General features: G+C 44.7%; 2 protein-coding genes across 2 annotated transcripts in view; both read right to left on the reverse strand.

The window, feature by feature from the left end:
• Positions 1 to 435: 435 nt before the first annotated feature.
• On the reverse strand, positions 436 to 82,172 carry stk17a (serine/threonine kinase 17a; the record flags this gene model as incomplete). Its single annotated transcript, XM_080751650.1, has 7 exons — positions 436 to 799; positions 919 to 1,098; positions 2,711 to 2,759; positions 4,836 to 4,962; positions 6,736 to 6,886; positions 24,294 to 24,506; positions 81,931 to 82,172. The coding sequence occupies 7 exons, from the start codon at positions 82,170 to 82,172 to the stop codon at positions 436 to 438; spliced, it is 1,326 nt and encodes a 441-aa protein (XP_080607776.1).
• Positions 82,173 to 88,644: 6,472 nt separating this feature from the next.
• hecw1a (HECT, C2 and WW domain containing E3 ubiquitin protein ligase 1a) overlaps positions 88,645 to 141,134 on the reverse strand; it is a gene marked incomplete at both ends in the record, with an annotated part of 258,365 nt that continues 205,875 nt past the window's right edge. The window contains 16 exons of the mRNA XM_080751651.1: positions 88,645 to 88,756; positions 92,449 to 92,647; positions 93,312 to 93,426; positions 93,832 to 93,978; positions 97,525 to 97,654; positions 107,023 to 107,121; positions 108,296 to 108,448; positions 109,083 to 109,196; positions 112,350 to 112,464; positions 123,207 to 123,304; positions 127,160 to 127,243; positions 128,365 to 128,461; positions 129,693 to 129,807; positions 135,199 to 135,333; positions 136,806 to 136,991; positions 137,992 to 138,113. Of these exons, the coding sequence (XP_080607777.1) occupies positions 88,645 to 88,756; positions 92,449 to 92,647; positions 93,312 to 93,426; positions 93,832 to 93,978; positions 97,525 to 97,654; positions 107,023 to 107,121; positions 108,296 to 108,448; positions 109,083 to 109,196; positions 112,350 to 112,464; positions 123,207 to 123,304; positions 127,160 to 127,243; positions 128,365 to 128,461; positions 129,693 to 129,807; positions 135,199 to 135,333; positions 136,806 to 136,991; positions 137,992 to 138,113 (2,021 nt within the window). The remainder of the gene's footprint in view (positions 88,757 to 92,448; positions 92,648 to 93,311; positions 93,427 to 93,831; positions 93,979 to 97,524; positions 97,655 to 107,022; positions 107,122 to 108,295; positions 108,449 to 109,082; positions 109,197 to 112,349; positions 112,465 to 123,206; positions 123,305 to 127,159; positions 127,244 to 128,364; positions 128,462 to 129,692; positions 129,808 to 135,198; positions 135,334 to 136,805; positions 136,992 to 137,991; positions 138,114 to 141,134) is intronic.

A 141,134-nucleotide genomic window follows, 5' to 3' on the forward strand; every position in this document is an offset into this window, starting at 1 on the left:
TGGAAGGGGGGAAATGAATATCAAATGTCTAAATACTGAATGAAGAAATTCAAAAACTGTCCTGGGTGTTCCCAAAAGCCTGATTAGACGATAAAATGACAAAAAGTTTTTTTTTAAAGTGAAATATCCCTTTAAAACCTGGAATCACCCATGCCTCTACACTAGGCCCCCTCCTGTTCCCGCTCTACGAAGCAAACTCTTTACCGAAATTAGCCCATCTCCAAGCTCGCGTCAATGTGCCCCATTGTGAGCTTGTAGATCGGCTATTTCCGCAAGAACATTCAAATAAGGGGCACTAATAGGTTTCATGTGGCTAAAGAACACATCTAAAAGTGAGTTGATTTGCAGGTGGGGTTCAGCAGCTTCACACTCCCCCCCCCCCCCCCCACCCGATTGGACAGGGGCTGTCGGTGCCAGTGGGGGTTCGAGGCGAGGTCAGCAGATGAACTCCCCGGCAGGGATCTCCTGCAGGCCGCCGAAGCAGGGCTCCTCGAACTTGAAGCGCTTGGAGATGGCTTTCTGCTGGCCGGCGGCCACCGCCGCCGCCAGGACCTCCTTCTCGGAGGTGTGACGGCACTGCCCCAGCGTGTAGGCGGCCATGACCATCAGCTCCTCGTGCACCTCTCCTTCTTCATCTTCTTCTTCCTCCTCCTCCTCTTTTTCCCTGGTCGGAGACTCCAGGCTGCCGTGGACGATGCTGGAAGCGTCGGATGCTTCTTGGAGCTCCGCGGTCTGCTGCTGGTCGTCCTGGGTCTGGAGCCAGGGGTGGCGGAGACACTGCTCCGCCGTGGCCCTCTCCCTGGTGGGGACGAGAGAACAGGGACGGAAGGAGTGTTAAGAAATGTCTCACGCAACAGCATTCATTTGAATAACAATAACATTGTTTCTCAGTTAATAAGGTATTAATAAGGAACTGACTGTGGCTTCTTTCGCAGCAGAGCTTGCATGAAGGACAGAGCGGCTCTGTCCAAATGCTGCAGCTCGTCGTCTGTGTAGCTGACGTTGAGCTGGGAGATGTTGAGGAAGGTTTCCTGCTTGTCCTCGCCCAGGAACGGAGAGATGCCTGTCAGCATCACGTAGGCCAACACCCCAATGCTCCTGTAAAAGCAAAACAGAGAGACAAGACCGTTTTAGTCACTTAGGGCAGATTCACAGTGCAGTCCGATTGATTTGAACTGGTCCCAAAAACAGTTGCCAGGTCCCCGCTGACCAGCATTCACATTGGCCAAGATTCTTTTGTGCCTGGACTCCCTGGAGTACACTTCATTCAACTGTAATTGTATTTGTGTGCCTCCCGGGGGTGCTGTTGACTATGGGGCTTTGGGAGATATAAAACGTCATGTCACAGAAGAAGAGTATCTTGTCAGAATATTAAAGTTTTTTAGGGGCACGGTGGTGCAGTGGTTAGCACTTCCCCTCACAGTTAGAAGGTCCTGGGTTCGATTCCCGCCGGGGGAAGCTGTGGGCGCTGGGGGCGTGTTTCTCCACCCGCGTCATCAGCACCCACACCCTAGGTGGGGTTGGCGATAGGGCCTCTCTGTGGTGAGTTTGCATGTTCTCCCCGTGTCTCCTTGGGCATAGGCCCCCACACAAAAACATGCAGTAGTCCTGGTTTCTATACTACCTCCCCCTAGCCAGCCGGGTGCTCCCCAATGTCCCCTGGTGCGGCAGGGGGAGAGCGGAAACCAGGACTACAGGTTACCGTTAGGTAGTCACCGGGTGAGAAAAATGGGTTGCAAAAAACGTGGGATAAAAAATATATAAAAAAATATATATATATTAAAGTTTTATTGTGTACTGATGTTATCATGAGTTGAAACAATAACAGAACAACAATACACAACCAAAGCAGTGTGTGCTGACTGTCATTGAAACATCACAATGTAACGCCGTCTGTAATCATCGCATAACATTAACGTCACTGGTGCATCCTTGGTATCTTAATAGTGACGTCGCGGACCCATCCTTGTTATTTTCATCATTGCAGAAGTGTCACTACTTCCTTGTTTATGGAACGATAGCTTCACATCGCAGCGCACCGCTCTTGAGGACGCATCAAACGGACTCGAGACTACCTCCGGAGGTGGTCTCGGGGCCGGCGCTTCTGAGGAAAGCACGCATGCGTCACACTATCAAAACATCTGCCAAGTAGCCTCGAGTGCGCACTCGAGACCGCAGTGTGAATCCACCCTTAGAGACCAGGGTTCTCAACCTTTTCAGGCCGGGCTTTTTAGCGGAAAATAACGGACCTACTGTACAACCGCTACAAGCTTGTTATGCTATTTTCACTGAATGCTTGCCCCAGAACAGGGATGCAAATAGATTTCATGCCACTAGACATGATTTAATGGCACAGCAAAGGACGTTATGAATAAAATGTGCTGTACCACAGTCAGTAAAAATATGTAGAATGAGCCTTTCTGCTCAACAATTCTATTAACAATTCCCACTGACAAACACAAAGGAGGAAGTTATTTCTTATATCAAGTCCGAGATGTCAAAGTCAGTATTTATTGAATTGAATCTTATTTTACTTGCACTACTCAAGTAGTAGTCAAAATCATGTTGATGTCACTGAACACATTTCTAAATGACCATGTTATCACACTACGAAAGCCAAAGACTTTGTTTCAATGCCATTTGACTCATTCAGCCAAATTTTAGTTCCATTCCATTGAATAGTCATGTTTAGTGGTGAAACCAGCCTTACCACATATCTGTTGCTGTGCTGATGGGTTCATAATTCAGGATTTCTGGAGCTGTGAAGAATGGGAAAAGAAAACAACACATCAAACACATATAGTATAAACTAAGATCATTTCTATGCAGCTAACAGCAGGGCTCTAGGTTATGACAATGTCAATAATTGTCAAGAGAATCAGTTTACATGAATAGATGCATCAGGGATCACATCCCAACAGCCTAAAAGATCTCCCTCACACGCCACATTCTCTATTAGCCTGTAAGTAGACAGCAAAACTTTTTGGACACTTGAAAAAATATTTAGTATCATTTTAAACTTGAAGTACAAAGTTATTTTCAATCAGTTCTAACCAAAATGGCTATTATCTCAAGTTCAACGTTTTCCTCGCAACATAATCACTAAAATATCGTCACTGTCGGGCAGAAACCTCGTATCTCCAAGTTTCAAATGTTTACGTCTTTTGGAAAAGCAAAGCCCTGCTTCATCATACAAGAACAAAACTAGTGAAAACAGCCGATCTACAAGCACACAACGCCTCGCGATGCGAGGGGTTGTGTGATTGTAGATCTGCTGTTTTCACTAGTTTAGTACATTTTTTAGATGATAAATACAAAACCAACGGTTTTGGACATACAAGGTTTCCACCCGACAACGACGATATAAGTTGCTGGGAGTGGAAAATTATAATGTAGGGGTGCCTCGGATTAAAAAAAATATTCATGGGGTGCCCTCTGAGACAAAAAAGTTTGGGAACCCCTGATCTACACGGACGACAAACACAACTTACCATTACCTTCGCCACATTGTTGTGACAGACTGATATCAAATCACAATAACAGTGTAAGAACTAACCAATTGAACACATCTGCCCTCTTATTGGCCATCCTCACAACGGCCATGGGTAGTCAATTATTTGCACAAAGCTGAAGCCTGCTGGACTTTCTTAATTGTCGCCGAGTTGCAGAGTTCTTGTCTCCAGCTGTAATGTGTCCCTCTGTCCCTCTGTGTCACTCAGCGCTCATTGAAAATCACACCCGTGTGAACTGAGCGGTGGTCCCCCCCCCCCCCCCCCCGTGTGTGTGTGTGTGTGTGTGTGTGGCCTGGCCTGAACAACAGCGCCCCTCCCTTAACATGTGTGGTCAGAAAAGGTACTACACCACAGGCTTGAGGCTACATACAGACCCACATAGAAACAAACATACCTACACACACGGCCACGCTATGGAGACGGTGTGACCACCGCTCAAAAATGAAAGACTCCTGGTCGGCCGCTTGGTCTCTTGTTGCCGGTGTGAATAACAACAATACTTTAGAGATGTGTAATAGTTGAAACACGTATCGTCAGAAGTGAATGTGCTACTTTGATTTCCTAAATCTCAACTTCTAGATAAAAAGAAAAAAAAGAGTCATGAATCTGCGAAGCAAAACCTACATTTTAAGGACCATGGAATCCAGTGGTGCTAATTTGGAGACACACATAAGTAAACAGGACAGAGTGACATGGCATATACTAGGGCATTCACCAAATATTCGAATATCAAAGTCACTATTCGACGTTGTTCACCGAAGTCGAATATTCACCTTTTTTTTTTTTTTATTGTTTTCTCTTAAATATATATATGAATGAGTTGTCAATGCCCCTGGTGGATGAATTTGTTAATGTTCTATACCAGGGGTTCTCAAACCCTTTTAGGCCGTGACCCCCAAAATAAACATATTTGAACTGGGGACCCCCACCCTGACAAGCACTTGGAATTGTAGGTTTTACATTTAATGTGACTCGGTTCCACAGATGAATATTGTGAAAATAGCCGATCTACATGCTCACAACGCCTCGCAACGCGAGGCGTTGTGAGCATGTAGATCGGCTATTTTCACAATGTTCGCCTCTTGCTGACTTAATATTTGACAGTTTGGCCAAACAAAGTTTGGTCCTGTCGAATATTCGACTATTCGAATACTTTGAGGTCAAATAATTTGAATACTAAAAATCACTATTCGTGAATGCCCTAATACACATACATACATATCGTCACTGTCCGGCATACGACGCCTCGCAGTGATAGATGGACGAACAGACAGACAGGCAAGACAGACAGATAGGGTGACATGGCTTCATTGCGTTACTCACCCACGTACTCTGGGGTGCCCATGATCTCTCTGAGTTCTTTGTGATTGTTCACCATTCTGGACAAGCCAAAGTCCACGATCTTTATGTCCCCCAGGGGAGCGTCGCTGGTCAGCAGAATGTTCTGAGGCTGACACACACACACACACACGCACGCACGCACGCACGCACGCACACACACGCACGCACACGCACACACACACACACACACACACACACACACACACACACACACACACAGTAAAGTAAAGTAAAACATTGAAACTAAATAATTCATTACACATCGGATGGCGTTGATAAAACAATGATTTAATCCAGGTTTTTTTTTATAGTTTTGTCCTTATTTGCGAGGATCTGAGTAAACGTAACCTGAGTAAATGTAATCCGAGTATTTCCGCTTTTCCGCCGCGAACAGAAAAATGACAATCGCGGCCATCAGTGCTTTTGTAACGGTCGGTTTTAAACATGAACGTGATCTTCATGAACGTGATCTTGAGTTAGATTACCAGATAAATCCACTTTTGTGGATTTCATAACCACATAATCATAAACTGTATTGGAAAACCGGATTTCCTGATTGAGTTATCTTGGCATTGTGCGAATTTGAGTTTTTCTCTTCAGCCGCGTCTGCCACAGACAGCAAGCTACGGTTTAATATAAAACCTTATCACATTCGACATACTCGCCGACGGCACCCGTGACATCAAAGAGTCACTATACCCGTCACTGTACCCTCTATGAGAGAGTAGGCTGGCCATCCCTTGCTGAGAGAAGAACAAGGCACTGGCACCAGTTTATTTTTAAAGCTATTGATGGGAAGTTACCACCTTATATCACTTTACTACTTGACTGGAAAACAATAACTTACCGGACTCGCTCAAGTGACTGGCTTTCACTTAAGGTTCCACCTGTTCAGTCCGAACTAGGGAAAACAGCTTTTTGTGTTGATGCTCCTGTTTCATGGAACAATCTACAATGCATGCTAAAAATTAATGCTCCAATATCGTATAGTCAATTTAATAACATGCTTTTAAATCTCCCTACCTCAGTATGCAATTGTTTTTAACCTACTATTTCCTTATGATGTTTTATTTTATTTTTTGTTGTTGTTGTGTATTTGTATGTCTTAATTGTTGATTTTTGTGTTTGTAATCTCGTCAGCATTGCAAATGAGGGTGAACCTCAATGCTCTTTTCGAGAATAAATAAAGGTTTCAATCAATCAATCACTCGCCAACGTCATCGACGGCATCCAGTGAGTTAACCCATTTAGGGCCTAGAATTATTGAATGCTTTAACCAGTGAAAAATAGCAGATATACAAGCTCACAGCGCGGCACCAAGTGCAGCGCTGCGAGCTTGTAGATCTGCTATTTTTTTTAAAGTCGTGAAAATGTGTGCAAATCTTTGAATATATGTATTTTCAAAGCGAACGTTTGTAACTCAAATTTTGCTTCTGGGTGGTCCCTGGAACTAAATATTTTGAGATGGGGGTCCGTGGCCAAATACATATCATTTTGGGGGTCCTTCACATGAAAGGGTTTGAGAACCACTGACATAGTAGTCTCTCAAGAACAGACTAACTGAGCTCCATTTAAGTGAAAAGGATCTTTTCTTTGACGATGGCTGGCCAGATTGCTGACGTAGAAACATCTCAGAAGGATTCAAAAGACACATATAGTATCTGGTCAAAATGAGCCCGGCCCGGCTCATATAAAAGATATTTTGAGAAGCCGTTCGGGGCTGAAATTAACGGAGTGGGGTGTTCTAAAACTTTAGCGATTTAATAGTTCGATCAAATTTAAGATTTGTTTAATTGAAAAGGTTACACAGTATAGCTCTAATCTTTGCACACGTGACACATAAGGCAACACTGCCTCCATGCAGCTGCAGGAAGGTGGTTACCTTGAGGTCGAGGTGGACCACGTTGCTGCGGTGCAGGAAGTCCACTCCCTCCAGGATCTGTCTCATTAACCTCTTCACCTCCTTCTCACTGAAGGCCTCCTCCTCGCCTCGCTCCGCCACACACTGGAAGTAGATCTCACCTCCTGCCGCGCTGTGGAGGAGCAGGGACGTGCACAGAACGTTAGAGGGGGCAGGGGCTGACATTTCTAAAAAGGGCCCTTTGGTTAAAAACATACATTTTACACCCTCAAGAGTTGTTAAACACCTGTAATTACTCAATTTAATCACTCAATTTACAAGAAGTCTACAGTCTACAGAATTACAGAAAGTAGAAGAATTGTTATTTTTGATTGACCTGTTACCTCACCACATAGTCGGGGGCGTTAGGGAGATGACATGGTCATTTTGTGCTAATTAGTCTAAAAGCGCCACATTTGCACAGATGTAGCCCAGGGTATGCTCTAATGATTTAGCTAGGGCGCCCGAGTCTGCGACATTCGGGGTCGCCACAGCGGCCAAATCAAATTGGGCTCCCATCGACTTTCTATACAAGAGGAAAATACCCGGAAAAACACTTTTTTTTCTGGGTATTTAAGTAGGATGTGAGGGCTCTAACTAAGGGTTTGTCATGATGCTGAATCCATTGCAAGCATTTGTTTTGCACAAAAAAACATTCCTTGGGCTATAAATGGCCCCAGAAAACGATGGTTACTGATGAGAAGTGATGAGTCATCACTTTTCAGAGTTTTGTGGGTGTTTTCTGGAGCTATGGCGACCCCGAAGGTCGCCGACTCGGGCGCCCTAGCTAAATCATTAGAGCATGCCCTGAGCTACATCTGTGCAAAATTTGGCACCTTTAGCGAGAAATATCCCTAACACCCCGACTAACATAGATAACAAAATATTCTAAGTTTTGGGTCTGAGTAAATAATAAATATATGGACCTTGGTATGAAAAAGGTTGAGAACCACTGCTGTAAAGCAAGCAACGCACACTCAACACACTGTCCTTTACTGTCTGTCACTACTAGCCATATTTCCATGACTAGGCTTGACCTGATGTTCTATCATTGTTGTGACACATTTCACATTTGAAAAGCTGCATGGAAAGTTGAACGTTTTGATAAAACAAGATGGGGTCTAATAACACATTTAACATCTTTATTTACGTTCACATTTAACATTACATTCTTGAACACAAACAATATGTACTGTAGAAGTGCAAACTTGGGAAACTCAACAACAAGTGTTTCAGGGTACAGATCACGGGTACAGGAAGCATCGCCTCCTCCATATGTGGTGACTGCCAATTACCACAGACACTGAACAGAATTAAGCCGACCAATAAGGGTGCCACAGTCAGGATATTCATATCGTCGTTGTCGGGCGGAAACCCCGTATCTCCAAGTTTCAAATGTGCACGTTCTTTCGCAAAGTAAAGCCCTGCTTCATCATACAAGGCCGTCGCACAAAAGTAGTGAAAACAGCAGATCTACAAGCACACAACGCCTCGCGGTGCGAGGCGGTGTGTGCTTGTAGATCGGCTGTTTTCGCTAGTTTAAATCATTTTTAAAATGATAAATGCAAAACCAACGGTTCTGGATATAACAAGGTTTTCACCCGACAACGACGATATTATGTGTGGAGTAATTTCCAGTGGTGCAGTGCAGTATGTGTGCGTTTGACCTCCCATTTAAACTCAGAACTCTATCAAACTATTATGACATACAGTACGTCCCAAGTTCAGCCTTTTTTGGCAAACCCCAAAGGGACAGGGATGTAATAGCTAATTATCTAGAACAGGGGTTTTCAAAGTGGGTGACGGGGCACCCTGGGGTGCCGTGACGGCAGTCCAGGGGTGCCGCGAGATAATTTGATAATATTTGAAATTTATTTGGACATTTAAAAATATATTTAGTGTCATTTTAAACTTGAAGTACAAAGTTATTTTCAGTTCAGTTCTAACCAAAATGGCAATGTTTTCTTCACAAACATAATCACTAAAATATCATCACTGTCGGGCAGAAACCTTGTATTTCCAAGTTACAAGACCGTCGCTCAAAACTAGTGAAAACAGCCGATCTACAAGCACTTTTCACTAGTTTAGTACATATTTTAGATGATGAATACAAAACGAACGGTTTCCACCCGACAACGACGATATGCTTTAAATATAAGGTGATGAAAATTATAATGTAGGGGTGTCTCGGATTAAAACAAATATTTATGGGGTGCCCTGAGACAAAAAAGTTTGAAAACCCCTGATCTATTGATTGATTGATTGAAGAATTTATTAGAAGTTTGCAATAGAAAAAAGTACAGTTTCATGACAGTACAAATCACTGGTACAAGGTCAACTAAAAGGAGATCCTAGAAAGCCGAGGCTTATTTCCACAGGAACCACACTTTAAGTATCTCATATAACATTGAAAGACAGACGGATAGAACATAGTACTTTATCTAGGATAATATCAGTTTCAAAAGCATAACATCAAATACAAAAGGCAGAATACAAAGAAAAAGGGGGGGGGGGGAGCATGGGGGCTTAGTCTATTTACAAGTCATATAACAACTGGTTCCCAAACCTTTCTGGATCAGGGCCCCCTTGAACATCTCAAAAGCATTCGCAATTTTAGAAGTATGGTAGATTACTGTTTCTTCTTTTGTAATACTGCATAAACCCATAGAACAACCACAAACTCAAACTCCTCCTGTGAACATACCCGCAGTAACTCACAGTGGCCAGAAGATGTCAGGCAATAGTAAACTGGCTTTCTACTGCATGTACTGTATGTAAATGACTAATGCAGACTTTTGATTGATTGAAGACTTTATTAGAAGTTTGCATAGGAAAAGGTACAGTTTCATGATGGTACAGTTCACTGGTACAAGGTCTACTAAAAGGAGATCCTAGAAAAGACTAAGCGTATTTCCATAGGAAACCATTGAAGTATCTCATATAAGACCGGGTATAGTTATGCCAAACCACACTTAGAGCTCAAGGGACGCACATCGACATGACTGTATGTTGGAAAAAAATATGAACTTGGCTCCTTATGCATTTTCCCCCTGCTACTCCTGACATACATAGATCTATGTTTTGGTTCGTTCAAGTAGAATCCAGCTTTTAATGACCGAATGAATGTGTACATAAAACGCTGCCCTCTTAGCTTTTATTCAGAGGTTTGAGAGACGGTATGAAAAGCACTTCATTTCAGCCTCTGAAGCCATGCATTGGTGGGGCATTCTCTCCCTGTTAGCCTGCTGGAGAAATGCCAGTACTGCATGAGTGCACAACTTTTTATAAATATTTTTTTGTCATGTATTTAATATATATGTTACAGTACGTTTGGGTAACTCAGTACGTTCATTGTAAGAGCGCTTGTTTTGTAGTTCACCACACACCAATCACCACCAGATGGCGACGACAGCCATTCACTAGTGAAGGCGCTGACGTCACTCGTTTGCGACTCTCTTTCTTTATTTACTAGCCTAGCTCGGCAGTGTTTAGCCATTAGCTTACTATGAGCTAGGGAGCGCTCCATTGTAGTCACTTGGACAGGGCGTTTATCGTGGGATTGCATTCACCACGGCTTCGTAACTCGCGCGGCCGGCCTTGGCCCGCTCTTCGCGGCCACTCGCGCCGCAAGGTCCGCTGGCCTTCGCGCCGCTTGCAATGTCGTGGACAATCGAGCGGCTCCGCCTGGAGGACGTTGTTGTGGCGACCGCTTGTTCCGCCCTGTGCCGCACGACGAGTGCTCCGTTTCTCGACCGTACTGTTTCTCTATCAAACCGTGACATATATATATATATATATATATATATATATATATATATATATATATAGAGAGAGAGAGAGAGAGAGAGAGAGAGAGAGATTTGTTTTTGGGCTTTTATGCCTTTATTGATAGGACAGTAGACTGACAGGAAATGGGGCAAAGGTAATCCGGATCGGGAATCGAACCGGCGACGTCGCCAAGCATCCATGCCTAATATGTGGCAATGCCTAAATGGTATGCGCCTGGTCCAGTAGGCCAGCAAGCGCCCCCTTAATATTTATTTTTAGTAGCATTTATTGATGCATAGTCAGCTACTATAATAACCAATATTAATTGCTTTTGTAGCCACTTTCTTGGAACTTTTTAGGCCAATAGTTTGATTCAATCCATTTGAGTGAGACTTCATGATGAATTAATTCATTTATAAAATAAATTGCGCTTCCTCTTGCTGGGCCTCTTTGAGTGTTTCAAATGTCTACATATACACTCCCCTGGTGTTTTGTAGCTTAATAATACACAGTAGAGTCCCGAGTGTTAATTCAATTCTAATTTCATTCTAATGCAATCTAATCTAATTTAATTCAATAAGTGAACCCTGCCATGCACCACGCCCTATGTGTGTGTGTGTGTGTGTGTGTGTGTGTGTGTGTGTGTGTGTGTGTGTGTGTGTGTGTAAAAAAAATCACCAAGCTGCCCAGAGGAGATAGCATTCAGAAAAAGCTAAGGTATGGCAACATGACTGGTGTCTTGCACGTGCGCGAGTCATGTTGCCATACCTTAAGAAGTACATTCTATTTCCCCCCGTTTCTACGGTTTCTTGGGCTGGATATGGCAGCCTAATGGTTGTTCAAGTGCAGCTAAACTTGGCATGTTAGTAAACGTGCCAAAATACCTTGTTAAAGTGACCATTTTGTTAAATGTTGTAGTTATTTTACTGTACCGGTAATTAACAACATAATAACCAGCAAAGATAGACAAAGAGACATTCATGGATTTATATTTAAAGGTAACTTTTATTTTCCCCCCTGGACCCAGGGTACCCCTGCCATACCCAATTGACGCCCCTGGATGGCCGTGTTATAGCACATTTCAACAACAAGGCAATTCAATCTGCTTTAGACAGAACATCAAACAAAGGGAACACAATTATACAATGACATTAGGATGCTTAAAACAAAAAACATGACTCCCCCTGACCAACCGGGGCGCATGATGGAGGGGAAAGTAACTGGTTGGAATAACGTGTTCCTTCCACACGCTACGTCCTACTCGGGAAACTCCCCCCTGTCGGGTGATAAGAAGCATCTATACTTGATCACTCCTCATGTATAGAGGGTATGCGCGTGACATCATAATCATACTCGGATGTTATGCAGGAACGCCTACTGAGTGGCAAAAACTACTTTCTGGTATTTATGTATTACCGTACATTAAACGTCATTAAACGACGATAGACTCACTTTGCCACTCGATTTGCCTTTATGCATGCGCATACCCTCTATTGAAGGAAGCTCAGTTCGGGGCTATCACCCAGGTTAGCAGAGGGAGAGCAGAGCCCAGGAGCTTAGGCAATTGGCACTGGGTGAAAAATAGGTTACATCGTGGGATAAAAAAAAGGTAAAATAGTCCGCACACCAAATTTGCTGCTTCCAGTTTCAAGTTTACTTTGGTAAACTAAGTACCAAAGTAAACTTGGAACTGGGAGCAGCAAATTTGGTGTGTGGACTCTTTTTCTAACAGGTCATTATTGTAAAGTGCTACCAATACTTTTAGTCCAGCACCCAGCCTACAATAGCTTATCACCTAAAAGTTGAGGTGATCCCCCTTCACCTCGGACTCTGATAAAGCACTCACTCACTCACTCACTCACTCACTCACTCACTCACTCACTCACTCACTCACTCACTCACTCACTCACTCACTCACTCACTCACTCACTCACTCACTCACTCACTCACTCACTCACTCACTCACTCACTCACTCACTCACTCACTCACTCACCCACCCACCCACCCACTCACTCACTCACTCACTCACTCACACACTCACACACTCACCCATCCACCCACTCACTCACACACACACTCACCCATCCACCCACTCACTCACTCACTCACTCACTCACTCACTCACTCACTCACTCACTCACTCACTCGTACATTGATGCCCCTGCACACCTCAATCGCCCCAAACTGTGTATGCAAGTTCAGTAATAATCATGAATTATGCTCTACTATTGCTGAATCTTTGATGGAGTGCAAGAATGAGAATGAGAGAGAGAGAGAGAGAGAGAGAGAGAGAGAGAGAGAATGAGAGAGAGAGAATGAGAGAGAGAGAGAGAGAGAATGAGAGAGAGAGAATGAGAGAGAGAGAGAGAGCGACCCAGGTCTCATGACAATGTGTCCAACTAGGTCAGAGTGCTTTACATGACACAATGTCTGGGCACTGGCCCCTCCTAAATGTAAACACACACACACACACACACACACACACACACACACACACACACACACACACACACACACACACACACACACACACACACACACACACACACACACACACACACACACACACACACTCACACACACACACGTTGGTATGTGACATACTCATTCCTGTGAGGCTCAGACTGCAGTAGATCTACTTTAGGTGTTTTCAGGAGTCAGTCCGTAGTACAGACCGCCACCACAATAACAACAACATTGTACGGCGGCCCACCACCACCTCGGCTTATAATCTCATGAACCCTAGCGCGGGGGTCTTCAACTGAGGAACCCCTAGGGGCGGGGGTCAGCAACCCAGAGCCGCCCTAGTGGCTCCCTGGAGCTTTTTAAAAAATGTATGAAAATGGAAAAATATTTTTTGTTTTAACGATTTTTTTATCGTCAAGTTTCAAATTTGTATGTTTTTTTTCTCGCAAAGTAAAGCCCTGCTTCATCATACAAGACTGACGCACAAAAGTAGTGAAAACAGCAGATCTACAAGCACACAACGCCTCGCGGTGCGAGGCGTTGTGTGCTTGTAGATCGGCTGTTTTCACTAGTTTAGTTCATTTTTTAAAATGTAAAACGAAGTTTTGGACATACAAGGTTTCTTCCCCCCGACAACGACGATATATAAGGCTTTTATAATTTTTTGCGGCTCCAGACAGATTTGTTTTGGTTTTTTTTTGGTCCAATATGGCTCTTTCAACATTTTGGGTTGCCGACCCCTGGGGGGATAGGATAATTTAGAGCAGGGGTCTTCAACGTATTCAGGCCAAGGACCCCTTAGCAGAGAGAGAGATGAAGCCCCTCTACATATTGTATAATGTGTGATGCGGATTTTCTTCGATTTCATAGATAGATTCATAGACTTGTTTGACATCACTGTCATCAGTCTGTGTTGGATTTGTGTTTTTTAGTAAAATTTGACCTTTCAAGCTGTACTCTTTTTTTTACCTCTACACCAAACCTATTTGCCGAAATTATCCGATCTACAAGCTCTCAACGCCACGCGCTGCGAGGCGTTGAGAGCCTGGTTTCTTTCTTGGTTTCTTTCCCTGTATTGCCTTTCTAATTTTATATTAGATAGCTGATCTACGAGCTGATCTACAAGTTCAATATTCTGCCAGTCCACTGGAAATCTACTCTCTTGCCAATGGCAGGACGGTTTTGAAATGGCACAGTGTGGAAGTTGACATGAGATAGTTTGAGAACCACAGGTGTATGTGTGTCCCTGGAGAGATGCCAGCGTGTGGGCATGAAGGCTGGCGCGGGGCATGGAGGTCACACAGGGCCTTAGGGGGAGAAGCCCAGAGTTTGCTCCTGCTGTCCTGCTCTAATGTAATTAATGAAATCAATGCCACACCAGCGTGCCGTGTGTGGGAATCCATCGATGGAGCGTTGACCAGCCAGCCGGCACCAATTGTGACCCACATTCACTGTCGACCCGTGCATGGCATGCACACGCGTGCACACACTGGCACACCAGCATCTTGACATGTTCCTAATACCGTTGCCTCCGGGCAGAAACCTTGTATCTCCATAATATCTACTTTTTATGTTTTAGTTTGTTTTTAGTAATTGAATGCCCTATTTGGTCATACTACAGTGTCACACAAAAGTAGCAAAATAGCCGATCTGCAAGCTCACAAGGGCTTTTTTCCCCTTCTGAACCTTTTATATCCCACAATTTTGTAACCCATTTCCACCCAGTGCCAATTGCTCGAAGCTGTAATCCTGGGCGCTGCTCTCCCTCTGCCAACCTGGGGAGAGCCTCAAACTGAGCTCATGCTTCCTTCAATGCAAGAGGAGTGAGCAAGCCGCTTCTTTTAAACTGACAGGGGGGAGTTTCCCCGGTTGGACGTAGCGCGTGGAAGGAACACGTTACTCCAACCAGTTCCTTTCCCCTCCATCAGGCCTACTAAAACTAAATGGATTTCAATATGTGTATGCACTACGCAGTGAAACTCATTCAAGTCACCCAGGGACTCATTCATGTCATGGTCCTGGGGTCCCGGGGATGCGCCTCCATTGGAGTCCATGTTAAAATAATTTACTGCGTCGCGGTGATTCCACCGACGTCCGACACCATTTTGCGCGCGTAAACTTTATATTGAGGACTCATAAAACTTTTCCTAGTAACATCACTTGTATGTAGGCTACCACACACACACACACACACACAGACACACACACACACACACACACACACACACACACACACACACACACACACACACACACACACACATACAGTAGTGTACTTCAGGCGACAGGGGCTATCCCCCACACTGGAAATTACCCCCCGCCCCCAGCCTTCTTTCTCTCATGGCTGGTAGCCATGTTTCTGGCCAGTCACGTGCGGGAGAACTCGGCTGGGTTGACATAATGAACTCAGCTGGAGGCCTCCCGCTAATGGGGCCATGGTGCCCTCATTCATTCTCTCTATGTCTCTGTCTCTGTCTCTCTCTCTTTCTCTCCCCATCTCTCTATGCCTCCCCCGTCTCTCTGTCTCTGTCTCTCTCTCTCTCTCTCCCCATCTCTCTATGCCTCCCCCGTCTCTCTGTCTCTGTCTCTCTCTCTCTCTCTCTCCCCATCTCTCTATGCCTCCCCCGTCTCTCTGTCTCTGTCTCTCTCTCTCTCTCTCTCCCCATCTCTCTATGCCTCCCCCGTCTCATGTCTCTTTTTCCCTCCTCCCTTAAAGGACAACTTTGTTTTTTTTGTACAACAAGGGTTCATATTTTAGATAGTCATTAGAGAAAAGAAAAGATGAGTGTTAAATGCTTTCATTTACTTATTTTTTTTTATTTTTTTTTTTAAAGATTTTTTTTTTGGGGGCTTTTTGCCTTTATTGATAGGACAGTAGACCGACAGGAAATGGAGGAGAGGCAGGCAGGGAATGACATGCGGCAAATGTCAGCCGGATCGGGAATCGAACCGGCGACGCCGACAGGCATTGATGCCGAAATGGCAATGCCTATATGGTATGCGCCTGGTCCACTAGGCCACCAGGCGCCCGCATTTACTTCTCTCTATCATTTTACTGATTTTACTGATTTTGATTTGCATGGGGGCATGCATGCAAGTGGCTAAATATGTCGTTTTTAGACACAATAAGCCCATTCCCAAGATGCTCTTCCATCGTTGTATCATTGGCTTGGCAAAAGCGACAACATAAACAACCCCCTGCTCCCCGCTCCCCACGCATGCCGTCGCTCTCTCTCTCTCTCTCTCAGCATCCTGGGATCAATGGCGCTCCATTAATATCGCTCTGACCTCATCCCTTCCCTTCCCTCCATCCTCCCCTCCGTTTGCCCCACTGCCCCCAAAATATCCCTCAGCTGTCACAATAAAGGACAAACAGAGTCAGTCTGTCCTCCCTCTCTCTCTCTCTCTCTCTCTCTCTCTCTCTCTCTCTCTCTCTCTCTCAAGCTCTCGTGCCAATGAAAGACTGAAAGCGTTCCGCTCTATTTCCTTCTCTCTGTACATAAAAAAAAAACAGAGTCAAAAGTTGAGAAGAGGGGAATAATGGCGTTTCATTGTTGAGTGTTGAGTGCTGTCCGTGTGGAGCCAGGGTTCTCACACAGTGGGGCAATATGCCACTCACTCCAGTGTGCCCCGGTGTGTGTGCGTGTGTGTGTGTGCATGTGCGTGCACACATATGGGGCTTGAGCCCCTGCCCTTTTATCCGTCTGTGAAAAGTGCCCTCTCCAGACCAAGAATGGAGTTTTTACTATCGTGAAAGAATTGCAAATGCCCCTCTTTCCATGCCATACCCGAAGGCAGTATTCAAGAAAATGACCGTTTCCAAACTCTCCTGAACTTAAATGCGTCTTCTCATGTTGAAAGAATTATTGAAAATAGCCGAATTATTGAAAACAACGCATTTAGAAATTTCAGCCCATCTTTGGCTCTATGTGTGAATATTTGCTGTTGAATACTGCATTTTCAGCCAGTGTAATGCTGTGTGTGTGTGTGTGTGTGTGTGTGTGTGTGTGTGTGTGTGTGTGTGTGTGTGTGTGTGTGTGTGTGTGTGTGTGTGTTTGCGTGCGTGCGTGCGTGCGTGCGTGCGTGCGTGCGTGCGTGCTTGCATTTCTGGATTTTGGAGGTTGAGGATTTCTATCAGCAAACTGGGATTATCTCTTCTGTGAAACACTGGCGTTGGAACTGGGGTTGGGATTAAGGGCTGAGGTAGGGGTCGGGGAGCATAGGCGAGGGGCAAACGGTGTTGGGGTGGGGGTCTCATAGCCCCGCATGGCATGTGCATGTACAACCAATGACACATAATGCTGTAGAAAGGAGGATGTGCACCCCCCCCCCCTCTCCCTCTCCCTCTCTCTCTCTCTCTCTCTCTCTCTCAGCAAAACACAAATACACCTGAAATCAGAGGGTCTCAAAGTGGGGTCCATGGGTTCGATCAGGTTAAAGGAGTAGTTCAACCCCAAAATGACTTTTTTCCTATTGATTAGTCATGCCAGGGAGACTTGAGTTCAATAATTCTTTTTTGTATTTGTCGCATTCTTAAGACAAAAATCACACCCGTGTGAACTGAGCGGTGGTTGTGTGTGTGTGTGTGTGTGTGTGTGTGTGTGTGTGTGTGTGTGTGTGTGTGTGTGTGTGTGTGTGTGCGCGTGCGTGTGTGTGTGTGTGCGTGTGTGTGTGTGAGAGAGAGAGAGAGAGAGAGAGAATATTGCAGTTGATGCTCAGACTAGACTCAAGAGCACCCTCTCTGGTCACTGAGTGGTAGTTCAGGCTACATACACACATACATACATACATACACGGATACACGGATACATACACGGATACACACACGGCCATGCTATGGAGCGGTCTACCACCGCTCAAAAATGGATTATAGTACATTTACCCCCATTGATTCCGGATGGGGACCAGAATGCATGTGGGTCCCCATCCGGAGTCAATGGGGGTACATTTATTGAAAGCAAATTATTGTTTTAGGAATGCGACAAAAAAACTAAAAATATTATTGAACTCAAGTCTCCATGGCCTGAGCAATCAATAGAAAAAAAGTCATTTTGGGGGTGACAATGCCTTTTTTCTCCACCACAAACGTTTGCACTTTGCAGGACAGTACATAGATGAATTAGGCCTACCCTCTGTGTAGAAATCCATGTAGCACGGCATCTCTGCAAATAGTAACTATACAGCTATCTGCAGCTTGTTAGGCTGTTGTGTGGGGAATAAACACCCGAAACTGTAATAAAAATCACCCAAAACCGGATAAAACCGGAATATTTTAGACTCCATTCCTTGCAACACCCTAGATATTGGTCAAATTACGCATCTGAACGGTTGCCCAGTTGCCCATGTATGCTCTAAGTGGTTAACCACATAAGCCCTATGTCATACCTTTTTAATGTTTGCCTAGTCAATGCGGCTGTAGTCCCAACCATCGTGCCCTTTAAGAGGCGTTTCAACTACAAGAAAGCAGACTGGAAAGGTTTCACCAACGAGCTGGAAGAGAAGATCAAAAATATAATGCCGGGTAGCAAGAACTACGACCAATTCTCTACCCTGGTGCTGAAAACTGCTCGGAAATTTATCCCACGAGGCTGCAGAGTTGAATACATTCCAGGACTTTCAAAGGACTGTGCAGGACTATATGACGACTACGTCGGTATGTTTGAAACCAATCCCTTCTCAGATGAAACAACCGCCCAAGGCGAGAAGGTGATGGAAAGCATTGCCCAAGAGCGAAGCAAGACCTGGAATGCTCTTATTGAGTCCACAGACATGTCCAAAAACAGCAAGAAAGCATGGACACTTATTCACAAGCTACGGGGTGATCCCAAAGCAGCTCCTCAGCACCCAAAAGTCACTGCCAACCAAGTCGCCAACCAATTGCTCAAAAATGGAAAGAGTAGAAAGAGAGGCAAAAAGACCAAGCTGAACCGTAAGAAATACAACGAGGACCCTACCTTTACAAGGCCGCTCACAATGGAAGAGCTGGAAGGGGGAATCTCTCTCCTCAAACCAGGAAAGGCAATTGGATTGGATAAAATCGCTACTGAACAGATCAAGCACTTCGGTCACAAGGCAAAGACTTGGCTTCTACAGCTATACAATGAGTGCTTAACAACACACAAGCTCCCTAACATCTGGAAGAAAGCCCACGTTATAGCACTGCTGAAACCTGGTAAAGATCCATCCGCTCCCAAGAACTTCAGACCAATCTCACTTTTGAGTCACACCTACAAGCTCTTTGAACGTCTGATCCTCAACAGAATTGGTACCTTTGTTGATGAACACCTCATCCCTGAACAAGCAGGTTTCCGCCCTGGCAAGTCGACAACTAGCCAAGTACTCAACCTCACCCAGTACATCGAAGACGGTTATGAGGAAGGGATGGTAACCGGGGTCGTGTTTGTTGACCTCTCAGCTGCTTATGACACAGTCAACCACAGACGTCTTCTCAGCAAGATCCTGGAGATCACAAGAGACACCCGTCTGACAGAGCTGATTGAAAGCATGCTTGAAAATAGGCACTTCTTTGTTGAGCTTGGAGGAAAGAAATGCCGGTGGAGAAGACTCAAGAATGGCCTTACACGGAGAAGTGTTTGCACCACTTCTCTTTAACATCTACACCAACGACCAGCCAAAAAGTGCAGACACTCGTCGCTTCATCTATGCAGACGATCTTGGCATAGGTGCACAAGCCACCGATTTCAAAGTTGTGGAAGACAGACTCTCGAACGCTCTGGCAGAGCTAACACCGTACTATGAAGAGAACCACCTTCGTGCAAATCCATCTAAGACACAGGTGTGTGCCTTCCACCTGAGAAACCGGGAAGCCAAGCGCCAACTGAAGGTCAACTGGTCAGGAACCCCCCTTGAACACTGTGAGCACCCAGTCTACCTAGGGGTAACCCTGGACAGATGTCTCTCTTTTAAGACACACATTGAGAAGACCAAGTGTAAAGTGAGTGCGAGGAATAACATCATCCGTAAGCTCACTGGCACAACCTGGGGTGCCAACCCACAGACTCTAAAGTCAACCGCACAAGCTCTCTGCTACTCAGCTGCTGAGTATGCATGCCCAGTATGGGAACGATCTGCCCATGCCAAGAAGTTGGATCCCGCCCTCAATGCTAGCTGCCGCCTTATCACAGGCTGCCTGAAATCTACACCTACAGACCGTCTGTACATCCTGGCAGGCATAGCCCCGCCAGAGATACGACGAAATGCAGCAAGCAAAAAAGAGCGCCAACAGCAGTCTAATGACCAAAGACACCCTCTCTTCGGCCATGTGCCAGCCAAAAGCCGCCTTAAATCCAGGAAAAGCTTCCTGAAGAGCGTCCAGCCCCTCGGAACACAGAGCATCAGCAGTGAAAGAGTCACTCAGTGGGAAGAAAGACTAAACAACCTCCCACCAGCAACAACAATGGAGCTAAAGGCGAGCGAGGCACTCCCCCCTGGAGCAGACACCAACTACGCAGTGTGGAAATGCCTTAACAGAATAAGATCTGGTGTTGGACGCGCAAAAGCCACTCTCGCTAAATGGGGATACTTAAATGACGGGGATGCTGTGTGTGACTGTGACACTGAACAGCAAACCATGCAGCACCTCCTGATATGCCCCCTGCTGGAACAGCCATGCACAGCATCGGACTTGGCAGAGTTTAATGAGAAGGGACAGCAATGTGTTCAGTTGTGGCTGAACCACATCTAGCCAAGCCTTGTAACTGACTGTCTTGTGGACACGACAAGAAGAAGAATGTTTGCCTAGAATGAAATGCAGTGGTGGAAAAAGTTTTTTTTTTTTACAGTAAAAGTATCAATACTGCAATGTAGAAATACATAATTGGTATCAAAATGTACTTCAAGTATGTATGTGCAGAATGTGCCATTTTTCAAATGTATGACATTTATTCTTTTTAAAGAGAAAAAATAATGTGTTACATCATGAGGCATTGTGAGCTTGTAGAGTAGCTATTTTCAAATGGACTAAATATATATATATATGATTGAAGTGGTTCATGTATGTTTTGTAATAATAACCAAAATCTACAAAGTCTACTAACTAAAGTTTTAGAATTATTGTAGTGGAGTAAAAGTACAATGTTTGCTTCTGAGATGTAGTTTAGTAGAAGTAAAAGTACTGAAAATTGGACATACTCAAGTAAAGAAAAAATACTTCAAATTTGCACTAAAGTACGGTGTACTTGAATAAATGTACTTAGTTACTTTACACCACTGCCTATTTCATACTTATTCTTTATTTTTTATTTTTATTTTTTTAAATGTTCGCCTAGAATCACATGCCTAAAATAGTCATGCCAGTCTGAAAAGCTAAAAGCCCTGTCTGGGTCAGTCTAGCTTCAACCACTGAAAATCTAACAAAGAAAAAAACAAACAAACATCTGCCTCATTGTCTGGTACACAAACTGACACATGACTGCTCCAGCAAAAACAAATTATGATGTTAACAGCACACAGTTATACTGTACATAATACTTTGTGGATGGAAACATTACGGTACTTTAGCAAATCTAATGGTGTGGGAATGCGTGTGTGTGTGTGTGTGTGTGTGTGTGTGTGTGTGTGTGTGTGTGTGTGTGTGTGTGTGTGTGTGTGTGTGTGTGTGTGTGTGTGCGCGCGCGCGTGCGTGTGTGTGTGTGTGTGGTTTCAGTGGTGCCAGTTAGTTCTAGCTGGTAATGCCAGTGGTGAAAGATGTTTACTGTAGAATAAATCTGATGATTTTATGTCAGTCTGTGTGCGTGTGTGTGTGTGTGTGCGTACATGTGGACAAAGTCAGTCAACCACACGGTAAAACATTAAAAGCCCACAGAGAGATTATAGCTGGGTTATGGAAAAAAGAAGTTGATATTTCCATGACACATCACGTATTCTCCAAACTTCATTTCCGATCTACATGCTCACAATGCCTCGCAACGCGAGGCGTTGTGAGCATGTAGATCGGCTATTTTCACAATTTCTGCCTCAAATATTTGACAATTTGGCCAATGTTTAATTTGTCATGTTAGACGTATTAAAACAACCTTAAATTGTCACTTTAGAAATGTGCAGATACCATGTAGTATATACTTACACTTTATGTTGGTTTGTTTACTGTCGAGTGAGAAAACAATGTTGCACATTAAGCTAATCATCTGGGGACCCCCAAAATCATTTGGGTCCCCACCCACAGGTTGAGAACCACTGCCTTACTTGACCGTGTGTAACACCACCCTTGTTGTCTATGTCGTGACATGGTCAGTGTTTCTCCTGTTAATAGGCCTAGAATTATTGACTGCTTTAACCAGTGAAAAATAGCAGATATACAAGCTCACAGCGCGGCACCGAGTGCCGCGCTGCGAGCTTGTAGATCTGCTATTTTTGGAAAAAGTCGTGAAAATGTGTGCAAATCTTTGAATATTATGTATTTTCAAAGCGAACGTTTGTAACTCAAATTTTGCTTCTGGGTGGTCCCTGGAACTAGATATTTTGAGACGGGGGTCCGTGGCCAAATAAATATCATTTTGGGGGTCCTTCGCTTGGAAAGGTTTGAGAACCACTGACACAGTAGTCTCTCAAAAACAGAATAACTGAGCTCCAGTTAAGTGAAAAGGACCTTTTCTTTGACGATGGCTGGCCAGATTGCTGACATAGAAACCTAGGTTTTTCAAAAAATCTTAGAAGGATTCAAAAGACACTTATAGAATCGGGTCAAAATTGAAATTTTCACGATTTTTCAAAAATAGCAGATCTACAAGCTCGCAGCGCGGCACTCGGTGCCGCGCTGTGAGCTTGTATATCTGCTATTTTTCAATAGTTAAAGCATAAAATAATGATACACAAAATGTGTACCCGTTCTAAATGGGTTAACTAGCATTAGCCGACAGCCTGTCGGCCTGCGCTGCTCTGCTCTGCTCTGTTCTCCATGCAACTGCTGTGATCTCTCATTATTCACCACAGTCCAGTGGGCCTGCAGGACCCCTGCTGCTGCAGGTGTCCCTTCACCTGCCAGCCCACCCCACGACCAAGTGAACAACTTAGACCAGGGGTCCTCAACATTTTTCAGCTCAAAGACCCCCCGGCTACAAATTGTAATATTGTCAATTACTTAATAAACTTGACTTTTCACTCTTGGTCTTGGTCTGCTCTTTTTTTTTTTTTTTTTTTTTTTTGTCTACTCCAAACCTCTTTGTCAAAAATAGAGGATATACAACTTCACAATGTCTTGAAGAGCGAGGCGTTGTGAGCTTGTAAATCTAATATTTTTGGCTTAAAGGACAACTGTTTTTTTTTTTTTACAACAAGGGTTCGTATTTTACTTTGTAATAAAAGAAAAAAAAAGATGAATTAAAATTAAAAGTGGGTGGGGGCATGAAGTGGCTGAATATGTCTTTTTAGACATAATAAGCCAGCAATTTCTTTATTAATATTTACAGTAACACTACTAGACCCCATAAGTCACATCTGCCCATGAAAGATTGCAGAGCATCTTGGCTTGTTGTGTCTAAAAAGCTTGCACGCATGACTCCACCCACTGAAATCAACACCGTTAAAATAGCTAAAACGATAGAAAGCAGTAAATGAAAACATTTTAACAATCATCTTTTCTTTTCTCTAACAATCTAAAATATGAACCCGTCCATTGTTGTAAAAAAAACAAAGTTGTCCTTTAAGCCAGGGGTTTTCAAAGTGGGTGACGGGGCACCCTGGGGTGCCCCGGGTTCAAGTCCAGGAGTGCCGCGAGATAATTTGATAATATTTGGAATTTATTTGGACACTTGAAAAAATATTTAGTCTCATTTTAAACTTGAAGTACAAAGTTATTTTCAGTCAGTTCTAACCAAAATGGCTATTATCTCAACATTTTCCTCGCAACATAATCACTAAAATATCGTTACTGTCGGGCAGAAACCTTGTATCTCCAAGTTTCAAATGTGTATGTCTTTTGGTAAAGCAAAGCTTCATCATACAAGACTGTCGCACAAAACTAGTGAAAACAGCCGATCTACAAGCACACAACGCCTCGCATGTGTTTGTAGATCTGCTGTTTTCACTAGTTTAGTACATTTTATAGATGATAAATACAAAACTAACGGTTTTGGACATACAAGGTTTCCACCCGACAACGACGATATGCTATAAATATAAGGTGCTGGGAGTGAAAATTATAATGTAGGGGTGCCTCGGATTAAAAAAAAAATATTTATGGGGTGCCCTGAGTCAAAAAAGTTTGGGAACCCCTGATTTCAGTTCTCCTCAGAATAGGGATGCAAGGCATTTACAAGAAGAAACATGGGTGTTTCCTGGTACTTACAACTCCAGCACCAGCACCATCTCGGAGGCCATCTCGTAGACCTGGTGCAGGTTGACCACGCGCTCGCTGGCCCTGGCCAGCTCCAGCACGGCCACCTCGTGGATGATCTCCGAGCGACAGTCCTGTCCCTTGCGACGCTTCCTCATGAACTTGGCGGCGTACTCGCGGCCCGTGCGCTTCTCCACGCACTTCCTGACCACGGCGAACTTCCCCCTGGACGGAGACACGGGGCGAGAGAGAGAGGAAACGTCTCAAAAAAGGATGACGCGTTAAAGACACCAAACTCACAAGCAGCTGCGAAATTCACCAGCAGACGTCTTAGTATTAGACATGCATTATACATACAGTAAACAGGGATAAATGTTCTATATCAGGGGACTTCAACGTTTTCAGGCCAAGGACGCCTTAGTTTAGAGAGAGATGAAGCAGGGACTGCCTCAACCTTTTCATAGATTCCATAGTGTCATCGTTCATATAGTTTCAGCACAATCATCAGTGTATTTTGGATTCCTGTCAATTTGTGTTTTCAGATATTTAACCACTTGAACCTGTCAAAACATAACTTTTCACTCTGTACTTAGTCTGCTCTTTTTCCCCTCTACACCAAAGCTCGTTGCCGAAAATAGCCGATCTACAAGCTCACAACGCCTCGCAGCGCGAGGCGTTGTGAGCTTGTAGATCTGCTATTTTTGGCTAAAGTTCTCAGAATATGGACACTAGGGTTCAAGTGGTTAATATAAAAAAGGAGAAAAAAAGAGTTTCTATCACACAAATGTTTGGAGGACCCCCTGTAGTAACTCTGAGGACCCCCTAGGGGTCCCGGACCCCCTGTTGAAGACCCCTGTTCTATATAAACTGTAAACTCTTTTTCCATGACCTCCGCCAGACTGATAGGCCAGGAAGCATGTTTTTGCCTCTCTCTGTCTGTCTGTCTGTCTGTCTGTCTGTCTCTCTCTCTGTCTGTCTCTCTGTCTGTCTGTCTGTCTGTCTGTCTGTCTGTCTGTCTGTGTGTCCATCTATGTGTTCCAAGACGCCACTAGACCATAACATTGAACATTGAAAGAGAAAAGTGATTTTGTGGCGGAACTATCCCTTTAAAAGGGAGTGAAAGGCATTGTACCCTAGCCAAAAAAATCCCACCCTGTGATAGTGAGCGGTGCCTCAGCCTATGCCAATCCATAGTACACAGTATCACATCAAACACTTCAAGGCTGGGGCTCCCGCTGGCCTACTGGTCCAGGCGCATACCACTTAGGCATTGATGCCTGGCTGCGTCTCCTGTTTGATTCCCGATCCGGACAACCTTTGCCGCATGTCACTCCCAAGCCCCCAGAACGGCTTGTAAACGTTGAAGCGGCCGCCCTACTGGCCAAAGCTGGAATTTCAGGCGGGGTGAAACATACATGCACGAGCAATGGACGTCGACGTCGTTTGTGGTGTCATTACGTCTCAACGCCAAACATTTTGGAACCTAATCTGGTTCCAAAATGGATTCAGCTACTTCCGCATGCTTCAAAACACCACTGAGCACTTGCATTGAAGTGAATGGCTGGGGGCGGGGCTGTCCGCTCTCTATATACTCTATGGTCACTCCCCGCATAAAAGCCAAAAAAAAAAAAAAAAAACCTCTTCAAGGCTGCTCAACAGCACCACAGTGTGAAGGTTGGTCCCCCGGCGGTATTGCAGCTGTTGAGGCTGTACTGAGACAGACATATAGACATATGGACAGAGTGACAGATAGACATAGACATGCAGTCAGTTGTTGGAGCAGCTGGCACCGCTCAAAAACAACATGGCACAATAGTCACATAAGTATATAGTGCAAAGAAGAAAGGGTACCAGGTAAACATCAAACCTATCATGTGTCTAAACAGTATGCCAGACAACATAACTCTGGACCAAAAACAGGTGTTCCACCATGCTTCGGTACTAGATTCCTTCAATCTCAAACACATGCCTGTGTGATGCGTTCGTCCCGTCTGACCTTTTCCGTGGGCTTTCCCAGACAACATTAGACTTTCTGTACACTTCAAAAATGACCATCGCCCCAAACCAACCATCCTGGAATCGAATGTACGACTCTCCTTCCTTGTATCAGGGGTGTCACAAGGGGGGGAGAAAGTGGAACTGAGTTACTAGGGCCCAAGGTGGAGGGGCCTGGAATTATGTTATGCTTTAGCTATTGAAAAATAGCAGATCTACAAGCTCATAGTGCGGCAAAGAGTGCCGCGCTGCGAGTTTTTTAAAAGTCGTGCAAATGTGTGCAAATCTTTGAATATATGTATTTTTTAAGCGAACATTTGTAACTCAAATTTTGCTTCTGGGTGGTCCCTGGAACTAAATATTTTGAGATGGGGGTCCGTGGCCAAATAGACATCATTTTGGGGGTCCTTGAGCACCACTGACATAGAAACATAGATTTTTCAAAAAATCTTCAAAGACTTACATACATACATACATTTTCAAGATAAAAAAAAATAGCAGATCTACAAGCTCGCAGCGCGGCACTCGGTGCTGTGAGCTTGTATATCTGCTATTTTTCAATAGTTAAAGCACAAAATAACGCAGTGAATCCTTGTACCCTGCAGGGCCCAAAATGTGGTGCGACACCCCTGCTTGTATCACCGTGAACTTGGTGAAGCTATACCAGAGGCAAAATCGTAGCGCGTCACGACAAAAAATATTTGACATCTGACGCACCGTTGTTGGCAGGTAAATGAAGGTCAGCGGTGGGATTACGGTTTCACCGTCAAAGGAGGCCGTTGTTCACTTAACACGTCGTTTATTCAGGCCTTTGGTGTCCGAACAGGGGCCCGCACACACAGGGGAAAGGGTGCTGGAGGGACTCACGGTAATGAGAGACACAGAGCGAGGGAGTGAGACGTTAGAAGGGGAGAGGGAACAAAAGTGACAAGGGGGAGGCTCACTCTGTTGGCATTTCTACGGGATGAAGTCATCCTTTGCGATCCTTGTACACAGCAGGCACGTGCACACATAGACGTCAAAGGGGGCTTGAGCTCCTGCCCTTTTACCCGTCTGTAAAAAAGTGCCCTCTCCAGACCATGAATGCCGTTTTCACTATGGTGAAAGAAATGCAAATGCCTTCTTTCCATGCCATACCTGAAGGCCGCATTCAAGAGAACTGCCTTGTCCAAACTCTCCTGAACTTGAAAGGCAGCATTCAAGAGAACTGCCTTGTCCAAACTCTCCTGAACTTGAAAGGCAGCATTCAAGAGAACTGCCTTGTCCAAACTCTCTCTGAACTTGAATGCAGCATCTTATGTTGAAAGAATTGCCCTCTCTGCGTAGAATTCCATGCCGTTACGCCACCTCTCCAGTATTGCCTTTTTCATGCTTAGTTTAGTGTGGTATCAAGTACCGAAAATAGCCGACCTCCAAGCAGTACCTCTGAGAGTGTGAAAATGGACCCGTAAGGGTTTCTGCTGCGTGTGCACTCATCTCCGTTTAGAGCATTGGCATAGAACCAATGTTCTACGCCAATCAGAACACCTGTGTTGGTCCTCAACATGGCTGGTGTAGGACTACACATGCAACCCATGAATACTACACTAAGCACTAAACGTTTCATTAACAGTGAAAATAGCTCTACAAGATCTACAAACATATGGCAAATTTCTGAAATTCTCGTGAAATGGGTCGACGAACCGAAAATGGGTCCTGGCCCATTGTTTAGGAAACACTGGTTTAGAGGTCTCTCTCTCTCTCTCTCTCTCTCTCTCTCTCTCTCTCTCTCTCTCTCTCTCTCTCTCTCTCTCTCTCTCTCTCTCTCTCTCTCTCTCTCTCTCTCTCTCTCTCTCTCTCTCTCTCTCTCTCTCTCTCTCTCTCTCTCCATCATGACTGCTTCGTGGACTGACCTCATTATAATTAGGACTAGTAGGGGAGGGGGCTGGGCCATTGTGTGTGTGTGTGTGTGTGTGTGTGTGTGTGTGTGTGTGTGTGTGTGTGTGTGTGTGTGTGTGTGTGCGTGCGTGCGTGCGTGCGTGCGTGCGTGCGTGCGTGTGTAGTATTATGCACATGTTTATATCCATGTGTATCCATGTGTGTGTGCGTGTGTGTGCGCGTGTGTGTGTGTGTGTGTGTGTGTGTGTGTGTGTGTGTGTGTGTGTGTGTGTGTGTGTGTGTGTGTGTGTGTGTGTGCGTGTGTGTGTGTGTGTGGGTGTGGGTGAGGGTGAGGGGCCTGTCAAATGAGATGAGCGTATGGCTGTATAACATGTATCATCATACGTCTCAATAACAGTTCCCACAATAAAGGAGCAGGTCTTTGTTCTAGCGTCATGTCCAGGGGGTGTACTGTACTGTAACTGTACATCCAGCTGCCTCACGCTACAGAGATAGGCTCCTGCCTTATAGATAGACCACATGGCTCTGCAAGGCTTACTTAAAACCCATTTAGAACGGGTACACATTATAGTGTATTATTATTTTATGCTTTAACTATTGAAAAATAGCAGATCTACAAGCTCACTGCGTGGCACCGAGTGCCGCGCTGCGAGCTTGTAGATCTGCAATTTTTAAAAAATCAAGAAAATTAGAATTTTGACCTGGTTCTATAAGTGTCTTTTGAATTTGGAAAAACCCTATTTTTCTATGTCAGCAATCTGGCTATAGCCATCGTCAAAGTAAAGGTCCTTTTCACTTAACTGGAGCTCAGTTAGTCTGTTCTTGAGAGACTACTATGTCAGTGGTTCTCAAACTTTTTCATGTGAAGGACCCCCAAAATTATATGTATTTGGCCACGGACCTCCATCTCAAAATATCTAGTTCCAGGGACCCCCCAGAAACAAAATTTGAGTTACAAACGTTCGCTTTAAAAATACATATATTCAAAGATTTTCACGACATTTTTCAAAAATAGCAGATCTACAAGCTCGCAGCGTGGCACTCGGTGCCACACCGCCCACTTGTGCCAGGTTTTCCACTACAAGGACCTGGGTAGAGCGGTGTGAAAGCGGTACTAAACGTGGTACTAAAAAGTATCCAATCTAGAGTAGGTCTGAGCTAGGCCAAACAGGGCCAAACCCTTCATAATGACTGATCACTCACTGACTTTTCATTTAAACCACCAGGATATAGTTGTAATACATGATAATAGATTATATTGTGTTATAACCACTCTTAAAATATATTATTGTGTATTAAAATTATCATAGTAATACATTAATACTTTATAGTGTATTATAATCACAGTTATAATCCATTATAGTATATTATAATTTAGGATAGTTGTAATACAAATTTATATTGTATTATAATCAAAGTTAAAAAGGTAAATTTGTTTCTTACCGATAGGGGTACTTTTGTGTAATGGAAAATATAGATGGTTTTATGTGGTGCGGTGTAGTGTGGTGCTAAAGCTGCAGTCGAAAAGGGGCTTTACATGCTGTACTTGGTACAATTTTTTGAAGCATTCGTTTTTATACAAATGCTACAAATGGTTTGAAAACATTTGAGAACCACTGGTCTAAACATCATTAGGAAGCAAGCCCCAAATACGCAACTACTCTGTAGAAAGAAAAAAAAACATAACCCGCATATTTACAAGAAACATCACAGAAGAACAAGCCCAAAGTCGCTTATAATAAGCAGACATGGCAACACTGGAAAGTTCGCCAGACATACAGTACCGTTGTTTGTAGGGCTGTCACAATATGACATTTTACATGACGATTAATTGTCTCTCAAATAATTGAGATTAACGATTTAATTATGTTTTTGTCGTTGACAATTACATTTCTGTTTGGCTTTTTTTAGGCTTTGAAGTTCACATGGCAGATATGACCTAAATACACAAAGAAATTACTGACATATTTGACAACTTTATACTTAAAAATAACATTGATAGTGGAAATAGCCGATCTACAGATCGGCTATTTCCACTATTTCTGAAAATGTATGAACATTTTTCAACATTTACGATTATGACGATTGTGACAAAATATGTGCAATTACGTCAAATAATTGCGATCATGTCAAATAATTGCGATTAGACGATCATGTAATAATTGTGACACCCCTAGTAGTATGGATGAAATATAATTTAGGGCGTAACCTAACTCCGAGGAGCCCCTCGGTGTGTTCCGGTGTGTGCTCTGCTTTGGCTGCAGTTATCATGCCTTGACTGCTGCTTTTGAGGGCTATGGCTGTGCTGAGATGACACAGCGAAACCAAGTTATTTATTTACAGAACTCCATGAATGCAGAGCGTGTGGAAAGAAACCCTCAGCACGGAGTTTGAGAGAAGGAAAAATGTGTGTGCGTGTGTGAGCGTGCGTGTGTGTGCGTGCGTGCGTGCGTGCGTGCGTGCGTGCGTGCGTGCGTGCGTGCGTGTGTGCGCGTGTGTGTGTGTGTGTGTGTGTGTGCGTGTGCATGTGTGGGGATAAATATGGATAGGATAAATATGGGGTTTATACTGTAAAAGTGAAGTACCTACTTTATACGTTAAAGAGAAAATGGTTCCTTCTTTTTCATTGTGGCACCGACTAGTCTGGCAAACTTGCCCATTACCTCTATGAAAAGCTCCACCAGCTGCCTGTCTTTCCGTCTGTCCGTCTGTCACGTCACGTCACGTCACGTCACGTCACACACATCTCTGGCACCGTTGGCCCCATCGATGCCAAACTTTGCACACACACTCCTTGGAGGGCAAATCACAACCATGGTTTCTGACATGGCCCTCTTCCATCAGGCCTATTTTTGCTAAACACATTTTTGGACACTGCTCCTACAGAAATGCCCTAAAATCACACAAAGCGGTACACAGTATCTCTAAAGTCATGTCATCAACATGGATCTGTCCCATTTTCCCATATTCCTTCCTGATTGGCTACAACTGCCTTCTAAAGTTTGTGTCCCGAGTCTTACTGGTTATTAATGACAAAAGTCAAAATAATGAGGCAGGGCAGCAATGGAGTCTTCACCGGCTAATGAGCCGCCATGGCTGCTCCATCCCTTCCTCTGATCACAGAACCAGAGTCACTGCACATTATCTATATCGGTCTCTGACATTACGTTTAGAGCAGTGGTTTAAAACCCTTTTCATATCAACGTCCATTATTTATAGGGCATTTGAGCCACGGACCACCATTTAATGAGATTTAGCCTCTCAGATGCAGACGTTTAACAATAATTTAACTCTTGAGAGCGTCAAATGAAACCAAAAGCCTTTGGACACTTATGGGTCCATTTGGTTTCAAAGAGTTAAAGATCTCTCAAGAGTTAAAGATCTATAAGGGTCCATTTGGTTACCAACTCTCCATTTAGCTGGGGACCACCTGGATCCCCCTCAAGGACCCCACTGGTTTAGAGCATCGCGCATCGCATTGCACAATGATGACGGTTCACAATTCACACCGTCTTTCATTGGACTGTGACCTTAAAGGGCAGTGCTGGAAGGGGGAACGTCTCGCATTTTGCTGATAAAAATAGTGATGAAGGGCCTTCTCTCTCTGAGCTAGCATGAAAAGAGCCCTCCAGGGCCCTCATGTGAGAGTCATGGGGTTGAGAGAGATGGGAGCAGGGGGGGCTGGGGTTACGAGAGGAGGTAAAGCCACAAAAACACAAGGCACCTTGGGATGGGTTATATAATATACTCACTCCCAGTAGGCTTAGTTCAGGGGTGTAGTTGTCCCGTTTTAAAGTGAAGCAAACACGGAACTGAAAGTTCCTATGATTTGGCCGCCAGTTGCGTGTTCTGGCACCAGAAGCATCATGTTCTCCATAGGATTCCATTCATTCTTTTCCATTTCATTTGATTTTCTTACCTTAATAAACATTGTCATAAATGCTTTATGGTTCCTGTCGCTAGTTTAAAGCCTCGTTTCAATCACCATGATGTGCGTTTTGTGAAAATATGGTCCAATTTATGTTATATGCACTGCGAGGCGTTGTGACCTTGTAGATCGTCTATTTTCGGCAAAGAGCTTTGGTGTAGAGGGGAAAAAGAGCAGACTAAGTACAGAGTGAAAGGTCAAGTTATTTAAGTGTGAATATCTGAAAACACAAATTGACATGAATCCATAATACACTGATGATTGTGCTGTAAAACAATGAAACTATATGGAATCTATGAACAGGCTGCTTCATCTCTCTCTCAACTAAAGGGTCATTGGCCTGAAAACGTTGAAGACCCCTGTCCTAGTGTGTTTATCTTGACATGTGGCAGACAAACACAGCGGTGACACCCGTGACGTCCACCAACTCCCTCTGATCTCATTAGTGGGAGAGAATTACCTCTCTCTCTCTCTACCCCTCATCCCTCTCACTTCACCTTTCACACACAGACACACACAAGGACTCGCGTGCACACATACTGTACTGTAAATGACCTTTTACCACAGCGACACACTAGCCCGGTAAACCATCCCGGCCATGTGAATTCCCATCATCATGACACCGTGTCTTCTGAAGACCAGTCTGGCCCCAAGCGCTGCACGTGTGGGCGTTTTGCAGAAACAGTGTTGATTTCGTCGACTAAAACTTTTCACTGACTAAAATGATATAAACACGAAATGAAAAGTAAGCCATGATGACTAAAACTAAGACTAAATATATTGACAATTTCGTCAACAAAATAAAAACTAGACTAAAACGTTAGGGAGGGACTAGTGGAGAAGAGAGTCATTTTATGTTTGGTTGCTCTCAGGTGTTGTGTGCTGTGAGCTTGTAGATCGGCTATTTTCAGCATGCAACCAAGTGTAAAATCAGTCATTACGATGCCATCAAGGCCTGCCAAAATACATTTTAGTTGACTAAATCAACTGTAGATTTAGTCGCCTAAAATCTAATATTTAGTCGACTAAAATTTTACTAAAACTAAAACTTTTCAGGTGACTAAATTATGACTAAAACTAAATGACATTTTATTCAAAAGACTATGACTAAAAATTTGGTGTCAAAAACAACACTGTGCAGAAACCAAAAATCACACCCGTGTGAACTGAGCGGTGGTTGTGGAGGCTGTGCAACAGCACTACTGGGTGGGTGCAGCGGGGTTAGTGTGCTTTACAATGCTGTAGTTTCTTCACACACTCTAATTTATTTGACCCTAAAACATTCAGTTTGTTAATAATAATAATAATACTTGACCACACATGCTGACCCACCCTTCTCCCGTGTGTGTGTGTGTGTGTGTGTGTGTGTGTGTGTGTGTGTGTGTGTGTGTGTGTGTGTGTGTGTGTGTGAGAGAACAACAGCGCCCCTCCCTTAACATGTAAGGTCAGAAAAGGTACTGCAGGCTTGAGGCTACATACACGGCCGGACGGCCGGACGGACGGCCGGACGGCCGGACGCATACACACACGGCCACGTATAGGAGACGGTGTGACCACCGCTCAAAAAAGTAGAAGAGCCAATAAGTGTACCTGCGCTCAGAGCCCTGGGATTGACAGACGCTGTTGGCTCTTCCACTCTTTGGTTTCTGCTACTTTTGCTGCTTTTGTGTGACACTATAGGGGTGGGCAACTTTGATGATGGCGAGGGCCACTATATTTCCACCTTCCACTCCAGAGGGCCACATTGCATATTTTTTGAGCTTGAAGATCGGCTATTTTTTTAATTGGAATCCTGAAATGTAACATTTTGATTCAATTTCAAACGCATTTAGTTATATACAAATACATTGGACATAAAAAAATACATTTTAGTACTACTACACTAGTCATTAAGCTACTAATATAGACTGACGGAATTAAAGCAGGTCATGTTTGGAATTGTAACAGCTGAAATCAATAATATATCAGTATTCCGGTATTAACCAGAGGGCCGCATTAAGTGAAGGTGGGGGCCGCATGTGGCCCCCGGGCCGCCAGTTGCCCATGTATGACTATAGGTAGGACAGTAATTTACAAGAAACGAAAAAAAGTTTGAATATAGAGATAAGGGTTTCTGCCCGACAACAACGATATACACTTTCGTCAAAACATCAATCAATCAATCAATCAATCAATCAATCAATCAATAGGATTGTGGATAAACAACATGGTAAGTGAGACTAATCAAAACACAAACATCTTAAGCTGGCTGATTTCTTTGTTTTTCTCATATACGGTACGTACACATGCACTTACTGCTTTAAGCGGAGGCATAGTTGAGCCACTTAAAGGGGAAGACCACCCATTTTCAATATTGAACTATGTCATTAATATACCTTAGAGGAGTTGTGTGGAAATACAAAAAAAGTTCCCCCTCTTCTGTGTTGCCTAGAACTGGAGGATTGATTTTGGGGTTTGTATTGTAAAGTACAATGTGTGATGTCATCAAATTGTAATTTGCAATACAAACCCAAAAATCCATCCTCCAGTTCTAGGCAACACAGAAGAGGGGGAACTTTTTTTGTATTTCCACACAATTCCTCTAAGGTATATTAATGACATAGTTCAATATTGAAAATGGGTGGTCTTCCCCTTTAAACCCTTTTGACGGAGTCCTCCAGGGCGATGCTGTTTTCGCTATACTAAATCTTCGCCCAAAAAATGTCCCCTCTACAGTGTGTGGCGATAGACTACATTGTGAAGCGCAATTGACCACCATACAGTAGATGATAAGGTGACATTTTGGTGTCTTTCCAACTTTCTTAAATAAATGTACTGAGAGAGAGAGAGAGAGAGAGAGAGAGAGAGAGAGAGAGAGAGAGAGAGAGAGAGAGAGAGAGAGAGAGAGAGAAAGAGAGAGAGACAGAGAGAGAGACAGAGAGAGAGAGAGAGAGAGAGAGAGAGAGAGAGAGAGAGAGACAGAGAGAGAGAGACAGAGAGAGAGAGAGAGAGAGAGAGAGAGAGAGAGAGAGAAAGAGAGAGAGAGAGAGAGAATAGAATAATAAAGCTCTTTTCTAACCCTTGGAGAAGAAATAAATTCAGTGACCAACAGGCTCAATTATAGGACAGATGACACCCAAGGTTTTTGGGACACAAGTTCAGTTCTCTTTATGTCCCCACTTGCTTGCCATGCCTTTGGTGCACTAATGTGGTAGACGATGGCCAAGCTAACAAAACAACATCAAAAGGCAGATACCAGGCCTGTCGTAACGGAGGCTGTCTCTCACTGAAAATGTGTGGGGATGACTGATCTATTATCCTGTGTGCATTGATGCACAACAGGTATGCAATCACACCTAGCTCACAGTCTAACTCAGGGGTCTTCAACGTTTTCAGGCCAAGGACCCCTTATTTGAGAGAGAGATGAAACAGGACGACAACCTTGTCATGTATAGATTCCACATCGTTTCATTGTTTGACAGCACAATAATCAATGTATTTTGGATTCATGTCAATTTGTGTTTTCAGATGTTTAACCACTTGAACTGTCAACAATTACTTCTCCCCTCTACACCAAACCTCTTTGCTGAAAATAGGCGATCTACAAGATCGGCTATTTTCAGCAAAAGTTCTCTGAATCTGGTTAATAATCTAGCTAAAAAGGACATTTTCTTTTTTTCTTTCTATCACACAAAGATTTGGAGGACCTCCTGTATTAACTCTGAGGACCCCCTAGGGGTCCCGGACCCCCTGTTGAAGACCCCTGGTCTAATTAGTTTAAATCAGCCATCATCACCCATCCCACAGGAGGTTGTCTCATGGCTTTTGAGTTCACGTTCAGACTCAGGAGCCATCACATTGCTTTTTTTTTTTAAATACAAAACCTTAGGGCAGAGAGGAGTATTAGTCTGTTGGCCCATTATTATGACATCACAATATTCTGAAAACTGTTAGGCCTGTGTCAAGTTAAGCTTAGTTATAATGCGCACCATGAATGGCATTGGTACTTCAGAACAGTAGGCGGTCATACTAAAGGCATGGAACCGAGGGGTAAGGACATGTGTGGATGTTGCGATTATGTGTGTGTTACGCTATAGCTAACCGGTTGCCCCGACACCTGCCCTGTAATCCGGTCATCCCCGTTCTTTGCATTTCACAAGGTCTTTAGTAGGCCACCTAGGGCTGTCACGATTATGACATTTTACATGACGATTATTTGTCACTCAAATAATTGCGATTAACGATTGAATTGTGTCTTTGTCGTTGACAATGACATTTATGTTTGGCTTTTAGGCTTTTAAGTTGCACATGGTAGATATTACACATGACCTAAATATACAAAGAAATGACTGACATATTTGACAACTTTATACTTAAAAAAGAACATTGATAGTGGAAATAGACGATCTACAAGCTCACAACGCGTCGCATCGCGACGCGTTGTGAGCTTGTAGATCTGCTATTTCCACAATTTTTTACATTAAAAAAATATATATGAACATTTTTCAACATGGAAACGATTATGACGATTATGAAAAATAGTCGCGATTATGTCAAATAATCGCGATTAGACGATTATGTAATAATTGTGACAGCCCTAAGGCCACCTCTCGCTTTCATCAGCCTGGTTTGGAGGAGATGTCCTCCTGACTTTCTGGTACACGCAGAGCCCTTTGAAGCAGAGCCCTAAGTCAAAGCTCTAAGAGGCTTGAGGGCCATTTCCACCATGCGGCTCCAACATTACTACTTTCATTCTTACACTCGTTCATTCATCCACTCCTTCATGAGCCATAATCACCCCCTGACTGTAGGGATGGTGAGAGGAGTGATGGAGAGGAGAGGAGAGGAGAGGAGAGGAGAGGAGAGGAGAGGAGAGGAGAGGAGAGGAGAGGAGAGGAGAGGAGAGGAGAGGAGATAATTGTCTCATAGAGCAATGGTTCTCAACCTGTGGGTCGGGACCCCCAGAGGGTGCTACATGTGAGCATGTAGATAGGCTATTTTCACAATTTCATTTTAAAGGTATTAAATTGTCACTTTAGAAATCCTATGTGAAAACATATTTTAATATTACATTATTTGATATACTACATTTAATAACTACCCTTTGTTTAGCGATTTTCAAAATGTTCTTTTCATAGAAAAAAAGGTCATATGGTCATGATTCACCTCCATCCTGGATGGCTTGGTTCGAGGCTTAACATAATTGTTATAAATATTTTTGTAAAAGTCTATGGCGAAAATGAATGGGGAATATTAAGTGACCCCAGGAATCCACTTCCGCTGCGATGCTCTATCCATGCCAAACTTTGCACACACACTTCTTGGCTGGCAAACCACAACCTCCGCCCCTGATTTCTCACATGCCCCTCTTCTAGCGCCACCAGGAGGTTGCCGACCTGACGGTCGCTTATCTCCCATTTAGGGAGTCTTACTGGTGTAGTCAGTGGCGGAAAGTAACTATTACATTTACTTAAGTATTGTACTTGAGTAAAAAAGAAATTTTTACTTTACCCGAGTATTTCCCATTTCCATTTTTTTTTTACTTCTGGGGGTCCAAATATAGTACTTTTACTCCACTACATTTATTTGAAAACTTTAGTTACAAGATTTTGATTTTGATTATAACAAAGCATTAACCATATTAACGCCCTATATAGATTTCGGCCATTTGAAGATAGCCGATCTTGCAAACTCATAATGCGTGAGCTTGTAGATCAGCAATTTTCAAACACTTTGTAAGTTTGTATACATTTGAAAACTTGAAATGGGACATTCTGCATAATGAGTGCTTTTATTTTTTGATGCTTTTTAATACTTTTGTACAGACTTTTACTTGTAACAGAGTAGTTCTATACAGGGGCGTCAATTGGGTATGGCAGGGGTATGCAGCTGCCATACCCTGGGTCCAGGGGGGAAAATAAAAGTTATTTTTAAATATAAATCCACGAATGTCTCTTTGTCTATCTGTTCTAGTTATTATGTTGTTAAATTACAGTAAAATAACTACAAATGCAAAATTTTACAAAATGGTCACTTTAAAAAGGTATTATAATTATATTCTCCACACTTTTATTCTCCCCATCTTGACAAAATGGTATATTCCCAGGTTCCGCAGGTCAGAGCAGTCTAAGGAGAGTGGCGTCACGCTTTGAACTCGCCGCAGACCGGAAGTGGCTTCGCATGGCGTCCTAGCGAGCCTCTGCCCCGTCCGCCCCCATTCTAGCCGAGTCATTAATTCGCTGGTAAGTTGACCAAATCACGTCTTTTTCACCATTTTAACGCATTCACTGGCCTCTCTAAGGTAGATAACATTATTAAAAGAGTGAAAAAGACGTTTAGTCTACTTACCAGCGAGTGAAAAATGAATGGGGGCGAACGGGGCAGAGGCTCGCTAAGAATGAGAACAGGCTCCAGTAGGCTAGGCTAAGTTAGCTTCCCACCATAGAGTAAATAGGCTTTCCACGCTTACTATGGGAGTCGACGTAAGTGACGTAAATCTCTCTATTCTATGACACTGCCGCAGGTCAGCTGCACAGGTGCAATGCATTATTGTTAATTGTGGCACGTTTACTAACATGCCAAGTTTATCTGCACCGGGAAAAAAAATGAAATAAAATGTATGTATGTTAAATGTTAAAATAAATGTATCATGCCTGTTACTAAGGTATGGCAACATGACTGGTGTCTTGCACGTGCGCGAAGGCGCGCGTGCAAGACACCAGTCATGTTGCCATACCTTAGCTTTTTCTGAACTGACGCCACTGGTTCTATATTGCAGTATTAATACTTTTACTGAAGTAAAAAATAGTACTTTTTTCCACCACAGAGTGGTGTTGACATTGGGAGTTCGACCCTGCTCGTCAAAAACCATACTGGGACACCACAGCATTTTCTGCCCGCCGCGTCAGCACATTTTCTAAAGCCAGCGGCCTCACACGCGGGGTACACCCTGAAAGAGATGGCTCTGTGTGTGTGTGTGTGTGTGTGTGTGTGTGTGTGTGTGTGTGTGTGTGTGTGTGTGTGTGTGTGTGTGTGTGTGTGTGTGTGTGTGTGTGTGTGTGTGTGTGTGTGTACATGTGTAGAGGGCATACCAGAGGTGACTGCAGAGGAATGGGCCAATCGCTGCATTGGCAGTTAACCAATTGTCGTACGAATTGATTTTGCTACGTACTTGACTAAAACTATCTTCGACTATCATTTTTCACTGAAGAAAACTAAATGAAAACGAAATAAAGACTAAGCTATGGTGACTAAAACTATGACGTAAATAAATATGTTGCCAATTTCGTCAACAAATAAAAACTAGACTAACATGTTAGGGAGGGACTAGTGGAGAAGAGATCCAGTAGAACTAAAAGACAAGTCATTTAATGTCGGTCCGGGGACTGGTGGTCACAGGTCCCACATGTGCGGCAGTGGAGCTTGACTATTCATTTATCAGTGGTGGAAAAAGTACTCAAATGTCTTACTTAAGTAAAAGTATCAATACTGTAATAAAGAAATACTCTGTTACAAGTAAAAGTCCAGAATTCAAAATGTACTTGAGTAAAAGTACGAAATTATTCGTATCAAAATGTACTTAAAGTAAAAGTACAAAATGTTTGAAAATAGCAGATCTACAAGCTCACAACGCGTCACCGTCACATAATGCGTACAGTATTATGTCATGAGGTTCTGGCACAGTTTGGGGTCCAGAACACAGCATCAGCATTTTGTGGATTATTAACCCATTTAGGCCTGAACACATTATGACGCAATATTTTATGCTTTAAATATAAAAAAATAGCAGATATACAAGCTCACAGCGCGGCACCGAGTGCCGCGCTGCGAGCTTGTATATCTGCTATTTTTGAAAAGTTGTGAAAATTAGAATTTTGACTCGATTCTATAAGTGTCTTTTGAATCCTTCTAAGATTTTTGGAAAAACCTATGTTTCTATGTCAGCAATCTGGCCAGCCATCGTCAAAGAAAAGGTCCTTTTCACGTAAATGGAGCTCAGTTAGTCTGTTCTTGAGAGACTACTATGTCAGTAGTTCCCAAACCTTTTCATGTGAAGGACCCCCAAATTGATATTTATTTGGCCACGGACCCCCATCTCAAAAGATTTAATTCCAGGGACCACCCAGAAGCAAAATTTGAGTTACAAACGTTCGCTTTGAAAATACATATATTCAAAGATTTGCACACATTTTCACAACTTTTTTCAAAAATAGCAGATCTACAAGCTCGCAGCGCGGCACTCGGTGCCGCACTGCGAGCTTGTATATCTGCTATTTTTCACTGGTTAAAGCATTCAATAATTCTAGGCCCTAAATGGGTTAAGTGATGTGTCTATAAAATGCAATTGATTATTGCAAGTTCTGCTACCTTTGCTATTCTTTAAATTCATTATTAAAACGTTTGGAAATTCTTTTGAAAAATGTTGAAATGTTTTTGACAATGGTAATGGAATTCCCAATATGGTGATGCCCCGTTGAAAGTGGTTTAGAAGTGTCTTGGTTTAGAGAAATCGGACAAATCAATAACAAATAATTAATGTTAATTAAGTTAATGTACTGTTAGCTGATTGATTTGGTGTTACGTGAGTGCCACGTAATTGCTATGTTTCAGGCCCAAATCAAGCTTACGACCAGCGTGCCCATTTTCACTATGACATCTAAATCAGGGGTTCCCAAACTTTTTTGTCTCAGGGCACCCCATAAATATTTTTTGAATCCGAGGCACCCCTACATTATAATTTTCACCTCCAGCACCTTTATATATTTATAGCATATCGTCGTTGTCGGGTGGAGAAATGTACAAAACTAGTGAAAACAGCAGATCTACAAGCACACATCGCAAGGCGTTGTTGTGTGCTTGTAGATCGGCTGTTTTCACTAGTTTTGTAGGACAGTCTTGTATGACGAAGCAGGGCTTTGCTTTACCAAAAGACGTACACATTTGAAACTTGGAGATACGAGGTTTCTGCCCGACAGTGACGATATTTTAGTGATTATGTTGCGAGGAAAACATTGAGATAATAGCCATTTTGGTTAGAACCGACTGAAAATAACTTTATACTTCAAGTTTAAAATCATACTAAATATGTTTGTGTCCAAGTGGCCAAATAAATTCCAAATATTATCAAATTATTTTGCGGCACCCCAGGGTGCCCCGTCCCACTTTGAAAACCCCTGTCCTATGGTACCAACATCAATACAGCATGGAATTGTGTACAAAATCTTGTATCCAACCGATACAATGTTTGTCTGAGAGGCTAAATGTCATCAAAAGGTGGTCCACGGCTCAAATGCTGAATAAATAATGGGACTTGACATGAAAAAGGTTGAAAACCACTGATCTAGTTACTTAAATCCCTCGCAGTCCAGCAGCTGAACAAACCGTTGTCTATCTGCCGCAGAGGGATCAGAACTCTTAAAACTCTAAAGTGCTTTTGAAAACAAAAGCCGCCTGAAAGCGCTATAGCCAGGGAGCCACTGTGCCAAAATGAGAGAAGACCTGTGATGTCATGACATACTCCAAATTTTAGTTTTTCCTATTAATTTGGTCAATAAGGTACACAGAATGAGAGGCCTGCTCTGCCGGAAACACTGCGAAAAAAAAAGTTTCCCATTGACTTCACTATACTGGAAAAAAACACACCAAAAAAAGTAGCATGTGAGGGGTCAAACTAAGGGTTCTGAATCCTATCGCAAGCATTTGTTTTGCATGAAAAACATTCCTTGGGCTAGATTTCAGCCTCTCAAACCTGTGAAAAGTGATGAGTCATCACTTTTCACCGTTATTTTGGTCCGTTTTCTAGCCCAAGGAATGTTTTTCATGCAAAACAAATGCTTGCAATGGATTCAGAATCACCAAGAACCCCTAGTTTGACCCCTCACATGCTACTTAAAGCATATTTTTTTTGGTGTGTTTCTTTCCTGTATATTGAAGTCGATGGAGTGAATATACAAATGGCCATAACTTTTTTTCGCAGAGTTTCCGGCAGAGCAGGCCTCTCATTCTGTGTACCTTAATGACCAAATGAATAGAGCGAGGTTCGAGCGAGGTAAGTTCAGCTTTAATAGAACGGGTACACATCATTGTGTATCATTATTTTATGCTTTAACTATTGAAAAATAGCAGATATACAAGCTCACAGCGCGGCACCGAGTGCCGCGCTGCGAGCTTGTAGATCTGCTATTTTAGAAAAATCTTGAAATTTATTATAAGAATATTGACCCGATTCTATAAGTGTCTTTTGAATCCTTCTAAGGTTTTTTGAAAAAAACTATGTTTCTATGTGAGCAATCTGGCCAGCCATCGTCAAAGAAAAGGTCCTTTTCACTTAACTGGAGCTCAGTTAGTCTGTTCTTGAGAGACTACTACAGTATGTCAGTGGTTCTAAAACCTTTTCATGTGAAGGACCCCCAAAATGATATTTATTTGGCCACGGACACCCATCTCAAAATATTTAGTTCCAGGGACCACCCAGAAGCAAAATTTGAGTTACAAACTTTCGCTTTGAAAATACACATATTCAAAGATTTGCACACATGTTCACGACTTTTTCAAAAAATAGCAGATCTACAAGCTCGCAGCGCGGCACTCGGTGCCGCGCTGTGAGCTTGTATATCTGCTATTTTTCACTGGTTAAAGCATTCAATAATTCTAGGGCCTAAATGGGTTAATTGAACGCACTGCACGGCTTGATTGGACAATCTTGGGTTGACTTAACGAGCTTGATAAGCACCGTTGTGTGGCCGCTTCGCAGCACAGGGCCCCGGTTCTCTCCAGGCTAATAGAAGCAAAGCCGTATAGTCTGGAGGCCGGTGGCGCGCTTCCAGCCACGACACACAGATAGCTTTAACCCATTTGGAATTATTGAATGCTTTAACCAGTGAAAAATAGCAGATATACAAGCTCACAGCGCGGCACCGAGTGCCGCGCTGTGAGCTTGTAGATCTGCTATTTTTGGAAAAAGTCGTGAAAATGTGTGCAAATCTTTGAATATATGTATTTTTAAAGCGAACGATTGTAACCCAAATTTTGCTTCTGGGTGGTCCCTGGAACGAAATATTTTGAAATGGGGGTCCGTGGCCAAATAAATATAATTTTGGGGGTCCTTCACATGAAAAGGTTTGAGCACCACTGACAGTAGTATCTCAAGAACAGACTAACTGAGCTCCAGTTAAGTGAAAAGGACCTTTTTTTGACGATGGCCAGCCAACTGACATAGAAGGATTCAAAAGACACTTATAGAATCGGGTCAAAATTCTAATTTTCACGATTTTTCAAAAATAGCAGATCTACAAGCTTGCAGAGCTTGTATATCTGCTATTTTTCAATAGTTAAAGCATAAAATAATGATACACAATAATGTGTACCCGTTCTAAATGGGTTAATGGAATAAAGATGCAGGCTGGATCGGGGCCAAAAAAAGACGTCCGTTTCCATGCCAAGAGCTGAATGGACACATGTTCCATGGGCAGTAAAGCTCTTATCTCCATAATTTAACACAGGGGTCTTCAGCGTTTTCAGGCCAAGGACCCCTTAGTTGAGAGAGAGATGAAGCAGGGACCCCCATAACCTTTTCGTAGATTCCATATAGTTTCATCGTTTGAGAGCACAATCAGTGTATTTTGGATTCATGTCAATTTGTGTTTTCAGATATTTAACCACTTGAACTGTCAATACTTAATACATTTGACATTTCACCCTGTACTTAGTCAGCTCTTTTTCCTCTCTACACCAAACCTCTTTGCCGAAAATAGACGATCTACAACGCTTCGTGCTGCGAGGCGTTGTGAGCCTGGAGATCTGCTATTTTTGGCTAAAGTTCTCAGAATATGGATCTTAGGGTTCAAGTGGTTAATATAAAAAAAGTCGAAAAAAAAGTTTCTATCACACAAAGATTTGGAGGACCCCCTGTAGTAACGCTGAGGAACCCCTAGTGGTCCCAGACCCCCTGTTGAAGACCCCTGTTTTAACACAATCACTGCCAGGTATTCATTAATTCATTCATCGGCCTCTGCCAGGGTTTTTAAGTGTTTTTACCGCGATGCCATGGATGTAAACAAAGAGCACATGGCCAGGCTGATGATCGTCTTAAAAAAAAATATATATATATATATATATATATATATATATATATATCCGCAATGATGGGTTCCTTAGTTGGGGTCAGTTAGGACCCTAAGTATCCTTTCATCATTTACCTGGGGACCACCTAGAACCCCCTCAAGGACCACGGGTGGTCCCCGGACCGCTGGTTGAGAACCACCGAGCTAGAGGAATTCTGGGAATGTGCGCGTCTGACAGCTTAATTGGACAGAGTGGAGAGCCATATCAGATCAAAGTTCTGATGAGTGATCTCACCTCTCAGTATATTAGACTTACCTCAGTACACCTGTCCACCGTGAAGCGCTGACCTGGTTTAACATAACTATGTTCTGGTGCGCATGGTCAATAGGGGTGGGAAGATTCACTTGCCTCCCGATTCAATACGATCTCGATACCTAGGGTGCCGATTCAATTTATATTGCGATTCTAAATTATTCTGACATTCAACGATTGTTGCGATTCTATATGTTACGATTTATTGCGGAGCAGACTTGTTTAGAACTCGAAAAACAAAATGCTTGACTTGGGACTTGTCAGTCGCAAGTATAGTAATACAAACCTGTCTCTCTCTCTCTCTCTCTCTGTGTGTGTGTGTGTGTGTGTGTGTGTGTGTGTGTGTGTGTGTGTGTGTGTGTGTGTGTGTGTGTGTGTGTGTGTGTGTGTGTGTGTGTGTGTGTGTGTGTGTGTGTGTGTGTGTGTGTGTGTGTGCGTGCGTGCGTGCGTGCGTGCGTGCGTGCGTGCGTGCGTGCGTGCGTGCGTGCGTGCGTGCGTGCGTGCGTGCGTGCGTGCGTGCGTGCGTGCGGACAGCCTATTGGTTCCAGGGTTGACGTCACACAGATCATATCACACACCTGTCAAAGGCCTCCTTAGCCCACACATCCCTGCTGACCTCACAACCGTCCACAAACAATGGATCAAATGTCACCGCTATGGCCTGCTTCTCTGTCCTTTCTCTGCACCCTACACAACCTGAATGTTTCCCTTTCCCTCGTCAGTGGAGTATGTGGTCATTGCTTGTCGTATCACATGATATCGTCGTTGTCCGATGAAAACCTTGTATGTCCAAAACCGTTCGTTTTGCATTTATAATTTAAAAAATGATTTAAACTAGTGAAAACAGCCGATCTACAAGCACACAACGCCTCGCACCGCGAGGCGTTGTGTGCTTGTAGATCTGCTGTTCTCACTACTTTTGTGCGACAGCCTTATCTGATGAAGCAGGGCTTTACTTTGCGAAACAAATTTGAAACTTGGAGATACGAGGTTTCCACCCGACAACGACGATATACCTGTTGCACTAAACCAGTGGTTCTCAAACGGTTTTGCCTTCAAGGACCCACTTTTACTCTGACTGTACATGAATGGAACTAGGGCTGTCACGATTATGGCATTTTACATGACGATTAATTGTCACTCAAATAATTGCGATTAACGATTTAATTGTGTATTTGTCGTTACATTTCTGACAATTGACAATTACATTTCTGTTTGGCTTGTAGGCTTTGAAGTTGCACATGGCATATATGACACATAACCTAAATATACAAAGAAATGAAGGACATGATGCTACTAGCCCTGACTCATATTTTTTAATAAAGGACTCATTAAACTAAGCATCCCTGCATCCCCAGGATGCATACAACACTATCCTTCCTGCTATCAATCATTTCACTGCACCAGCTGAGCTGCATGTGGTGGATTCTCCACAGCTGTGCTGGCGGTGCGAGGCGTTGTGTGCTTGCAGGTCTGCTGTTTTCACTACTTTTGAGCGACGGCCTTGTATGATGAAGCAGAGCTTTACTTTGCGAAAAACATACAAATGTTAAACTTGGAGATACAAGGTTTCTGCCCGACAGTGACGATATATTGCATTTATTACTGACTGTCGCTGTCAGAACACCAATTCCAGCCCCAGTGTGAAAGCTGTTAGTGGAACTAGACAAGAGAGAACAGCTTGTACGGACGAAGAGATGACACGACTTCATGAATGTCACACTGAGACACCTGTTAGTTAGGTCATCCATGCGCCGTGGCCCGGTCCAGGGTCTAATCCAGTACTCCTCAAACCTTTTCAAGTCAAGGATCCCCAAATTGATATGTATGGTGTAAGGGATATTTCACTTTTTCATTTTTGTATTGTATCTATTTTTATCCCCCCCCCCCCCCCCAATATACAAATACATTAAAAATAAATAAATACAAAACACGGCCAGCTCACGTATTAGGAGGGTAGTATGAGTCACCAGAAAAAAGAACGTCTGTTATCGAAAACAGACTTTGAGAACCACTGGTATAATCAACCAGTGCCTATACTATAATTAGAGAGGTCAGTCAGTAGGTCAGTCAGTCACACAATGCATTATCTATTCACTCGCTTCAGCGACTGATCCCAAATTTAACATGGCATTGGCCATTAGCATTATACACACGGTGACGGAGCCCGAATTTCATTTTCCCCAAATTCAAGCTATTTATTAGCGTTTCTTCACCACTTCTGTTCAACTCTACAGCCGGTTGTCAGGGTTACGGTCCGTCCCTCCAGGCCATGGGATCTGTAGCCCCGGGCCCACACACACACCTCTCTCACAGTTAGGAATTTTGCAGTGACGAGTCTCTCTCTCTCTCTCTCTCTCTCTCTCTCTCTCTCTCTATCTCTCTATCTCTCTCTCTCTCTCTCTCTCTCTCTCTCTCTCTCTCTCTCTCTCTCTGTCTCCATGCATGGGTCACGCATGCACCGGGTGATGTGTGTCTCATCTTCCAACGGGTATGGAAACATTTTGTGGAGCAAGCACATACATCCCCATACTTCTATTCACCTAATTTTGCTGTTAAATTATTTGTATCCATCATAAATATACACTCCTCCATGGGCTGCTCCTTACATTATGATGCTTCCACATATTCTCACGCATGCACCAGTTACGGTTACTTTCCCCATAACCCACACTCTGCACATATTTTGCGGCACATATCTTCGAACGGGTAAGGTCTAGTGGTACTAATCTAGCACAAGGCTGTGGAAGCAGCGAGATGAGATGCTACGGCGATGACCAATAGATAACAGATGGCAGGCAGAGAGACTAGAGATACATTCTGACACCGTGGTGCTGAGAGAGGCGTGACGGGTGACAAAGACATGACACCCAAGGGCAAGAAATGAAAAGTGCCCGGCGAGGGAGAGTCAATAAAGCGTCGGTCGACCTTATTCAGTCCTATTCACCCGGTTCCACCAACCATGTCTTGGTAAACATAATGGAAGTCCCCAGGAGCTTTTGTTTGTGTTACCCTTTTAGCTTTAATGTCTAATGTGTCTTTCACACTGAGAGAGCACTATAGCTATAACCATAACCATAACTATAACGTTCACCATTGTATATCGTCGTTGTCAGGTGGAAACCTTGTATGTCCAAGACTGTTCGTTTTGTATTTATCATCTATCTATAAATGCGAGAAGTCTCTGCGTGTCTGCGTGTATGTAATCCGCGTATCTCGAGAACCGTTCGTCCCACCGGCTTCAGATTCGGCACGCGCGTTCCCCGCCGCGGCACGGAGTGCAGTGCCGGGTCTCGACCCGACCCGACGCGCGGTTTTCCCGAACCGGCGCGAAACGTTCGGAATCTCCTTATTTGATTGTTGGTTTATTTGGTTGATTGTTGACATCAGGCTGTTCCGGAGGAAATCGGCGAAAGCTCTGTCTCATTGTGACATCACTTCATAAAAGGCTCTGACATCACGTACGCCACATGAGTCAACAAAACATCTCTGTGAGTGTGTATGTATGTATGTAATCCGCGTATCTCGAGAACCGTTCGTCCCACGGGCACGCGCGTTCTCCATATATGGGCATAAAATGAATGCCCCCATATATGGGCATAAAATGGATTGCAGACAGACAGATACAGATATCTCCATATATGGACATAAATGGACACAGGCAAACAGATGTTCAAAACGGGTCCTATGACAACAGGTATAATGAGGTTTGCATTAAAGGGGGAACCGGCACTGTGTCTGCAACACAGTTGGAGGCACAGACAGATACTCCATATATGGGCATAAAGGCACGGAGTGCAGTGCCGGGTCTCGACCCGACCCGACGCGCGGTTTTCCCGAACCGGCGCGAAACGTTCGGAATCTCCTTATTTGATTGTTGGTTTATTTGGTTGATTGTTGACATCAGGCTGTTCCGGAGGAAATCGGCGAAAGCTCTGACTCATTGTGACATCACTTCATAAAAGGCTCTGACATCACGTACGCCACATGAGTCAACAAAACATCTCTGTGAGTGTGTATGTATGTATGTAATCCGCGTATCTGGAGAACCGTTCGTCCCACGGGCACGCGCGTTCTCCATATATGGGCATAAAATGAATGCCCCCATATATGGGCATAAAATGGATTGCAGACAGACAGATACAGATATCTCCATATATGGACATAAATGGACAGAGGCAAACAGATGGTCAAAGATCTCCATATATGGGCATAAAATGGACGCAGACAGACAGATACAGATATCTCCATATATGGGCATAAATGGACACAGGCAAACAGATGTTCAAAACGGGTCCTATGACAACAGGTATAATGAGGTTTGCATTAAAGGGGGAACCGGCACTGTGTCTGCAACACAGTTGGAGGCACAGACAGATACTCCATATATGGGCATAAAATGGACGCAGATAGACAGATATCTCCATATATGGGCATAAAATGGACCCAGAACTATAACTGCAGTGATCTCCATATATGGACATAAAATGGACAGCGACATACAGACAGACAGATACAGATAACTCCATATATGGGCATAAATGGACACAGGCAGACAGATGGTCAAAACGGGTCCTATGAAAACAGGTATAATGGGGTTTGCATTAAAGGGCGGGGCATTCATTCCCTATTTACATTGTTCCGAGTTGGCCAGGTCGCCGACTAGACGCTGGGCCGCCCGAAGTGTTAAAAATGAACTAAACTAGTGAAAATAGCAGATCTACAAGCGCACAACGCCTCGCACCGCGAGGCGTTGTGTGCTTGTAGATCGGCTGTTTTCACTACTTTTGTGCAACAGCCTAGTATGATGAACTAGACGTGGACATCAGGGATCTCCATATATGGGCATAAAAAGGATTTGGTTCCCCTGGCATCACAGGGATCTCCATATCTCCATATATGGGCATAAAAGGGATTCGTTCCCCTGGCATCACAGGGATCTACATATATGGGCATGAAAGGGACAGTCTGTATGTCTGTATGTCGGTCTGTCTGTCTGTCTGTCTGTCTGTCTGTCTGTCTGTCTGTCTGGGTAATGCTTGTCTTTTTTGTTGATTGACTCTCACGCCCTGACATCACACTCTGACATCACTGTGATGTCATGGGAACCAAATCCCTTTTATTGCCATATATGGAGATCCCTGTGATACCAGGGGAACCAAATCCCTTTGGCCAGATGGCCAAGACATGGCACGACCTCGCCCTGGACGAGGTCGCTTGTGGTCCTGAGGCGTCTTACTGGTTTTATAGTTGGTGTGAAGTAGGGGTGTCTTCAAAAATTCGACGAATCGACGCGTCGCTTTAAGCCCCTGGAATCGACGCCAATTGTTTGAGTCGAGCCGCCAAAAATATATTATTTTTTATCACACCGGTGCGGTATGAGAGCGCTGGACTGTCATGTTCTTCCTATTTAGTCCATACTTCCTACTGCTTGCAACTAGACTTAAAAATAAAACCAGTTCACGTGACTTGAAAGTTGCCTTGATCATATAACAAGGTGCTCTTATTTTGAAGTTAACCGCTTTGAGAGGAAATGCGTCGACTTGTTGTTATTCTACTTGTTAAAGCTGACCAAGAAGCAGCAGCGCGATGTGCTTTCACTTTCACTCACTGCCGCTGACTCGCTGAGTGTGGCTCTGTGGTGGTGGTCTAAGGCAGAGGACTGCGGTGGAGTAGAGGACTTCTTAAAAAGTTTTAGATTATGACAATTTGCTTGCATTGTGATGCAGCCGTGTGCCGTTCTACATCGACGCAGGGATGTTACATTATTGTTACCTTTAGCCTACTTTGGTGTTGTTTTTCCTCCTGAAGGAACAGGGCTAAATCGTTAGCATGCTAGCGCTTTAGCCCTGTTCCTTTAGCCTTGGAGAGGAATAAAATCATTACAACCAGGCAGTTTTCAAAGCAGAGAATCCACCAATCATAGTGGTTTACAACAGCTGTTGTAACGGTACTCTATCAATGCGTCGCGGTCGCGCCTCCTCTCCAGTCATTAAAGCACAACTTTTTTTTTTTTAATTATTATTATTATTTTTTACACATAAACGATTCGTCGACGCGTCGGATTAACCCCCGCGACTCGAGTCGACTTGATAAATCCTGAGTCGAAGACAGCCCTAGTGTGAACTCAAATTATCATTTGATTTTGTGATAAAGAAATGACTGTGATCCCACACACACTGCATGAAAATGTAGTGTAGGGCACTGCCAAACACTGGGTCGGAACCCATTGGTGGGTCGCGGACGCATTTTTATGGATCTTTTTCAAAACATTTTGAAAAAACATTCCCAAAAAAAGCATAATTCTTCACGAGTGAAAAGATAAATAAAAAAATCTGTACTTTCATGAAGAAATTAAAGACAAATATAAGAAATTCCATAAATTAGAAAACAAATGTTTCAGGAGTAGTGAAAATAGCCAAAGCGACGCATTGTGAGCTTGTAGGTCTGCTATTTTCACTAATTTAGGTCCCAGGCAAACCTCTCATTTCTCTTTTGGGTCTGCAGTGTAGTCAAATGCTGGTAGACTTCAAAGGGTTAACCAGAACTCATTAGAGGGCTTCTGTTCTGTTAATTTAAAGCTATACTGTGTAAGTTGCTCAACTAGTGGTCAGTAGCAGTAGAGCAAACCGCGGTCGCGTCTGCTTTTTTCGGCCGTTTTTCGCTGTGGACCGGGCATTCAGACCACCACGTCCGCCTCGCCTCGCCGAGACCTATCCATAGAGGTCTTACGAGCCTCGGTTGGGGAGTTACATGCTAGACTCCTAGCCCAGTGTAAACACTGCAGTGTACTTCCTGAAGAGCTCAGCAGTGTATGATCTGGGCTTTGATTGGCCGGTAGGGAGACACGTGTACAGAATGATGCATATGACATAATTTTGCCGGGAAAAACAGCCCCGGTCACGGCCACCAGGGCTCAGTAGAACACATATAAAGAAAAGGCTTTGGGAGCTGAAATTAACAGAGTGGGGGTTCTAAAACTTTAGCGATTTAATAGTTAGGACAATTTTAAGATATGTTTTATAAAAAAAGTTACATAGTATAACTTTAAATAATAAATACTGTAGTACTATACAGCAGTAGTTCTCAACCAGTGGTCCGGGGACCACCAATGCTCCTTGGAGAGTTGGGAACCAAATGGACCCTTAGATCTTTAACTCTTGAGAGTGTCAAATGAAACTAAATGGACCCTTACAGGTCCATTTAGTTTTATTTGACAATCTCAAGAGTTAAATTATTGTTGAACAGCATTACACATTACTTAATTTGCAAGAAAAGTATAATTAGAGAATGTAGAAGAATAGTTATTTTCATAGCTATGGTACCACATCAATACAGCCTGGAACTGTGGACAAAATCTTATCCAACGTTAACAAAATAGCCTAAGTTTGGGGTCTGAGAGGCTAAACGTCAGCAAATGGTGGTCCGTGGCCCAAGTGCTGAATAAATAATGGACCTTGATATGAAAATGGTTGAAAACAACTGTGTATATCCCTGCAATACCAGAATTCATTTCTACTTGCAATTTCTTTTTCAACCTTTCAGATGGTGTTGTAGGAGTACTTTGTACTATGTTTTTTTTAAAGAAAAAAACATGTTTTTGTAAGGTTTTATAGCCATAAATAATAAACATTATTTACATTTGGGGGATATCTTTCACAATAATAACATATGTACATGTTATAGATATTGTAATGATCACCAAAAAAAAAATATTACAGGCATTTTACTTGTGTTTTTGTGAGGAATAGCTTCAGTGAAAAAGTGAGATGTTGTTTGTCCAGACTCTGGACTCCAGAGATCTTGAAGTTGTGTGAATGTCAGCCTCTGTGGGGAGCATTGTAAATAATACTAAACAATAGGATCCAATGTTTATGTTAAAGTGATAGTTCACCTATTTTTGACATAACGCTGTGTGAAATACTTTACATTACTTTACATTAAAACAGTGGTTAAAAATGTATTAATTGATTACCAGAGTCCCGTGGTTAGAGTTCTGGTCAGTTTTAGATGAATATTAAGTAGTTCCAATGGGGTGGGGGCCATTTGGCGTGGCCCAATCATTGAAAATAGATTAATCCACAAAACTAGCGTCATTTGTATTGTTGGCCTATTTCTACCATATAGAGCGAGGTTTCGTTCTGATCAGCTGCCTGCAAAGCACCTTGTTTTGGGGAAATACGTTGCAGCGGCGTAGTGATACTGGACACAAAACATAGTACCATGTGACAGAGGGGTCAAAGTTGAACGAAAGTTGGTCTATTTGGTAGAAATAGGTCAACAATACAAATGAAGCTAGTTTTGTGGATTCATCTATTTTTAATGATTGGGCCATGAGCCCCTGCCAAATCACCGGAACTACTTTATATTCACCTAAAACTGACCAGAACTCTGACCACGGGACTCTGGTAATGGATTAATACATTTGTAACCACTATTTTAATGGCAAGTATTTCACACAGCTTCATGTCAAAAATAGGTGAACTATCACTTTAACTCATTCTGTGCCTATCCCGAACAAGTTCAGCTTTATTTCAATCCAATACAATTTCTTTTTTATTAATTGACTTACCCTGAGCTGCTTGTAGAGTCGTGGGTGGTCCTGACTCGTCCTACGCTAGCCAGCTAGCCATTTTACATGGTCCGACGATATATTCCATTAAAAATGTTTTAAAATACATTTTTGAGCCCCCCAATGTTCACCGAATGTTCAGCGCCGCTTCCGGAACGACGTCCAGTGTGCCTATCCCGAACATGTTCGGCTTTTTTAATGAAATGAATAAAATGATCCGAGGCCTTCTGAAGCCTGGGCCTAAATTTTCAATCCAGTGTTCGAAATCCGGCCGCCCCCCGGCCGGCCGTTAGCGAGTAACGTTGCCGCGAATCGCCACCGAATCCAATGAAAAACCACATCTTTGGAGGCCCATATCTCTGGATTGTGTTTTTAGGGATGCGGCGCGAGGTTTATTTACGGCGAAATCGCCTAAAAATGATCTTTTAAATGACAAAATGCTAATAGCTATTCTGTAGCCATTTTCATCCGGGACCTTTCCATGACGTGCACGAACGTGAGCACGCGCGTCACTGCAACGTGAGTCCCCGGATGCTAATGCGCTCGCCTATGGGAGAAAGCCTGGCATTCTTTGGCGCCATCTAGGGGCTGGCACTGGTAGGGTTAAGGTGAAAAAAGAACAGGAAAACTAATTATTTAAACAATTTTTTTGATAAAATATAAGTATTGCCAAAAAGCATCGCTGGGCCTTCCTTGCAGGTATATTCTGTGATATAGGTCACACACACACACACACAGGTCTGTTTACAGTATCACCCACTGTGTCCCGTCAGTCATTAATTCTAATGAATGGTGCCGTGCCCTTTGCCCCACCCAGCCTCATGACAGATGTCCAGGTCATCCCCGCGCTCACCGCTCCTCGCAGCAGAGCGTGAAGGAATGTCATGATCCCATGTAGTGTGTACTCACTGTCTGGGGCAGGAAACCTCCTATCTCCACTAGGAATGGGACGAAGGGCTGTCACCATTTATGACATTTTACATGACAATTAATTGTCACTCAGATAATTGTGATTAACGATTTGATTGTGTTTTTGTCGTTGACAATTGCATTTCTGTTTGGCTTTTAGGCTTTGAAGTTGCACATGGCAATCATGACACATGACTTAAATATTCAAAGAAATTACTGACATATTTGACAATTTTGTACTTAAAAAAACAACATTGATAGTGGAAATAGCAGATCTACAAGCTCACAACGTGTCGCATCACGACACATTGTGAGCTTGTAGATCGGCAATTTCCACTACTTTTTGAAAGTGTTTAACTATATTAACATTTCTCAACATGAAAACGATTATGACGATAATGTAAAATAATTGTGATTACCTCAAATAATTGCGATTAGACGATTATGTAATAATTGTGACAGCCCTAATGGAAGATATGAAAATCTCATGTCACGATTATTGTGACTATAGTAATTGCGATTTACGATATTATCGTGATAATCGAAATATGCCCAACATCCATTATCCTGGTCCGGAACATTTCGCGACGCGTTGTGAGCTTGTAGATCGGCTATTTTTTGGCAAAGGGATTTGGTAGAGGGTGAAAAAAAGACTGTATCAAGTAGGTTATTTCCGGGTCCGTTTGACCAATTATAGAAGGTTTAAGTGGTACCGGATATGCAGCTCGGCAAATAAAAGGTGAATTGATCCCAGTGCATGACGATTTCACAATGAATAAAATCTCCTCAATGTTTTTCTTGTAGATCAACGCCCCTTCTTGATCATTCTACAGCGTCGCACAAAAACATCACAAGTAGCAGATCCACAAGCGTGTGCCGCTTTCAAATTTGAATCCTGATAATGAGTAACAGTTTTGGACATGTGAGGTTTCCACGCGACAGTGACAATATATGCTGAGCGCAGTGATCTAACGTGTGCTGACAGGCCAGGAGGCCTGCAATGAAGATAAACATTTTTGTGTTTAGAATGTGCAGTCTCCCCCTCCCTCCGCGTCATCAGCGCCCACACCCAAGGTGGGGTTGGCGATAGGGCCTTTCTGTGTGGAGGAGTTTGCATGTTCTCCCCGTGTCTCCTAGGGTTGATACCCTCACAAAAACATGCAGTAATCCTGGTCTCAATAATGCCTCTCCCTGGCCAGCCGGGGCGCCTGATGGAGGGGAAAGGAACTGGTTGGAATAACGTGTTCCTTCCACACGCTACGTCCAAACCAGGGAAATCTCCACTGTCAGGTGAAAAGAAGCCACTTGGACTCCTCATGCATTGAAGGAAGCATGAGGTCAGTCCGTTGTCTCCCCAGGCGCGGCAGAGGGAGAGCAGAGCCCAGGATTACATAGGCAATTGGCACTGGGTGAAAAAATGGGTTACAAAATTGTGGGATAAAAATTTAGGAAAAAAAAGAAAAGAATGTGCAGTCTTGCATCCTATTAGTGCTTACAGCTTTCCATGACCGGCACGACAAGCAACCGTGGTCGCGTGCGTTTGGTGGTCACTACAAATGGCCATATGGCTAATAAGACATGTTGCTGAAAAGCCCCGCTTCTTAGGCATTATGGTAACGACTGACTGCCTCCAGTTAGCCGGCAAAGGAGCTTGGCTTGTGACCATCTGGCCCCAGTGGTGGAAAGTAACTAAGTACATTTACTCAAGTCAGGAACAATGGGGTGGGGGGCCAGTCCACACCTATGCAATGCACCAGCTCAGTGGCCTTGTGGTTGGAGTGTCCGTCCCTGAGACTGGGAGGTCGGGGTTCGATCCCCGGCCGGGTCATACTAAAGACTGAAAATGGGACGACGTGAAAAAAATCAAATCACGATTATTGTGACAAAAGAAATCACGATTTACGACATTATCGCGATAATCAAAATTCATTATACAGGGGCGGAACGTGATTCGCCAAAAAAATAGCAGATCTACAAGCTCACAACTTGTGAGCTTGTAGATCGGCTATTTTTTTGGCTAAGATATTTGATAGAGAGTGAGAAAAAGACTATATCAAGTGCGTATATTATTATATATATATATAAGTACCTTTTACCAATAGAGGGTTTAAATGGTACCGGATATGCAACTCGGCAAAAAAAAGGTGAATTGATCCCAGTGCGTGACGGAGGACGATATCACGATAAATTAAATCTCCACGATACTGCGACATATACAGTACTAGCGTCATGTCCAGGGGATTGTGCTTGTACATCAAGCTGCTGGAACAGGGAGAGTGAGAGAGAGACGAACTGACGGAAAGAGAACCGTTTGAAATCCCTGCATGTAAACAAAGGGAGAATGAGATCAGGCAGAGTGCAATGTGACCCACGATGGGGGTGTAGTAGTAGTAGAGATGAGAGAGAGAGGGGACATTTTCTGAATACCTTGTTACTTACCTTGTTATTTAGGCCTAGAATTATTGAATGTTTTAACCAGTGAAAAATAGCAGATATACAAGCTCACAGCGCGGCACCGAGTGCCGCGCTGCGAGCTTGTAGATCTGCTATTTTTGAAAAAAGTCGTGAAAATGTGTGCAAATCTTTGAATATTTGTATTTTCAAAGCGAACGGTTGAAACTCAAATTTTGCTTCTGGGTGGTCCCTGGAACTAAATATTTTGAGATGGGGGGCCAAATACACATCATTTTGGGGGTCCTTCACATGAAAACGTTACAGAACCACTGACATAGTAGTCTCTCAAGAACAGACTAACTAAGCTCCAGTTAAGTGAAAAGGACCTTTTTCTTTGACGATGGCTAGCCAGATTGCTGACATATAGGGTTTTTCAAAAAATCTTAGAAGGATTCAAAAGACACTTATAGAATCGGGTCAAAATTCTAATTTTCAACATTTTTCAAAAATAGCAGATCTATAAGCTCACAGCACGGCACTCGGTGTCACACTGTGAGCTTGTATATCTGCTATTTTTCAATAGTTAAAGCATAAAATAATGATACACAATACTGTGTACCCGTTCTAAATGGGTTAATGCTTGCATCACCTCAGGCTCAACAACAGACCCTCTCAGCTGCATGTATTCAGCTGATCCTAGTTCCTTTCAGCGCTGCATGTAGTATGGGCGATTAGTACATAATCGTCTAATCGCAATTATTTGACATAATCGCAATTATTTGACATAATCACAATTATTTTGTCATAATCGTTTCCATGTTGAAAAATGTTCATACATTTTCGAAAATAGTAGAAATAGCAGATCTACAAGCTCACAACTTATCACGATGCGACGCGTTGTGAGCTTGTAGATCGGCTATTTCCACTATCACTGTTCTTTTTTTAAGTATAAAATATGTCAGTAATTTCTTTGTATATTTAGGTTATGTGTCATATCTGCCATGTGCAACTTCAACGCCTACAAGCCAAACAGAAAAAACACAATTCAATCGTTAATCGCAATTATTTGAGTGACAATTAATTGTCATTAATTGCCTACAGTATGTATGGATGGGCATCAAAGCATGGAGGTGCAGTATATTATGTATTGACGGATTATGTCAATAAGGACGTTTACAGTAACTATGTCAACGGACATACTGTATAGTCTCTGTCGGCTGGAAACTGTCCAACAGTGTTTTACTTTTGAGGATTCACATTCAAAAGTAGCACTAGCAGATCTGCAAGTTCTCTAACAGAAGCTGTTATTGTAGTAAAAGATTCGGCACCCCTGCAAAAAAACAGTGCAGGCACGTTTTCTGTTATAAGTACGCAATGACTCTCTCTGTCTCTCACACACACACACACACACACACACACACACACACACACACACACACACACACACACACACACACACACACACACACACACACACACACACACACACACACACACACACACAGAGTACAGTATCGCTGGGGCAGACACTGGGCAGATGTTACTGCCAGAATGACTGCCTGAAAGTGACAAGAGAGAGGAAGTGAAAGAAAGAAAGAAAGAAAGAAAGAAAGAAAGAAAGAAAGAAAGAAAAGAAAATGGGTCAGGAAAGGGAAAACAACTGGCACAACAGAGAGAGAGAGAGAGAGAGAGAGAGAGAGAGAGATAGAGAGAGATAGAGAGAGAGAGAGAGAGAGAGAGAGAGAGAGAGAGAGAGAGAGAGAGAGAGAGATCACTAGAAGAGCATGATGTCATCCTATAGAGAGAGATGGTGTTTCTGTGGGAAAGAGACACAGAGAGAGAGAAAGAGAAAGAGAGAGAGAGGACTGACAAAAGGGGAACCCCCCACAGCATACATCCGACAGGACGACAAAGCGAACACAGGCACGTGACGTGACTGTGTGTGTGTGTGTGTGTGTGTGTGTGTGTGTGTGTGTGTGTGTGTGTGTGTGTGTGTGTGTGTGTGTGTGTGTGTGTGTGTGTGTGTGTGTGTGTGCGCGCGTGTGCACATGCGTGCGTGCATGCGTGTGTGAGTACAAGAACACAACACTACTACACACAGTGGTGGAAAAAGTAGGCCTACTCAATTTGTTACTTAAAGCTATACTGTGTAAGTTGCTCAACTAGTGGTCAGTAGCGGTATAGCAAACCTTCAGACCACTGCGTCCGCCTCGCCTCGCATCCCTCTCCGATCAGGCGTTCGGGAGTTACGGACTCCTTCACCAGAGTAAATGCTGTTGTTATGTTGAGGCAAGCTACTTCCTGAGAAGACAGCAAGACGCGCTGTGATTGGCCGGCAGTGTATGATCCGCGCTGTGATTGGCCGGTAGTGTATGATCTGGGAGACACGTATACGGAATGATGCAGAGGACGTAATTTTGCCGGGAAATGCAACCCCCCTCACGGCTCAGTAGAAAACTAAAAAGAAAAGGCTTTTGGGGCTGAAATTAACGGAGTGGGTGTTCTAAAACTTTAGAGATTTAATAGTTAGGACCATTTTAAGATTTGTTTTATTAAAAAAGTTACATAGTATATCTTTAAGTAAAAGTATCAATACCGCAATGTAGAATTACTCTGTTAGGGTACTGTCGCACCAAACTGACCAAAGCATGGTTACCAGCCGATGCAGATTTTTTGAGAAATCTGCCTTTTGTGGATTACTCCAAAAATCCGCTCCATTCCCAGAATCAGCTGGCAACCATACTTTAATGTATGTTTTGTAATAATAATCAAAATCTAAAAAGTAACTAGTAACTAAAGTTTTCAAATTAATGTAGTAGAGTAAAAGTACAATATTTGGATCCAAGATGTAGTGGAGTAGAAGTAAAAGTATTGCTTGGAAATATTCAACTAAAATACAAATACCTCAAAATTGTATTTAAGTACAGTATTTAAGTAATTGTACTTTACACTACTGGTCAAGGGACCCTCAAATTGACAATGTATTTGGCCGCAGACCCCCATCTGAAAATGTTTTGTGCGAGGGACCCCCAGAAGTGAAGATAAAATAAAATGCTAATTATTCAAATGTGTCCAAACATTTTGGATTTTCGAGAAAAAAAAAAGTACGTACGTACATTTACGATTTGCGTACAAAAACACACATCCGTACAACACAAGAAAACTACATCAAAACGGTATAAAACGGTATAAAAATAGAAGTCAATCTGTGCCAGGTTTAATCTGGTTCCCTCACACAGCTATCTGAAGACATAGCCTAGTTTCAGCTAATTAGAGTGAGGATGGAAACATTCTAAATATGTGGGTTGGATACTATATGTAGCTCTAAGTGTAAATTCAATAAAGAAGATCTCCGTTGACATTCACAGCTCCAAGCGTGAGCACTTTCTAGCCAATCTGCAGTCAGCCAATCGGGGAACTGGACTCTGTCTTAACTCATTTGTAGCCGATCCCGAGTATAATCGCAAAAAATACTCGAGTATTTAGAGTGCTGATCCAGCGTATATATACTCGCGAAATATACTGTATATACAGGCAAGGGCTACGTACCGTCCGTTGAAAAGTGCGGGCACGGGTGGACTCGCCGATTCATCATCATCGAGCATCCACGTGCACACAATAGTGAGCCCTTAACATGGAAGCCAACGGTCTTTCTCATCTTTGATATCCATTTTCTCCAAAAAACACTTTTGATGCCAAGGATGGCATTGGATTCTCGCTAAAATAGTACAAGCTGAAAGACATCGATCCGCCATTACTGTTACCGCATGGGACGACATCACTTCCGGGTAAATTTCTAAATGTCGTCAAGTAGGAATTGTGAGCGCGATCTACTTCCGGCCTTCAAAATAAGAGACTGGCCGCGGACGGAGCAGGCGAACGGCAGCTTGGAAATTGTAACTGTAAATGTCTGGAGCACTAAATGGGTTAAAATAGTACCTCTGACACTTATCATTCTCTTTTCAACAAGTAACCCACCTTGTCTCAATCGTCTAGAGCAGGGGTCTTCAACAGGGGGTCTGGGACACCTAGGGGGTCCTCTGAGTTACTACAGGGGCGCCTGCCAAATCTTAGAGTGATAGGATAATTCTTTTAAATGAACTTGAACCCTCACATCCATATTCTGAGGAGAACTTTAGGCAAAAATAGCAGATCTACAAGCGTTGAGAGCTTGTAGATTGAGATTGTAGATTTTTGGCAAATAGGTTTTGTGTAGAGCTAAAAAAAAAGAGCAGACCAAGTGAAAGGTCAAATTTACTAAGTATCGATGAGTGTGTGGTGTCTGAAAAAAACAACAACACATTAACACGAATCCAACATAGCGTCGTTGTCCAAAATCGTTTGTTTTGTATTTATCAGTTTAAAAATGATTTAAGCTAGTGAAAACAGCCGTTCTACAAGCACACACCGCCTCGCGGTGCGAGGCGTTGTGTGCTTGTAGATTGGCTGTTTTCACTACTTTTGTGCGACAGCCTTGTATGATGAAGCAGGGCTTCACTTTGCGAAAGAACGTACACATTTGAAACTTGGAGATACAAGGTTTCCACCCCGACAACGACGATAGACTGATGACAGTGTTGTCAAACAAGATGTACAGTATCTGGGGCCCTATCTATCTATAAATAGGAATCACTGTATGTATGTCAGGCTGTCCTCAGCATACAGTAAAAGAACTTTCCATCCAATCGGCTTCACACTTGGCAGGTGTATTTGCTGAGAACCCAAGGAATTGCAGGGTCGAGTGTGAAGCGGGTGAGAGGAACAGGCGTGCTCCAAACGGACACGACTGTCCCACGCAGCAATTCACGCCCCGCTTCTGGGGGGTCCCTGGAACCAGTGTTGATTTCGTCGACTAAAACTGTGACGAAAAAGGTTTGTCGGCTGTGTTTTTTTCACTGACGAAAACTAAATAAAAACTAAACAAAAACTAAGCTGTGATGACTGAATATATTGACAATTTCATCAACAAAATAAAAACTAGACTAAAACGTTAGGGAGGGACTAGTGGAGAAGAGAGTCATTTTATGTTTGGTTGCTCTCAGGTGTTGCGTGCTGAAAATAGCCGATCTACAAGCTCACAACGCGCTCATTTTCAGCACACAACCAAGTGTAAAATCAGTCATTACGATGCCATCAAGGCCTGCCAAAATACATTTTAGTCGACTAAATCAACTGTAGATTTAGTCGCCTAAAATCTTATGATATTTAGTCGACTAAAATTAGACAAAAATGTAAACTTTTCTGGTGACTAAATTATGACTAAAACTAAATTACATTTTATTCAAAAGACTGACTAAAAGTAAATACAAAATTGCTGTCAAAAACAACACTGCCTGGAACTAAATATTTTGAGATGGGAAACAGGTTTTTTTCAAAAAACCTTAGAAGGATTTGAAATATTCAAAGACTTGCACACATTTTCACGGTTTTTCCAAAATAGCAGATCGTGAGCTTGTATATCTGCTATTTAATAGTTAAAGCACAAAATAATGCATAATAATGCGTTCCTAGTCTAAACGGGGTGAAAGAAACCAGGATCCTTGTACCCAGGGCCCAGAATTTGGTGTGACACCCCTGCCCAGAGGTCCTGACTTGAACCACATCAACATGAAATTCAGGCCCCGACTGTGAAGCCCAGTCAAAGCCACAAAGGGGCCCGCGATCACGGCCAGTATACTAACTAAATATGAAACGCCACTTGTTCAAATGACACATGGGATGAGGCATTGTGGTCAATGCGGCCGCTCCTCTGCCACTTGGCCCAATATTGTGTTACATTGTTTTATTTTCAGAGGCATCCTTCCATCCATCCATCAGCTGTGTGCCCGTCAGGGCAGAGAATGTTAGAGAGGCAGGGGCTGACATTTCCAAAAGGGCCTTTTGGTGAAATAGCATTTTCAATGCTTGAAACTAAGCATAATCAAGTCAATACTGGAGATGTGGCGTAACGGTATGGATTTCTACACAGAGAGGGCAATTCTTTCAACATAAGACGCTGGATTCAAGTTCAGGAGAGTTTGGACAAGGCAAGTCTCTTGAATGTTGGCATGGAAAGAGGGCATTTGCATTGCTTTCACCATAGTAAAAACTGCATTCATGGTCTGGAGAGGGCACTTTTTACAGACGGATAAAAGGGCAGGGGCTCAAGCCCCCTTTGATGTCTATGTGTGCACGTGCCTGGTGCCCGTGGCCGTGCCGTTGAGAAAGGCGTGTTTCACTGATAGCTGCTAATGTAGGGAGAACCACATCTCCGTGAGGCTGGGCGCAGTGTTGATTTGGTCGACTAAAACTATGATGAAAAATGTTTGTCGACTGTTTTTTTCACTGACGAAAACTAAAAAAAAACTAAACAAAAACTAAGCTGTGGTGACTAAAACTAAGACTAAATATACGAAATTTTATTATTGTCAATATTATTGACAATTTCGTCAACAAAATAAAAACTAGACTAAAACGTTAGGGAGGGACTATTGGAGAAGAGAGTAATTTTATGTTTGGTTGCTCTCAGGTGTTGTGTGCTGAAAATAGCCGATCTACAAGCTCACAACGCGTCACAACGCGTCACAACGCGTCGCAGCGCGACGCGTTGTGAGCATTTTAGTCGACTAAATCAACTGTAGCTTTAGTCGCCTAAAATCTTATGATATTTAGTCGACTGAAATTAGACTAGAACTAATAATTTTCAGGTGACTAAATTATGACTAAAACTAAATGACATTTTATTCAAAAGACCATGACTAAAACTAAATCAACATTTGCTGTCAAAAACAACACTGGCTGGGCGTTAAGAGAACGCTGTGTGGCAGATGAGTTGGGAAGGTCAGACGTCTGTCTGTGTCTGTCTGGGCCTGTGGAATTTAGCAGGGGAAAGCCTGTGTCCAGTAACAGTTCCTTCCATCTGAAATGAGAGCCTGGAATAATAAAACTAGACTGCATGCTCCACTTTTAAGAGCCAAATGTATATCGGTTCGGCTCTGTCTAAACTAGAATTAGGGATGGGACGATACGCGATATTATCGTTTATTGTGATAAAAAAACGATAATCGTAGCGTGGAGATTTAATTGATCGTGAATTCATCCTCCGTCATGCACTGAGATCAATTCACCTTTTATTTGCCAAGCTGCATATCCGGTAGCACCTCTATAATTGGTAAAAGGTACTTATAATATACATACTCGATACAGTCTTTTTTCCACTCTCTATCAATGTCTTTGCCAAAAAATAGCAGATTTACAAGTTCACAACTTGGCAAATGTTCCGCCCCAGGATAATGGATTTTGATTATTGCGATAATATCGTAAATCCCGATTTTTTAAATTGTCACAATAATCGTGATATGAAAATTTCAAATCATATCGTCCCTAATTGCAATATGACGTCATTCAGAGGTCCAGGGGGCCGGGTACCGTGACCGTCATTATTCGGCTGTTCGGAGCCACCGAGATTTTGTGACAATAAAATAGATTTGGCTCTAAAAGTGGAGTATGCATCGGCCCTAAAATGTTAGGGAGGGATTAGTGGAGAAGAGATCCAGTAAGAACCTAGAAAAGTCTTTTCAGGCATGGTTGTGTGCGGGTGCTGCGCTCCAAAAATAGCCGATCTAAAAGCCCACAACGCGTTGCCCTGCAGCGCGTTGTGAACTTGTAGATCTGCTATTTTTCAACAACACATTCTTGGTGTGGGCTTGACGAAGGCCACTGTTGCTCCTGCTAGTGACCAAACTGCAACGATAATAAATGCATTGACCGTCCGTTTCTAATAGCTTTTACACGCTACTTTTGCAAGGGATGATTTGATAGGCTGATAAAATACTTACATTATGTACACTTAACCTGCCTGAGAAATTGCAATGCAGGGGGAACAACTCCGTAAAAGCACACAGACATGCTAGCATGCTGGAACTGAATGGAGAGCATTGCCAGAAAGCCACACCAACTGGAGAATGTTCTCCACACTTCTCTCTAATCATGCTTGTCCTCTACCACCAATACACAGCAGCTTTGTTGTACAGTTCTGCCTTTATAGTGCACTAAAACAACATCAACAAATCGGGTAGATAATTTTAACCTATTTAGAACGGGTACACAACACATTATTGTGTATCATTATTTTATGCTTTAACTATTGGAAAAATAGCAGATATACAAGCTCACAGCGCGGCACGGAGTGCCGCGCTGCGAGCTTGTAGATCTGCTATTTTTGAAAAATCGTGAAAATTTGAATTTTGACCCGATTCTATAATGTTTTCTTAGAATCCTTCTAAGATTTTTTGAAAACCCTATGTTTCTATGTCAGCAATCTGGCTATAGCCATTGTCAAAGAAAAGGTCCTTTTCACTTAACTGGAGCTCAGTTAGCCTGTTCTTGAGAGACTACTATGTCAGTGGTTCTCAAACCTTTTCATGTGAAGGACCCCCAAAATGATATTTATTTGGCCACGGACCCCCATCTCAAAATATTTAGTTCCAGTGACCCCCCAGAAGCAAAATTTGAGTTACAAACGTTCGCTTTGAAAATACATACTGTATATTCAAAGATTTGCACACATTTTCACGACTTTTTCAAAAATAGCAGATCTACAAGCTCGCAGCGCGGCACTCGGTGCCGCGATGTGAGCTTGTATATCTGCTATTTTTCACTGGTTAAAGCATTCAATAATTCTAGGCCTAAAGAAAATACTTGAGACACACCAAGTTCATGGGGTTCATTCCCCACTGCACGCTCTGTGGGTGTCTCAACCTAATTCTAACAATTTAACCTTTTTATATATCATGTTTTCTTACTTCCTATTTTATTTTATTTTATTTTGGTTTGGTTTTATTACAGTCCAGTCTTATTTGTGTGTGGTTGTCCTAACAGGGCAACCAGACTATAGTACTTGTCCGACTATATCTTCCATCCATTTCAATCTTTCCATCTTTCCGGATAAACTTTATTTTGCAGCGCTACTCCTCCCACAGTTTAGGTGGCACGCACTTGGGCCATTATGTCAAATCGACCGGCTTCATCGAGACTTGCATTTTGCTAAGAGACATGTTATTGCGTCCGAAGGTCGCAGTTTACCATGAGAAATGTCAAAGCTTGTCTGCGTGTAGACGTGACAAATATATCCCCTCTTGATCAGGGGTCATCGCTTGTGCTTGTTAATTAGCTTGTGGAGGCCATGGACATACAAAATGAGAGGACAATAATATTACCAGAAACACATAAAGAGATAGCCCTGACCATAATATATCTGTAACTCAGAGAGTTATGTGGGTCCTTGCAAATAAAATGTTTGAGAAGCAATAAGACTAGTGGACTAGTCTTATTAAGCTGTGGTGTTCCTCAAGGTAGCATACTGGGGCCTCTGTTGTTCCTAATATACGTGAACGACATGGCATCTGCTTGTGACTGCAACCTGTTCCTGTTCGCGGATGACTCGGCTCTCCTAGTCTCGGGCAAGGACCACTTGCAGGTTGAGAAGACACTTAACTCTGAACTAAGTAAGATCTGCACATGGCTTAACGACAACAAATTATCAATTCACCTGGGAAAAACGGAGTCCATCCTCTTTGGAACAAATCATAACCTCAAAAAGGTCGATAACTTCACAATCAAAGTGGGTGACAAGGTCATAACACGAAAAAACGAAATCTCTTACTTAGGATGTATCCTGGAAGCTAATCTTTCCAGTGAAAAGATGACTTCTAAAGTAATAAATAAAATCAACCAACGAACTCGTTTCCTACAGAGGATAGCCCCGATGGTCAATTTTAACACACTGAAGACCATAGCTGGTGCAATAATCCAGCCCCTCTTTGACTACGGAGTCCACGTATGGTATCGTGACGCCCCACAAGCCCTGAAAACTAAACTCCAAACAGCCCAAAATAAACTAATTAGGGTCCTGCTTAGCCTTCCCTATCAGACTCACCTCACCGCTACTCACCAATTAAGAGTGGGGTGGCTCAGAGTAGATGACAGAGTACAGCAGCTTGCAATGGGCCTGGTGTACAAGATACACTACACCACTATGATACCCAAGTACCTGTCAAAATACTTTATAAACATTAAGGATGTCCATAATTACAACACCAGAGGCAGCGCCACAGATCACTTTCAACCCAGAGTCAAAACCAACAAAGGGTCAAACTCTTTTTTCTGCTATACCACCAAAATGTGGAAAGCCTTACCGAAGGCCATAAAGGAGTGTGGATCACTTGCATCCTTTAAAATTGCCCTGAAAAGCCACTTACAGGCAGCAGCCGTTCGCAACTGGTAATAATGAACCTAGCCCCAACCCTACCCTCCCCTGCCCCTTCTTTGTATATACTGTTTGTTTAAGAATTACTGTCTTTGTTTTGTTTTTCTTTACATATCTACTGCATAGTACTGTGTTCTATCTGTCTGTCATTCAATGTTATATGAGATACTTCAATGGTTTCCAGTGGAAATAAGCTTAGTCTTTTCATGGATCTCCTTTTAGTAGACCTTGTACCAGTGAACTGTACCGTCATGAAACTGTACCTTTTCCTATGCAAACTTCTAATAAAGTCTTCAATCAAAAAAATCAGACTCATAATGTGCCATAGTGACTTGACATTCAGTAATTGGGTAATCTGATCAAAATAAGAACATTGTAATGGTGTGCCGCCGGCAAGCCCAAGTCTTTGCCATGGACATATGTGTCCGTGTACGGTAGGGCATTCACGAATAGTGATTTTTATTATTCGAATTATTCGACCTCAAAGAATTCGAATAGTCGAATATTTGACAGGACTGGCCAAACTGACCAAACTGTCAAATATTAAGTAAGCAAGAGGCAAACATTGTGAAAATAGCCGATCTACATGCTCACAACGCCTCGCGCTGCGAGGCGTTGTGAGCATGTAGATCTGCTATTTTCACAATATGTAATACCTACAATTCCAAGTGCTTGTCAGGGTTCTTATGACTTCCTATCAAGCCAAGCTTTATAAACCATGAAGATTTCTTTTTTTTAAAGACAAAACAATAAAAAAATAAAAAATAAGCGACCTCGGTGAACAAAGTCGAATAGTGACTTTGATATTCGACTATATATATATTATATATATTTGGTGAATGCCCTCGTGTACGGACATATTGATGACCCCTGCTCTTGATTCTGAGATTCATTATTCCAGGTGGAATTGAAAAGAACAAACAAACACTGGCACTGAACAGAGGAAAAAAAAGCAGAGAGCTTTTTACAGCTCAAAAGCCCCATGAATGGACAAACGGTGCTGCGGATTTTCTGAAGAATTAAAGCACCTCAAACGGCCAGGAGTCAGCCAGAGTCTGAACCTGTTGGCGCTAGAACTCTTTAAGCCATTACACTGATTAATCGCCGAGGCCCGGAGTCTGCAGAGAGTCCCGTGCCTCAGTCGACTTGCTTCCAAACATATTTCAGAAGCAGTGTTGATGTTTGTTCTCCTGCAAGGCAGGCGGCTGACCCGAGCAGCGGGTCTGATCTCTCAATGCCAAATGTGCAACGTTTAAGGTCTTTGAAACTCATCTGCCACACAGATTTCTTTGAAATTCGAAATCCGCAAAAACGTTTTTCATGCCAAGGTGAGAGAGAGAGAGAGAGAGAGAGAGAGAGAGAGAGAGAGAGAGAGAGAGAGAGAGAAAGAGAGAGAGAGAGAGAGAGAGAGAGAGAGAGAGAGAGAGAGAGAGAGAGAGAGAGAGCAAGGGACCCAGTGGCAACAGTTGCAAAAATCGTAAAAAAAAAAGAAAATTGACCCTGGTCCGAAGATGAATAATTATGAAACTGTTAAAAGGTTAAAGCAATATATTCTGACAATATTGAGTGTTTGTTTAGTTCTCTCCAGCGCTTTAATAAACGAAAATACATGTTCAGGCACTCTAGGTCAGTGATACTCAAACTCCGGCCCGCGGGCCAAATATTTTTTTTTCTATCACTCAAAGATTTGGAGGACCCCTGGAGTAACTCTGAGGACCCCCTGGTCTAGGGCAGTGGTTCTCAACCTTTTCGGGCCACGACCCCCAAAATAATCATATTTTAACTGGGGACCCCCCCACCCTGACGAGCACCAAGAGTTGAGGCATTACATTTTGTATAACACGGTTCTATTGTGAAAATAGCATATCTACATGCTCACAGGCGTTGTGAGCATGTTTGTAGATCGGCTATTTTCACAATTTCATATTTGACAATTTGGCCAATGTTTAATTTGTCATTTTAGAGGTATTAAAAAGTCCTTAAATTGTCACTTTAGAAATGTGCATATACCCTCTATACACTTAAACATTATGTTGGTTTGTTTACTGTTGAGTGAGAAAACGATGTTGCACATTAAGTTAATCATCTGGGGAACCCCCCAAACTAATTGGGGGACCCCCCTGGGGGTCCCGACCCACAGGTTGAGAACCACTGGTCTAGGGCTCTACGGCCTAGCAGAACAAGGCCTGCGTTACCTTGCTGGGCTGGACTCAATACATTTTCCGCACAGCTTTATTCAATTTAAAGGGAAACGTCGAGTTCCACGTGAACCGAGAGGTGGTCTGAGGGCAGAAATTAAATTCCCTGTGTCCATCTGACAACAAGCTTAACCCATTTAGGGCCTACAATTATTGAATGCTTTAACCAGTGAAAAATAGCAGATATACAAGCTCACAGCGTGGCACCGAGTGCCGCGCTGCGAGCTTGTAGATCTGCTATTTTTGAAAAAGTCGTGAAAATGTGTGCAAATCTTTGAATATATGTATTTTCAAAGCGGACGTTTGTAACTCAAATTTTGTTTCTGGGGGGTCCCTGGAACTAAATATTTTGAGATGGGGGTCCGTGGCCAAATACACAACGTTTTGGGCGTCCTTCACATGAAAAGGTTTGAGAACCACTGACATAGTAGTCTCTCAAGAACAGACTAACTGAGCTCCAGTTGAAGTGAAAAGGACCTTTTCTTTGACGATGGCTAGCCAGATTGCTGACATAGAAACATGGGTTTTCCAAAAAATCTTAGAAGGATTCAAAAGACACTTATAGAATCGGGTCAAAATTCAAATTTTCACAATTTAAAAAAAAATAGCAGATCTACAAGCTCGCAGCGCTGGGAGCTTGTATATCTGCTATTTTTCAATAGTTAAAGCATAAAATAATGATACACAATAATGTGTACCCGTTCTGATAGCATCCTCCATACCCCCCCCCCCCCCCCCCCCCCCCACTCCAAAAATACCCCAGACACAGCCAGTATTACCTCAGGAATGCACAGCTAACTCGCTTTGCAGGAAAGTATGTAGCTTTGATGAGACGCTTGCATAAGACATTTCCACGTGTGCCTTCGTCCGCACTATGCACTATCCCAGGGGTCTTCAACAGCGGGTCCGGGACCCCTAGGGGGTCCTCAGAGTTACTACAGGGGGTCCTCCAAATCTATGTGTGGTAGAAACTTTTTTTCTCCTTTTTTATATTAACCACTTGAATCCTAGTGTCCAAACTTCTGAGAACTGAGCCAAAAATAGCAGATCTACAAGCTCACTTGTAGATCGGCTATTTAAAATGTCAAGGTCTCCACTTAACTCTGACAGTATACGGGTCCATTTGGTTTCATTTGTATGCTGTCAGAGTTACATACTTGTAAAGTTCAATTTTTACCTCCCAAAAGGAACCCAGAGAGTCTAGTTTTTGTCAAGTAACTTGAAAAATAACCATAAAAACCAAAGTGAAAAATAATTGTGATAAAATCGTTTATCGTGATACAGCTTGGGAAAATATCATGATATTGTATTTGTCCATATCGTCCACCCCTAGTTGGAAAAGGAGAGAATCATTCTGTCCTTGACAATAAGCAATCCAACTGTTTGATTGCTGTACTCACGCATGGAGCAAAAACAATGATAAAAATACTACTTTCTTTCTTTTTTTCCCCTTTTTTTTCAACTTTCGAATTTCCCTGGTGTGATGAAGTCGACTGAGTCGATTTGTCGACTTTTTGGTTAATGCCCTAATACAGGGGTCTACAACGTTTTCAGGCCAAGGACCCCTTAGTCGAGCGAGAGATGAAGCTGGGACCCCCACAACCCATTGATACCATATAGTTTAGTTTCATCGTTTGACAGCACAATCATCAGTGTATTTTGGGTTCATTTAAATTGTATTTAACCACTTAAACCACTTTAACCACATATTTAACCACTTGAACCGTCTATACATTTCACTCTGTACTTAGTCTGCTCTTTTTCCCCTCTACACCAAACCTCTTTGACAAAAATAGCCGATCTACAAGCTCACAACACCTCGCAGCGCGAGGCGCTGTGAGCTTGTAGATCTGCTTTTTTTTTAGCTAAAGTTCTCCGAATATGGAGGCTAGGGTTCAAGTGTTTAATATAGAAGAGGAGGGGGAAAAAAGCTTCTATCACACAAAGTTATGGAGGACCCCCTGTGGTAACTCTGAGGACCCCCTAGGGGTCCCGGACCCCCTGTTGAAGACCCCTGCCCTAATATGTATATATTTATAATTGATTAGTCTGATTAGACACACATTCCACTACACGCACATCACTCGTGCGTGATGATGTGGTCCCATGGAAAAGCCGTGCGTTGAAGAGCGGCCCTGAGGCAACAACTCCTCACCGGTTCAGAGTTCACTTCACGCTTTGCTTCAGATCAATGACTCATCATCAAGTTCATCCAACTCTCAACTAATGAACTGGATTTTCTGGACCAGTAAGCAGCAGCAGCAGGGACGTGCTGGGCCCCTGATTCAGCACGGGAAAAAGAGTTGGAGTTGAGTTATATTTTGTCGTTGTCGGGTGGAAACCTTATATGTCCAAAACCGTTTGTTTTGTATTTATCATTTTAAAAATGATTTAAACTAGTGAAAACAGCCGATCTACAAGCACACAACGCCGTTGTGTGCTTGTAGATCTGCTGTTTTCACTACTTTTGTGCAACAGCCTTGTATGATGAAGCAGGGCTTTGCTTTGTGAAAAAATGTATACATTTGAAACTTGGAGATACAAGGTTTCTGCCCGACAGTTACGATTTACTTTGTTGGCCGCACAGCCCCCAAAATGGAACGAAGGCCGACATTTTATTTTGATTTTTTTCCTAATGGCCGGCGTGGACCGGCCGGGAATGAACCGGCCGTTCGGGAGTTGTCCCACTTTCCCCAATGGCCAGCACGTCCCTGTGCAGCAGCAGCAGGTCTGGGTTCCAGTAATCAATGCAACGCCAACATCAATATCCACCAAAGTTACAACAACGTCTAATCTAAAGCCCTAGATTTGTTTATAACTTGGGGGCCGGGCGATACACAACTTCAAATCAAAATCACAATTATTTCTAACCTTTTGCCTCGATTGTGATTATTATTTTTTTCATTAGGGAAAATAGCAGATCTACTGTATTTGTAACTGTTTTTGAAAGTGTAAAGTTATTAAATGTCAGTCAATTCTTTGTATATCTATCTGCCTTGTGGTAAATGTAATGGTATTTGACTCAACTACATTTCAAAGCCAAACAGAAATGTGTTTTTTATTTATATTGTCTCTGTCGGGTGGAAACCTCATGTCCAAAACTGATACTATTCAGAATTCAAATTCAAAAATAGCAAAAGCAGCAGATCTACAAGCCCAAAACGCATTGCTTCCCGGCACTTTCCGAACTTATGGATCTGCTACTTTTGAGTGACACTGCAGTGTGATCAAGTAGGTAGGGCGTTAGTGAGTACCTGAGACGAATAACAGTATTAGTCCATATTTGATTTTTTTTTAATATATATATTTTTGGATTTACCAGACTGTAAACCACAAACTAGTCATTTTTAATCTGTTAATGTGTTAATGCAATCCCCCCTCATTCTGTTTAATTGTCTGTTTTAATGTTATCTGCTCCCTTTGTCTGCTGAATATTGCTTGTATGGACTTATACTGTTGTTCCACAAACTGTTGGAGATATACTGTTTTTCCACTTTCCATAAGTATTATGTCTTATAATTCCTAACATACTGTATTATGAGTTAAGTAAAAAAAAAAATCTAACTCAACAAAATGAGGGGGGAGTACATTAAGACTTTAAGAAATTCAAAACTTCTAGTTTGTGGTTTACAGTCAAAAAAATGTCTTTATCCAAAATTTTAAAATACGGACTTTAGACTGTTATTCGTCTCAGGTATTGACGAAAAAACACAAAAAGTTAAAATATGGAGATAAGAGGTTTCTGCCCGACAGCAGATAAGTTTCAGTGTTCAATGCCAAAAAAACACAATTAAATCGTTTAATCGAAATGATTTGCACACTTGAATGACAATGAATCGTCAAGTACAATGCCATGACGATAACGTGTCGGATGGATGGCTTCCCACTGGTTGAAAAAAAAAGCCTGGTTCTTCTAGGCTCATAGCCTGCAGGTCTGCTGGGCTAGAAAGTTAGAGTAGAGTAATTTACGCACAGCAGCTCAACTCAGCCTTTGATGTGGACCTGGCAGCTAATCTCACTCACAATGCCAGGTCATGCGACGCCAAAGCCACACGCACACGCACACAGACACGGACACGCACACGCATACACACATAGTTCAAATAGCTCCATAATAGGGGAGGGGTGGCTGCAATGACATTGATTCAGCCACACTAACACACACGAAGTCTCTTAACAGCTCAGATCAGAAACTTTAATCTATGTACAGTCCTTGAATCAACAAGGTGCCATTCAGAACGGTTTACTTATACAAAACAAAGTTGACGGGAGAGAACCACTTGAACACTACTTATACAAAACAAAGTTGACGGGAGAGAACCACTTGAACACTGGGAGCTGTTTAAAGTCACATTATTAGTCATGGTAAAGGCATTTTCAAATAATTAGAGTTGTTGCGATACCGACACCAGTATCGGAAAAGCTGGTATCGGTATCAGCGAGTTGGCCAGTCTATGCCAATCCGATACCACGTCATTTCTCACATGATGATATTTCATTTACAGTCATATTTTGGAATGCTTCAGTTATTATTTTTAACTAACTTGTGGTAGATGATGCACTTTAACAATCTTATTAATGGAATTTTGATTTATTCCTAGATCAGTATGTGGTTCTCAAACCTTTTAATTTCATGGACCCCCATAACTCTAAGAGTGTACATAAGGGTCCATTTGTTTCTGCTTTTACACTCTCAGAGTTACAGACCTATAGGGGTCCATTTGGAACCCACTTTGAAAACGACTGTCGTAGATTTGTTTAAATTACACACTGGTATATCGGTTCGGTACTCTGTATCGACCGATATGCAAGTTATGGAAATCGATATCGGGGGAAAAAAAAATATATATATATATATATATATATATATATATATATATATATCGTCACTGTCGGGCAGAAACCTCGTATCTCCAAGTAAAGCCCTGCTTCATCGTAGAAGGCCATCGCACAAGAGTAGTAAAAACAGCCGATCTACAAGCTCACAACGCCTCGCGGTGCGAGGCGTTGTGTGCTTGTAGATCAGCTGTTTTCACTGTATGGTACATTTTTAAAATGATGAATACAAAACGAACGGTTTTGGACATACAAGTTTTTCACCGACGATTTATATATATATATATATATATATATATATATATATATATATATATAATTCGAATTAAAAAGGGTTATTTGTCTTATTGCTTGTGTCAACGTCTCGCTCCAAAATCCTTGAATGCCCTCACCCTGTGTTAGAGGGCCTTTCCCATAATGGTTAACCATAGGGAACACAGGACAGGTACCGCAGGGCGCTGCCACAACAAACCATGGCATCAATGAATTATTCAGCAACCGAGTGTTTAACCTTTAACCACTTAAAGGGATATTCCACTTTCAAAACACTTTTGGTCATTGTATGGTCTAATCAGGCTTGTATGAACACCCTGAACAGTTTTTAATTTGCTTCATTCAGTATTTAGATATTTGATGTAAATGTTACCAGGCCCAACACGCCCAGGCCCTCTCCACATACACACTCATTGTAACTTCAAACTCCATTTTAACCATGATAGATTCATTAAAAACACACATTATTTTTTCTGGTGACTCATAATACCCTCCTAATATGTGAGCAGACCGTGTTTTTTCAATAACTTTTTTCATTTATTTTCAATAAAATATTATTGTATTTAATGTTTTCCATTTTCCCAAAGAATTATTAAAAATAAAAGAAAAAAGTTATTGAAAAAACACGGTCTGCTCACGTATTAGGAGGGTATTATGAGTCACCAGAAAAAATAATGTGTGTTTTTAATGAATCTATCATGGTTAAAATGGAGTTTGAAGTTACAATGGGTGTGTATGTGGAGAGGGCCTGGGCGTGTTGGAGCTGGTAACATTTACATCAAATATATTTAGATGTAGATATATCTAAATACTGAATGAAGCAAATTAAAAACTGTTCAGGGTGTTCATACAAGCCTGATTAGACCATACAATGACCAAAAGTTTTTTGAAAGTGGAATATCCCTTTAAGCCCTATATCGTTGCCGTCGGGCAGAAACCTCTTATCTCTTTTTTTTTTTTTACTTTTTGGGTTTTACAAAAGTATCATAAATAGCAGATCTGCAAGCTCAAAACGTGGCATGAAGCAACACGTTCCTTGAGCTTGTAGATCTGCTATTTTTTATGCTTTTGAATCTGAATCCGGAACAGTGTCAGTTTTGGACATGATGAGGTTTCCACACAACAGACAATATGCTTCATCGTATGAGGAATAGTGAAGACAGCAGCACTCACAACACATTGTGGCTTTTTTTTTTCTTTTTCCAAAATGTTAGTTCGCGCAAAATGAAGAGATGCCTAAATTAGGGACACCAGGGATAATGTGGTTAGATTGCCCAAGACAAATATGGCCAAAGTTTGACTGGCGTCTTGGACTGGTATAGGCGTCACATGAAAATCTAATTATGTGGACCTTGGGATCAACCTTGAGATCAACACGGGAACGGCATCAGCCATCTAGCCTATAATGTCCATTGACTCAAAATTTGGGCTTGGTTTCGGCCTATTCACATCCCCATTGACTTCCATTATGCTAGTAAGACGCCTCAGGGTGGGTTGCGCCAAATTCTTGGCCATGCATCTGGCCAGTGATGTATATCGGACCAGTTGCACCAGACCCCTGCATGATAGTCAACAATGTGATGTCAGAACATGCCCATATATGGGCATTCTCAGATACTGTATGTGCTTAATATTGATGACATCGGGACAGAGATCTCCATATGGGCATAAAACAGACAAGTACGTAATTAATGTGCAAGTGTGACTCGTGATGACATCAGCGATCTCCATATATGGGCATAAAAGGGACATCAAGCCAGAGCGTGATGTCAGAGCGGCAAACCCATTCTGTTAAGAGTGGTTCCCCTGACATCACAGTGACACCAGACCAGAGCATGATGTCAGAGCGACAAACCCATAGAACCACAGACAAACCCATAGAACCACAGACAAACCCATAGAACCAGACAAACCCATAGAACCACAGTGTCAGGCGTGACAGACAGAGATACACAAGCTGTGGCCGTTTTCATAGTAAACTTGCGACCTATACGGTAGCAAAAATGAAAGTCGAGTATTTAAAAAAAAAGTGTAGTGCAGGCTATAACTATTGTAACAATCCCAAGAACCGGAGGCAGAGACGTGTCCCACAGTTTAGTGTCACGTTTATTAAAGGCTTCGTTCAGCATGAATAATAACATATAACCTCGCAGAGTGTGGCACAGACTGTATCCCATATCATAACAACACCCTGGAATGACGCTACTTCCCCCCAAGTTCCGGGAAAAGCCACAACAACAACACGTGACATCCGGCCACTCTTAAAGGGGCCGCTACACTACCCCCCCCTTACAAAAAGTCCTCGTCCCCGAGGACCGCTCCGGAGGTAAAGAAAATAACACAGCCTAAGGCAACATGGCAACAAGTGCAGTGCAACCCAACACAAACCCCACATCCCAACAACATTTCAAGTTCACAATCACATCTTTTTTTTTTTTTTTTTTTTTTTTTTCACATGCTCTTTTTTTCCTTTTTTTCCACTGTCCAGTCCACATCAGTCCAGTGCCCCAAAGGACACCGCATAGTCACGTAGGTGGGCCGGAGGCCTTGTCCGCCTCCTCGGCCGAGACCTATTAGGGAGTGGGGGCATGGGAGCAGGGGGCAGAGGGACAGACCCCGGGGAGAGGGCATCCGGGGCAAGGGACAAGGGGAGCGGGGTGGGGCAAACGGGCGTGGGGGCCTCCTGCGGGAGGCCGTGAGGGGGCAGAGGAGCTGGGGAAGGGGGAGAGGTTGCCTGAGAGTTCGTGTCGGAGGAAGGAGAGCCCCCCCTGTAAGGGGCCAGTCTGTCTCTGTGGAGGGCCACCCTCCTTCCCCGAGGAGGCATCTGCACGCGGTACACAACCTCTCCCAGTCTCTCCAGCACCTTGCAGGGCCCCACCCACTTACTGTCAAGCTTGGGGCTGCGTCCCTTCTTCCGTATCGGGTTGTAGACCCAGACCAACTCGTCTGGCTTGAAGTCCCGTCCCCGAGACTTCACGTCGTAGTACCGCTTCTGCTTCACGCCGGCCTCCTGCAGCTGTTCCCTGGCGAAGCGGTGCGCTGAATCCAGGCGGTCCTGCAGCTTCCTGGCGTACTCCGGCCCTGCAGGGACAGCCGGGGCGTCAGGTGGGCGTCCGAAGGCCAGCTCAGCCGGGGTGCGCAGCTCCCTTCCCAGCATGAGGAGAGCGGGTGTGCACTCCGTGGACTCCTGCACCGCGGAGCGGCACGCCATGAGCACCAGGGGCAGGTGTTTGTCCCAGTCCCTCTGGTGCCGGGAGGTGACGATGGCCAGCTGGTCTCCCATGTTCCGGTGGAATCTCTCAACCAAACCGTCGCTCTGAGGGTGCAGCGGGGTGGTGCGTGTCTTGTGTATGCCCAGGCGCTCGCACATGGCAGCGAACACCCGGGATTCAAAATTAGTCCCCCGATCACTGTGAATGGATTCCATCGCCCCGAGCCGACTTATCATGCCCTCTACCAGGGCATCAGCGACCGTTTCAGCCTCCTGGTTTGGGATGGCATACGCCTCCGGCCACTTTGTGAAGTAATCCATGGCGGAGAGGACGTAGCGGTTGCCCCCGTCAGAGAGAGGGTACGGCCCCGTAATGTCTATCCCCACTCTCTCCATAGGGGACCCCACCGGGAACTGCTGGAGTGGCGCTTGCGAGCGCCCGGTGGGGCCTTTGCGAGCAACACAGGGGTCACAGCGACGGCAGAAGTCCACAACGTCCCTCTTCTGCCGCCCCCAGTAGAAGCTCTGACGAAGGCGGCGGAGAGTTTTGTTGACCCCAAAGTGTCCAGACCCACCCGCCCCGTGCATGGCTTCCAGCACTGTCTCTTGCAGACCCTTTGGGACCACCACCTGCCACTGCTCCTCCCCGGTGGCTGCTGTCTTGAACGCCCGCTGCAGCACACCTTGGGACAGCCGCAGCGATTCAAACATAGTCCATAGTCCTTGAGTCGCCTTGGAAAAGGGCGCCACCTCCTCCCAAGGCGGACGCTGCTGGGCCTCGACCCACTGCAAGGCAGGCTGCAGGTCCGGATCTTTTTCTTGCTCGGCTCTCCATTCTGCATCCGACACCGCTTGCAGCTCCCTGCAGACGACCTCCCCGACTCTGACGGCTGCACACTCCTCCTCGTCCATGTGCCGCTCCAGCTCCCGTGCCTCTCTCCGCTCGCAGTAGCGGCACCCTTCTGCTGCACAGGGCCGACGTGAGAGAGCGTCTGCGTTGGCGTGGCGAGCCCCAGGGCGGTGCACTATCTTGAAGTCGAACTCTTGCAGCTTCTCCAACCACCTGGCAACCTGCCCCTCCGGCTCCCGGAAAGTCATTAACCACTGGAGGGCTGAGTGGTCAGTTCTTACAGTGAAGGGGTGGCCGCACAGGTAGTACTTGAAGTGCCTGACAGAGAGCACCACTGCCAGGAGCTCCCGGCGGGTGACGCAGTAGTTCCGCTCGCTTTTCTTGAGCTTCTGGCTGAAGTACGCAACCACTCTCTCACCCTCTGGCCACGACTGCGACAGGACACCCCCCACCCCCACACTGCTAGCGTCAGTGTCCAGTACAAAAGGCAGTGTGGGGTCAGGTGGGGCGAGAACCGGGGCCTCGCACAGGGCTCGCTTCAGCCTGAGGAATGCCTCCTGGCACGCCTCGGACCACACATAGTCTCTGTCTTTCTCCAGCAGCCTGTACAGGGGCGATGCGATCGTGGCAAACCCCCGCACATGCCGTCTGTAGTACGAGGCCAACCCGATGAAGCTTTTCAACTGGCTCTGGTCGCGGGGGGTGGGCCACTGCTCCACCGCCCGCACCTTCTCGTCCATGGGGCCGATGCCCGCTGCCCCCAACTGGTGCCCCAGGAATGTCACCTCCCTCCGCATAAAGCGGCATTTCTCTGGGTGCAGCATCAGGCCCGCTTCCTTAATTTTCCCCAGAACCCTCCTCAGGGACCCCAGGGCCGCCTCGAAGGAGCGCCCGTGCACCAGAATGTCGTCCAGGTACACCAGGCACTCCTGGCGGGGTATACCAGCCAGCACTTTGTCCATAAGGCGGGAGAAGGTGGCAGGGGCGTTGCAAAGTCCGAAGCTGAGCACCTTAAACTGCCACAGGCCGCGTCCGGTGCAGAAGGCTGACTTGGGGCGGGATTCAGGGGAGAGGGGGACTTGGTAGTAACCGCTTTTGAGGTCCAACGTGGTGAACCACGAGGACCCCGTCACTAGATCCAAGGACTCGTCGATACGGGGGAGGGGGTAAGAGTCCTTAGTGGTCAAGTCATTCAGCCGCCTGTAATCCACACAGAACCGCCAGTCTCCATTCTTTTTCGGGACCATGACCACCGGTGCCGCCCAGGGGCTGTCGGAAGGCTCGATAAAGTCTGACTGCAGCAGGTCGTCCACGGCCTGGTCGCATGCCTCCTGACGAGCGAGAGGGAGGCGGCGCGGCTGACACTTGACGGGCCGCTCAAGTCCAGTGTCAATCACGTGCTGCGCCATGTGAGTTCTCCCCACCTCACTCTCGCTCGCTGTAAAGCTGTCCTGGAACTCCGACAGCAGCTGTCTCAGCTCCTCCTGTTGCCGCTCCTCCAGGTCTCCATACTCCTCCCTCCACACCCCTCCCCCCAGGGACAGCTCACCTCCACCACCCCCCCCTCTTATCCGCAGAGAGGGGGCCGGAGTGACAGGGGAAAACACAGGGGCTAGAGGGGACAGCTGTTGGCAGGGGGCGTCGGGAAACATCATAGTCTCCATCACAGGGGGAGGGGGGGCAGGGTAGGGGGGGTAACTTGGCCACATGAAGGGAAGGCTCAACGGGGCAGCGAACCGTGGGGCAAAAGCACAGGGGTCGGGGCAGGGGAAAACAGGAACAGTGAACGGCACCTCCAGTGCCTGGACAGACCGGGCAGGGGGCAGCAGGCCAGCAGCTAGAGGGCCCATGGCAACGGTAGGACCCCCTGGGAAGCTAAGAGTGCCCCTCCCCATATCCAACAGGCACCCCGTGTCCTGGAGAAAGTCCAGTCCCAGGATGCAGTAGTCTTGAACATCTGCCACCCACACTAGATGACGAACGCGTCTGCCGCCCACACACAGCCACAGCAGCCCCTTCCCCAACATGGGAGCCAGCTGCCCTGTGGCCGTGCGGAGCTGCACCGCTGTAGGCTGCAAGGGTGTCCCGCTGGGCAGAACATCCGGTCTCACCAGCGTCACCGACGACCCGGTGTCCACCAGGCCCGCAGTAGGCACCCCCTGGACGGAGACAGCGACGTGGCAGGAACCCGCTCCACTGGAACTCCCACGGATCCACCCCACCACGACAGGTGGAGTACCGCTGTCGTCTCCTCCATCGCTGCACTGCTGGGCTCCCTCCGCTGGCGGATGAGGCTGCGAAGGCGGCGGCCTGCTGTCGTCTTCTTCTGGGGGGAATGGAGCATCCTCCCCCTGGCTGTGCTGTTGTGCTCCCCCCGCTGGACGGCACGCCCGGACTGGCGTCGTTGGGGAAGCAGTGGGAATCGGGGCCCGCATATCCCCGTCTATGCGGACCCCGAGGCGTTTCCCTGCCCCTGGCGAGCGGCAGGGCAGTTCCTCCTGATGTGGCCGGGCTGGCCACACCCCCAGCAGACCTGCGGACCTGGACGTGGTCCGCTTGGCCTCTGTAGAGTCACCGCCCGCAGCAGCTCAGTCATCTCCGTCGCCCACGCTGGCGCCTCCTCCCTGGCAGGGCACCCCGACGCTGACCTCACCGCATGGGGGCTCACCTCCTGTCCACCGCTGGCGGCCGCGCTCTGCAGACTCTCCCTCTCGATGGCTGCCTCCAACGCCTCCTGCAGTGACTTCGGGTGCTGAAGTTGCACCTGCATGCGCAGGTCAGGTGGAGAGATGGCCCCAACAAACAGGTCGGTAGCCAACTCGCTCCGCGCGCCGGCGGACAGGTGGCCGTAAGCCCGCCGCACCTGGCTCTCAATGTCATTAGCCAGCCCCCGGAGTGACTCACCAGGCTTCCTGCATTTCCCTCTCAGTTCATTTTTCACCAGTGCTGGCTGGGACCATGTTCCAAAGCGCCTCTTCAGCGCCCCCACCAGGGCGTCGTAGCACCGCCGCTGATCAGCATCCAAAAGCAGGAGGCAAGACAGGGCATCTCCCTCCAAACACAGAGCCAACTGAAGAGCTTTGTCACTCATTGTCCATCTTCTAGCATCTGCTAACAGTTCGAATTGAGCATGGAAAGCCTCCCAATCAGAGTTACCAGTGTACTTGGGTGTCTTCACAGAGCCAGCCGACGGCGGTGCATGGGCGTCGTCATGGTAACCGCCCGACGCTGTAAAAATGGCGGGACCCGGCGGCCGCACATCGCCGTTCCCGCGGAGCGGCGACCCGCGAAAACGAGAGGGGAAGCCAGGGTAGTTGGCCACCCGCCCTGGAGTCAACTCGAGCCGCGGCACGTTCACTTCTTCCGACATACCGTATCGCGCACTGTCCCGCTGTTCTTCTTTTATCTTCATCTCATCCATACTGCTCGCCTAGCTAGCTAACACACTGAAGCTAACTAGCTACCACACAACGGCACGTCTCCTCACCGACAAAGTCTTTGTTTGTTTTTCTTCTGACACCAGTGTAACAATCCCAAGAACCGGAGGCAGAGACGTGTCCCACAGTTTAGTGTCACGTTTATTAAAGGCTTCGTTCAGCATGAATAATAACATATAACCTCGCAGAGTGTGGCACAGACTGTATCCCATATCATAACAACACCCTGGAATGACGCTACTTCCCCCCAAGTTCCGGGAAAAGCCACAACAACAACACGTGACATCCGGCCACTCTTAAAGGGGCCGCTACACTATTTTGTAGACAGGTCCTTCTGAAGCATACTGGTAGTGTGTGTACACATTGCATGCTCCAAGCAGGAGGTTTTGCCATCATTCATTTGTGTTAAAATACACACACGCACGCGCACGCGCACACGCACCATACACACACACACACACACACACACACACACACACACACACCAAAACAAAACTTTCAAAGACCAAAAAACCTCCATGGAAGAACTTTTTCCCCCCTCCACTCCACTCCACTCCACTCCACGTACCTTCCCAGTTCTCTGCCGGGGAGGATGCTGTAGTGGTCGGTGAACGGCTCGTTCAGGATGGGGGTCTTGATGTCCAACAGCAAGCCTCCTCCACCTCCACCTCCTGCCGCCGCTGCTGCAGCCCCTCCAGTGCGGCTCTGCCTCAGCTCTGCAGCCGGGCCGTAGTGACACCTCGGCGGGGTTCTGGTGCTGCTGCTGGTGGTCGCCTCGGCGGCCCGGAGCTGGGGACACTCGGGGATCATCGTGTTGTTGTTATATATTCAGAACCGAAGCAGCGACACGACAAAACGTCCCCGAAAGACCAGCTGTTGAGCTGCCTGCAAACTCTCTCTCTTTTCGTGCGATCAAAAGTCCAAAATAAAAGTGTGACCGTTTATCGCTTTGCCTTTAAGATTTCAATGTGTCCACATGACACGTGTTAATGTTGTAGAAATAGCAGGTGTTGCGACGTGCGTTCATCTTCCATACAAAAACAATACAATACAGGAACGGTGTGGTGCTGTCTAACGTGCAGCCGTCCTGCAGTGGAGTGAGCCTCAATCATCACACGCACAGCGAGTGAGTGCCTGGGCGTCGGTCACCATGGAAACGACGCTCATTGACAGCAGAGCGGACCATTAGGGTGGAGTTACTCACTGAGGAGGGCGGGGCTTCTACAGGGCCTGGGCCAGAGGGCATTTTTGCTCTGACATACATTTTATTATAGGCTAATAGTGGTGGTAAACTAAAAGTAGGCTACTCACATTTCACTCTGTTACAAGTAACAATCCGGGATTCAATACTTGAGTAGGCTTCAAAAGTAGGCCTAGGCCTATATTGGTATAAAAATGTAGGGCTACTTAAAGTATCAAAAGTAGAAAGTAGCCTACTCATCATCATTGTGCAGAATGTCCTATTTCAAGATTTCAAATGTAAAAAAAAATCTTTTGCAAATAGCAGATCTACAATAGCACAGTGTGTCACGTAGTGACGCATTGTGATCTTTAATGGTCGAAATGTATAGGCCTATATAAGGCTGAAGTAGTTAATGTATGTTTTGTGATAATAAGCATAATCTACAAAGTAGGCCTAACTAAAGTTTTCAAATAATTGTAGTGGAGTAAAAGTACAATACTTGGATCAGAGTGGAGTAGAAGTAAAGTATTGGAAATACATACTCCAGTAAAGTACAAATACCTCTAAATTGTACTTGAGTTTAATGTACTTAGTTAGGCTACATTACACCACTGGATGTCAGCCTATATTCATTCATTTTTGGAGGAAGTTGATTTGGTGGTAGAGATTGACAAAAGCGCCCTCCTCTGGTCATGCAGGGCACTACATCCCAGAGATTTTGCTCAGTGCTGCTGAGGTCAACACAACCACCTGTGAGTGTGTGAGTGTGTGAGTAGTACCTGCATGCGTGCCTGCGTGCGTGTGAACATATTTTATGTTCCAAAGTTTACCTTTACCTGGGTTCCCGAGGCTAACCTTTACCCAACACTGTGTGTCTGTCTGAATAAATGCAGAATACATAATGGACCTTGATATGAAAAAGGTTGAAAACCACAGGTTTAAAGCGATGGTTCTCAACCTGTGGGTGGGGACCCCCAGCGGGGGTCCACAAATTATTTTGGGGGTTCCCCTGATGATTGACTTAATGTTTTCTCAATCAACAGTAAACAAACCAACATAAAGTTTAAGTGTATAGAGGGTATATGGACATTTCTAAAGTGACAATTTAAGGCCCTTTTAACAAATCTAAAATGACAAATTCAGTCATTAGCCAAATTGTCACATATTTGAGACAGAAATTGTGAAAATAGCAGATCTACATGCTCACAATGCCTCGCAAGGCGAGGCGTTGTGAGCATGTACATCTGCTATTTTCACAATAGAACCGTGTTTTACAAAATGTAATGCCTCAACTCTTAGTGATCATCAGGGCGGAGGGGTCCCCAGTTAAAATATGATTATTTTGGGGGTCCAGGCTTGAAAAGGTTGTGAACCACAGGTTTAAAGGACCCCTTTAAAGCCCCAGGAATTAGCCTGTAGTCTTCCTGGGTTCGTAAACACATCAAGCCGTGTTCTTTCTGTTGAGTTTAGGCCCTAAACTCAACTTTAGGGACACACGCTGACGAAGGCCTGAGTAGCCGAAACACGTCCGTAATTACACTTTGTGAGTGTGGACTGTTTCTGTTCCAGACAGTTTAGGGACAAGACCAGCGGTTGAATAACAAAGATCTTTTTTATTGACATTCGCCAACAGTTATTATGATGAGATGAAGCAAAAGCACAGCCTGAGTAATCACTGACTGAATGAAATAATACATACATACTGTAAATAAATAAAATAAATAATCACATAAATAAGTAATCAAATAAATAAACAAACAAACATATCCGCACATAAAAAAAAAGAATGATACAAAAGAAGCATGCGTCAACGCGACACAGTCATCAAAAACTTTGCTACCGATCTCTTTTTAAAATGGAAAAAATAAACCCAAAAAGTGTAAAAATCACATTTAAAAGAATGTATCAATTCACCCTTTGTCAAGTCCCGCCCGTTGTCCCGCCCCTCTTCACACCCATTGGTTGCTGTGTCTTGGTGGGACACTCGGTGGGACACTCCATCCACTACCATTCTAATTCAGTTACTTTGTATTGTTATTCTGTGTGTTCAATTCTAATTTCAAACTTGGTTTCAGTCAAATGGAGCTGCTCAGTGGCAGTATAGAGACTCAGCATGTTTTTAAATGTTTTTATTTCTCCATAAATTATGTTTTAGCAAATTAAACATAAAAAAGCAGAACCAGGGCGGGACAAGGCAGATAGAGCCTGCTGGTTGGTCAGTCAGGGACCAACCAGAACACTAACAATGCTTCCGATACAAGAGTCCATGACGCATCATTTCTCCATAAGCTTCATACCGTTGCGAAACATTTCTGATGGCTGCATCGATGCACTTTACATACCAGTGTTAAATATCAAGGGTCATTTAAGGGGAGGCTTTCTCTTATGGCTATCCATTGTTTCTTTTCTGAATAAATAAATATCATTATGCATAGGCTCTATAACATGTGTAGGCCAAGATATACTCTGCATTAAAACTTTCCACGGAGCCAATAAAAATAGAATCGAGAGAATCTTTAAATCCAGTGAATAGACATTTCCATCAAAACCACAACAAGACCAAGGTTCTACTTCTCACACACAGTTTCCAGCACCACATGATCCAACAGACAACTCCAAGTTGCTTCTTAAGAATGTTCTTCTGTAGTGTATATCAGGGGTTTTCAAACTTTTTTGACTCGGGGCACCCCTGTAAATAACTTTTTCATCCACGGCACCCTGTTCACACTGTTCATTTTTACATCTTACATCATATTGGAGAAATATCCGTTTCCATCAGAACTGACTGAAAATAACGTTATACTTGACGCTTAACCACTTGAACCCCAGCGTCACAACGCGTTGTGAGCTTGTAGATCTGCTATTTTTGGTGAAGAGTTGTCGTAGATGGAAAAAGTACTCATCAAGTACATTGCAAATCAGGTCTGTTTACTAAGCATAGTGAAGTGATATTGATGTAGTGATATTGATGAATTCCAAATATTATCAAATTATCTCGTGGCACCCCTGGACTGGCATCACAGCACTCCAGGGTGCCCCGTCACCCACTTTGAAAACCCCTGGTGTACTGTATATGACACCAGCATGAAACGGGTCCGCAGGTTCAAAGCCACTTCAAAGTGTCCTTGAGCAATACTGACTGGACACGGGGATCGAACCGCTGACCTTCTGATTCCTAGCCCGCCTCTCTCAACTGTGTCTGCTCTCCAGTGACAGTGCCATGCAATGGAGTATAAATCAATTCATACAAAAGTCAACTTTCTAGCTTTAGATCAAAGACAACAAAAGACACCAATTGCAAACATGAAGGCATCTGAAATGTAGATCATAAAAAAGAAGGCAAAACCGCACAGATGTAATAGAAAACCTGCAAATAAGAAGTCTTTACATAATCAGACACTCAATCCTTTCCGTTACTCCTCCTGCATACAATGCAGTATACACTGTATAACAATGATCATAAACAAATACAAAATAAATACGGCAAATACGGCAACAGAATGTAAACACAGCAATTGTACAACGTAGCCCATGTTTTCTGTCAATTGTACACAGCAAATCCATTTACATTTTGTATTCACTTGATGGGACGGCTTGAGAGAGTACGCTTTGTTACGTTTTAATCATTTGTCTGTTTGTTCGTTTTTGTCTGTGGCCATGATATCTCAAAAAGTAACGACCAGATAATGCCGTGAACATTCAATGCTCCCAAGAGGAACATACCTCTTGATGCGGTCGACCGACCGCACGATACTTCATCCAGTGCCGCGTTTTAGAATGAGCGAACTGGTAAGGTTTCGTTTTTAGGCGTTGCGTTGCTGGCGCAATATTGGCACTGAAACCAACGGTGAATCGTGGATACTGCAACAGCTGGAGGGTTAGGGTTAGGGTTATTAGGCACAACGTAAAGTTCAATTGTTACTCTCTCAAGTGAAATGCACGTCCAGGAATTTTGCTGTGTGTGTAGAGTTGCTTGGAGGAGGCCTGAGTGACTGCACAGTACCTCAGTAGCACCTCAATGTGTCCACAGGATCTCCTCACACAGAGAGAGAGAGAGAGAGACATACAGTATCATCTCTGTCGGCAAGGGTGTCACAAGGGGGGGAAAAGTGGGACTGAGTTACCAGGGCCCAAGGTGGAGGGGCCTTAATTATGTTATACTTTAGCCATTGAAAAATAGCAGATATACAAGCTCACAGCGCGGCACCGAGTGCCACGCTGCGAGCTTGTAGATCTGCTATTTTTGAAACGTGGTGAAAATGTGTGCAAATCTTTAATATAGGATTAAAGCGAATATTTGTAACTCAAATTTTGCTTCTGGGGGGGTCCCTGAAACTAAATATTTTGAGATGGGGGTCCGTGGCCAAATACATATCATTTTGGGGATCCTTCACATGAAAAAGTTTGAGCACCACTGACATAGACACATAGGTTTTTTTTTTAAAACCTTCAAAGACTTGCACAAATCTTCACAATCTTTTAAAAATAGCAGATCTACAAGCTCGCAGCGCAGCACTCGGTGCCACGCTGTGAGCTTGTATACCCGCTATTTTTCAATAGTTAAAGCACAAAATAACGCAGTGAATCCTTGTACCCAGGGCCCAGAATTTGGGGCAACACCCCTGTCTGTCGGGTGGAAACCTCAAAACCGTTACTTTTCAGGATTCAAATTCAAAAATAGCAAAAGAAGCAGAGCTACAAGCTTGAAACGCGGCGGGAAGTGGATCTGCTACTTTTGATGCTATGATCAAGCAGGGCGTTGATTTACAGCGCCCCGTTCCTAAACTTGGATTTGAGACGTACAGTCATGTGACGGCACGGCCACCACCTGGCACAGTGATTTGGAAATGGAGGAAAACGTCGTTGAGTCCGTAGCCCGCTGCGGGTTCGTTCTTCCACCACCAAAGAAAGGACAATGCAGTCAAAACGACGGCAAAAAGCATTTCAAGTCGCTCAACCCATGATGGAGGTCAAGGAGATGTTTAGATCAGACTGAGATGATGAACTTGGTTGGCTGCCTGCCTGGTTGACAACGCAGCAGTTCTTTTGGGGCAGAGGACCGGAGTTCAAACAAAACATTTCTTCTGCCTGTGATGAAGTCAGGGTGGGCCACTGACCATCCAGGAAGACCCTGTTATGTGTTATGGATAACAGATGGGACAGATTGGAGGGGGAGGCAATGCAGGCTGGAGTAAAAGGCCTTATAATTGCATACATTACATGGGCTTGTCCACGTACCCTCTCCCCCATATTACAAACATCGGCCGGCACACATTAGGCCTATTATTGGACAGATGATGCAGTTCAATGCATGCAACTTTTTATGAATGAACTTGATTGCTTTTTGTCCGATACCCATTCGTCGCGTACAGTAAATACTATATATGTAGTAAATGTTTTAAATGAAAGCAGAGCTGTTGTATTGTTACTAGTAATTCACAGTCTTTACTGAGTAATAGAAAAATAACAGGTCTCAGTGCAGTGCCATGGATGCCACCCGCTGTTACAAAGGTCTTCAATTAGGCCCCCATTGATGCCTTACCTACATCTGACTTCCAAACGCAAAAGGTACACGGCAAAACACGGAATGTTCATTCAAGTGTACGAATGGATCCCGTAAGGATTTCGCTGTGTACCCCCAAAAACATACAGTAAGAACTTCAACAGAGTCGTTCCAACGATGTACAGTGAGTGAACCATAGGAGAAACATTGGGTGTTGATTGTAAGAAAAGAAGGAAATTCCCTTTGTTTGTTGAGTTTGTTTGTCTTAGTTTTTCTTTTCCCTTCACTATAGTCATGGTTGTATAGTTTGGTTTGGTTTGTATGGCCTCGGACACACATAAAAAGCACTTTGCCTGTGCTCTACCTGGGCGGAGGCGGGGGGTAAAGCAGCGTCCAAAATGCATTCCCTATGGAAGTCACATGGTTTTGAAGAACTATCTTGCTTTACGGCTGCTTCATGGGGGAAGGCAAGTTGCTTCTTCAAAACCATGTGACTTCCATCGTGAATGAATTGGACGCTGCTTTAACCCCCGCCTCCCCCCAGGTAAAGCATAGGTAACAGGCTTTTTATGTGTGACCGAGGCCTTATGTTGTGTTCACTCCAGGCCAAAGGTGCTGGTCTCCTCCACGGCGATGAGCAGCTTCTCATACAGCATGGTGTAGGACGGGTAAGGAGGAAGGTCCAGGCGGTTGAAACAAGTGTGAGCCCTTTTGGAGAGACAGACAGGCAGACATACAGAATGAGATAGCATCCGATACAAAAGCCTGTCTTTCTCCATAGTTTTTTGCACAAAGTAGTGCATTGCAAGATAGAGGGCGCCAGATCCCTTTTAGTCACACCCTACCACTACTTCCTGTTCATTCACAGAGCATTGATTCTAGTGCTTTCTTTTCACTTTTTTCAACTTTTATTACTTGTCAAAATACATTTTATTTGTCTGCCTCATCTTTTTACCATCCCAAGTAATAAAAGTTGAAAAAAGTGAAAAGAAATCTAATGGAATCAATGCTCTGTGAATGAACAGGAAGTAGTGGTAGGGTGTGACTAAAAGGGATCTGGTGCCCTCTATCTTACAATGCACTACTTAATCTATGAAACGGTTGTGGGGGTCCCTGCTTCATCTCTCTCTCAACTAAGGGGTCCTTGGCCTGAAAACGTTGAAGACCCCTGGTTTATTGAACTGTATCCCAAAAAGGCAGGTTATGACACAGTTTAGTTTGGTTTTAAAGACCAAACTGAACTGCCTTTTAGGTGGGCGCGCGCGCGCGCGCACACACACACACACACACACACACACACACACACACACACACACACACACACACACACACACACACACACACACACACACACACACACACACACACACACACACACACACACACACACACACACACACACACGTCTATTTGCGAACAGTCTGCCATTGTCCATGTGTTCTGTGTGACTTTGTAAGGACGTACTCTGACCACATGATGCGACATCTATTGCAACAGTGTCAGATTTAAGGCCAGAGGAAAGGCCAACGCATGTTTATGTGATATCATTGCTATTGGCCCCCCTGGCTCTGGGAGGGGCCGGGGGAGATTGCCTTTACAGCTACAGCGGATGGCTGCTCAGATATATAGAGGGTAGGGGTGTAACGATATAGTAACTGTATCGAAATATCGTTTTTAACTTAAAAAATCTAAGTATATCGAAAGGAAAACAGCTAAAATCGAATCGTATCGTTTTATTTTGTATCGTATCGAATCGGCAGTGCAAAGCATCGATTGTATCGATACTACCTACTTGTCCATTGTATTTAGCATTTTTAAGAAGAAAAAATTAAAAGGGGTGGTTTAATTACTTTTCCTTTCCATATCTATCGATAAATGTGTGTAATCTCTGGGTTCCTGTCAAGGTGCGGGATTGTCAATATACAATGTCCATGTATTTGGCAGATAATCACTGTGTTTACTTATTTATATCCATAATAATACATGTTTCCCTTAAAAACCTGCACTATGCACACCTTTCACACAGATTTAATTTCTTTGCTGAATAGTTACTATATCGATTTTAAATCATTTAATCGAATCGTATCGTATCGCCATGAATGAACCAATATCGTCCATGTATCGTATCGTCAACCATGTATCGTGATTAGGGCTGTCTTCGACTCAGGATTTATCAAGTCGACTCGAGTCGCGGGGGTTAATCCGACGCGTCGACGAATCGTTTATGTGTAAAAAAAAAGAAAAAAAAAAAGAAAAAAAGGTGTGCTTTAATGACTGGAGAGGAGGCGCGACCGCGACGCATTGATAGAGTACCGGTACAACAGCTGTTGTAAACCACATGATTGGTGGATTCTCTGCTTTGAATACTGCCTGGTTGTAATGATTTTATGCCTCTCCAAGGCTAAAGGAACAGGGCTAAAGCGCTAGCATGCTAACGATTTAGCTCTGTTCCTTCAGGAGGAAAAACAACACCAAAGTAGGCTAAAGGTAACAATAATGTAACATCACTGCGTCGATGCAGAACGGCACACGGCAGCATCACAATGCAAGCAAATTGTCATAATCTAAAACTTTTTAAGAAGTCCTCTACTCCACCGCAGTCCTCTGCCTTAGACCACCACCACAGAGCCACACTCAGCGGCAGTGAGTGAAAGTGAAAGCCCATCGCGCTGCTGCTTCTTGGTCAGCTTTAACAAGTAGAATAACAACAAGTCGACGCATTTCCTCTCAAAGCGGTTAACTTCAAAATAAGAGCACCTTGTTATATGATCAAGGCAACTTTCAAGTCACGTGAACTGGTTTTATTTTTAAGTCTAGTTGCAAGCAGTAGGAAGTATGGACTAAATAGGAAGAACATGACAGTCCAGCGCTCTCATACTGCACCGGTGTGATAAAAAATTATATATTTTTGACGGCTCGACTCAAACAATTGGCGTCGATTCCGGGGGCTTAAAACGACGCGTCGATTCGTCGAATTTTTGAAGACAGCCCTAATCGTGATATGTATCGTTACACCCCTAATAGAGGGGGTTTAGTGGCACTTTGACATGTATGCTGGTCTGGGCAAGCTGGGGATCGAACCCTTCCCATTCCCAGGCAGTCTCTCTCTACACACACTTTTCTATGCCGCCAAAAAGCAAACCTGGTCATTCATGAGTGTTATGAGTCTGGAAAGCAACATCATGTGAAATTATTACCTCTAAATATACAAAGCCCATCTAGGTCTCATTATGTCCAAAATTGTTACTTTTCAGGATTCAATTTCTAAAGTAGCAAAAGTAGCAGATCTACAAGCTCAAAACACGTCGATTCGCACCTCGCTTCGACCTTGTGGATCTGCTATTTTGTGTGACGCTGTAGTACAAGGTTCCCCAATTAGTTTTCCCCAAGGGCCGAATTATGTCTAGGGTACCAAGCCGAGGGCCACAACATTGCAGGGGGCGACGGTGGCGTTCCCGCTACTCCAGCGACAGTTTTCGTCGTTGTCGGGTGAAAATCTTGTATGTCCAAAACCGTTCGTTTTGAATTTATCATTTTAAAAATGATTTAAACTAGTGAAAACCGCGAGGCGTTGTGTGCTTGTAGATCTACTGTTTTCACGACTTTTGTGCGACGGCCTTGTATGATTTGCGAAAGAGCGTACAAATTTGGAGATACGAGATTTCCACCCGACAACGACGATATACTAGCGTTGTTGCTGCTCTTATACCACCATTATTACTGGGGTTGGTGGGGGCCAGACAGTAGCCCCCCGCGGGCCGCAAATGGCCCGCGGGCCGCCTATTGGGGAACCCTGACATACACACTTTCGGTGCACACCAAGGTTATTATAGTAAATGAAAACTAAAAAACGAAAACTAGAATGGAAAAACATTTTAGTTAACTGAAATAAAAATAAAAACTACGCTTTTTAAAAAAACGAAAACTAACTGAAACGGTATTGTGTTCCCAAAACTAACTAAAATAAACTAAAATTATAGAGAAAATCTCCTTAGTTTTCGTCTTTTGTCTTTCGTGGAAATAAAAAAATAAAAACACCAGTTGGTGAGGTCAAAGAGAGAAGTTGTATGTCTCAACATTCCTGCCACTCTCAACAATATGATGTTTTGTTGATTTTCTTTATTAGACAATACTTTTTCCGGAGCTTTTTTAATCTCACCCCTGACAAATACCCCATATTAGGTAAAAGACTAAAACTAACACTAAAACTAATAAAAACTAAACTAAAACTAAGCATTTTCAAAAAATAAAAACGAAACGAAACTAGCAACCCCACACCAAAACGAATTAAAACTAAACTGTATTTGAAAACAAAACCTCAAAACTAATAAAAATAAAAACTAATGGAAAAATCCAAAACTATTATAACCTTGCACACAACAAACGGAGAGCTCTCTCACCGGGGCAGCGAGGTGACTTTCCCCCACTTCTCGATGCAGAAGCGCCGCAGTCCGTTGGAGCCTCGCAGCATGGCGAAGCCCTCGTAGGGAACGCTGGACGTCCCCGTCACAAACTGCAGCAGCCGCAGGCGCTGCTCGTTGTTGAAGCGCTCCACCGCCGCCCAGAACCAACGCATCACCATGTGACCGTCATGGTAGCCTGGGGATAGGACGACAGGACCGCAGGGTGATGATGTAGGGTTATTAAAACTAACCAAAACAAGATAATTTTAGTCTAAAAAAAAAAAGGCTTTACAAATAAAATGATAACTAACTGTGTGTTTTCAAAACTAACTAAAACTAACTTAAATAATGGAGACAATGTCTTTAGTTTTAGTCTTTGTCAAAAATAGCAGATCTACAAGCTTCTAAGATGGCAACATTTTTGTCTGAGGTCAGCTTGTAGATCAGCAAGTTTTTCTATCTATTGTATATTACAAACATTTAAAACTAACACTTTCAACTAATACAAATGAAACCTTCGAAAATAGCAAAACCGCTTTAAAAATGAATTAAAACATAACTGAAATTGAAAACAAAAAGCAAAAAGGAAATACATAGAATATTCAAAACTATAATAACCTTGGTGATAACAGGTGAATGATGCAAGAATGTGTATGTAATGAACAGAACCACTCACGTGTCTGTTCATGCACGCACGCATGCTCGCACAAACACAAACATGCACGCACGCATGCTCGCACAAACACAAACATGCACGCACGCATGCTCGCACAAACACAAACATGCACGCACGCATGCTCGCACAAACACAAACATGCACGCACGCATGCTCGCACAAACACGCTCACACGCACACACACCTCCTCTGTATTCTGTGTTGGTCCTCCAGTCTATCAGGTCGATCTCTGCTGTACCTGCGATGACCAGCTCCAACTCTCTGGCGTCAAACACTGACACCAACCTGGAGTCCACCACCTATAGTTCACTCACAACACACACACACGCACGTTTTGGTATGTCCCAAAAACTGTTCCTTTGTCATTGTTATATACAAAAGGGCTTTTTTCAGCCTTTCTCTTCCCAGAGCGTTATCACGCTGAAAACAGAAGCCTGATTGTTGTTCCGTCAATAAAAAAAGTTTTGAAATGACCAAACCTGCCTACCGATGATGTCATTGGCAGTTCACAGCCCACCAGAATGAGTCGACAGAAATGGTGCCATCTTGTAATGAGGGCTCCTTTAAGCGGTTCAAATTGAACTGAGAGTGAATGCACACTGCACACTGTAATATCCTGTATGTGTGTGTGTGTGTGTGTGTGTGTGTGTGTGTGTGTGTGTGTGTGTGTGTGTGTGTGTGTGTGTGTGTGTGTGTGTGTGTACCTCATAGAATCCTCGGACCATGGCTTCGGCCTGCTGCACCACTCCTCTCTCCACCCTCCACTTGGTCATGCGCTCGATGTAGTCCTTCTTGTTCTTCTCCGTCACCTGCAGGTTGGCACCTCCTGACCTCAGCTCCCTCTCCGTCACCTACAGCACGCACACACAGGACACACACAACACATAATAAAACGTGTGTTTTATTCATATGCAGTGAACACAGATGTGTGTGGTGTATTCAGCCAAGCAATGTGTTGTGAGCTTAGATCTGCTATTTTTGGCGAAGAGATTTGATGAAGACCCAAAAGAAAAAAGAAGTACAATAAGTACTTAGTATTGTTTTATTAACACATTGGCTGCGAAAATAGCCAGAAAGACGTCTGGAAACGTCTTTATATCAAAATTGGCGTTCCTGGCGTTTCTATCAATAAATAATAATCAATATTACTATTTTATCGCCAGATTAGCAAAAAAATACTACATTACCCATAAGCCTCAGCGGCGCTCGCTGATGACGCACGCTGGTGACGGGCATGACGCGCGCAGAGCGCTGGTAAACAGAGCTCATTCTAGCTCCATGTTATGTGAACGGGGCCTGCCCGCAATGATGTCTCGATGGAGCGACGCGATCACACATTGAATTGGATTATACAAGACCAAGTTAACGTTATGACAGTAGGAGCGAGATCATTTAGCGACCTACAACCGGGTCGCGACGTGGTCGGTAGTTTTCAGCAACCGGGTCGCTAAATCGAGCGACCGGGTCGCTAAATCGAGCGACCGGGTCGCTAAATCACCGACCGCGCCGCTAAATCGACCGACCCGGTCGCTAAATCTACCGACCTGCCTGCAGTTTTAGGTCGGTAGATTTAGCGACCCGGTTGGTACATCTAGTGACCCGGTCGGAAGATTTTGCGCCCCAGTCGGTCGATTTAGCGACCCGGTCGCTCGCTTTAGCGATGCGGTCGGTGATTTAGCGACGCGGTCGGTGATTTAGCGACCCGGTCGGGAGGTTGCGTGGCAGGTTAGCCTAACTGAGGTAAGGTTACTGAGGTTAGGTTTAGGGTTAGGGTTAGGGTTAGGGTTAGGGTTAGGGTTAGTAGCCCGGTGGTCGGTGGAAGCGACCACTGGTCGGTGGATTTACCTACCCGGTCGCTGGATTAGCGTCCCGGTCGGTGGAATTAGCGTCCCGGTCGGTGGAATTAGCGACCCGGTCGGTGGTTTTAGCGTCCCGGTCGGTGGTTTTAGCGTCCCGGTCGGTGGTTTTAACGTCCCGGTCGGTGGTTCTAGCGTCCTGGTCGGTGGTTTTACCGTCCCAGTCGGTCGATTTAGCGACCCGGTCGCTGAAAACTACCGACCACGTCGCGACCCGGTTGTAGGTCGCTAAATGATCTCGCCCTCTCTCCGTTATGATGCGGGACCATCACCCGAGCCGATGTATGCACGCACGTCGCGCGCCCCGGTGAGTTCCATTAACCCTATGATGGCATCCTGTGTGTTAAGAATAGGCGGTTTAAGGCATTCGTTCATTCATTCATTCATTCATTCATTCATTCATTCATTCATTCATCAGCCTTAAAGACGGTGTGCTGTGAGATTTCCCCCCCTAAAACATGATCATCAGGTATTATGCTTATACTTTGAGGAAGATTCTTTTTCAAAAAAATTGTACAGAAAGTGTTAAAATTATGTTTTTATGTGGCCACACCCACCTGTTCATTAAGTATACCTGGTTGCAATGTTCCCTCTAATATTTCACCGGTCTGAGCAAAGACTCCAACCTTCTGAGCGCAACTTGAACAACTGCTGAGCAACATACCGTTGTTCCCTATTGAGATTGGCACATTTCCTGGGGCAAGCTCACTCTGAAAAAGAGCCTGCAATGTTGTGCATTTGAAACTACATTGCAGTGCACATCATGGGGTGATCACTGCTTGCCTCCTGTGAATTGTTTTATTTTTATTTTTGTTTGTTTTCTGTTTAATTCGTTGCTGAGTGAGACCAGCAGACAAAGTGATGTGAGTGAGATGAAAAAACCTGGGTGAAATGTGCCAATCTCAACAGGAAACAACGGTATGCATTGTGTATGCTGCGGTCATGTCAAGTTATGGCGTATTTAAATATAAACTGTAGGTTAGGCCTACTAGGTGCAGTTAAATTAAAAAAGGACGAAAATAATCTATCAGGTATGGCATGGAAAGAGCGTGTTTGCATTTCTTTCACCATAGTAAAAACTGCATTCATGGTCTGGAGAGGGCACTTTTTACAGACGGATGAAAGGGCAGGGGCTCAAGCCCCCTTTGATGTCTATAGGACAGTGTTTCTCAACCTTTTTTCTGCGTGGGCACACTTTTCATGTCCCAAGAATCCATGGGCACACCAACATAATACGGGGGTGTAAATATCGTCACTGTCGGGAAGAAACCTTGTATCTCCCAAGTTTCAAATTTGTACGTTTCTTCGCAAAGTAAAGCCCTGCTTCATCATACAAGGCTGTAGTGAAAACAGCCGATCTACAAGCACACAACGCCTCGCACCGCGAGGCGTTGTGTGCTTGTAGATCGGCTGTTTTCACTAGTTTAAATAATTTTTTAAAATGATAAATACAATACTGGCCAGGCCTTGACACTAAGGCTTGCCCACTTGCCCCCGGCAGGTAAATACAACTTTCGGGCAGGTGGAGTTTGCTTTCAGGTTGCCCGACTGGGCAAGTGCTAGTTTGAAAGGGGATGCAATAACACAGCACGAGGTATAACACCTGAACGCGGCCAAAGCGCTCTGTCTTCTGGTCTTTGGAATGTAAAGTAAAAGCACTGTTTACCTTTAATGTGCTGTTTTCACTGTTCACTGTAAAAAATATAAAATAGGTGGTGTGATATGTGAAGTCATATTCAATCATAACTATGTAGGTATTTGGATAAAGATTGAGGTATGACATTTCTAAAGTGTAAAATTGAACGGCAATTCAAAATGTACTCATCATTTTCTAATGGGCAATTTACATTTCGGGCAAGTGGGCATGACCTTTGGGCAAGTAGATAATGACCTGTACTTGCCCGACAGGCAAGTGCCTCTCAGACCTTAGTGTCAACCCCTGCTGGCTTTCAAGCAGTTTCAAGGGGCACACTTGACCCTCCTCAGGGGCACACCAAAGGTCCCCAGGCAGGGGCGTCACAAGGGGTAGGAAAGTGGGACAGAGTTACTGGGGCCCAAGGTGGAGGGGCCCTAATAACTTTATCTATTAAAAAATAGCAGATATACAAGCTCACAGCGCGGCACCGAGTGCCACGCTGCGAGCTTGTAGATCTGCTATTTTTGAAAAGTTGTGAAAATGTGTGAAAATCTTTGAATAGTATATGTATTTTTTAAGCGAACATTTCTGACTCAAACTTTGCTTCTGGGGGTCCCTGGAACTAAATATTTTGAGATCGGGGTCCGTGGCCAAATACATATCATCTTGGGGGTCCTTGACATAGGTTTCTTGCACACATTTTCACGATTTTTCAAAAATAGCAGATCTACAAGCTCGCAGCGCGGCACTCGGTGCCGCGCTGTGAGCTTGTATATCTGCTATTTTTCAATAGTTAACATTCATGGGGGCCCGCAGTGAATCCTTGTACCCAGGGCCCAGAATTTGGTGTGACGCCCCTGTCCCCAGGCACAGTGGTTGAGAAACACTCCTATAGGAAGTCCTACCTGTCCAAACACCTCTTCATTGACAGTGAAGGTGAGGTCCAGGATGTCTGTGATGTCGTTCTCTTTCATCCACTGCAGTGATTGGTGGAACTCCTCGTCAAGGTACTCCAGGTCAGAGAGGTCTGTGGGCCTGTGCACACGCGCACGCACACACACACACACACACACAGACACAGACACGTGCACGTGCGCGCACACACGCAAGCACGTCGCACGCACACATGCACGCACGCACGCACACACACACACACACACAGGTTTCTTACTTTGCAATATAATTCTGTAAAATAACACTTTAGATTATAATTCACAAAGTCTTAGTAAAGGACTTGTTAAATGTGTGTTGGTTCATGATTTAAAACAATGCCTCACATATATTAAAAAAATGCAATGATTTTTCCAATTCCAAATTTCATTAATAAATAAAAGAGAAATCGAAGAAATTCCATGAATTGGGGGGCGCCCGCTGACCTAGTGGTTAAGGCGCATACCACATACTAGGCTATGATGCCTGCTGGTGTCGCCGGTTCGATTCCCGATCCGGACGACCTTCTGCCGCGTGTCATTCCCCATCTCTCTCCCGTTTCCTGTCAGTCTACTGTCCTATCAAATAAAGGCATAAAAGCCCCCAAAAACGAATCTTAACACATTGCCTGCCACACGTTTTTTATCAAACTCTTCCAAAACATGTCAGGGTTTTGGAGCATTTTGACTAATTTGTAATGAATATTTTGAAAATGTGTTTCTATGTCTATGAACAAATGGAGTATACCGATGGAAAGATTAAAATCTATACTTTCACCAAAAAATAAACAGAGTTTAAATTATGTTCCATGATTTTTCTATACATTTTTTAGCGACTACTGCTCCAGCCCAAAATCGCCTCATTTGTTTAAAAAAGCCTAAAAAACGCCTTTTTATGAAACTAACATGAATAAAAGTCTCTTATTGGGTTGATTTTGTTGTTTCAAGCCAATAGATGGCACTGTGGCACTGTGTGCTCAGTCTCAACACACACGCACACACTCACACACGTCGCGAACGGCGCGAAGCACAAGGACCTCCCTCCTATGACATTTCAGGGTGCTGCTTGTTTGCTTGCGCGCACACACACACACACACACACACACACACACACACACACACACACACACACACACACACACACACACACACACACACACACACACACACACACACACACACACACACACACACACACACACACACACCCCACATGCGTGCGCACATCCACATCGGTGCACTCTCAGAGCCCATTACTAGCAGTGGATGCACCTTTGTTTACTGACTGGACCTATACTCTTTTACATGGCGGATGGTGTTTGTGGACTTACTCATTCTGTTTACTGACTTCTAATCAATCAATGGATAACATGCTTGAATCTTTTACGAGCCACTAGGAGAGGAGGAGGTGCAATTTCAGGTAGGCAGGCTGGTATCTGCTTTGCTGGATTGCTATGGTGTTTGTGTGCAGGGGTGTTGCACCAACATCTGGACCCTGGGTACAAGTATTCACTGCGGTCCCCCCATGATTGTTCTTCATAGTGGGCATTTAAAAAATAGCAGATCTACAAGCTCACAGTGTGCCACGCTGTGAGCTTGTAGATCTGCTATTTTTCAATAGCTAAAGTATAAAATAATTAAGTCCCCTCCACCTTGGGCCCTAGTAACTCAGTCCCACTTCCCCCTTGTGACACCCCTGGCTGTGTGTGTGTGTGTGTGTGTGTGTGTGTGTGTGTGTGTGTGTGTGTGTGTGTGTGTGTGTGTGTGTGTGTGTGTGTGTGTGTGTGTGTGTGTGTGTGTGTATTGTGGTGTATAGACCCGAACCAAGACACAACACAGTAATTCGTGCAAAGCCACCTGGCACTTTTATTCACATTTGGCGAAAACAGGTTTGGAAACTTTGCAGAAACGCTGGAGTCAAACCAAATTATGCTTTTCAATAATGTTAAATAATGTTCCCGGTTTTCTGAAACGAAATGTCAATTCTTTTTTAGGGGGTACGGGTTCTTCTTCCTTGGCCGGGCCAGGTAAGGTAGGTAGGGATTTCAGAATGGCCGGCCCAGCGTTAGTGGGTTTTTAGAACGTTGCCTCGTTAACAACAGGCGCTCCTCCGGGCCTCCCGTGCGCTTCTCCTCTGCGCTTCGGGGTTATTGTTAGTGATGCTCCATGGTTGCCTACATGAGAGAGAGACAGGGCAATGTCAATACAGGTTTCACAGTGAGAACAATGGAAAGGTATTAGTGGTGTGCTCGCCTCACCGCCAGAATGCACGTCTGTCTGCGTGGAGAACCAGAGAGCGACTGAGGGAGAGTGAGCAGCCTTTTGAGGTGTGGTTCTATTCAGAGCGCGCAGGTGTGGAGACATCAGGCTGATGGAGGAGGTAGGTGGGCAGGTACCGTCCCTCAATGACGCTGCCTAGACGGAGGTGTGGTCCTCTCGGGCTCACTCTACCCTCATACCACTCTCTCTCTGTGGAGACATGCCTACCTGGCGGTGGTCCTCGCAGCGAGACACCACATACCTCCCTCCAATGATTGCGGCTCGGGGCGCAAGCTTCGCGAACCTCCTCTTCGTTCTCATGTACCCTGGAGAGCGCATCGGCATGCGGGATTTCCTTTCCAGGCCTGTGTTCCACTGTGTAACGGTAGCTCTGTAACTCAAGAAACCAACGGGTTATCCGGTCATTCTTGTCTTTATTTTTCGACATCCATTTTAGTGGGGCGTGATCGGTTATCAGCGTGAACTGGCGGCCCCATAAATAATAGCGTAGATGGTGGATTGCCCATTTTACCGCAAGAGCTTCTTTCTCTATAGCAGAATAATGCAGTTCATGTTTTAACAGCTTCCTGCTCGTGTACAATATGGGATGCTCGTTACCGTCCCAAAGCTGTGCCAACACTGCGCCCAAACCTGTGCCGGACGCGTCAGTTTGGAGGATGAACGGTCTGGTGAAGTCGGGCGCTTTCAGCACCGGTTCTTCACAGAGGGCCAGTTTGAGCGCGCGGAACGCCTCCTCTGCTTCTGGTGTCCAGCGTAGCTGATGAGGGAGCTTCTGCCTGGTGAGGTCGTACAGAGGGGCTGCCACAGTAGAAAAGTTATTTATGAACTTTTGGTAATATGATATGAGGCCAAGGAACGATTTTAACTGTTTCTTCGTAACCGGCCGGGGCCAATCCTTTATTCTTTCCACCTTCCGTGTTTGGGGTTTCACGCAGCCGCGTCCGATGGTGAAACCTAGATAGTCAGTCTCATCCAAACCTAGGCGGCACTTTTTAGCGTTAGCCGTTAACCCCGCTCTCCTCAGCGCCCCAAGCACCGCATCGATGTGTAGCAAATGTGCGGACCAGGAGGCGCTATGTACCACAATATCATCCAGGTAGGCCGCTGCGTATTCCCTATGGGGCCGTAGCACTTGGTCCATCATGCGCTGAAACGTAGCCGGCGCGCCATGTACCCCAAACGGTAATACAGTGTATTGGAATAAGCCCTCCGGCGTGGAAAAAGCAGTTTTTGGCCTGGCTTGGTCTGAGAGGGGCACCTGCCAATATCCTTTGGTTAGGTCCAAAGTACTGACAAAGCGGGCAGGCCCCAGTCTCTCTATTAACTCGTCAACGCGCGGCATGGGATATGCGTCAAACTCGGATATTTCATTTAGCTTTCTGAAGTCGTTGCAAAAACGCAGGCTGCCGTCGGGCTTGGGCACGATTACTATTGGACTGGACCAGGGGCTATATGACTCCTCTATAACCCCTAACTGCAACATACTCTGTACCTCCGTTTTGATTGCTTGTCGGCGCGCCTCTGGGATGCGGTACGGCCGCAGACGGATCACCTTACCGGGCGGTGTATGGATCTCGTGCTTCACCACGGCGGTGCGTCCGGGGACGTCGGAGAAGCGGTCCAAATTCCTTCCTAGGAGCTCCTTCAGATCCTGTCTCTGTGCGGGGGAAAGCATTTCTCCTAAGGGCACAGGTGGTAAAGTTGGTGAGGCACGGGCAGTGAACAGCGCGGGCAGCGGAGGGGCGTCAGCAGCGTGCCATTTCTTTAGCAAATTTATATGGTAAATTTGTTCCCCTTTCCTCCTCCCCGGCCTTCGCACTCGATAGTTCACTGGGCCTGTGCGCTCGATAATTTCAAACGGGCCTTGCCATTTGGCCAGAAATTTGCATTCGTTACTGGGAATTAAAACGAGCACTTTTTCCCCCAGATTAAATTCCCGTACCACGGCGTTACGGTTGTACAGACGGGCCTGTTCTTTTTGGGCCTTCTCCAAATGTTCCCGGACCATGGGCCAGATTTTCTTCGCCAACTGCTCAATGTGCTCAATGACACTACGGTGGGCCGAGGGCTGTTCCTCCCAGGCCTCCTTGGCTATATCGAGGAGGCCGCGGGGCCTTCTGCCATAGAGGAGCTCAAATGGAGAGAAGCCAGTGGAGGCTTGCGGGACTTCACGTAAAGCGAAGAGGATATAGGGGAGAATTTGGTCCCAGTCGCGGCCGTCCACATCGATTAATTTCTTCGTCACACTTTTGACGGTTTTTATCTCCCTCTCAGCCAAACCGTCAGTTTGCGGGTGAAAGACTGAGGTCCGCACCCGTTTTATTTTTAGCCATTGGTAGAGTTGCACTAGGACCCGTGACATAAAACAAGTGCCCTGATCCGTAATGATTTCGTCCACTATACCCACCCGGGTGAACATCATAAAAAGCTCATGAGCGACCGCCTTGGCAGTGGCGGCGCGGAGGGGGATCGCTTCGGGGTACCGTGTGGCATAATCTACTATTACTAAGATATATCGGTGACCCCTTGCAGACTTTGGTAGTGGGCCTGCGATGTCCATGGCTATACGTGAAAAGGGTGTTTCAATTATAGGCAGGGGGATGAGCGGGTTTCTCTGGACGGGCCGCGGAGCCCACTTCTGGCACGAGTCACATGCCCGGCAGAAATCTTCCACGGCTCTTTTAACCCCCGGCCAGTAGAACCGTGCTAGGATGCGTTCATAAGTCTTCTGCACGCCTAGGTGGGCGCCCAACCGGTGAGTATGAGCTAAATGTAACACCCGTGACACATATGACTTGGGGACCAGTAACTGCTCCACTATTTCACCCGCTCTGTCAACGACACCCCTGTACAATAGCCCATTCTTAACAGAGAAATGAGGAGAGGAAAGTTGACTCACCCCGTCACAGAGCTTTCCGTTCACGGTAGTCACTTGTCGGCGTGCCATCTCGAGGTTTGGATCGCTCCATTGCTGGGTCGCGAACTCCCCACGACGTGGAGCGGGGCTGTTGTCATTTATGTGTAGCTCGGCGAAGGTGTCTTCGGCGGTCCTCGTCTCGGATGGACTGGCGCTGTGGGCAGGCGGCGGTTCCTCCTCGCTGCGGTCTCCGCCCCGGTGGCGCCCTTCTCCGGGGGAGCTCTCGCTCGGACTGGCATCGCTGGGGTGGGGACTAAACACCGGGCACGCCTCGTATCCTGCCGAGGGCCGGGTGCGGGTCCTGGGCCGGCGTCTTCGGGGCCGAGGGCCGGCCGTCAACCCGGGGTTCCAATACTTAGCGAACAACGTGTTGTCGGCACCAATGATCAACGGCACCGGGAGATTTGGTACGACACCCATGTGTAGCACGGCTTCTCCCCTGGGGGTCCGGACTCTCAGGCTGGTCACTGGGTAGTGGCGGAGGTCCCCATGGACACAGGTGACCGGGACGGTGTCAGTGGAGAGTGGGCCAGCGAGCTCAGCGTGGATGAGGGAAACGGCGCTGCCCGAATCAAGTAGTGCATGGGTGTCGATTTCTCCAATCTTCACTGGTATCTTCGTGTGTTGGCGGGGGCCGGGGCCCGTGAGAAGGCAGGCGCGGGCACCCTCGGAGGTGGCGGCGCTGGCCATGTGTACGTCTCGGTCCCGGTCCGGGCAGGACCACGATATGTGATCTAATTTCCCGCAGACGTAACACCTTCTTGCGGACGCGGGCCGGCCGCTCCTCTCTGGAACGGTGGAGCGGGAGCGGGGCGGAGAGTGTGTCGGCGCCGGGAGGCGGGGACGGTCTCTCCCCGCCCGATTCTCGGCGATTCCTCTCATCGGCTCACTCCTCGAGCCCCGTAGCATTTCAGTGCTAACCTGGTGGTTCTCAAGCAACGCCACCAGCGCGTCCACCGAAGTGGGGCTTACTTGGGCGGCGTATTTGCGTGCATCTGGCGGCAACGACCGTATGCATCGGTCAATAACAATTCTGTCTATACATGGGGGATCTCCTCCCGTAGTAAGCCAGCTGTGGGCCAAGCGTAGCAGAGCGGCGACCTGTTGTCTGGGTGGCAGGGATGGGTGGAAGCTCCAGGTATGGTACCGCTGTGCCCGGGCGGGCAGGCTGTAGCCTAGGCTGGCTAGTATGGCCTCCCTGAGGCGTCGGAAATCACGGGCCTCTGCGAGCGGGAGGTCCCGGCACACCCGCTGGGCCTCGCCGCTGAGAAATGGAGCAACAATATTTCCCCATTCAGCCACCGGCCATCTCTCACGGGCCGCGGTACGTTCAAAGAGTTCTAAATAGGATTCAATGTCATCCTCGGGGGTTAACTTAGTGAGTACTGCGCTGGGAGGTCGAGTTTCATTATTTTCTCTTTCCATTTTTTTAACGAGCTCTTTCACTGCGCTCTGTAACTCGTTCTGGCTGCGGAGCAGCGCTGCCACGGCTTGCTCCATGGTGCGTTTTGGTGGGGATCTGAGAACCCGTACCCGGATTCTCCACCAATTGTGGTGTATAGACCCGAACCAAGACACAACACAGTAATTCGTGCAAAGCCACCTGGCACTTTTATTCACATTTGGCGAAAACAGGTTTGGAAACTTTGCAGAAACGCTGGAGTCAAACCAAATTATGCTTTTCAATAATGTTAAATAATGTTCCCGGTTTTCTGAAACGAAATGTCAATTCTTTTTTAGGGGGTACGGGTTCTTCTTCCTTGGCCGGGCCAGGTAAGGTAGGTAGGGATTTCAGAATGGCCGGCCCAGCGTTAGTGGGTTTTTAGAACGTTGCCTCGTTAACAACAGGCGCTCCTCCGGGCCTCCCGTGCGCTTCTCCTCTGCGCTTCGGGGTTATTGTTAGTGATGCTCCATGGTTGCCTACATGAGAGAGAGACAGGGCAATGTCAATACAGGTTTCACAGTGAGAACAATGGAAAGGTATTAGTGGTGTGCTCGCCTCACCGCCAGAATGCACGTCTGTCTGCGTGGAGAACCAGAGAGCGACTGAGGGAGAGTGAGCAGCCTTTTGAGGTGTGGTTCTATTCAGAGCGCGCAGGTGTGGAGACATCAGGCTGATGGAGGAGGTAGGTGGGCAGGTACCGTCCCTCAATGACGCTGCCTAGACGGAGGTGTGGTCCTCTCGGGCTCACTCTACCCTCATACCACTCTCTCTCTGTGGAGACATGCCTACCTGGCGGTGGTCCTCGCAGCGAGACACCACAGTGTGTATTCGCTTTTTTCTCCACTTCTCTCACAGACTGACTTCTCCTAAATACAATCAACTCTAAAGTAATTCTACTGTCATCTCTAGGCTATCAATCAACTATCTTAACTCTAACTATAAATAGGCTATTCTATATTCAAATCTCAACGATCCATTCCTCCCCTCCCCTCTCTTTTCACGGAGACAGGAGGCGGGGGTCTCCTCTCCTCCTCTCTCCCACTATAAAACTGTCTTCACCTAAATACACTCAAATCTAAACGAATTCTACTGTCATCTCTAGGCTATCAATCAACTATCTAAACTCTAACTCTAACTCTAACTATAAATATCCTATATTCAAATCTCAACCGAGCCTCGCAACCGATCCTTTTTTTTTTTTTTCCTTTTTCCTCTCTCTGCTGGCTTGTGTTTCTGCGTTGTGTCTCCCAAACTGCTAGAGTGCTTGCCGCCTCTCTCTCAATCTGTTGTTTTGGATTGTCTGATAACATGTGTTTCAATGCAGTTTTTTGACTTTTTTTCTTCATTCACGTGAATGACCTGGTTCCCTTTGATGTTGCCCTACTGTATTAAATCACAGGCGGCGCGAGAGCGCCATCAATTGTAAAACAATGAAAAGACTATGGAACGTAGATAAACGTGTTTGGCGGTAAATAGCTGGGCAAAATGGAACGTTTATAAACGTGTTTGGCGGCAGATGTGTTAAGAAAAAAAATAATTCCATGAATTAGAAAACAAATGTCTCTGTGCCGCGTTGTGAGCTTGAAGATCGGTTATTTTCACTAGTTTGGGTCCCAGGCAAATTTCTGTTTTTGAGGTCACACCCTAAGAAGTTTGGGAACCACAGGTCCAGAACAAGCCATTCGTAAACTCGTTATTAATGACTTATCTTATTACATTTCTTTGCTCTCGTTCTCACTCTTGGCTGCTGAAAAATTACAGTTTCCCCTCGAGGAATTAAAAGTCTGATATTATTCTCATAAGCCTACTATACAAGCTGGGTTCCCAGTACAGTCTTATGTCAAGGACAAGGAGCAAACAGGTGTGCGTGCGTGCTAAGGCATTCACAAATAGTGATTTTTAGTATTCGAATTATTCGACCTCAAAGTATTCGAATAGTCGAATATTCGACAGGACTGTCCAAACTGTCAAATATTAACTCTCCTACTGCCAGATTATTTATTTATTTATTGGGTCTGGTGCCATCAAAAAGCGGCTTACCTTTGCAACGTTATAGTAGATAGACAGACATTTTTATTTTATTTTATTTTTTTATTTTTTTTATTGTGCAATAGTGCACTTTGGTCTGCCAGGCAGCAGAGGGCGGCGTCATGCGAGAATGAATGTGAATTTGCCTGTTATGTGTTGAAGAAGAAGAAGACCAGTCACTGGCCACAGAGCCTTACAGCCAGAGGAAATCAACAACGAGCGCCGTATTGGCACAGAGGTCTCTTGGGAATTGGGGCGAACAGGAACGTCCAAAGCGGTATAAGAGTTAAGTAAGCAAGAGGCGAACATTGTTGCGAGGCGTTGTGAGCATGTAGATCTGCTATTTTCACAATATTTATCTGCGGAACCGAGTGCTTGTCAGGGTGGGGGTCCCCAGTTCATATGTTTATTCTGGGGGTCACGGCCTAAAAAGGTTTGAGAACCCCTGGTATAGAGCATATTGGGGCATTGACAACTCATTCTTATGACTTCCTATCTAGCCAAGCTTTATAAACTATATATTTTTTAAAGAGAAAACAGTAGAATTAAAAAATAAAATAAGCGAATATTCGACTTCGGTGAACAACGTCGAATAGTGACTTTGATATTCGAATATTCAAATATTTGGTGAATGCCCTAGCGTGCGTGCATGCGTGTGTGTGCAATGACAGAGTTGCGTGCGTGCGTGCGTGTGTGTGTGTTTGCACTGAAAGAGTTGCGTGCGTGCATGCATGTGTGTGTGTGTGTGTGTGTGTGTGTGTGTGTGTGTGTGTGTGTGTGTGTGTGTGTGTGTGTGTGCACTGACAGGCGGAGCAGGGCCTTGTAGAAAGGTCTGGTGAAGAAGGCATCCAGGAGGTACTGGTGGATCAGCGCCAAGCCCAGGATACGACCACTGAAACGGAACCTGGACACACACGTGCGCGCACACGCACGCACGCACACACACACACACACACACACACACACACACACACACACACTAGCATTCAATTACAATGAAATCTGATGACTCTCAGAGCCTGAGAGGAGAGACAGAGGCATTTCCGGAAAAAATAAATAAATAAACAGGGAGCGGACGAGGAGCTATCATGTTGAGATGACGTAATTTCCTGTTCACCTGTGGGACTGTGATTGCATTTCTTTTTTTACACTAGATAGACCTCATCTTTGCTTCTGGGGGGTCCCTGGAACAGCATATTTTGAGATGGGGGTCTACGGCCAAATACTTGTAATTTTTTTTAGGGTCCTTGACATGAAAAAGTTTGAGAACCACTGATTTAGAATAAGGATTTAGAAGACATTTGTAGTCAATATATTCAAAGACTTGCACATATTTTCAAGATTTTTCAAAAATAGCAGATCTACAAGCTCGCTGTGAGCTTGTAGGGAGAGAGGGCGAGATCATTTAGCGACCTACAACCGGGTTGCAACGTGGTCGGTAGTTTTCAGCGACCGGGTCGCTAAATCAATCGACCGGGCCGGTAAATCACCGACCGTGCCGCTAAAGCGACCGGGACGCTAAATCCACGGACCGGGTCGCTAAATCCACCGACTGGGACGCTAAATCCACCGACTGGGTAGGTAAATCCACCGACCGGTGGTCGCTTATCCACCGACCACCGGGCTACTAACCCTAACCCTAAACTTAACCTCAGTAACCTTACCTCAGTAACTAACCTGCCGACGCAACCTCCCGACCGAGTCGCTAAATCACCGACCGTGCCGCCAAAGCGACCGACCGGGTCACTAATTCGACCGACCGGGGCGCAAAATCTTCCGACCGGGTCGCTACATCTACCAACCGGGTCGCTAAATCTACCGACCTAAAACTGCAGGCCGGTCGGAAGATTTAGCGACCCGGTCGGTCGATTTAGCGGCGCGACCGGTGATTACCCGGTCGCTGAAAACTACCGACCACGTTGCGACCCGGTTGTAGGTCGCTAAATGATCTCGCTCCTACTGCTTGTAGGTCTGCTATTTTTCAATATAGCTAAGGCATAAAATAATGGTACAAGTGGTTCAGGTCTAACGCGGCACAGATTTGCGTTCCCGCCCGGTTTAAATGGGCCAATACTGACCATTCCAGATGGTTCTCTACGAAGGCAGACATGGGGCTGATCTGGACGGTGTACGTGTCGTTGGCTGAGTACTCAAACAGGCCGTAGTAGGGGTTGAACAGCTCCTGGGACAACAGGAAGAAGAACTCTCTGGAAGGACCGCTGTAGTCTAGCCTAGAGACACACACAGACAGACAGACAGATAGAAAAATACATACAATTTGATTACTGAAGGCTCATAGTTGAGACCTCAGGGCTGGCTGCAGGATGAAATGACTAAGGGGGCTTTTGAAAATTGTGAGGGGGCACATATTTTGTATATAGGCTAGTAATAATGAACATTCATTTTATTATCTATAATACCTAAACAGATGCCAGTTTTATAATAATACAATATAATAATAATAATAATATTCAGCCAATATTTGTGTTGTTTTTGATATTTTCTTGACTTTACATATATAAACTGGGGGGCACAACTTGCAACTGAGGGTGCAATGCCCCCCGCAAACCACATCCGGCCGGAAAACAAGAAATGTGTCCGGAAGCACTTTTTCGCGGGTGAATAGAAACCGATTTGCTATAAACAGCGATTATACTTATGTTTTATAGCTTTTAAAGCATACTAAATTCTCTGGTTTCTCGGGCCTGGTGGAGAGATACATTGGGTTTTCCCAGGATTTTCGGGTTGTGGCAGTATATAAGTTCAAAGGCTGCATTCACATTTAGGCTTATAACAATATGCGTGCGTGTGTGCGTGCGTGCGTGCGTGCGTGCGTGCGTGCGTGTGTGTCAGAGTGAGACCTACCCCTCCTCTCCCAGGAAGGTGATGTACAGTTTGTTTCTCTGCAGCTCCTTCCTGGAGTAGGCCATCACCTGGTTGAACGTCCCTTCCAGCAGATGTTCCCTCCTGATGAGCAACCTACAACACAGCATGGACAACTGCTTCTCACACATGTTCTCACACATGTGAAGGACCAACATATCGTCACTGTCGGGCAGAAACCTCGTATCTCCAGGTTTCGAATGTGTACATTTTTTTTGCAAAGTAAAGCCCTGCTTCATCATACAAGGCTGTCGCACAAAAGTAGTGAAAACAGCTGATCTACAAGCACACAACGCCTCGCACCGCGAGGCGTTGTGTGCTTGTAGATCGTCTGTTTTCACTAGTCTAGTTCCTTTTTGGACAAGTCTTGGACATACAAGGTTTCCACCCGACAACGACGATATTGAGATCCATTTGGTCGCAGACCCCCTCCCCCCCATTTGAAAATAATTGTGCCAGGGAAAAGACAGTTTTAAACTTGCCACAGTGACAACTGATGAAGTGTTTAAAAAACTGAGCGCCCTACCTCAACACAAGGCCACTGGCCTTGATAAAATTCCAGCTAGATTTCTCAGAGATTCAGCCGCCACCATTGCACCGATCATTACCCACATAATTAACCTTTCCATCGAACAGGGTCATGTCCCACAGGACTTCAAACTAGCAAAAGTAACCCCCCTGCATAAAAAAGGTAGCAAACTAGACCCTGGAAACTACCGTCCCGTTTCCATTCTTAGCTCCATATCCAAAGTCATGGAGAAAATAGTCTACGAACAGATAGCAAGATATCTCGATGAGAATAATCTGATTTACGAGTTCCAATCTGGATTCAGAAAATCTCATTCCACTGACACATGCCTTCTGTATTTGACTGACCAAATCAAACGCGAAGCGGATGACGGCAAATATAGCGGCATGGTCATGATGGACCTCCAGAAGGCATTTGACACCGTAAATCATTCTATTCTGATTGAGAAACTAAAAGCCATCGGTCTTGACAGCGCAGCAGTGAGTTGGATGCAATCTTACCTGGTGGGGAGGGAACAGGTGGTGGAGATTAACGGTACCCTGTCCCCCCCCCTCCCAGTAAGCTGTGGTGTTCCTCAAGGTAGCATACTGGGACCTCTGTTGTTCCTAATATATGTGAACGACATGGCATCTGCTTGTGACTGCAACCTGTTCCTGTTCGCGGATGACTCGGCTCTCCTAGTCTCGGGCAAGGACCACTTGCAGGTTGAAAAGACACTTAACTCTGAACTAAGTAAGATCTGCACATGGCTTAATGACAACAAATTATCAATTCATCTGGGAAAAACTGAGTCCATCCTCTTTGGATCAAATCATAACCTCAAAAAAGTCGATAACTTCACAATCAAAGTGGGTGACAAGGTCATAACACGAAAAAACGAAATCTCTTACTTAGGATGTATCCTTGAAGCTAATCTTTCCAGTGAAAAGATGACTTCTAAAGTAATAAATAAAATCAACCAACGGACTCGTTTCCTACAGAGGATCGCCCCAATGGTCAATTTCAACACACTGAAGACCATAGCTGGTGCAATAATCCAGCCCCTCTTTGACTACGGAGTCCACGTATGGTATCGTGACGCCCCACAAGCCCTAAAAACTAAACTCCAAACAGCCCAAAATAAACTAATTAGGGTCCTACTTCACCTTCCCTATCAGACTCACCTCACCGCTACTCACCAGTTAAGAGTGGGGTGGCTCAGAGTAGATGACAGAGTACAGCAACTTGCAATGGGCCTGGTGTACAAGATACACTACACCACTATGATACCCAAGTACCTGTCAAAATACTTTATAAACATTAAGGATGTCCATAATTACAACACCAGAGGCAGCGCCACAGATCACTTTCAACCCAGAGTCAAAACCAACAAAGGGTCAAACTCCTTTTTCTGCTATACCACCAAAATGTGGAAAGCCTTACCGAAGGTCATAAAGGAGTGTGGATCACTAGCATCCTTTAAAATTGCCCTGAAGAATCACTTACAGGCAGCAGCCATTCGCAACTGGTAAAAAACTAACCTAGCCCAACCCTACCCTCCCCTGCCCCTTCTTTGTATATACTGTTTATTTAGACTTACTGTTTTCTTTTTTGTTTTTCTTTACATATCTACTGCATAGTACTGTGTTCTATTTGTCTGTCATTCAATGTTATATGAGATACTTCAATGGTTTCCAGTGGAAATAAGCTTAGTCTTTTCATGGATCTCCTTTTAGTAGACCTTGTACCAGTGAACTGTACCGTCATGAAACTGTACCTTTTCCTATGCAAACTTCTAATAAAGTCTTCAATCAATCAATCAATCAATCAATCAAACCACCATTAGATAGCATGTTATCCAGTAGGAGAATCCGCCGGTCATCAAATTGCTTCACTAACAAAACAGTAATTGATGGAAAATAAGTAATTTTTTGGGGTGAACCTACTCCTTTGAATACCAGTAGAGTCGCCGGAATGAAGGTCGCCCGGAAATCCCGGGTGCATTCGGAAATGCGCACTCAACGCACTGGTGTGCTGAGTGCACTGAACGACCCTACTCAGAAGATGGGGTTTGGCGGTGTGGTGCGTCAGTGCGGTGTTATGATTGGTGTTTTTCATGGCGGTGTGTTGAGGGTTTCTCAGCTGTGAACAATGGAGAAAATTATCGCGAAATGCCCCATTTGCGGCTTGATAAGGTCTTTTTGGAGTTTATTGTTAGTTACACACATCGTGTAAACTAACAGCAGGAAGGCCAATGTTATGAATTAAATTACCTTTCAATAGCAACGTTACGTTACTGTAGCAACTGCTGCTTTTCAGAAAGTTTACCTTCAGAGTTCAGACTGAAAAAGCGCACCGCTGCCCCTTAACTGGTCGTTCGTAAATAAGCGTCACCGCTCACTGCACTCACTACACTGAGCACACACCCGGTGCGCATTTTCCGAACACACCCCCCATTTCCCGGCGACCTTCATGCCGACGACATTACCGGTTACCACTCCTTTAACCACTTTACCCCAGCATCCTTATTGTGGCTTTCGCTGACAATAGCATATCGACAAGCTTACAAAGGATAAGCTTGTAAGCTTGCCGATCTGCTATTTTCAGCAGACACTTTCCCCACTATAACAGAAAACAGTATCACCGGCTGTGACTTACTTTCCTTCCACAGGTCAGGTGGTGACTGAATAAGAAGCGTCACGTTGTTTCCCTTCCTTCCAGTCACACACACGGACACTTACTTGATCTTGCCTGGTCCTTGGCCGTAGCCTTTGGCTTCCAGCTTCCTGTAGAAGTTCCGTAGTTTGGCTTCGAAGTCTCTGCGGTACGGAGCTGGAGCTCTGGCCCTCGTCAACCCTGCACGCACGCACACACACACACACACACGCAATCGCACACACACACGCAACCAGTGGCGTGAGTTCAGAAAAAGCTAAGGTATGGCAACATGACCGTTGTCGCGCGCATGCAAGACACCAGTCATGTTGCCATACCTTAGTAACAAGGCATGATATATTTATTTTAAGAAGTACATTTTTTTCTCTCGTTTCTACGGTTTCTTGGGCTGCATATGGCAGCCTGGAACGGTTGTTCAAGTGCAGCTAAACTTGGCATGTTAGTAAACGTGCCACAATTAACAATAATGCATTGCACCTGTGCAGCTGACTTGCGGAACCTGGGAATATAGGCTACCATTTCGTCAAGATGGGGAGAAGGAAAGTGTGGAGAATATAATTATAATACCTTGTTAAAGTGACCATGTTGTTACATTTTGCATTTGTAGTTATTGTACTTTAATTTAACAACATAATAACCAGAACAGATAGACAAAGAGACATTCATGGATTTATATTTAAAAGTAACTTTTATTTTCCCCCTGGACCCAAGGTATGGCAGCTGCATACCCCTGCCATACCCAATTGACGCCCTGCACGCAACCGCACACACAAACTCAATGATTTTTTATTTGAATGTACGCAGTATGAACCCTATCATCCCTATCTGGGGCTAACATTCCTCAAAAAGTAGTTAAAACGTTTAAAAAAAAAAATAGACAGAGACAATATATCGTCACTGTCTGGCTAAAACCTCATAACTTAACTCATTTTGTGCTTTATAAATTAACGGATTAAAATATCCAGCGTGCCTGCAAAAGGCTGCATTCACTAGCGTTGTCTTATTTTGAAGGCCAGAAGTCCATAGCGTAAACACTTCCGGTCTGACGTCATCACGTCCTTCACCGGAATCGATCATTGTTTACGTGGTGTAATGGCGGATCGGATCGATGCTTTTCAACATGTGTTTTATAAGCGAGCATCTGCCTCCATCTTCGCTTCTAAAGTGTAGTTTTGAGATAATGGACATTAAAGATGAGATCCCCCGTCTGCCTCAATGTTATGGGATTACTATTTTGTGCCCATGGAGCCGTGATGATGATGAATCAGCGAGGGAGATGGACTCAGGAGCTTCCGCCCATCAACATGGTAGGATAACCGCCGTTACAGTAATATATTACTTTTCACGAGTATACTCGGTAGGGTTGGGTATCGTTTGGATTTTTACGATTCCGGTTCCGGTTTCGGTTCTGCTTATCGGTTCCGGTTCCAAACGGTTCCTATTTCGGTTCCAAAATGGTTTGGTTTTTACACAAAAACATTTTTTTTAATTTAATTTTAATGAATCATTTAAAACATAATTTTTTAATTGAATTTGAATGTTTAATTACAGTTTTAATGAATTATGACAAATGAAATCATATTTCAATGTCTTCAGCGATACTCTTATTCTGAAGAGATTAAGAAGTCGACCACCGTCTGGAAGTATTATTGCATTACGAAAATGACCACCGCCTGGAAGTCTTATTGCGGCTAACGCAACATATCTTATTCTGAAAAGATCGGCTACCGGAAGTGTTAGATTTGCCAGCTTAGATTTGACAAAATAACACAGCTCAGCGAGTGAGCGACAGAGAGCTGAGCCCGGCGCCCGCAGTCGCACTATAACTTTAACCCAGAGAGACACGCGGGGGTCCGCAAGCACTGTTGCTGTTGCCGTACAGTCTTTCAGATGAATGCCACGCTGTCATAAATGTTTCGACTCCATCTCACGTCTCTCTGTGGCTGTGCAGGGCTCAGCTGTACTGGTGGATGGGCTGCTAATTTTGCTAGCATCGCTGTTGTTGTTGACTGAGTGGCAACGCAGTTGTCCCCCGATTGTGTGTGCGCTTGTGTGTCTATGTGTGTTGGAGGAATACAAGAGCCGCTTCCCAATTCAGAGTGTGCGCCCTTCGTAGCGTAGCCCGTATAGGGCTTGTCCTGTGAAGTGCACGTAATGTAATGTAGCCTTTTTTGAAGGGATAGCACGTCTTTTTTTTTTACTGGTGCGTCTAGGAACCGATAAGCGGTACCGAAAGTAAATATTATTTTTGGGTACCCAGGAACCGTCATGTCCTTATCGGTTCTGTCCCGGTACCGAATTTCGGTACCCAACCCTAATACTCGGGATCGGCACCATGTGATACTCGAGTATTTTTCACGAGTATACTCGGGATCGGCGCAAAATGAGTTAATTAATTTTTGAGTTTTTTGTTTTTTTGGCTTAAATCAGGGCTATTGAACATCCTTTACATCTGAGTGTTGGTTAAAATAATATTGAACCGATGGAAAGTAGTAAAAAATGCTCGTACAAAACCTCCTAACTCCACACTTTCTGCCAAACCAGCCAACTCCACCCGATTGGCCCTCTGTTTTTTTCATAGATATGTGCTATTGAACACCCTTTACGTCTGTGTGTTGGTTAAAATAATATTGAACCAATGAAAAGTAGTAAAAAGCCCTTCGGTCAAACCCTAACTTCACTTGAGCTTATTGTCCCGAAAATGAACATTTTGGAGTTATAATACATATGCAGCAGACCTGGAATTCCGTCATTTTAGGGGCAAGGCCACTTGACCTTTGGTGTTGTCCATTTATTTGAGGGCACAAAGGCCAAAAAGCCAGGGCAGGAAGGCCATCAAATAAAACACGATTTTAGTCCATTGAAATCATTTGTTGAATTTAAGGGTTAGGGATGACAACCTAATCTGCAGTGAAATAGATAAATGATGGTATTTACAATCTGATCCATGCTCAGCCCTGCACCAAATCAAGTCAGTTAAAGATGGGGACTCGGGGGAGTTAAGATTTCAGAATCTCAACAAAAGACACTGGTGTCTACATTTCAGGAGACGATCACTTGGGTTAAGATATACTTTATTGACCAGAATGAAGGCAGAAAGCAAGCATCACACAACATGGCATATTGAGCACCCTACTATAGAGACAGCATAGAATCTAAGCCTATATCTAAGCGCATAGTATTGGCAGCCTACCTTAGCTCTACTATAAGACAGCATAGAATCTATAGCCTAAGTTAGCATGGTTTGGCATGGGGTTCTGCCTCGGGCCATGGCTCGCTGAACCCACGATCCTCATGTTACCATGAGCATCGAGGGCATAATCTAATTACAGCGAGCCCTGGCCCGATACCCCCCGAGGGGGATCTAAGGCAGAACCTGAAGGTGGCGCTGGGGTGGTGGCGGGGCAGTGCTATGCAACAAGACTGAGTCCCACCATCTGACTTCCCTAAGAACTATGGGTAAGGGGGGGGGGCAGGACCTAGTGACCCACCCCCCTCCGCGCGCGCGCTCCCTTGGGACCGCCCCCTGAACTAGCTTTGATCCTTACGAATCGTCGCACTATTTCAGGAGACGATCACTTGGGTTAAGATATACTTTATTGACCAGAATGAAGGCAGAAAGCAAGCATCACACAACATGGCATATTGAGCACCCTACTATAGAGACAGCATAGAATCTAAGCCTATATCTAAGCGCATAGTATTGGCAGCCTACCTTAGCTCTACTATAAGACAGCATAGAATCTATAGCCTAAGTTAGCATGGTTTGGCATGGGGTTCTGCCTCGGGCCATGGCTCGCTGAACCCACGATCCTCATGTTACCATGAGCATCGAGGGCATAATCTAATTACAGCGAGCCCTGGCCCGATACCCCCCAAAACTACAAACCCCCAAAGCACGCCAAAATCTCAGAATCCCATGCCAGTGCTAGCCAATATTACTAAGCAAAATATTAAGCAATGATATTGGCAGCTTGCCAAAAAACGCTATAAGTACTGCTAAAATAATTTAATAATTAAGAATGTTAGCAGCTGCAGACCGAACCCAACGGTGAGGAAAGGTGGTACTGCTGACTATAACTATATACTGCAATCTGACTGAAGCCATACTAAACACCCTAGAGAAAAGCGGGAGCAGCAACATGGACGTATATATATATAGACAGCAGAACCAGAAGCAGCGATGAAACCTTTAATTCATATAACTACAGCGCCATACAGCTTCACATCCTACCTAACTAACACCCCAGCAACCACCTAGCTTTTGCATGATTGAAATATTAAAGCGTAATATTTATCGTGGCCCGCAACCTATCAGGGGCGCGAGCCCCGAGTAACGCAACAGAAGCAGCAAATAAAACCCTATGGAACAACCCTGCTAATAGTGCCTGCAGCACTATTAACATCAGCAGCAGAAGCGTTAACTGGAACCATTACGCTTCGGTCAGTCCTGTGTTGTGTGTGCTTGATAGCTTGGCGTGCAGGATCTTGAGTTAGCTGAGGGCACCAGAAGTGCTGGTGGTGTGGCTGCTCCGATCCGGAGAGAATGCAGAGTGAAGAGGGGCGGGCCGCAAATCTGGCAGCTCTCTCCGGGGGTCGTGTGACGAGGACGTCGGGCAGACGGCCCGGTGTTCAGCATGGACATGAAAGGACAGAAGGGAGAGTTAGTTCTGCGACTGACACTGGTGTACCTTCCCTGCTTAAACTGCGAGCTGCAATCTTCAGAGGCCATGTGCTAGTCGCATCTTAAGCCTGGCCTTGGTGACCGCATGTGCTTGCCGCAGAAATTACAATCTTAGCTTTAGCTGACCATAACAATGAAACCGCGCCTAAGGACGCTGACTTTTAGGATCACAGAGAAATTTTCGCAGCCCACGGAGCGCTCTGCAGAGTCTGCTGCTGCACATATGAGAATCTCCACGAGATACGTGGAGATTCTTGACCGTCTTGACCTTTAAAGGCAAGCTATGCAAGCCTAGAGAGCGGCTAAAGCCCAACATTCAGTACAAGTAAGACGCTGCCATGTAACTATGGTTGCCTATTATTAGCAAGCTTAGAGAGCGGCTGAACGCTCACAGAATCGAACAAGCGAATGCGTTGCTATTTACCTGCTAGAGTGTGGCTCCTCAGGGCATCTGGCTGAGCCCGAGGGCGCCCGGAGCGCCGCCGCTGAAGCTGCTCCGCGCCCGGGGCACCGCTGCCGAAACTGCTCCGCTCCGCAGGGAATGCGGCGTGTAGAGAGATGGCGCGACGCCTTCACTCTGGCCCTGCTCCCTCAGTCTCGCGGCGAACCAGCATGCGTCATGGAACAGAGGGTCGTTGGGGCAGACATCGGGCGGACAGCCAGGTGTTTCAGCATGGAAATACAGGACGGAAAAGTGAGTTAGTTCTGCTGCAGAGTTTGCTGATGCACACATAAGAAACTCTACAACCCATCTCTTGACTTTTAAAGTCAAACCATACCAAAACGTGGCCCAACCGATATGCGTAAATTCCCCAGCTTAGAGCGACTGCACCCTGACAGAACTTAACAAGCAAATGCGCTGCTATTTACCTGCTAGAGTCTGGCTCCGCCGTGCTTCCAGGGCAGCCGTCGCTGGCGAGAAAACTGGCTCCCGCCGTTGGCGCTAGAACTGGCGTTCCTTTGCGGCGTGACGGCGGTGTCGGTGTGCCGCTCCCCCCGGAAGATGAGCCTGTGCCCTACGTGCCTCCGTCGTGGGCTCGCGGGCCGCCGGGAAGTCAGGAGGCTGGCGGGCCGGCTGTCCCAAGGCAGCAGCGGAAGCAGCTGTGGCCGTCGCAGCGATACCCTCCGTGGTGCCGACCGACTCCCGACTGGACTCCCAGCCGCACACAGCATTAGACGAAGCTAGAAACATAACCTTCATGACATGATTAGTGGAACCTGCAGCTAAAGCTGCCATGATAACCTGCTGTCCTAGCCGTGGGCCTGCAGCCGCGCCGGCCTGAAGCTGGAATAATAGACAGGATGAATAGCAACCAGCAAGTATTAGCTTTAGCATGAGCTGAAGGAAAACAGTACTGGAGCCAAGTGCAGCGGCTACGGAAACACCACTAGAACATACGGTGTGCTATGTGACCCAGTACTATAACCTTAGTTTGCAACAAATATTTGAGTTAAACCCCTTTAACTTCTGAAACACTGGTAGCAGCTTAACATGCAGTAGAAACACCCCGCAGCTGCCGTGCGACGCTGCAAAGACGACCTGCTGTAGCTGTCGCTATGCGTCGGCTTTAGCCCGAAGCTGAAAGAGACCTGATGTTAGGGTTAGGAAACCTGAAAAATAAACACAATGTTAGGTTAGGAACCTGAAGTTAAAACGTAGACCTGGTGTTAGCTGCGCCCTTATAGCCGCCGCAGCGAGACGCTGTTAAGAAAGTGATTTAGCTGGACCTGTGCCGCTTTAGCCTGGAGCTGCCATACTGGAGCATTAATGACAACATGTTAGCAGAAACACTCAACACCCTGGTAACAGCTTGACATGCAGTAGAAACAATCACTTGCTGGTTTTTATAGCATTTAGTATAGCAGTACCGCTGACAACTTAGAACTTATCAACTAAAAGCCTACGATGCGAGGAAAAGCTACAGCTGATGGATGCTGAAACTGAAAGAGAATGTTTAGCTGGATGGGAGGGAGGGAGGGTGGTCTATCGAGCATTTAGAGTAGACTACGATTCCCTGCATGCACTAGCGAGTTCAACTGGTGACGTCAGGACAGACAGGCACGACTGTGTTAGCGGAAGCAAAACAAGTTCGCACGTAAACTGTATAGCCTGCGGGTTTTCCTCCTCCCAGGAGCTCACACGGAAAACATCCTTAATAGGCTTCTCAAAGAGAGGCGATTACTGTTTTAATAGTTCCTCCCGCGAGGGCTTCTACGCCACGGTAAATGGCAGCAGCCCTACTATGGTCCAAGAAGCGACAGGAACCATTTAGTAGCTGCTAAGGTATAGCAACTAGCACCTCATAAGCAGCAGCTGTTTAAGACGGCCAGACAGTGCAAAAAGAGGAAAACATACACATAACCCGAGGCGAGGCAGAAGCAATATAGGCCCCATACTAACTAGATTAAGCACGCTGCGGGCGAAGCTTGCTACTAGCACGACGCCGAGGCTTGGCATGATAGAGAACTACATTTCCCACACGCAGCGCTTAGTATTTGCTGCCGAACGTCATGCCGTAAATCACCGCTTGACGTGACTCGGCTAGCTCAGGAGCTAGGTGAACTCTGCCGTTTACAGACACCTGCAACCTACAAACTGAATCCTCCTAGCGTGATTCATTACCTGCTACGGGGCTGTGTTTTCACACGGGCCGCCGCTCTATGCCTTGACATGGCTAGCACATTGATTTACCAGCTAACAGCATCCTTACCGAAAAAGCCGGCTAGCAATAGCCACCAGCTAGCTCCTAGCTGACTATACATTAAACCTGTTGTTCCGCGCTAGCCGATACGGCCCGCGGCGCGCCGTTGCAAAGTACTGACATGGTTATCGACAAACCCAACGACTGAAATTACTTTAACTCATGGTAGCCCAGTAAAGGCCCACCAGGGCACGAAATAAGTTAGCATTTAGCCCGTAGCCACAGCCAACTTCTATGATACTGAGTTTACCTTTAGCAACTTTAGCAAGCCTGTAACACCTTTGAAATAGCTTTAGCAACAAACTGAAAGTACAGAAATCAGCTAGGCACCAGCAACGATAGCAAGAAATCTGAACCTTGAAACAGCAGTTTAGAATTCAGCGATTACCAGAATAACAATCTCAAACTTCCCATACAACCTGGCCAAGAACACAGCTTCTTAGTTTGGCAGCTAAGTTTACAGTTTACAGTTTACAGTTTAGGCATTTAGCAGACGCTTTTAATCCAAAGCGACTTACAATAAGCAGATACAACATCGCAATAATAAACAAGATAATAGGTCAGTACATTAACAGCAATATAACAATGTAAATGGATATCTATCTAGAGAAAAACACAATATAATCAAGTTCTAAAGAAACCTAACAAACAAATGTTAACTAGCTTCATGTATGGTCATTGAACATACATGAATTGAGCGATAGAAAAATAGCAGAAACAGACAGAAATACTCAGCCAAGTTAGGCACCCTCTCCAAGCGTTGGGCAGCAGCACAGCTACCTGCAAGCAACAAGTGTGGCACTTGTGTGTGTACTGCAGCATGGTAGCAAGCAGCAGTGCTATGCAACAAGACTGAGTCCCACCATCTGACTTCCCTAAGAACTATGGGTAAGGGGGGGGGCAGGACCTAGTGACCCACCCCCCTCCGCGCGCGCGCTCCCTTGGGACCGCCCCCTGAACTAGCTTTGATCCTTACGAATCGTCGCACTATGACAAGAAAGAGACACCGGTGTCTACTGTCTACATATTGACAAGAGAGAGACAGGATAAAGCGGTACAGTCAGCTGTGGCATTAAGGCCACTGCAGGGGCGTCAATTGGGTATGGCAGGGGTATGCAGCTGCCATACCCTGGGTCCAGGGGGGAAAATGAAAGTTACTTTTAAATATAAATCCATGAATGTCTCTTTGTCTATCTGTTCTGGTTATTATGTTGTTAAATTAGTAAACAATTAACAAAATGGTCTCTTTAACAAGGTATTACCAGTAAGACTCCCTAATCGGGAGATAAGCGACCGTTGGTCGCTTATCTCCACAAATATCACAACCTCCACCTCTCACGTCATACGGGTAGCCATAGTTACACCTGGAATGTTGAATCTCCATATATGGAGATAACCTACGCATCACACAAAGTCTGACCTCACCAGCCCATACTTGGGCAAGGACGACTTATATCTCCATATACGGAGATGGCCATATATGGAGATACGATGACATCACAGAGTCCACAGCTGATGATGTGGCGTGATGTCATACAATACACAAACAAGCCCTATATAAAGGGGCAATTCTCACCAGGGAAGAGAGCATTGCCTGGAATGTTGAATCTCCATATATGGAGATAACCTACGCATCACACAAAGTCTGACCTCACCAGCCCATACTTGGGCATGGACGACTTATATCTCCATATACGGAGATGGCCATATATGGAGATACGATGACATCACAGAGTCCACAGCTGATGATGTGGCGTGATGTCATACAATAAACAAACAAGCCCTATATACTGATGCGATACGATGACATCACAGAGTCCAAAGCTGATGATGTGGCGTGATGTCATACAATAAACAAACAAGCCCTATATACTGATGCGGAGATATGAGCAGGGCAAAGGTGTGACGTGTGACGTGTGACCGACCAACCGACCGACCGACCGACCGACGGACGGACGGCCGGTGGAGGTTTTCATAGTAAACTGCTCCCTGACGGTCGCAATAATTATATTCTCCACACACTTGTATTCTCCCCATCTTGACAAAATGGTATATTCCCAGGTTCCGCAGGTCAGCTGCACAGGTGCAATTCATTATTGTTAATTGTGGCACGTTTACCAACATGTCAAGTTTAGCTGCACTTGAACAACCATTCCAGGCTGCCATATCCAGCCCAAGAAACCGTAGAAACGGGGGAAAAAAAAAATATTTCTTAAAATAAATGTATCATGCCTGTTGCTAAGGTATGGCAACATGACTGGTGTCTTACACGAGCGTGACGCCACTGGGCCACTGTGGCCTCAGGTCATGCCATAAGTTTGAGGGGGACAAGGCCAAACTGAGGGGCAACGGCGGCCATGGTCTTCATGGCCTCCATGAAATTCCTGCCCTGATATGCAGTATGTTTAGTTGTGATCGTTATGGATGTAGGGCAGTAGAGTGCAGCTCAGTGGCTTTTCCAGGTCACACAGAATAAGACAATGAGAGGAAACTATTAGAAACAATCACCACATTCCTGCTGTGCCCCAGTTTCCCGTTATAGCCCCTCGTCTCCTATTAATGTCTACATGGATACACAGCGGCTTGACACTCGTGTTAGAGCTTGCGCGTGCAAGTGCGCACACACGCTCGTGCACGCACACACACACACACACACACACACACACACACACACACACACACACACACACACACACACACACACACACACACACACACACACACACACACACACACACACACACACACACACACACACACACACACACACACACACACACACACACACACACACACACACACACACACACACACACACTGTGGCCTGGTTAAAATTCCCAGAGGGCTCATTAGGCCAATATCAGTCCCTTAACAGCACAGTCAGGATCTCTAGCAAAGTGATGATTATGGTAATAGACGGTCTGTGTGTGGTTTTACAGAGGGGGCAGGCCCCAGGGAAAAGCTGAAATCTTACAGTAAACTACACTGTGCAGTCGGATCCAAAATACAACAGATGGCAACTACTAATTCATCCATTAGACTGGTTCACTTCTGATGATGTCTGATGTACTCGAGTAACCAGACAACTAAATTCAATGTAGAGCAGGGGTCCTCAGAGTTACTACAGGGGGTCCTCCAAATTTTGATTTAGTTTTAGTCATAGTCTTTTGAATAAAATGTAATTTAGTTTTAGTCATAATTTAGTCACATGAAAAGTATTAGTTTTAGTTAGTTTTTTAGTGGACTAAATTTCATACGATTTTAGGCGACTAAATCTACAGTTGATTTAGTCAACTGAAATGTATTTTGGCGGGCCTTGATGGCATCGTAATGACTGATTTTGCCCGTGGTTGTGTGCTGAAAATATCAGTCTACAAGCTCACAGTTGTCAATATATTTAGTCTTAGTTTTAGTCATCACAGCTTAGTTTTTATTTCGTTTTTATTTAGCTTTCGTCAGTGGAAAAAAACGCAGTCGACAAACATTTTTCGTCATAGTTTTAGTCGACGAAATCAACAGTGGCTGGAGGAACCTACCAGGGGAGTTCTGTGGCGAGGAGACGGGGGAGCAGCGAGGAGAGAAGCCGTAGCCCGGGTGGGTGGGGATGTAGGACATGATCTCCTCTTCAAACATGCTACACACACACACAACAAGAACACACATAGGATCTGGTTAGAGGCCCACACATTGTCACGATTGAATGGAACATCTTCATACAGGGTTCCCACACATCTTTACCAATTAATCTCTCAACATTTTTCCAAAACCTTTACAGAATATTTAACACGATTTCCAGGACTATATAACAATAATTCAGCTCAATAACGAGTCGCTTACTCCGATGCGCAATGCCTAAAGACAGGTAGTGTATGCCAGTGGTTCTCAACCTTTTCAGGCCGTGACCCCCGAAATAATCATATTTGAACTGGGGACCCCGGCACCCTGACGAGCACTAAGAGTTGAGGAATTTTGTATAACACGGTTCTATTGTTGCGAGGCGTTGTGAGCATGTATATCTGCTATTTTCACAATTTCTGCCTCTAATATTTGACAATTTGGCCAATGTTTAATTTATCATTTCAGAGGTAATAACAAAATAATAACCAAATTCAATAAACCAAAAGACAATAAATGGTAATTTTTTTCCAGGACCTTCCAGGACCCTTGATCAATTCCAAAACTTTTCCAGTACTGGAAAATTATTTTTCTAATTTCAAAATATTTCCAGGAATGTCATGACCGTGGGAACCCTGTTCATACTTTATCGGGGGACTTCCCATAAGTCCGAAGGTTCATTAGTCCTACATCTCATTAGTCCGAATTTAGTTAGGGTTACTGAGGGTTAGGGTTAGGGTTAGGCATAGTGTTCTTACCAGATTCGGACTAATGGGCTGTAGGAAACAAAGCTTTCGGACCAATGCCATGGCACCCGTTATCGTATGACAAAGTATACAAGTAGCGAAAGCAAAAGTAGAGAAAACAGCCAATCTAGGAGCTGATCGTGAGCTTGTACTGTAGATTGGCTATTTTTTTTTTATATATGTTTTGCCAGTTATAATCAACCTGTTGTGAGCTTGTAAATCGTCAATAGTTTTGCTACTGTTGGTCAAATCGACAAGTTTAGCCTATAATGGCATGCTGGAAATAGAGATGCCAAAAGTCTAAATATGTCTGTGTGCAACACATTCTCACCCCTAAAGCGTCATACAACCGACGCGTTGTCAAGTACTGTACTGCGTCGGACGATAGACGCTTTGGGATTGCCTACTGTTTCACGGGTTGGACGCATTGGGTGGTCTAAGAAGAAAGAAAAAAAAAGTAGTTCCCGAAGCGGGATTCGATACCGCTTTGAAGGGTTTACTGGTTTACCAGCCACCCGTCGCTACCGCTCACGCCACACTATAAACAACGGGGCCACGCCGTCTCAGGCGCCGATGAACGCTGAGAGCCGCCGCCGAGGGAGCGGTAGCGACCGAGTCGCCGCGGCGAACGGTGTGAACGGCGCATGAGCCGACTCAGCGGCGTTACCGAATTATGTGCCGTTATGGACAGAATAATAAATTTTGACCAGGGGACTGCTTCCGCGTCCGAATACGGCTCAAAGAAGGGACTACGTTATCATCCACGTTGTCAAAGATAAAAGCACAAAAAAAAAGGGAATTTCCCAGTTGTCTGGTTAGCTCAATCGGTAGAGCATGGTTACGCAAATCCAGGGACCGGGGTTCGATTCCCCGTGACGGCCGTCATCGTAAAATGTTCCAGTAAACACATGTCGGCGCATGCGTACTAAGACTCTCCGTTCTCCTCCTAAAACTCTCCGTTCGCGTCCGACCGTAGACGCAGTAGGTGTTCCCAAAGCGTCGCACGGGTGAAGCAGAATGCGAGTTGGGAACGCGTCGGGCGGGTGAAGCAGAGGGGGTGAGAGTGGGTTGCTGTGTAACATGCTGGGTGTCTTAAGCCCAGTCCACACCTACACAACTACTTGAACTGCAACCACTTGCCACTACTTGCAACTTGCAACCATTATTCCCAAACTGCACCGGTCTGCAACTGGTCAGTCCAGAGCGTTGCAATTTCTTGTAACTGGTTGTAAGTTGCGACTAGTTGCATTGGTGAGGATTGTCCTGTAATCCAGTGGTTATCAACCTGTGGGTTGTAGCCGATCTACATACTCACAACGCCTCGCAACGCAATGTACTGTAGCATATAGATCTGCTATTATCACAATAGGAACGTTTTATACAAAATGTAATGCCTCAACTCTTGGGTGGGGGGACCCCAGTTAAAATATGATTATTTAGGGGGTCACTGCCTTAAAAGGTTGAGAATCACTGGTGTAATCTAACAATATTTTCACCTTGTAATTGTGACTCAAATAAAAATAAAAATAAAAAGTTAGATAGTTAGTCAAATAATGTGCTGGAGCGTATTGGAGAAAAGAACAGGTTTTTAAGAATTCTGGTGTTTGTTATGTAAATGGTTGATGATATTATGCTTTGAATTTGTATGTGATCTCATTGAAGGGATGGAATGGAACATTCATGTACAGTATAAGGTATCATTTTACCTATACACCTTGGGGCAGAGTATACTATACGCTGCAGTATATATCAACTGTACCTTACAGTGCCAAATGACCATTTCTGTGAGCCATGGCTATGAATGTAAACACATACAGTACATTCAAATGTGCATCTGTAATACAAGATGAGGCATGTTTGTGGATTAACGGAAGCACAGAGGGCCAAACAAATGGTAGAGGTGAAGTCAGTCACATTCTCTCAATTGTACATTTCAGTTTCTCCCAAATGTTGTCATTGCCAACTTTATGTGTAGCCTACTATATCGACGTTGTCGGGTGGAAACCTCGTATCTCCAAGTTTCAAATGTGTACCTTCTTTCGCAAAGTAAAGCCCTGCTTCATCATACAAGGCCGTCGCACAAAAGTAGTGAAAACAGCAGATCGACATGCACACAACGCCTCGCAACATTTTTTTAAATGATAAATGCAAAAAGGAACGGTTTTGGACATACAAGGTTTTCACCCGACAACAACGATATGTTCCTGTCGTGTCACACTGCTAAACTCTACTTGTTGGTCTTGGGGAGGAACTAGACCAGGGGTTCCCAAACTTTTTTGTCTCAGGGCACCCCATAAATATTTGTTTTAATCCGAGGCACCCCTACATTATAATTTTCACTCCCAGCACCATATATTTATAGCATATCGTTGTTGTCGGGTGGAAACCTTGTATGTCCAAAACCGTTCGTTTTGTATTTATCATCTATAAAATGTACTTAACTAGTGAAAACAGCAGATCTACAAGCACACAACGCCTCGCGTTGCGAGGCGTTGTGTGCTTGTAGATCGGCTGTTTTCACTAGTTTTGTGTGACAGTCTTGTATGATGAAGCAGGGCTTTGCTTTACCAAAAGACGTACACATTTGAAACTTGGAAATACAAGGTTTCTGCCCGACAGTGACGATATTTTAGTGATTATGTTGCGAGGAAAATGCTGAAATAATAGTCATTTTGGTTAGAACAGACTGAAAATAACGTTGTACTTCAAGTTTCCAAATAAATTCCAAATATCATCAAATTATCTCGCGGCACCCCTGGACTGCCGTCACGGCACCCCAGGGTGCCCCGTCACCCACTTTGAAAACCCCTGAACTAGACAACCACATGACATGCGAGCCACTTCGTTTCATCTGACAGCGAGGACTTTTACTGGGGGTGCATAATGAGCACGATATCCCTCTCCCAATTCCACTCCCCTGCTGGAAAGGTGCCCTGACCAACCAGTGCAGCGACAAGGACACAATCCCCAGCCGGCTATCCCACACCGCGGACACAGACAGTTGGTGTTTTGTTGGAGCGCCGGCGAGCGCCCAAACCAAGCCGTTATAGGAATGGAAACCCGGGCCTTCGTGGCGACGGGGCAGGTGTTTTACCTGAAAATACCACCCCAAGCCGGTGGTATTTTACCTTAATAGGATGACCAGGTCGGCGTCACACGAGAGCTTCTCAACCCCCCGCGTTCCCTCCGTACGAATGTACTGGATTTTCTCCCTGATGACAACAGACAGACGACAAGACAAATGCTTTGCAGAACAGGACAGTGGAGAATGACAGCGTAAGAGAGGGGGTGGAGAGACTGACAACATGGGAACGTGGCATAATGGCAGAATTGACAATAAAGTCGAGTTGAGCTGAGAATGTTACGTGGATTTGTACCGAACCATTCACTTCTTGACTCCAGGCCACTTCTTGGGGAGCCCTATGTACAAACTCCTAAAATATAGTCTGGAACTGAAACGTAAGGAGTTCCACCAAGTTCCATCCGGACCAACACTGATATGATTACGAATCTCCTTTTTGGGAACACTATGGCTCCTTGTTGACATTACGGTATAGCACAATAAAGACACTGTGTTGCCATTGTTCTCTGCATCTGCCTCTGTTTTTTCTTTTTTTTTTTTTTGCTAATAATTTGTATCCCACGATTTTGCAACCCACTTTTCACCCAGTTCCAATATTGTCTAATGTAATCCTGGGTGCTACACTCCCTCAACCAACCTGGGGAGAGCAACAGACTGAGCTCAAGCTTCCTTCTTATGCATGAGGAGTGAGCAGGCCGCTTCTTTTCACCTGACAGGGGGGAGATTCCCCGGCTGGACGTAGCGCTTGGAAGGAACACGTTATTCCAACCAGTTCCTTTCCCCTCCAGCAGGCAGTATAGAGACCAGGATTACTGCATGTTTTTGTGAGGGTACATTTTTACCCTAGGAGACACGGGGAGAACATGCAAACTGCACACAGAAAGGCCCTTTCACCAACCCCACCTAGGGTGTGGGCAGACCTCTGTTTTGACGTGTTTACAAATACATTAAAAGCTAATGTTTTGCATCTTTTTCTTTTGTACCAAAAAACATGGTGATCCTCGATCTGCAATCCAAGGTACATATCATTGTTTTGGATCGTGTGTATCTGGTGTTGCGCAGTGATTAACTAATTAAGTACAGTACTCAAGTAGAGGTGCTTCCACCACTGTGGCCAAGTATAGAGAAGATGGATTTCAGTCAGTGTCACATCATTGTTTGGAGAGTACAGCCGTGGAGTGGACATCTGATTTGATTTACTAGGGATCTACCAAGGAGAGTGAAGTGGAGAGTGAACGACTGAACGTCTACCTCAGCGTGTGGTTTCTGGCGAGGCTGGGCTGTCTCTCCTGAAGCATGTCAAAGATGTTTGGTTGCCGGAGGAAAGCCACGATCTTGTCATTGTAAGCTGTGAACGAGCGAGAGAGAGAGAGAGAGAGAGAGAGAGAGAGACAGACAGACAGAGAGAAAGCGAGAGAGAGAGAGAGAGAGAGAGAGAGAGAGAGGGAGAGATAGAGAGAGAGAGAGAGAGAGAGAGAGAGAATAGCCAATCAGCAAGTAGAAACACAGAGACATTTCCCGCTGTATTTTGAAGGCTGGTCAGAGAGATTCCTATTACTTCTGAATCTGGGCGCAGGGCATTCCACTACAAAAGCTCCATCTGAATGGAACAATCTCCCTCTTTCACTCAGATCTGTTACGTTAACGTTTGGCCGCTTCAGGACTTCCTTGTACTCACATCTTGAAACAACGTGTTCATGCTTCTAATACTGATTGTATTTACTATTTACTGTATTTCCATTTTATGTATTTTTTCTATTCAAGTTAAAGTACTGTATTCTTCTCCGTTATTTTTTTTGGGGCTCTTGCGTTTTTCGGGCCGAATATCGGAGTGAATTTCGGAGTGCGTGAATAAAAAAATCAACCTCACGTTATGTCAGTCACGTTTGCACTCTGCCGCCCGTTTCGTATTTATTTTCGGACCAGGGTTGATTTTTTCCAATTTTCGCAGCTGTTGCACTGAGTCCCTTGCTCTCTCTCTCTTACCTCTCTCTCTCCCTGGCTTTTGGATTACGGATTTCCAAAACGCAACGAAAACACGCAGTGCAGTGTGCAACCACCTTAAGTCTTGTGTTTTTGTACTGTATGTATTTGTTCACTTATGACCTCCTCTAAAATGAGATGCTGCATCTCAAGGGGCGATCCTCTCAATAAATTCTGACCAAATTCTTATTCCTATTACTGTGTCAGTGGTGTGAGAGTGAAACAACGGCCGCTTGCACACGCGACCTTATACTTTCGGTCATGACCCACACTTCATGACCATAGGTGAGAGTAGGAACGAAGATAGCTCGGTAGACAGAGAGCGTTGCCTTCCGGCTCAACTCTTTTTTCTTCACCACAGTGCGATTTAGCGACTGCAAAACCGCTCCTGCTGCTCCGATTCTCCGGCTGATCTCTGATCTCCTTAAGTATCTCTCTCTAGGTCGTCCTCAGACGAGCCTTCCATCGTCGCTTCCAGTCATCCCGGTTCTCCATACATCCGGCCAGCTCGCTGGTGCTTTGCGCTCCTGTGTCTGTCTTGAGTACATCGGGGGAGAAAATCCCCCCAAAGATATCATCATCCTGTGAGTACTCACACGGCGCGGCCAGAGGCAGGGCGTCAGGCTGGTACTGACTGCGTATGGCTGCTACCAGGCCGTTGGCCGGTCGGGACATCAGGGACATCCCTCGACTCCTGGACACATCAGAGGCCTAGAGGGAACACATGCAAAGGATATCGTTTGACCCATTTACCATCTAGAATTATTGAATGCTTTAACCAGTGAAAAATAGCAGATATACAAGCTTGGCAAGCTTGTAGATCGACTATTTTTGAAAATGTGTGCAAATATGTATTTTCAAAGCGAACGTTTGTAACTCAAATTTTGCTTCTGGGGGGTCCCTGGAACTAGATGTTTTGAGATGGGGGTCCGTGGCCAAATAAATATCAGTTTGGGGGTCCTTCACATGAAAAGGTTTGAGAACCGCTGACATAGAGACAGACGGGCTCCTACAAATTCACGCCCACAATTGAAACAGCGGCCCCGCTTCGGGTAAGGGAGAACGGTGAACTGCAAGCCAGCCCATAGAAAGTCATTGCAATTCACCCTTGGTTAGCCTAATATTAAAATAATCATACACGAACTGAAGACTATATTGATATAAATAAAAATGTGTTCTCAAAAGTATGGCCTGACCCTGAGGCCATATCTTCTTGTTTGCTAAATACATGATGTGAGTCACGTTTAATTTGCCACTTGAATGGGTTACCCATAATGTTAACAGAGAAGAGGGGAAACGGCAGAGAGAAAACCTGTCGCTTTTCAGTGACATCACTGTCTTTACTGCTGTGCGTTTATGAGCGCCGACTTTGAAGATCCCGACCTTTTCAACTACAGAGTGGATTCTCCAGGTTAGTATTAATCCAAAAATAACCTGCAAGACTCCGTTTGGAAGAAGCGAGATGCGATAAATTTCCAAAAATAAACAGCCTAATTATACATGAGAGACAAGCATATCTGGGTATTGAAACCCTCAAGGGATGCGTTCATGACGTATGTACCATGCGACCACCTAAACTTAAGATTTCCAATGCTAGCACTTTTGACTCACAGATGAAGTATATTAAAGTATATTGTAGGTAGTGTGTCAAGATGACAGATATGCCACTTTAAAAAGGCAAAATTAAACTCATGGGACACTTTATTAGAACACAAAAAAAAAACGCTATGGACTCAGTAGTCAACCACTGAAATTATGATATTTCATGATGCCTCTCATTGGGATTGCATTGGCAGCTGCAGTTCACCGTTCATCCTTACCTGAAGTGGGGTCGCTATCACAATAGGGCGGCCATATTTGTAGGCGCCCGTGTGTCTCTATAGTAGTCTCTCAAGAACAGATTAACTGTGCTCCATTTAAGTGAAAGGGACCTTTCTTTGACGATGGCTGGCCAGATTGCTGACATAGAAACATAGGTTTTTCAAAAAACCTTAGAAGGATTCAAAAGACACTTATAGAATCGGGTCAAAATTCGAATTTTCAGGATTTTTCAAAAATAGCAGATCTACACACGCTGTGAGCTTGTATATCTGCTATTTTTCAATAGTTAAAGCATTCAATAATGATACACAATGATGTGTACCCGTTCTGAATGGGTTAAACATCTTTCTACATTTGAAAACATACTTCTGATTATATCTGTTGCGTGTTTGTTTGATTGTGCTGATCCAGTGCCGATCCAAAGCATCTGTATCGAGTATTTCAATGATTTGTCAGGCCATGGACCCCTCATCTGAGAGAAAGATGAAGCAGGGACCCCCCCACTAAACCTTTTCATTGATTTCATAGACTTGCGCACACGCACACACACACACACACACACACACACACACACACACACACACACACACACACACACACACACGCGGACAGACACACATATAAACATACTGCAAAGGTCCGTTTCTCTGTGGTTTTGTCAACTATGAAGGTTAAATAACAAATTGAGCTCCCATGTCCCTCGCAAAAATGCGGGCAAAATGTTTGACAGCTAGGGTAATTTTCAGTCTCATTCACTTACTATACACTATACTATAAAGGAAAAAAATATTCCCAAAGAATCTGCTTTAAGTGGGATGTGAGGGCTCAAACTAGGGGTTTTTAATTATTCTGAATCCATTGCAAGCATTTGTTTTGCATGAAAAACATTCCTTGGGCTAAAAACGGACCCAAAAAAAGACTGTGAAAAGTGATGACTCATCACTAAACCATAGTTTTGTTGTCCGTTTTTAGCCCAAGGAATGTTTTTCGTGCAAAACCTTCGTGCATTTAACCTTCATAGTTGACACAACCACTGAGAAACTGACCTTTGCTCTCGTGGTCACAGAAGTAGCGGATTCGCCCCAACTATTATGGTCTAAATATCTACAGAAGTGCTATACAGATTGGTTAAAATAAGTGTCAGATTGCAAACAAATCCTCTGTTTGGTTGTAGTACTTGATGCTGCGCACCTTACGCCTGGGTCTTGCAGCTATAATACCGCAATTGCAGAGTTGTATTGGCTCGCTACATTTACAGCAACTCTAAAAGGTTCATATTTTGTGCACCACAGCACAAAGAAGAAATCGTAACGGGTCATTAGGGTGCAATTTAAAACGGTGCATACCCCCGACCTGGAACAGTGGGCTGAACAACCACAGTTGTGTGATTCATATTCAGACACAAAGTGGATTTATTTTATTGCCTGCAGTCTAGCATACTCTCCTGTCACGGTGCAGGAGTACAGAGAATAGCTAACATTATTGAAGCAGCCTGAATCCTTATTGAATCTGTGCCGTAGAAGCAGGAGCAGTCTTTATAAATTCCCACACATAGTAAAATCCTGATTGTTAATCCAACTCAGAGAGCGTGCAAATGGAACCAAATGAACACTAAAATGTTTTTTTTTCTCTTATTTTTTTGTTGTTTGATTAGGGGAAATGTTCTCAATTTCAATACAGACTTGATATTAACACATTGACCGCCATTTTAACATACCTCCGTACTCCCACCTGCCATTCGTCTCCATAGACTTCCATGTAATTGGGTGTGCACGGATCATGCACACCCATGCCTAGATAATGCACCACGTGTGTCCACATTGCTCACAGCTTTCAAACAAAAAAATCCGAATGGAAATCCGTTCAGGCATTCATGAGATAACAGCCACTATGTTTAACAAAGATGGCTGCCAAAATGGCTGCCATGCTTGAAAGATGGGGTTGCTATGGGGGTTAAACATGCAATTTCGCGATTGCTATCATGCCTACTCCATTTTCTGGGGTCCAAACATTTTTTTGAAAAAAAAAAAATTTTGAAATTTTTTTTTTTTTTTTTTTAATTCTCGGGACTATCGGGCCTGGCGGGGAAAGACATTGGAATAATCTCGGGACTATCGGGCCTGGCAGGGAATGAGTTAACACATCGGGTGCCCACGAGGTGTCTACACGCCAATCTCTTTGATGTCTCTGGAGGCCCACGACGCGTTTGACGCGTTTTACAATAATCTATACTGTACTGAAGTTACTGTACATTGCTACCGCAATGAAGGCTCTACCACGGTGATCAAACGCCAACAATATGGGAAAAACACTACATTTCCCAAAATGCAGCGCGGTACACGTGACCAGGATGTGCAGTCTCCCTGCAGCCAATCACAAGCTTCTGTTCCTATCCTGCACTGCACTCTATCGTCCCCTCGCAGGCTCGCACGACCCGTATGTATCATGGATACTAGTATTTTCCCAGTAACGGAGTCTTGGCGGAGATACACGTAACATGGCGGATTCTTCTCCTAGTCTCGCTTTTTCAATCACCATGTTCAATGCGCGGTCCTTTCTACCTACCGTGACACAAACGCTGTGGCCCAGGTTTGATAAAAAGATGTCCTGACTGAAAGAAAACTTTATCGTAAAAATAAACAGGACATCCGTGGATTACATTTACTCGTATCATGGATACTATTTTCCCAGTGACGCGGCGGAGGTAATGTAACATGGCGGATTCCTCTCCTGGTCTAGCTTTTTCAATCACCATGTTCAAAACGCGACCCTTTCTACCGCCCGTGACACACACGCTGTGGCCCAAGATTGGTAAAAAGCTGTCCTGACTGAAAGAAAAGATCATTGTGAAAATAAACTGGACATACTTGGATTACATTTACTCAACGTATTACGGATACTTTTTCCACGACGCGAAGGTACGTAAATGACGTGTTGCCATGGAGACGATGGGCCCCTGCGAGGGTAAACCCTGAATTAACGTGGGCATCCGATGTGTTAAAAAGAAAATGTACTTTGTAAATTGTACGCATTATGTGCGTGCGCACGCATGCTCAGTTGTGCTTTGGTGTTTTCTTTTCAGGGTGGACGGTCATTTATTGACGTCACGTGCACGCGCGCCTTTAGATGTGTGCGTGTGCCTACATGTGCGCATGGAGCAAATAGAAACTACTGCGCTGCAGTAGAGAAATTAAAAGTTTGCTTTGAACGAACCTCAAACAGTAGGCTACCTACCACAGTAATGGAGCCACGTAGCCTATGAAGACGCACGCACAATGCACATACAATCACAGCTGGAAACCTACAGTCGGTGTTAAAGTAGCCGATCCATATGAATAGGGTAGCCTACTTGTGGGCTTGTGAATCTGGGGGAACATGCGCAAGCCCACCACTCACTGGTAAACCTGGTAAACTTGTTATGCAAATAGCCATTTGATTAGATAGGCTATGGTGTGTCGTCACTCGTATAGCCTATAACTCTATGGTTCTAGCATGCACTGTTCCGTGCCGTTCCTGCGCGTGCATGTGGGAAATACGGTATATCGTCCAGCCTCAAAAGCACTACTGCACGTTAGGGCATTCACAAATAGTGATTTTTAGTATTCAAATTATTCGACCTCAAAGTATTCGAATAGTCGAATATTCGACAGGACTGGCCAAACTGTCAAATATTAAAGGGGGCGTGACACGGCCAAAACAGCTAATTATGGCTATCAAATTAGCAATTTTTTTTAATGATGTCATGTACCCCCATGTTAAATTATCCAATCAAATGATGCAGTACAATCAACAGCCTATCACTGGGGGCTCTGTGTTGCTGCCGACAGGCCCATACAGCTACTGTTGATGGGCCTGTCGGCAGCAACAGCCGGCTCCACCCCCTTTCCAAACCGTTTCAACAAAGACCACGTGACCTACTGTACCATAATGTTACATTTCGGCCGGTGTCATCACTCCTTTAAGTAAGCAAGAGGCAAACATTGTGAAAATAGCAGATCTACATGCTCACAACGCCTCGCGTTGCGAGGCGTTGTGAGCATGTAGATCTGCTATTTTCACAATATTTATCTGCGCAACCGAGTCACATTAAATGTAATACCTACAATTCCAAGTGCTTGTCAGGGTGGGGGTCCCGAGTTGAAATATTTTTATTTGGTTTTGAGAACCCCTGGTATAGAGCATTAACAAATTCATCCACCAGGGCAACGTCGAATAGTGACTTTGATATTCGAATATTCGAATATTTGGTGAAAGCACTACTGAACGTGCGTAGTTGCGTACCTCTCCAGCACTGTAGCTGCGTAGTCTCTGGAGATGCTGCCTGTGGGTGAGGTGGTTGGGTAGTCGTCCGTTCTGTAGGGGGATGCGGGGGTCGATGAAGGTCGTCGCCCGACTGTTGTGATCCACAAAGAACGACTGTGACGGACCAGACGCAGGAAAGTAGAAGAAAAAAAAAACAGAGGGAGAAGAAAAAGATGAGTAAACATATCGACCATCGCGGTAGTTCAGGCAGACACAGCAGTCAGGGCCTGCACACTCACACACTCACACTCATTCTCCCTTCACTTTCATTCGCTAACAAGTTAATTCGTACATCCACACTATTCACGTTTCATACTTCATGCTCAGCATTGGTCACAGCTCTGTTCCTGTAGCTGTCTGTGATCAAACACCCTCCACGTCCTAGTCCTACTGTGCCATCTAAATGAAATGTATGATTATGTGCTTTGTATGCTGTTTTCTTATGCCGTTAAATAAGGGCACACTTGTACAAGCTCAGTGGCCTTGTGGTTAGAGTGTCCGCCCTGAGACTGGGAGGTCGGGGTTCGATTCACGGTCGGGTCATACCAAAGATTGTAAAAAATGGGACCCAATGCCTCCCAGCTTCAGTGATGTTACTAGGTTTTCAATGTAATGGGTCCCAGGACCCACAGGTGGTCATTCAAATGAGTCCTCAATACAATGTTTTCGAGCGCTGTGAACTTGTAGATCGGCTATTTTCAAAATGTTTGCCTATTTCTTATATTTATTTTACAATTTGGCTAATGTTTGAACTTAGAACTAGGATTTCTAAATACACTAGGCTACAGACACCCATTTAATTATATTTATATCACTGAGACCCCAATTTATATTAAATGTTAAAATACTAGAGTACAAATGGAACAGGTCCATTTGGTTCTATTTGTTTACCGAGTTACAGACCCATAAAGTTCTATTTGGTTCCTAACTATCATTTATCTGGGGACCCCCTGGAACTCCCTCAAGGACCCAGGACCCCACTTTGAGAACCACTAGTGAAAATAGTTTTTAGCTGTTCCAGGTTTAACTGATAATAAATCTTTACAGGGTTTATCTTACACAATACATTAAAAAACAAATTAAACTATCTAAACTAATATAGCAACTTAAGTAGAAGTAAATTATTTTAACATGGACTCCAATGGAGGCGCATCCCCGGGACCCCAGGACCATGACATGAATGAGTCCCTGGGCGACTTGAATGAGTTTTTGATGCGGGATGCGCACATAATGACATCACTGCAGCTTGGCAATCAGCATCAAGCGTTTGATCGGGGGGTTAGATCACCACTACTGATTTCCCAAGCGTGGCCCAAGAGACGGGTCAAATGTGTCGAACAAATCTCGCATACAGCAATGTACCGGTATGTGACAAATAGTAGGAATCTTAATGTCATGTTCATGCAATAACTCTGTATTTTAGGCACTGTGGATTAGTGTAATCTGTAGTATCACTGAAGCAGAGAAAATTTGTTCCTTAACACTTTATTCCCCTGACTTTCCATCACCCTTTACTCGCAAATGACAACACACGCACGCACGCACGCACGCACGCACTCACGCACGCACGCACAGTTCCATCGTACCTTCCCCTGTGGGTCTGTCTTGAGCTCCCAGCCCCGGGGCAGCTCCATCTGCGTGTCAGCGAACTTGTTGAGGAAGACCACCAGGTCACGGTTGTGCTGGTAGCGCTCAAAGTTCCTGGCGTCGCGCCGCACCTTTAGGATCATGTGCTTCACACAGGTACTGCTGGTGAACAGGCGGTACGCTACCTGAGAGAGAGAGAGAGAGAGAGAGAGAGAGAGAGAGAGAGAGAGAGAGAGAGAAGGAGAAGGAGAGGGGAAAGTATGGATTTCAATTTATGGACTTTTTAATACCTCTAAAATGACAATTTAAACCTTGGACAAATTGTCAAATATTACAGGCAGAAATTGTCACTCCTGTAAATAACTTTTTCATCCACGGCACCCTGAGTTACACTGTTCATTTTTAGAATCTTACATCATATTATATTGGAGAAGTATTCGTGTCCATCAGAACTGACTGAAAATAACGTTATACTTGACGTTTAACCACTTGAATCCCAGCATGCCCATTCTGGGGGAAGGTTTGGATGGAAAAATAAGTGCAGTGCAAATCAGGTCTGTTTTAAGCATAGTGAAGTGATATTGATGTAGTGATATTGATGAATTCCAAATATTATCCAATTATCTTGCGGCACCCCTGGACTGGCATCACGGCACCCCAGGGTGCCCCATCACCCACTTTGAAAACCCCTGCTCCAGGTTATGGTTAAGTAAGCCATGCCGAGCCTTTCGGCCCATAGGGTCAGGAGCCTATCTCCTGTTTGTGTAGCGTGAGGCAGCTTGATGTACAAGTACACCCCCTGGACATGACGCTAGCATGTCACAGGGAGGTTAGGGTAAAGGCCCATTCCCACTGGGCCAGATACAGATACAAAATATCTGTCTACATTGAAGTGGATGAGACTGGACTACCATCCACTTGAATGGACATTTTAATTTTTTTATCTGCAACAGATAAAAAAATATCTGTGTCCATTCAAGTGGATGGAAGTCCAGCCTCATCCACTTCAATGGAGACAGATCATTTTAATCTGTATCTGGCCCATTGGGAATGGACGCCAGTTTAGTTCCTGGAAAACAGCAGATCTACAAGGTCACAGCACGCTGCAGTGCGACACGTTGTGAGCTTGTAGATCTGCAGTTTTGCGGGTGTGCGTGCTGGTGTGTCATTTATTCCAGTACTCACATAGTTAGCATGCAGCACGGTGAAGAACTCTGGGTGTGTGACGAACTTGACAGCAGGTGACTGGAGGAGCATGGTAATCTTCTGGTGATTGACAGGTGAGGAGGGGCCCTCTCTCCTTGGCTCTACACACAGACAGACAACGTGAGACAGCCTTCTCCTTAAGTCATACATGGGCAACTGGCGGCCCGGGGGCCACATGCGGCCCCCACCTTCACTTAATGCGGCCCGCAGGTTAATATACGAATACTGATATATTATCGATTTCAGCTGTTACAATTCCAAACATGACCTGCTTTAATTCCTTCAGTCTATATTAGTAGCTTAATGACTAGTAATAGTAGTATTAAAATGTGTTTTTTTTTATGTCCAATGTATTTGTATTCAAGTTCATAAATTTAACATGAGTATATAATTAAATGTGTTTGAAATTAAATCAAAATGTTACATTTCAGGATTCCATTTAAAAAAAGAACAAAAAAGAATTTAGGATTCCAATTCAAAAGGAGCAAAAAAATAGCCGATCTACAAGCTCAAAACGCATCGCAGCGCGATGCGTTTTGAGCTTGTAGATCTGCTATTTTTTCTTCTTTTGTATGAGATACTAGAATGACAAAGTAGGACGTAGCAATATGCAATGTGGCCCTCTGGAGTGAAGGTGGAAATATAGTGGCCCTCACCATCATCAAAGTTGCCCACCCCTGCCTTACGTAATGCAACATAACATACCATAACATAACATTACACACATACCAACAACAAGATAAGACAGCCTTCTCCTTACATTACATTACATAACACAGCACACATACCAACACAAGACAAAGACCTGAACAGCAGATTTCTGGTAAATGGATGGTTTGGATGAAACTGCTGTCCAGCTGTATCTGTCTGTTTTTGTTTTCACGCTGTTAGTGGGCTGTTGCAATAACTTTACATGTGTCCTACTGTAGAGCAGGGGTTCCCAAACTTTTTTGTCTCAGGGCAGCCCATAAATATTTTTTTAATCCGCGGCACCCCTACATTTAAATTTTCACTCCCAGCACCTTATGTTTATAGCATATCGTCGTCGGGTGGAAACCTTGTATGTCCAAAACCGTTTGTTTTGTATTTATCATCTATAAAATGTACTAAACTAGTGAAAACAGCCGATCTACAAGCACACAGCTTGTAGATCTGCTGTTTTCACTAGTTTTGTGCGGCAGTCTTGTATGATGAAGCAGGGCTTTGCTTTACCAAAAGACGTACACATTTGAAACTTGGAGATACGAGGTTTCTGCCCAACAGTGACGATATTTTAGTGATTATGTTGCAAGAAAAAAAAAAAGAGATAACAGCCATTTTGGTTAGAACTGACTGAAAATAACTTTGTACTTCAAGTTTAAAATGATACTAAATATTTTTTCAGGTGTCCAAATAAATTCCAAATATCATCAAATGATCTTGCGGCACCCCTGGACTGCCATCGCGGCACCCCAGGGTGCCCCGTCACCCACTTTGGAAACCCCTGCTGTAGAGAATAGTTCTGATATGCCTAATAGAGGGATAGTCTTATTTATTTACCACAGCGCTGTGGTGGAGAGGGTGGAAACGTTCAAGTACTTGGGGGTGAACATACACGAGAAGCAGAAATGGGAGGAACACAACTTGTGGCAGTCGCAAAGGCACAACAGCACCAGTGTTGTACCCAAACGCGTTCAATGAACGATCGTCATGAACACGTTCATATGTTGGGCGAACGGGAACTGAACGCTCTGTGTTTCCGCTTGATGAACGTTATTGTCGAACGCGTTCATTCTGACGTCCGTGAACGGCGCTCGTCGGCACGTTCGACCCGTTCGTGCGGCGGTCCGCGGTCGCCTATCCTCTCGTCTTTCTTTGCATTCACATTCTCCAGCTGCAGGCTCGCAAACCTCGCAGAAGTTGATTATGTGAGTGCCTGACTATGGTGCCTGAGGCCCTGAGCGGTGCTGTCTGCAGCTGTGTCTGTGTGCTTCTCTTTACATGCGCAGAGTCTCCTCCTCGTTGTCTCCCACCCAATGTGTTGCATGCCGAAATAGCTGATCTGCAAGCTCACAACGCATCGCATCCACGAGAAAACGTGAGCTTGTAGATCAGCTATTTTAACCCTTTCCAAGCCACGGGGAGCCCCTTAATGTTAAAACCGTAAAATTATATCGGACATCTGAGCAAGGAGTCTCAGCCGCGCCGTACTTTCCCAGACTTTGTTATTAAAACCGGAATAAATGATTTTGATCCGAAAATCGGCGATCGTCTAACCTTCCCTAGTCACCGCTCGTCCATCGGTGGCTCGTGGCTGCTCTGACGTGAAACAGAAGTGACTCTCATGGCCTTTCCTTCTTCAGCCCTTCCTTCCTCCCACCCACTTGTTGTTTAGACGATAGCACTAGCAGAGCTGGAGTGCTAGGTGCTAGGCTATCCAAAGTGGTCACATCGACTGTTCAGTCACTCCTGGACTATTATGCATGGATCGTTATGCGCGCGGATCGCGCACGCGAAACGCACGGGGAGATCGATGCTCGGCCAAAACCACCACTCTATCCCAATGGAGATCGAGAAAATCACGGTGAGCTAATGACCTGAAAAAAAAAAAAAAGAAAAAACAACGGTGCGGTCCAAGAAGGAGGGGTGGCGGGCTCATGTTTATAAACATAATATTATGTCTCAGATCACAATACAATAATAGAAATTTCACGGCTAATCTACCAACCACCATTCTATTTTGGCTGGCAAACTGTTAAGCAACGCGGACAGTCGTTTAGAAACGCCTGCCTTCACAATAAGGGTGAGGAAGACTGGGCACTGGGCACCTAAATATTGTGGGCACCTCAATGTTAAGTTGGATGAAATAGGCTAATTGCTGTGTGTAGTTCTATATGGGCTGTGTCAATAATTTTGACAAATAATAGCTTGCAGCAACGTCTAAAAATAATTAATTTGAATAGCCAAAAGTATAAGAATATTATGGTTAAAAAAAGAACGAAAAATATTTAAGTTAGTTCATTTTGGGGAACCATGAACTTTAGTTCAAAATGTAGAATTATGAACTATGAAATTAACTAGTTAATTTTGGAGGTTTTGAACTTGAACTTGAACTAGTTCATTTTGAAAGTGAACTTTTTCCA

The sequence above is a fragment of the Nannobrachium achirus genome, assembly GCF_963921795.1.
Source record: "Nannobrachium achirus genome assembly, chromosome: 21".
Classification (NCBI taxonomy): Eukaryota; Metazoa; Chordata; class Actinopteri; order Myctophiformes; family Myctophidae; genus Nannobrachium; species Nannobrachium achirus.